General features: G+C 37.5%; 8 protein-coding genes and 2 long non-coding RNA genes across 12 annotated transcripts in view; 6 read left to right on the top strand and 4 right to left on the bottom strand.

The window, feature by feature from the left end:
* Positions 1–327: 327 nt before the first annotated feature.
* LOC120414804 (uncharacterized) lies at positions 328–34,503 on the bottom strand. Of its 3 annotated transcripts, none has more exons than XM_039576122.2 (12): positions 34,351–34,503; positions 26,780–27,312; positions 13,417–13,831; positions 13,231–13,363; positions 13,026–13,171; positions 12,809–12,958; positions 12,575–12,745; positions 8,137–8,201; positions 7,990–8,072; positions 7,292–7,556; positions 6,963–7,019; positions 328–2,542 (listed from the first exon to the last, which is right to left on the bottom strand). In XM_039576122.2, exons 2-12 carry the CDS (start codon positions 26,920–26,922, stop codon positions 919–921), a joined length of 3,252 nt encoding a protein of 1,083 aa, XP_039432056.1. In that variant the 5' UTR covers positions 26,923–27,312; positions 34,351–34,503; the 3' UTR covers positions 328–918. The 3 variants fall into 3 exon arrangements, with proteins under 3 accessions (XP_039432056.1, XP_039432055.1, XP_052566413.1); XM_039576121.2 differs by having other exon boundaries at positions 34,267–34,474; XM_052710453.1 differs by lacking the exon at positions 6,963–7,019 and having other exon boundaries at positions 34,351–34,502.
* LOC128093494 (uncharacterized) lies at positions 15,241–16,129 on the bottom strand. The gene is made up of 2 exons (XR_008212530.1): positions 15,796–16,129; positions 15,241–15,739 (listed from the first exon to the last, which is right to left on the bottom strand). It is a non-coding gene; the product is annotated as an uncharacterized LOC128093494 (long non-coding RNA).
* A 142-nt stretch (positions 34,504–34,645) lies between the features above and the next one.
* Positions 34,646–35,466, top strand: LOC120414805 (NADH dehydrogenase [ubiquinone] 1 alpha subcomplex assembly factor 3). The gene is made up of 2 exons (XM_039576124.1): positions 34,646–34,807; positions 34,866–35,466. The coding sequence occupies exons 1-2, from the start codon at positions 34,749–34,751 to the stop codon at positions 35,380–35,382; spliced, it is 576 nt and encodes a 191-aa protein (XP_039432058.1). The 5' UTR covers positions 34,646–34,748; the 3' UTR covers positions 35,383–35,466.
* A 3,558-nt stretch (positions 35,467–39,024) lies between these two features.
* LOC120414819 (PHAF1 protein CG7083) lies at positions 39,025–42,940 on the top strand. The gene is made up of 3 exons (XM_039576145.2): positions 39,025–39,245; positions 41,299–42,223; positions 42,282–42,940. The coding sequence occupies exons 1-3, from the start codon at positions 39,182–39,184 to the stop codon at positions 42,640–42,642; spliced, it is 1,350 nt and encodes a 449-aa protein (XP_039432079.1). The 5' UTR covers positions 39,025–39,181; the 3' UTR covers positions 42,643–42,940.
* A 4,660-nt stretch (positions 42,941–47,600) lies between these two features.
* LOC120414826 (V-type proton ATPase subunit S1) lies at positions 47,601–49,078 on the top strand. The gene is made up of 2 exons (XM_039576153.2): positions 47,601–47,810; positions 47,874–49,078. Exons 1-2 carry the CDS (start codon positions 47,710–47,712, stop codon positions 48,937–48,939), a joined length of 1,167 nt encoding a protein of 388 aa, XP_039432087.1. The 5' UTR covers positions 47,601–47,709; the 3' UTR covers positions 48,940–49,078.
* A 5,363-nt stretch (positions 49,079–54,441) lies between these two features.
* On the bottom strand, positions 54,442–56,720 carry LOC120414813 (5-aminolevulinate synthase, erythroid-specific, mitochondrial). The gene is made up of 2 exons (XM_039576135.2): positions 55,161–56,720; positions 54,442–54,992 (listed from the first exon to the last, which is right to left on the bottom strand). The coding sequence occupies exons 1-2, from the start codon at positions 56,691–56,693 to the stop codon at positions 54,867–54,869; spliced, it is 1,659 nt and encodes a 552-aa protein (XP_039432069.1). The 5' UTR covers positions 56,694–56,720; the 3' UTR covers positions 54,442–54,866.
* A 23,806-nt stretch (positions 56,721–80,526) lies between these two features.
* On the top strand, positions 80,527–81,946 carry LOC128093392 (uncharacterized). The gene is made up of 5 exons (XM_052709969.1): positions 80,527–80,556; positions 80,604–80,758; positions 80,818–80,966; positions 81,183–81,330; positions 81,477–81,946. Exons 1-5 carry the CDS (start codon positions 80,527–80,529, stop codon positions 81,721–81,723), a joined length of 729 nt encoding a protein of 242 aa, XP_052565929.1. The 3' UTR covers positions 81,724–81,946.
* A 3,169-nt stretch (positions 81,947–85,115) lies between these two features.
* LOC120414798 (chaoptin-like) lies at positions 85,116–89,872 on the top strand. The gene is made up of 4 exons (XM_052709968.1): positions 85,116–85,271; positions 85,341–87,035; positions 88,145–88,243; positions 88,302–89,872. Exons 1-4 carry the CDS (start codon positions 85,249–85,251, stop codon positions 89,821–89,823), a joined length of 3,339 nt encoding a protein of 1,112 aa, XP_052565928.1. The 5' UTR covers positions 85,116–85,248; the 3' UTR covers positions 89,824–89,872.
* Positions 89,873–97,026: 7,154 nt separating this feature from the next.
* Positions 97,027–109,426, bottom strand: LOC120414832 (uncharacterized). The gene is made up of 3 exons (XR_005605137.2): positions 109,302–109,426; positions 109,049–109,222; positions 97,027–97,583 (listed from the first exon to the last, which is right to left on the bottom strand). It is a non-coding gene; the product is annotated as an uncharacterized LOC120414832 (long non-coding RNA).
* Positions 109,427–116,132: 6,706 nt separating this feature from the next.
* LOC120414852 (uncharacterized) overlaps positions 116,133–121,896 on the top strand; it is an 8,062-nt gene continuing 2,298 nt past the window's right edge. Inside the window, exons 1-2 of the mRNA XM_039576175.2 lie at positions 116,133–116,466; positions 116,525–116,595. Coding sequence (XP_039432109.1) covers positions 116,325–116,466; positions 116,525–116,595 — 213 coding nt within the window. The 5' untranslated portion in view covers positions 116,133–116,324. The remainder of the gene's footprint in view (positions 116,467–116,524; positions 116,596–121,896) is intronic.

The following is a 121,896-nucleotide window of genomic DNA, read 5'->3' as shown; positions in this document are numbered from 1 at the left end:
GTTTCACAGACATTTGAGCTTGTGCCAGACATTTTTTGAGGTGCACAGACTTTTAAAAAACTTCATTAAATTAATATTTTGTAAAAATATCAACCGAAACTTATTTCGTTAGTCTTAAAATGCCTGAAAACACAATTTTTTTTTTTTTTTAATTTAATTTAAACAAATTTGAACTCATCGCCTCTCACAGATTGCTTCGAGAAAGTAAACACGCCTAGGTTAAGTAGTTTCTTAAAACGCTTCAGATTGCTCCTCGTTTCATTCTTCAACATTAATGATATTGTCATCGATTCGGAAAGATGTTTGTTTTTTTTTTGTGTGTGTGAGTGAGAGCTAACAAGCACTATTTCGCTAAACTTCTAACATGTATTCTACACTTTTTGTTTGGATGTTTGTGTTGGAAAATGATAAATTTCGAGCCTTCGCCAACACAAAAAATTGCGATTTTCAATCGCAACTTGCCTTTTCTTAAAAGAAAAAGTTTGGGAATGCTTCGTTTTAAACATCAACAGGATTTAGCTAGAGTTCAAGTGGAGTTTCTATATTGCAGTTTTGTGTTGTTTTTGCTGTGTTACTTGCTATACTTTTTTTGCTAACACAATTTGTTGTTCCTACTTTCAGTAAGTTGTGTTGTTTCTGTTTTAAATAAATGCACGTTCATGTAAAATTTTTATTTGCGTTCTCGCGCAACTGAGCATTTCTTAAAAAAAAAAACTTCTCTGCAAAATTTAAAATTAAGAAAGCCTTTCACTCTCTCGCTCGGCTTGAGGAGAGAGCCGTGCCTTTCGTCTCTAAACGCGCGCTAAACGCTTTCGAACACATCGTTTTAAAACTGATCCGTGTAAAATAATAAATTTCCTTACGAGCTACGAGTTTTAAACTGGAATGGAGTTGAGAGCTGTACTTGCCTTGTTTTCTCTAGCCGGAACTGTACGACTGTGACTGGTTGACCTTGATGCGAATCTTGTTGGAATCGGCGCCGCCGCTTTGTTGAATTTGGTGCGCCGAGCTGGACGTGCCGATGCGTCGACTGCCGTTGGTGGCGGTCGTTGGAATGCGCGATCGGTTCGGCTGCCGGAGCGAACCCTGGAGGGAGCTTGTGGGGGAGGTGGGCGATTTGATCACCGGAATGCGCGAAGAAGAGCTTGAGGGTGCGTCGTGGCGGCGGTTGGAGGAGGTCAGCGGGGAAGAGAGCTCGAGGCGGAAGTTTTGTTCCGTGGTTGAGGGTTGCTTTTTGTTGCGTTTCATGCTGTTGCTCACGGGAATCGAGGAGGACGATGGGATGGATGTTTTGCGGACTGTTGGGGATGAGAGGAGTGGGACTGCTTCGACGTTCGGACTCATCGGGGAGGGCTTCTGCTGGACGTATTGCACTTGCTGGCGGTGGGGCGGAGGACTTGTGGACGATTCGTCCGAGGATTTGTTCAGCAGCTTGTCCTCGTCGTCGTCTTCGTTGTTGAAGAATCGGTTGTAGTCTCGCAGGGCGCTGTTCTCGTGACGCCCGTCCGGCAGTAGGTCGTAGTCGAAGGGACTGCTGTCGTTGCCACTCTCTCGGCTGCTCTGCCGAGTCTTGAACGTTTTATACTCGATACTGTTGTAATCGTGACCACCGACACTCTCCCCCACGGCCATTGCTCCCCTCGTCGACATGTTCTTGTACTGAATGTTGTAATCGCTCTTGTGGCCTCTGGAAATCTTTTGCGAGTTGATCGACGCATAAATCTCGTACCGATCGTTGCTTCCACTCTCACTGCTGTCCACAGTTTCGTAAATTTCACTCTTCGTCATCCGACTTCCCCTAGCCCTTACCATCTGCCTTATTATATAGTCATCGTTCACGTGCTTCAACAAGCTGCTATTACTTCCACCCGTCGTCACCTTATTCTTGGCAAGCTCCTCAAACGACGTCATCCGGTGGATATTACTCTCCGACCCGTTCCTAACCCCCCTCCCACCCTGCGTCAAACTCGTGTGACTCGCGTGATGATCCGGAACGTACTTCCGCCCCTTCAAATGACTACACTCAATAATAAACTCCCCGTCCAGCATCGGCGCCGGACTCTTCCGCGACATACTTCCCCTCCTCGAGCTCGACGTCGACCGCCCGTTCACCCCGTAGTTCTGAATCGACGACGTCGTCGTCCCGTAATCACTCCCGTACTCAAACCGCCCACTATACAGCTCAATCTCGCTGTTCCGCCGCGTCTTTGCCTCTTCCTCCTCCTCGTCATTGTAATTACTCGCCCGACTAACAACCACCGGCGTCCCCCCACCACCACCCCCAGAGTAATTCGACCCGTTCGAGTACCGGTTCGTGTTCCGACCCGGCGAATCCTTCTTCATCGCTGCCGCAACCACCGTGGTCGTCGACGCCGAGTTGGGTGTGCCCTTTTGGAGCGGGTGCGACTGCTGCTGCTTCTCCTCGGGCGGGGCCGGCGGAACGTAGATGCGGACCACGTCCTGGGGGGACATGGCGCGTGGTGTCGCCAGCTGGGTCGCCGAAGGGCTGCGCGCTACCACGCTCATAGAGCCGATGGCGGACCTGAATGGGGGGAAGAAGGCGATGTGATTAAAGGTGAAATCGGTTTTGGTTTTGCTACACCCGTGAGTTGCCAATTTACAGGTGAGATGAAGAAAATTTGATAGATATGGTGAGTTTAATATTTACAGTGTATTGGAAGAGCATGGTTCCTATTATTTTACTATGAATATGATCTGATTGTAGTTCTGCATTGAAAATCAAATAAACCTTATAGCTGATCTGTCAAAACTGGCAGCGCTAGTCCGAGAGAATGATGGTCTCGAGTCGAGAGAATAGTGGTACCATTCACGGACGCAGAGAACACAGCTCGAGATGGGCGATAGAACTATTCTCTCGGGGTTCATTTGCAAAAAAACTTCATCCGTCAAACAAAAAACCAAAAGTGTCGACAACGGGAATCGAACCAGAGACCTTTGACAAACCAATCCAATGACTTAGCTGCCTCGGCCACCACAGCTTGGTGACCAAGGAGCAGTCAGAAGTCGATGTATGACACTTGTTGGAGATTTATTGATTCAACTAACGAATGAACTCATTTGTTATGATGGTGTGAGTTGGTACCATTATTCTATCGATTTTGGCACTGAGCCCTCAATAAATTTTGAGAGAACGATTATCTCGACTCTATATACATAAACTAAGAGAAAGACTAGCTTTCACAAATCCAACAATCAATAATAGGTATGAGGCAATTTATAACGAATTTGTTTATGTTGAACAGTTTGACAAACTTGGATGGAATGAAGAAATTAAATAACCTGTAAAAAAAGCAAATGTGGCGGAAACAGTGGTGTTTCTTTACTAAACTCTAATAACATTAGTTATTGAATAACACCGGATTAACAAGATTCGCAGTGAAAGCAGTCTAAAACGTAGGTATGCCCACGTAAAAATGTTCATTTTCGGAAGCTAACAACTTTTTAGCAAAAAAAAAATATGGTGTCTTCGGGAAAGTTGTTCTAAAATGAATGAAGGTTCTACATCCAAGCAATGGGAAGTATTGATAATTATGACGCCTTCCACATGTAAAACAACAGAAATAGTTTCCTTTCTTCATACATTTTGACGATTTTTCCCATACAAACTTCAAGCGATTAGAGGGAGAAGTTACCGAGGTCAGAACGAGCTCAAATTGCTCAAAGCCGAGGATGACTGGATTTGGGCCACCCTACTTCTATACAAAAAAGCTATAAAAATATTTAAAAATCTGTATCTTGAGAACTGATTTTGTGATCGCTTAGTTGACTTCGGCAAAGTTGTAATCAGTGCTTACGAAATTTCGACTTTGTTTGTGATAGGTAACAGAACTCTTCAACCGTCTTCACCACGACAACCTGATTTTGACATTCTGCTACCGTTCGTTTCACACACAAACTTCTGTCACAATGACTTCTGTCACCAGAGAAAGAGCTCTCGAGGAAGAGAGAGAGAGCACGTTGTCTCGTTCAGGCGGCTGCTGGAGTGATGCTTATTTTTCGTTCGTTTCGTGTTTGTGTTTACGTTCACCGACCGTCGCCAAGCAATGACGATCATGATAGGCGCAAATTTCGTTTTCGGAAATGATAGCTGACAGAAGGTTATTTCAAATATCGAGCAGTCCCATTCAGTGTCAGATCGCTTCTTAAGTATTGGTTGTAAGTATTATTAAGGGCTTGGCTTTTTCAGAAAAAAAAAAATAGTTAGGGAGCGTTCTTTTATTACGAAATGCAAAAAAAAAACAATTTTCAGACCCTTTCAACCCCTCCCCTCGTAATAACATTTCCAAACAAATCTAAAAAAAAATGGTATGGAGCGTAACACGGTCTCCGAACCCCCCTCCCCCCCATCTGCGTTACGTAATAAAAGAACTAAAAAAAACCTTTTTTATTTGACTTTTTACACTTCAAGCAAAACAATGCCAAAGGGCCGTTGTGGGTTTGTAAACAAAGAGTGTGTCCTGCTCACGCTAGAGGATGTTTACATCTGGCATGAAAGGGATACACTCTTTGTTTACAAACCCACAACGGCCCTTTGGCATTGTTTTGCTAGACTTAATGCCAATCTGGGTGCTGAAAAGACAGATTGCGTAACGTGATTTTCGAATGCTCCCCGCTACTACAACTGCACTACAGCTGTAAACATAAACAAAGTTGAAGGCTTTGTTCAAGCTCAAGCATAACATATTTTTGCTGCTGGAGTGACTTGTTTTGATTGGTTGACTTCAAATATTTCAAAAGATCGACGCGATCGATTACAATACTTGCCATTTCTTGGTATCGTTTTGCAAACAGCAAATTGGTTCCGCTTTGACAGTTCTAAATTGAGGCCGCTTTGCGAACCACTATTCTGTTCCCAGATGCCAATATTTCGAGAAAAAAAAAACATATATTTTATAAGGACGTGGGAAAGAAATTAAATTTGCAATAGAAAAGTGCTTTACATAAATCAGTATTTAAATACCTGTGCGCGAGTGTTTTGGTGTGCTAATTAGAAAGACCTTCCCATAGCATCGTTGCTCGGAAGGCTCGCCGACGGGTTTGTTATGAAAGTCCTCCCCATAGCATCGTAGCTCGGGAGGCATCGAAAAGCCAATACCTTATCCTACTAACCCAAAAAAATAAATAATCACGTGATGCTTGAAGGAGATGCTGTGGATTCAACGGTCTCAAGCGGTATCAACAAGTATATAGCGAAAAACTATGTGCTTGATGAGTCTGCAACTTCAACTATCGGACTAACATTCCTCCCTTTTGTTGAACTGCAGGCTTCTTGGGAGGGCGCCGGTATTGACTAATAAATTCGGGGTCTTCAGGGGTTAAATAGGGAACGGATGGTTAGCTCCCACTGATCATTTTTTATTCATTGTTTAACTTCAGCTGATCTGTCAATAACGGAGTAGCAGCTCATTGGCAGTCAACCATGCTCATGCTCATGCTCTGCTCATAACAAATGTTTGCCGCACTTCTAAAGTATCTTGGATTTCTGTAGTTTCCTACAGGTTTAAAGTATGTTATTTTGTGTAGAAAATCACAAGAAATCAATTTGTGACATTTTCATCTATGGCACATGACAGCAAGGATCTTTTTTGACTCATTTACCCCATTTTATTTGTTTTTCGTCGATATCTTAAATTGCCGTTGTTTTTACAGTTTGAAGGCATCTTATTTTTTGTTTAAAAAAAACACGAGATTTTAATTGGTGACACTCTCATCAGCGGGAAATTATGTCAAATTAAATAGCTTGAAATTCCGTAATTGCCTATAGTTGCAAAATATGTTATTTTAAGGGGAAAATCACGAGGAATTTATGTGTGATATTTTTATTGAAGGCAAATCACGGCAAGGGCCCAATTTGCCCCATTTACCCCATTGTATGTGTTTTTCGTCAATATCTTTATTTGCCGTTGTTTTTGTAGTTTAAAAATGCAATATTTGTAGAAAATCACATGGAATCAATTGGTGTCGTTTTCATAAACGCCAGTGGAGAAAAGGTTAAAAAAAAATACCGAAACATGTTTTCGCGCAAATCTTTGTTTGTTATACTGCCCTGGGTGCTGAATAGTGGTTCGCAAAACGGCCTCAATTTTGAACTGTCAAAGTGGAACCAATTTACTGTTCGCCAAAAGTAGAGAGTATTGTTATCGATCATTAAAAATTGTTTTTTAGCAAGAATGAAAAATATGTGGCTTTTGAAAACCTGAATTTTAAGTCGAGAAATCTTAAATTATGAGTGGAAGTTGTTTGTGGAGTCGATGCGATTGTATCCATCCAGAAGCTGTCTTTATGGTTTGGTTCCGTTTGAAAACCTGGTTTACTGAAAATATTATTTGTTTGATGGATAAGTTTCGGTAGAACTAGCAATGTTTTTTCGCTGGACCAGGAAGAGCTGCAGGATTCCAAAATCAGCCAGGGAATTTATCTGCGACATCGCAGAATGACACTCTCGCCGCAGTTCTTCGTCACCCGTAAAAAAGAAAAACCTCTTCTAACCGATCAAAATGGGGGATAAGGTCATATAAAACTGCGGAATTTTGTATGACCAAGCCTCACCCCCAGACCCAATGTCATGAGGGTAACGTATCGATGCCGTTGTGCTCTCTTGTTTTATCTAGATAGGAATCTCAGCAAAATTAGTACAAGAGAGCACTCGGGCATCGGTATGTCCTTTCGACATTTTTTAAGTTAGCTCTAAACAAAAATTTTAAGCTAACTCTAAACAGAATTTAACTTTAGCAATACGGCAAAGACAATGTTCCGAGCGGAAGTTGTTGAACCGCTTTGTAAGGAACCAACAGATCTATTATAGCGTAATATGAATGATTCTTAAATGTACAGCAATGTTTCTGATCTAACAACACAGCTTTGTATTATATACAGTAATTTATACAAATTTAACGCCCCAAATCCAACACAAAACTGCCAGTGGCCACCACAGAACTTACGTTGGGCCCTTGGTGGGTTTGTATTTCGCCCCGATAATAACCGCTCGTTTCCGTAATCTGAAAAATAATGACGGCTTAAGAAAAAAAGGGAGGTGGAGGGAGAATAAAGTCGAAAAACGAGAGTCCTTATTAAAACTTTTTTGCGTTTTTCCCTAGAATTTTAACAAAAAAAAAGCAACAAAGACTTGTGCTAAACCAACAAAAGAGGGTGGTTGAAATTGGCACAGGCGGACGAGGACTTCTTCGAGGCGACAAGATACGGCAGCATTGGCAAGTTCAAGCTCACACAGATCATCGGGGACAGACAAAAAACTGCTCAAAACACTTACCCGGGACTACTTTCGCCTCCGTCGCCACCTCCGTCATCTTCTCCACTTTCGATCGGCTTCGAATGGAGCTGGGGCTGGTGGAGGTGCTGGTTCTGTTGCTGCAGCGGCTGCTCGTCGTAGTACATCTCGAAGGCCTGCTGGGACCGCTGGCTGTGGCCCCCGGACAAGACGCTCAGGTCGGCCGTCGACGTCACGGACGTGTCCGCCAGGGACTTGCGCGAACTGCCCAGCAGCGAACCGCCGTCCTCCGACTCGGGAACGTGCACTGGAAAGAAGTGTAAAGTGGTCAATTCTTTAAAAAAAATTGATTTCTCTCAACAGAAAAGTGGCTTGCAGAGGTGAGTGTGTCTTTTTGTACATTTTTTTTTTGTGCACAGCAGTTATGTGTGATGAACAGAACTTAGTCTATTTTGAGTTAACTCTGCTAGGCTATTACACACCTCACATATAAAGAGCAAAGGAAGAAGGACACTTTCTGTGTCCCTAAATGCAAACACGTGGCAGCACTATAAACGAACAGAGAAAATCGGTCAAACAATCTAAACGATTTAAATTGTTTTCTATTAAAAACACATTGACGGTTTTATCAAGCTAATTTTTGCTGTACAAATTGAATGGTACTGTATGAAACAAACTCAAACTAGTGTATGCTTTTGAATCTACATCACGAACCCAAAACCAGCCAAAACTTAACTTACCGGCATTTAGCTGACTATTGGAACCACTTCCCGTGGCGACCTCCTGATTTAGCGTGGCAACTTCTTGGGCAGTAATTTCGCGTCTGTGGAAAAAAAAACAAGAACATTAGTTTAAAAAATATATTTTAATTTTAGCCAATTCCTTACTTGATTTTAACCGTTTCCGTTACTTCTTTCTCAGTTTCGGTGAACTCTTGCTTGCGGCGACCAATCTGGAAAAAAAAGTTGTACAAAATTGCCGATTAACTGATAATAACTAAACTACGAAATCTATTTGCATTACTAGGATCCGCTCTAAGCGAGTGGTATGATCATGCGCTCTTATTGAATACAAGAAATAAGCTGAATCCAAGCACACAAACGTTTTTTGCTGTCAAGATAACTTCCAAATAAGTTGGTATTTTGTAGTTTTGATTTTTTCTACCTGTTAGGAGTCGCTCTAAGCAAGTAATTTGACCGAAGGGATTTTTTTTAAATGTTGAAAAAGTCTGTGAATAATTAAGGAAATTTTCTTATTTTATTTTGAAGAGAATTGTTTGCATGGTTGCCAGGTTGCCAGATAAATCTGGGGATGCCAGATTTTTGGAGTGTCAGCCAAAATAAAGATTAACCGTTCTCTGTGCCAGATATTGACAGATTTTGCCAGATTTTTCACGTTATGGCCATTTTGAAAATAAAAGAATTTAATTGAAAATAAAAATAAAATATGTTTTTCTTTAAAAAAATGTAAATTCATCATTTTGAGGCTATTAAATCAGTTTAAACATTTGAATTCTAAAATTCATATCCTCCCTCACCTTCACCATTTAGGTTATAGATTTTTGTCTGCCAGATTTTTCAAGATTTTTAATCGATACTTTGTCAGATTTAAAAAAAAATACCTGGTAACCCTGATTGTTTGTTCAAAAGTTTCTTCACTAGGATTGAAATTGCTCCACTACTTTTTACGGAGAATTTTAATCAAAATTTGCATTTAGGACGATTTACGTGGCGAATATTGCACTCGATCATAATATTTCTAAAATTGAGAAATTAAAATATTCAAAATACGAAAAATTATAATTTCATAGAGCTATAAAAATTCGTTAATGTACCAAATTTCAAAATTCATGAAAAGCTTTCAAATATTTGATATTAAAAAAAATGAGATATTTGTTGAATTTTAAATCAAGGTTGATATTCGATAGAATTATCGTCGATTATATTATCGTCTAACGATAACGATAATGGTTATCGTTATCGTTGGAACGATAACGATAATCTATCGTTATCATTATCGTTATTCCAATAATTCTATTGGCGATAATCTTATCGCCGATAACGGACGATAACTCATTTTTAAAATCGTAAATTGGCTCAATCCGTTGATATCATGTTAAATCATGTTAAATACAAAAAAAAAAATCAAAAAACACCGTATTTTTTAAAAGTATGTACTCAAATTTTCATAATTTGCAATATGGGTATCAAACGAAGCGCAATTTTACCTGCATTTTAACTGTTTTAGAGTTTTTTTTTTAAATAAAATGCTAAATTTTTTAGAATATTCCGTATTTTCTCGGAAATACTCAAGTTTTAATAATTCGCAATCTGGGTATGAAACGATTTGAAATTTTGTATGCATTTTCACTGTTTTAGAGTTTTTTGAATGAAAAACTCAAATTTCTATAATTAGCAATCTGGGTATCAAACGAATCGAAATTTTGCGTGCATTTTCTCTGTTTTAGAGTTTTTTTAGTATTTCGTTAAAAAAACTCTAAAACAGTGAAAATGCAGGTGAAATTTCGCTTCGGTTGATACCCAAATTGAAAATTATGAAAATTTGAGTACTTAAAAAAAATACGGCACAGTCCAGACTCGATTATCCGAGGCCTCGGTTATCCGAAGGTTTGTATGGGACTTCGAATAATCGAATCATGAACACAATTTTGTTTTTGTTTTTTTTTCAATTTATAATTTTTAACATAAAATTTGAGTTCTACGACCCTAGTTTAGTCAAATTTGAGTTGTTGATTGCCAATAAAAAAATAAAATGCATTTTTTTCAATATTGCCGCCATCTTGGATTAAAAATTCTAGATCATTTTAGCGTAGTTTAGAGGTTATACCAAAGTTCAACAATGAAAAATTAGACAACGAAAATATTTTTTTTTTCGTGATCCGAATATCCGAAATTTTGATTATCCGAAGTGAAATTTTTCCGAGGCCTTCGGATAATCCGAGTCTGGACTATATTTGTGAAAATTTGAGTATTTCATTCAAAAAACTCTAAAACAGTGAAAATGCATGCTAACTTTAGAATCGTTGAGATCCAGATTGCGAATTATATTTTGAAGTATTTTCGTATCAAATATCAAATTTGAGCATTTTCGAGAAAATACGGTATATTGTGTTTTTTTTTTTAGTATTTATACTTTGAAACTTATCATATTATCTAATCTAATCTAATCTAATCAGACCCTAGCGCAGCCAATCTTTCGAAGGGATCCTGGAGAGTGCCTTAGGTTAGATGACGCCTAGCACTCTTCTTGTCATTTATTAACATTTGTAGTGCGCCATTGCATTGAAATGCATTGAAACATCACAAGCGTTAAAGCGGCCAGGCCTACTGCGTAAAGCCGTATCGCAGAGATGACTCGTAATTGGGTTGAGTTTGAGCACTGAGTGTTCGAACAACAACACAATTCTGAATCGACAGGGGAGGAAGAAGCGTGGGGACACACCACCATACGCTCCGAGATTTGGTTATATTCGTTGGGAGCACCATGCTAAGAAGGTTTGGTACTCCGGGACCCTCTGGGATGGGACATTGTATTTCCACGAATGCCCTGGACACTATTTGCCGTGGTTATAGCGCCACAACTCGCTCTTATACTTTGAAACTTATCATATTAGCAAAAAATCTAAGAAGAAGTTTAAAAATGCACCATAATTTGGTTGGATTAAGTCAATTTTAGAAATATATTAAATATAAGTTGTCGTCCGTTGTCGCCGATAAAATTATCGCCGATAGAATTATCGGAATAACGATAATGATAGAACTATCGTTATCGAACCACGATAATTATATCGTTAACAAACTTTCGAAATACTTTTTTTTTAATTTTTGGCATTTATAAATAATTTTTTTTTTTTAATTCTCTGATTTTTAATTTTTGGTTTTTTAAACCTTTTTTTTAACTAAGAAAAATAATTTTATTTTTAGTTCTGCATTAAATTTGTCTAAATTTATATGTAATTATTCAAATTTCAAATTAGGCCGTTGCAAATAATTCTTAAAGTTTATGTCGCCCCCCCCCCCCCCCCCCTTCCCTTCAAAATCGGGTCGAAAAATCAGAGGGCAAATTTTTTTTTCAAAAAACATCAAAATTTTAAAGAAAATAGAAGTCTAACCAACGGAAAACCATTAGAAATGCATTTTCCTGCGTTTAAAACTAATGTACAGGCACCGCAAAAAGTTTTTTTTCGACGAAAAAAAAATCTCTTCAATACTTGGATATTTTGAAAACTAATGATTGCAAAACAACTGGGCAGGTGTAAAATGCATTTTAAAACACTTTTTCATTCAAATGTTGAGACCATGACTTGATATTTGAATTTTATTTATTTTTATTTTTTTAATTTAGCATGAAATTTTAGTTTTTTTTTCAGATTTTGAATGTTAATTTCTTTTTTGGGGATTTGTAAGATTTTCAATATACGTATTTTTTAAGGATTTGATTTTTTCCAATTTTTGGCATTTAAAATTCTTTGAAAAGATAATTTGTGATTCATTCTTCAAAATTTTATACTGAAAAAATAGTAATTTTTTTTGATTCATGTTTTTTTTTGTATTTTTAACAATTTTAAAATATTTATATATTTTTTTAATCTTTTTAAAATTGCAAACCTTTTTCTTTCATCTATATTTTTTATTTAATTTAAAAAAAACATATTTTGAATTTGTAAATCTTTTGAACAATTAAAATCATGGATTATGCATGGATGAATGGATTGTGGATTGTCCATTCATCCATGCATAATCCATGATTTTAATTGTTCAAATGATTTACAAATTCAAAATATGTTTTTTTTTAAATTAAATAAAAAATATAAATGAAAGAAAAAGGTTTGCAATTTTAAAAAGATTAAAAAAATATATAAATATTTTAAAATTGCTGAAAATACAAAAAAAATCAAAAAAATCAAAAAAATTAACTATTTTTTCAGTATAAAATCCATTTTATTCATATTATTATTTGTTTTTTTTTTTTAACTTTTTGCATACAAAGTTGAATCGTTTTTGTTTTCAATGATAAACATTGGGCTAATTGACAAAATTTCAGACCTATTAAGTGAGTGTGTGAGAGAGAGCGAATAAGTTAGTGAGTGAATGATTGAGTGAGTGAGAAAGTGAATAATTTAGTGAATGAGTGGGCAAAAAGGTAAGGCAGTGGGTAAGAGAGTGAGTTACCCGAGCAGACGGAAATAACTTGAGAATGATACTTTTTGATATATTTGTGTTTGTTTTTTCATCAAAACGATGATATTGGGGCAAAAAAAATAATCTTTAAGGGCATTAATTGGTTTAGCTAAAAATCACTCACCTTCGCCTCCACCGTGGGCTCCACAAACACGCCGAACGGTTTCTTGGGCAGCTCGATCGGTTCCGGCGGCGGTGGCAGCTCCAGGCCGGCCTTCCGCAGCTCGTCCATGCACTTTTCCAGATTTTGGATCACAACGTCATCCTCGTAGCCGAAATCGACGTGCAGCTTAGTCTGAACGGAAAAAATAATGTTTAGATTAGAAGTTCAAGTACAAATTTGTGATCACCTTCTCACCTGTATGTATTGCACAATCAGATCCATGTCTTTGAGCTTCAGTATTTTCGTCTTGTGCATGCGCAGGATCGTGTACGCCATGGCCGTTACGACCTTTTCGCCGTCCAGCAGGTAAATGTCCCACACGCGCAAGCACAAGTTGAACGGTATCTGGAATGGAGGAGAGGACAATCGTTAGGGGAATAAGTTACTAGATTGGTTGATCATATTTGCTTACCCGTTCGATAAACACAACAAAGAACCATTTCAGCGAGTACAGTATCGAGTCCAGGTTGTACTGGTCAAAGTGTTTCTTCAGCTTTGGTATGAATTTGGCAATGATCTTGTCATGGTGCGCTAGGAAGCGGGTAAGCTTGGGGAAGCCTGAAACGTAAAATGTATCTAATAAATATCGTATTTTTTTTAAATTATTAGTGACTTACCCTCAATAAACAAACCGTGCATAGCGTACTTCTTATCGGATAACAGTATACTAAGCGCCCAAAATGCTTCCTCTTCGTTCATGTACATGAGCAGAACTCCGGCCAGACCGGACATTCCTTGGCAGTAACCGACCTACAAAATAGAAATGAATCTTCCTCGAACCTAACCCAACCCAGTAACCTCACCTCCGTGTTGTACATACTGTACGCCACCAGCACGTTGAACAGACTCTTCTGCCGGATGCTGTACCGCTCCCGGTACATCATGTGCTCCCGGAACTGCCGGTTCACGTCCGAGTCGATCTGGCGCGCCTCCGTGCCCCACTTGCGGGCCAGCTCCAGCATCTCCTGGTACTTGTCCCGGTTCTTCCGGTCGGCCATCACCTCCTCGAGCCCCAGCAACTTCGCCCAGACCCGCGCCCGCAGCTTGTCCGGGATGCCCTTGTAGACGCGCTTGTGCAGCTTGGCTTGCGAGGACTTGTCGTCCCACTTGCCGAGCATTTTGAGCCACTTCTTGACCCGCTCCATCTCAATCTCCCGCGCCTTGTTCTCGTGCGGGTCGTGCTTCTGCGGGAGCCGTTTGTCGTGGATGAAGCCATAGCTGGAAGAGGGAGAGAGAAATTACTATCAATAATTAGCTAAAAAAAATCATCCAATTTCCTCCCGGCATGACTCAGAGGAAATTTTGCAAGCATGTTTCGCAAAGAAGTAATCGATGCGCTTCCCCCAAAACGAACAAAAAAAAACGGTGTCAGTCAGTCATTGATGGCGCTTTGCCAGGCGGCACTGTGGAACCGCTGCAAATGCAAAAAGAATCGAGTGCCAAGTGCGCGCGGGGGAGGAGGTGCCACCTACTTGGAGTGGAACACGATATAGAACCAACAATAACAACAAGTGAATTTAGTTAGGGGGTGTGTGGGGTAAATTGCTAATCGTTAAACCTGACTTATTTATTTGTTTCATTTTTGTCTTTTAACATGGACAGTATAGACTCTTTGATTACACTTCGACATTTGCCATTTTACATTGTTTTGCTTGAAATATCTGTCTGGCTTGTGTTACCAAAATTGGCACTCAGTTTTCACAGCACTGGCTGGACCGATTTTGGCCATTTAGGTCACATTTGACTCGGTTTAGGTCCAGATGAGTTAAAAAAAAAGTTTCGATAATTAGTTCAAAAGCTATGTATACAAATGTGTTTTCGCATATATCCGGATGTTAGATAAATGGCCGGAAATTATATCGAATATCATCACGTATGCGTTTGATAGGTAATCGACTTTGCAAACGATTCCAAAATATCGAGGATCTCGCAAGTTTGCTTGATATATTTGTTTAGCTTTTTGAAGCCGGATCTCACTTATCTTTACGAAAACGCTGGCATCCGACCTATCTTTGCAAAGGTAATCGAAGGTACTTCCAAAGATCGAATATCTAGCAACACTATCAATGCTTTATATTACCCTGGGATGGGATAAACAAATGGTACGTTCGTTTGAACAGGTGTCAGTTTTGGTTCAATCGAACGTCATCTGTCAGTGTGCTTGGAACTCGCATGAAACTGAAAAAATATCGAGTGCGGCACTAGAGTTTCAGTTACAAGATGGCGGCGAAACTCGTGCGGAACTAGCGTGAGTTTCTTCAAAGAAACACTTTGACAGCCCTGAGTGCGGCACTCAGTGTGGAACTAGCCATCAAACGAACGTACCAAAAGAGAAAATAAAACCTATTGTCAAATTCACTCAAAAAAATATTCATGTTGAAGTTACGTGAAAAGCTATGTGGTATTTTTCCACTAATGTTTTCACGTAACTTCTACGAGGTGACGCTAGTAGAAATGAATCTTGTTTTGCCAGATCATTTCACGTTGATTCTACGTGTTCCACACGTAAAAACTAAATGAATCAACCAATGATTTATACATGTTTGTTGTAGTAAACCTTATATGATATGTTTTTAGTTTAAGGAGGTTATTTCATTCTTTTTTCGAATAAAAATAAGAAAAAAAGATTTTTTTATTTATTTAAATTTATTTTATTTATCAATTAATAATTTACTGCTGAACGATCTCACGGATGCATGCGATGCAGCTAATAACACTTCTTATCCAACAAAAAATGCCACGACGATGCTTGACCGCAGTCATGTGTTCTTCTCACCGTCGATCTACGATTCGTCGAGTTCGTCGAGAGAGCTCCTAGTATTTAGCGCCACACGCGTGGGCTGATGCCTTGAACTTGTTCTGGCCGGCATGAGAGTGACCGCAAAGCACCCGGTGTAGATGATCGGATCAAAGACGGACAACAGCTCCATTAGCACTTCTCTAGGACACACTCGGCGATGCCCACGTCCTTGTCCGGAAGTTGGTGTCACCACGGTAGCACCGATCTTGATAGCCATTTCGACTGAAGAAACCGGGATTGCCTTTTAGGGGTCCGTCAGGTCGCTAATGTTAGCTCCGGTCAGAATTTCCACAGGGATAGTAAATTCTTCTTCCAGAGACCGGTTTCTGTAAAGAAACATGAATTAAGCAAAATGAAACATTCTAAACTTAATATTACTTACCAACTTTTACATTTTTAAAGAAATTTCACGAGCACAGTCCGGCAACAGGTCTTCACCGTTCGCCGTAAATTTTCATACTAAAATAATCACGTAGAAATTTGGCGCACTCGAGAAAAAAAGATTCGTTGAAGTTACATTTCAAAACACATAACAGCTACATGAAAAATCCTAGTGGAAAAATACTATATGGTTTATCACGTAACTTCAACGTGAAAACATTTTTTTTGCCAGTACACTTTCACATTATTTTTACGTGTGTCACGTAAAACGGGCCTAGCGAGGGGAAAATCGGGGTTACGTGATTTTTCACGTAGCATCAACGTGTGGATTATTTTGAGTGAACTAAACCTCTTTCAACATGGCCGCTTCTGTCAACCTAAACCAGTCCTTTCTTATGAGGAGAAAATGGGAAGTATTGTAATTGGAGTTGAAAAAAAAATAAAAAAAATAAAATCGGTTTCACAAATTATGGAAAATTGCATTAATAGATTGATTAAAATATTTTCAATTGATAGGCATTTATTTATAGCATTTTCATTTAACTGACGATTCTTTTGCCCTTTTTAAACAATCGTTTTGTTTTGCACGTTTTGGCTGTAGTGGCACATAATTGATTTTTTTAAAAGTAAACAAAAATAATTGCCGCAGTTTAGCCTATTTGATTTTTTTTCAGTTTTTCATTTCAACACATTGCCAAAAATTGAAAAACGAACTTGTTGCTCCTTGAAGTGAATGAATTGGTACAAATTTAAGTTTTTTCCAGCCATTTCTTACGATTCTGGCACCTTAGGGCGTGCGACCTATGGAATGTTAACTTTCGCACTAACAACAATAGTTGAGTTAAAAATTGCCGCTGAATCCGCTTTGTAAATGCCGGCCCTGATACTCTTCACCTTGCTCTTAGATCATCTTTGATTTGCCAACCATTCCTAGTGATTTGTATCCGGCAGCTCATTATGAACGGATTCACCAAAAAACGATGGAACATAAACTCAGGATTCTCCTGAGCCCAACTCAAAAAATCTGCGGTTAAAATCTAAACAAAATTTCAACCAAAGAAAAAGGCATCCGCAAGCTTGAGCGCTGAGTTGAAAAACGTCATCAAGAAAATTTGAATTGTCAAGCGCTATGAATCACAGAACACGAATTTTCTTGCAAAAAAAAAACAGAAGAAGAATACAAACGTCAACACTCAAAAAGAAGACCTTGTCCACTGCCCACCATTGAAGAAACGGCTAATATCCACTTTTGGCAAAAACGAGATATTAGCACCAGGTGGTAGAGGACGTTCCAACGCATCTTCTGGAACTTGAATTTTACTGAAATAGTGTCTAGACTTGGCTGCCGATGCGAAAAACCAAACGGCTAATATGCCACTCTTATGGGAAATTACCTTGACGGAGATTTTGTGTCAAACACTAAAACGCGTTTTTCTCGGAATACTTGATTTGGCATAATAGCCGAATTTTCAATTATGGGCAGTCCAGCCGTCCCGTCCCAGATATTACCAGATTTTAAATGAACTTAGTCGATTAGGAGTAAGGATGGCACCAATCACCTAGGTGGTTTAAGTTAGTTTTTTTTTTCCCTCAGGTAATTTTTCATAGTTTTTTTTTTTCAATGAAAGCTTCATACTTGTTATTTTGAGTTGTTCTGTTCCCAAATTTTGCGTGCCCAAGTTTCTAAAATTTTCCCTAAGTAATTTTTCTTATGACCCATGAAGAGTATCGGGGCCGCAATTACAAAGCGGCTTCGGTGGCTATTTCCACGGGTATGAATCTTCAAGCAATTTCAATATGGCGACTTGTATCAGAAGAAAGTGAGGCATTTTCGCTAGTTCTCACTGTTCTGTGTTCTGCGTGCACGTCCGCAAATATCGACCACACATATACTAACACAAAGCGCCACCAATAGAGTTATCTACGTGCGCATGTATTGCGTGTACGTACACGAAGGATTTTTAGGTTAAAAATTGTACCCGCCAGCAAAAACAAATGGTGAGCTAGTGTGCGTGAGATCGGGCTTAGATAACTTAATAGAGTTATCTACGTGCGCATGTATTGCGTGTATGTACACAAAAAGATTGAGGTTAAATTTTGTACCCGCCAGCAAAACAAATGGGGTGCTAGTGTGCGTGAGCTCGGGCTTAGATAACTTAATAGAGTTATCTACGTGCGCATGTATTGCGTGTACGTACACGAAAAAGATTGAGGTTAAATTTTGTACCGTCCAGCAAAACAAATGGTGTGCTAGTGTGCGTGAGCTCGGGCTTAGATAACTCTATAGGCGAAAGGTAGTAACGAGTATTTTTGGCACTTTAGTAAAAAAATATGCGGTTTTGCAAAAACAAATAGCAAAACAAACTTTTAAGTGTAGTTCGACTATCAAACTTGTAATTCGTTGCTGATTTGCTGGGATTTTTTTTTAAATAAAAAGTACCCCTTTTGAGCGGACATTTCTGTTGTCACCTTTTGCTTCCTTGGATTTTCGATGGATAATTTCACAGTGTAATAAACAGGGCAGCTACTACCACGCGGCGCCACCGTTTTGATTGAAAAAATGATACAGGTTTTTCAGACGAGTTTCAATCCCGTGAAGCCAATTCATCCAGCCCGCGACGGCTTTTCAAAATAGTTCTATGACCGGCCCTTAAGGCTGTTCATGAAATATTAAATAAATAAATTGATTTTCTGATTCTGCATGTTTGAATTCTAATTTCTATATTGATATTTTTAAACTGAAAAATGGTGCAAGAAAACAAATTTATCTATTTCGTAAAATTGTGAAATTTATGAAACAAAAACGCATTGAACTTTTTTTTTCTATTTTCATTTTTTTTTATAAATAACTAAGCAAAAACTAATGTATTTTTCCAACATTTCTGTGATAAAGTTTAAAAAAAAGGCTTTAAAAAGCAAATTATTCGTACTGATCGCTGCAAATATTTTAAAAATATTAAAAAATGTCTCAAATCGAGTCAAGAAAATAGAGAGCAAATCAATTGAAAATGATTTATTATATATTTTTTACACTTTTAATTTTTCTGTGTTTAAAATCATTATAAAATCTTTATTTTATTTTTTTCAAAATACAATAAAGGTGTACAACAAGGTTTTTTTTGTAAAAGATATTCGAATCCAAATTTCGTTTGAATAAATTTTATCATGTCTCATTGATTTTTTTATATTGTAGTGTTGAGGAAATTAAACTTAAAAAAATTGCAACGACCATTGAAATTTGAATGTTTTTTTTTATTATAAACAATAACTATACAATTTTAAACAAACAAAAATTAAAATATGTCAGATAAACACATTTTTGAAAGTTATCTTTGTGCTTTATTCTTAAAATGAAATTATAATTTTTACTTTTTTCAACTTTTATCAAATGTTAGTTCCGGCCCGCCACTGCTTCAGAAAAATCAGATAAGGCCCGCAGGGCCAAAAGGATGGGCACCCCTGACTTAATGTTAACATGTTAGAGTAGATCGCCATAGGTCGCCTTCCCTAAGGTGTCTTAAAAAGAAGGGAAAAGATCACCATTGTTGTATGGTTTTGATATCAAATGTACATTTGAGTGACGTTAAAAAAATCCCAGTGTACACATGCAACAAACAAAAAATTCAATTCACTGCTAGCTTGTGACTGTAAGCCTAACTGTGTCTGTCCAACCACTGCCGTCAGACTCGTGCCGGTCGGCTGCAGGAGAATGAGGGACATGAAATAAAGAGATTCTCTCATTCAATTCCTGTCGAATGACAGACTTGGAAGATCTTCTTTAAACACTATTTTGACTATCTTTAAACAATTGAATGGTTCTAGACGGTGCAAAACACTTAAAACAACCATAATTTATATTCAAATTTACATTTTCAAGCATAAAAACAAACTTTTCGTGTGAAAACTTGTTTCTTTATGTGTGTGCGTGCAACGTCGAATGAGCGTTGGTCGACTACTGCCACGCAATGGAGCTGCTCAGTGAGCTTGGGCTTGTTTATGTCACGGTTTCGAGATTCGATGAATGGAGTTGAAAAATTCGTGTCAGCGTCACCAATTTTCGCGTCATGACCCATAACATTTTCAGCACTAATAGGGATACTACCTAACTCGATTCCTTAGACAAAAAATAAGTAACTGTGCCAATTTTGAGAAAAAACTGTTAAGGTTTAAGGGTTGCTATCAGTCGTTCAATATGCTTAAAAAAATCTTCTCATACAAATACGTTTTTTTATTAAACCGATTGAATTATTACTCGTTGGGGTTAACTCGGATCGTTTTGAAGTCTTCGACAAAGTTGATTAAAGTTTACATAAGAATCGCACACTTGACAATAATCCAACACTCATTTAACGCAACCTTTTGGTGGAATTTTGAAATTTTTGCTTTTCCCCATACATTTTTGCGATTTTTTTTATACAAACTTCAACGATCAATAGCATGAGCATGAGCATGAGAGATCACCCATGGTTGCCCCTCCGTTGCTGAACAGAACCGTAATATCCTTTCAGCACTACTGATTATAGGCTTCGACGATCTAGTGGTGTTTCCCTTATCAACAGCATGTATGAATGCGCTGAAAAGATAAAACACCATGATTGCTAAAGCTAGATCAGTTGCAAATAGGTAACAGTCATTGGCCACCAACGGCGCCCGCCATGTCAGTTTGTAGACCTCGATTTTAAGGGACGGGAATGTTAGTTAGCGCAGGTTGCTACTAGGGCAGCTGATTTACTCTGTGCTTACACCCCACGAGCGCCAGGAACCTGAAAACTTGTTAGTAGGATAGGGTGTTTGGTCAGGATTCATCATAGAAGATGATGATGCGACCCAAAATCATAGTGTTTGTTAAAAGATGTTATATATTATTCTCAAGGCAAACAATCGGATGCTGCGGATGAGACATTTCCCGTTTATCGGTTGTTAAATTTTAAATGAAATGGTCTAGTCTTAGACAGCCGGCTGTGGAAAGATAGAGCAAAAATCATTTGTAATTAAAGAATGAAGGATTAAACAATGTAACTTTTAACTTGAGATGATTTTACGAGTTTTAAATGACTGATTAACGGTGCGAACGACGAGTTTCGATGTGTATCGAGCTGAAATGGTATGATAGGGTGTTGATAGGGTCAAATCAAACTGGCTAGCTGTCATCGGGACAGCCAAAGCCAGCCGCACCTTCACACGCACGCGAGAAAAACGAAAAACACACCGACGGCGGACGCGAAAATTCTTACGACCCTACGGAAAGGAATCGCAAATCTGACTCACAAACTTCAACGATCAATAGCGACCCTAAAGCCTAACTGACAGGGTGTATCTCTTAAGATTACCAATTTTTTTTTTTCCGATCTTTCCGAAAAAAATATTTTATTTTTTTTTAAATCAAACCTAACATTTCAAAAAGGCGTAATATTGAATGTTTGGCCCTTTTGAAATGTTAGTATTGATTTGAAAATTTCAAAAGCATTGTTTTCGGAAAGATCGAAAAATAAACTTCTACGCATAAATGTCCCACCAAGTATTTTCTTACACGGAATCATTAGTTTTACTAACCATTATGTCTTGTTTATCTGTTGTATAGCAACAGAATCACAATTAAGGGTGATAAACTGCTAACTGGGGCGATTAGGGACACATAGGGCGAATAGGAACCCACGGGACAATTATGCGTAGAAACACAGAAATCGGTAGAAAAATTTCAATCGCGTTTTTCTCAGTTGCACTTTTTTGAACATGGGACAATTATGCGTAGAACGGCAGTATAGGTCGTATCAACAAAGTTCAAAAAAGCAAAATATAGAGAATTTTCTCAGCTTTTCAAAAATATTTTTTTTTCAAAAGTGGCCCATGTGCATTAATTTAAAAAAAAAATGGAAAACTGCGACTATTAAAAAAAAAAAATCCTAAATATGGCTATATCATGAAAACGGTGCACTGTATGAAAATTTCACTGAAATACTTTTTGATTGCAAATTTGATTTTACATCAAAAAATGAAGTTGAAAAATTTTTACGACCAATATTTCGATTTTTTGAAAAAAAAGTGTTGGCTCGAAAATTCATAGCTCGCACAAAGATTTTTTGCACAACCTGGAAATTTCTGAAAAAAAAATTATGTTCCCTAAACTGCCGTTCTACGCATAATTGTTCCATGTTCAAAAAAGTGCAATTGAGAAAAACGCGATTGAAATTTTTCGACCAATTTCTGCGTTTCTACGCATAATTGTCCCGTGGGTTCATAATCGCCCTATGTGTCCCTAATCGCCCCTGTTAGCAGTTGATCACCCTTATTTGTGATTCTCTTGCTATACAACAGATAAGCAAGACATAATGCTTATTAAAACTAATGATTCCGTGCAAGAAAAAACTTGGTGGGACAATTATGCGTAGAAGTTTAACGATGGGACAAACAGACTTGATGTTGTTTTTAATGAGTTTCCGAACAAAGTACCAGATTTTATGTGTTTTTCTTAAAGTACACATCAAACTAAACTTTAAAATATCATAAAGTCAAAATCGTCCAAAACTGACATGGGACAATTATGCGTAGAACGGCAGTAAAACATATAAAAAAATAAAAAAAATAAAAATGGTGTTTTTTTGCAAATCAAGCTTTAGTGACAAAAAGTTAAATTAAAAATCACCAATTTTATTTACCGTGTATCATTTTTTTCAGTGTAGTGCTTATCCATACCTACAACTTTCCCGAATCTATCAAAAATTTCTTTCAAAAGATACAGATTTTTGACCTCATTTTTGTATGGACAGCTGCCAAATTTGTATGGAAAATTATATGGACAAACTAATGATGCAAAATGGCTTCTTTGGGCATACCGAAGGCACCAAAAAAGTTTCAGCCGGATTAAAAAATACAAAAAAAAATCGAATGACCGAAATCTCAGAGAATTGCTCAGCAATCTTTTTGCAGAGATGATAAGAATAAAATTCAAACATAAAGAATGATTAAATATGAAATAAAATCATTTTAAAAAATATACAGAGGCAACGTTGAATTAAGAAGCCATTACACTACCACAAACAAACAAACTCGCACTTTTTCGTGTTTGACAGTTTGCCAAACTTGCAGACTCATTTGCGGCAAACTCGCAAACAAGGCAAAGTGTATGCAGGCTGACGTTTGTACAAACAAATCCAGGCAAACAAACAAAGCAGACAAACTGTTAAAAAGTGCGAGTTTGTTTGTGTGTTTGCCGTATTGTAATAGCTTCTTAAGCAACATTTTATGTCAAAAGCAAAAAGAAAAAACAAATAATTGTTTGGTCGTTCCTAATGGTCCGAATTTCAGTGTCAAACGATAAAACGGAATTCTTTTTAATAAAAACATTGAAATACAAACGATGAAATAAATATGAACTTCAGTGGTTTAGAAAACAACCAAACAATTTGATTAGCATTTTACCCCACGTGTGAAAAACCCACACTCACGCCCCCATTCAAACGTTGCGTTTCCCACGGCATTGATTGAAAGCAAAAGTCTCTACCAGCTTCAACCACCCACAACAAAACGCAAACAAGCGCCCCAAGCAGCATCGCGCAACATGTTGAAATTGTCTAAGTCCAGTTAAGTTTCATCAAAGGCGCAAAGAAGTTGCAAATGTTTCCAAACCTACCGAAAATCACAATAAAGTTTCATGGAAACATTGTTCAATATTTAATAGTTACAATGATTTTCTGGGCTACAAATCGATTTCGTTTATTTTTGTAACGTTTTGGTGACACTGTTGCAACAAGCTTGAAACAAAAAAAAAATCTTTGTTCGTTTTGTGCGAAGAATGTTGCGAATTGGTTGCGGCAATGTATCCTTGATAAAACTAAATGTAGACATTGTCTGCCAAGAAATAAAAACATCTTCAGTCAAAAAAGCATTTCTGCGCAGTTTGTCAGTTTGTCCAGGTTTTTTAAAGAAATTCACAATGAAAATATAAATCTATTCGCTTTCTAACAAATAGATTTTGGGAAAAATGTGCATTCCACTAAAAACTAACGAAAATGGTGTGTAAAACGGCCGAGTCGTAAGCGCGGATTTACAACTGCAAGGATTGGAGTATGAATATTATTTTTTCCCTAGATTTTTACCCGCCCCTGTCGACGGAAAGCAGATTCATCAGCAAACAACAATTTCGAAGATTCTTTGTGGAAGCAAATCCTGCTGCAGGAGGATTTCCCGAATCAATCAAAACCGAATCTGGTTGATTTTTGAGATGATCCCCGTAGGACGCCGTATTCGGTACATGCAATGAAGCTTTATTCTTAAATTATTTGACCACACCTCGGTCCACACTTTCCGAACAACTTTATTCATACAGACTTGAAGAACTTTGTTAAAAACGTCCACCAAATAATGATCAATTCCGATCCCACTGTTACCGACAAAGGGGAATGATTATTTCGTTTGACAGTTCTGTAGAAAACTTGAATGATGGCAGGGGATGCCGATTGTTGCAATGGATACAAATATGTAATGTTACCATCATGCTTCCACGACGTTACCCAAATATAATAAACTTAGAAATGTGGATATTCAACTCAAACAATTTTGTAACGTATATGAAACATTGTTGCAACATACACAAAGTGCGACAATTTGCTCAAATCAGAATAACCAGAGACGTATCAAGGATGTAATATTTTGAAATCTTAATAAATTCAATCAATTTAATGGTAATGTTTTTACTCTGAATAAAGTACAGCGATGGGAAAGAAGGAAGGGATATATAAATAAAACAGTAAAATCAAATTATTTGCTCTACTGTATGGCAAGTTTCGTACTCGGGACTAGGTATCTGAAGGCTGTAAAGCAAATTCGAAATGCGCTGAATTTGATTAAAAATTCAAAAATATAAGTTACACAATTATTGTGAATATTCTACAATTGGTTTATCAAGTATAAAATATGATAACGTAATTTAACTTTAATCTTCTTTCAATTCCTCTGCTCACCAATCTCATGGAGACGATCATTGAAGCCGTTATTACACTATCACAAACAAACAAACAAACAAACAAACTAGACAAGACACAACGCTTCGCAAACAAACAAACAATTTGATTGCCCATTACACTATAGCATACATGTTTGGCAAACTTATTGAGGAAAAGTTTGAGCAAACTTACACGCTTATGAACTTTTAGAACTTTTGTAAACCATGTTTTATTATTTTATAAAAAGAATTTCTTTTAGCATATCTCGGTATTTCCACAGACTGTCTTTGGTATTTCTGTGTGTTTCCTTTTGTTAAACAGGTATGAAAATCAACATACTAAACATACTAAATTCTAAAAATTGTTAGTTCTTTATACTGAAAAATATTTTGAAAGTAAAAATTAAAGCAAAATCTTTGAAATATTATACAAAATAAAAAAATAGCGGCTCTAAAATATTTAATGAAAAAATAATATGTTATTGAAGGGCAACCTAAAATTTACAGAGTAAAAGTTTGAGCAAACAGTTTATTAAAAAACTTTTCCGCAAACAATATGGCGGAGCAGGCAAACTGTCAAACGTCAAAAAGGTGCGTGTCTTGTCTAGTTTTTTTGTTTGTTTGTGATAGTGCAACAGCGGCTTCAGAAATTTTTTTTGAAAAAATAATGATATCGTTTCTGAATTGAAAACCTAATGTTTTTTTGCCTCCTTGATTTTTCGGGCCGATTTTGAAGGGGGAGTGTATTAGTGTACAAGAATAAAATCAAAATTAAACAATGAAACTGTTTTAGAAGTTGCAAATTAGTATTTACTAAATTTTGTTTGTCCCTAATGTACACGTTTTTGCAAGCGATGTTACAATAAGATTTGTTTGTATCTAGATATAAAATACAATAAACAAATCAAGGGAAATATTAAAATTTTCTGTGTTCTGTGTTTTGTTTCTATTGTTGTTTTTCTTCATAACAGTTATATTGCACAAACAGTGCTTGAAATTTCTGTCGACAATAAATATCTACGGCACATTTCTTAAAGAGTAATTGACAATATTCGAAGCTACTTTGATGGCTCTCAGTAAACATACATTTTTGAGTAGTAATCTTGCATTAAAGATATCCACGACACGTGAGTTGCACTCTCGTGCACAACAATCTATTGTAAGTATTTATTTGTGTTCTTAAAAAATTATGCTTTCCTAGTTTGCATAAAAAAAACAATAAAAAATCATACCGCTAATTTTACTAAAGGTTCCTGAACACAACCCTGTGCGTACAAAGCGCCATGATGGTAGATGTGGAAAAAAACTGTAATAATCAATTTTCGGCTATTTAAATACAATTTTTATAATGTTTTGCTACAGAATTGACATTCTACGTAACTTGTATTGAAACGCAGAAAATTTTCATATATATTAGCCAACTTTTTAAATTTTGATACTAAAATGGCTCCAGAAAAGATAGTAAATTTTAAAAAGATTGAGGGCGCATGAAAAAATAATGAGTAGAATGCAATTTTACTCGGTAAACTTGAAATGGCCATAGAAATAAACCTTCTATACATTTAAGAAAACCAATTTGGTTTGTTGTCGACGAAAAATGTGACAGGTTTATTTTTCCAGACTTATCCATTTTTGTTTTGTAGCGAAATCAAAGTGGAAACATATTTATTGAGAAATTAATAAGAAGTTTGTTTCGCTTGAAATCATTTCGGGTGCACGATTGATTTCAAGCAACCAAAAATTTCACCAAAATGGTGACATATTTGCAACATATTTGTTACATTGTGGCAACACCATCAATTTCTCCTACAAAAATTAGCATCGCATAAGAACATTGCCGCAACACGTTCACAACTATCTTGCTATTGTTGCCAATCGCGTTGATGTCGTGCGCTTTTTTTGTCACCAGGAGTGTTGCGTGCATGTTGCCACAGCGATTTTGGATTGTTTTGAATTAGTTGCAAATAAGGCTTGGAAACAATAGTTGCTGCTTGGGGCTGCACCAATCAAAACAACTAAAAACCAAGATACGTGGTCTACTCACCGATCGGTCTGGTGGTACACCTCGTACATCGGATCCTCCCAGGGATCGATGACGGCGCCCGCGTTCCGGCCGAGGTCATAGCGCTGGAAAATCTTGGCCCGTTCCTCCTTGGCCCGCGCAATCAGCGCGTCTTCGTCCATCATTTTTGCGGAATTTTTTAGGTTTTCACTCTGCAAATGTCCAGCTTTCTTCTTGCAACTCACAACTTGATTGAGATTCTTGTCTCATCGGGAACGTCGTTCGTCGTTGGGTCGCTGGAAGTGTTGCACCACTCTCTGATTCAATTAGTTTCCTCTTCATTCAGCATGGTAATTTTCGAGACTCCCCACTGCGCAGCTTTGGCGATGTCGGTTTTGGCCACGAGACCCAATTTCCTCACTGCTGCTCTACACTACTTTCTTCCGCTTTTTTTGATTCTTTGGGCCGGGCTCGCCACTTCGATTGATAACACAATGTGCTTTTCACGCATATTTTCCGAATTTTTCTCACCAGACTGGCCGCGCTCAACCGTTTGAAACTAGGCTACCTACTAACTGTGCGTTCAAAGAAGCTTTAGACGCTTGGCAGATCAACAGATTCCGCCGGGTCCAGTCCGGAATTGGCGACGAAGACGACGGGGAGAAAGGCACTACTCTCTGGATAATTGGAGCACATTTTGAAGTTGACAGTTTTTTTTTATTCCCCACTATGCACTTGTTTAGACTTAAGACGGTGACGAAGCCAGTCAGCCGCAATTCAATAGTTGTCCGCTACTAGCAATATACGAAGTTACGAAGAGGTGGTGTCGCTAAAGACGCGGTCGCGAGCGAGTAGCGTTTATTAATGGTAAATTATGCACGATTAATACGGGAGAGAAAAAGATTGGTGTCATGAATGAACGGAGTGAAGCTTTGCATTTTTCTAAACAGCAAAAATATAAGAATCATTGTGGTTGTGGAGATTGTGGTCTTACTTAATCATGAATAATTTAAACTAATAAACAGAAGTTTTTGGATGGAAACTTAGATGTAAAAATATTGTCACACCGTTTCAAACCTTCGGACTCCTGGTTTCGAGTAGGAATCTCGCAATAGAAAACGTCAAGGCAATGGCAATTTTATTTGAAGTTTTTTACACTATTAAGAATACATTCGCAATTCGCAATTTTCAGTGTAAGAACGGGCCTTGACCGATCTTATGCACTAGGTTCCCGACGAACACGCACTGCCCTTACACCTACATCTCACCCTTGCTCTGAGTCAGTACGAGCAGCACGCTAGAACACGCTTTGAGTGTTCGTGCCAGGCATGCACACCTTCTTTTCCGGTTACGCATTTTAACTCGGCCGGGGGTGGTACATTACGTAGGGTTTGGTGTAAGTATAAGCGCCTAACCATTTAAAGTGTGCCTAACAACTTTCATTAAAGCAAAAACTGTTTTATTTTTAGTTTGAATTCAAAAACTAATTGTTATTTACTGTGTATTGTTTTCTCCTGAAATCTTCCCTATTGTTGAGTCTGTTTATCTGTTGCTATTTCTTTTGTCGCGGTGTTTTGTTACAATTTTTGGTCCTAAGCATGTTATAAAAGTTTACCAAAAATACAATAGTAATATTTGTGTTAATCCTTTAACCATTCCATAAATTGAGTAAGGGCTCAAACCTCACTTGTTTGAAAAAAAGGGTGAAGATTGAAAACAATTGACAGTAAAAGATAATTTATTTTATAAAAATCAAGTATCAATAGTAAGAGAATGATGAGCGTATTTTGAAGAATAAAAATGAGAAGCTAGATGTATTAGATGTAAAATTAGACAATAGTTAATAAAAAGAGATACAAAACAAGCTTAGATTATAGTAATGATAATTTATAGGAAAGATGAAGAATGATTCAAATAAATAAATTCGCAATAAAATCAAAAAAGATTAGGCGAATGATAAATATACTTGATATTACTAGTACATTAAGGAAAAGTATATTTTTAAGGAAAAAAAAACAAAAAAAAACAAAGTTTGTTACAGCAGTATCAATTGATAGAAAAGAGTGGAAAATCTTTGAGAGATAAGAGAATCAAAAGTTAGTAAAATTAAAATCATATGTTGGATATTAAATAAAAGAATCAGTGAAGAATTGGGAATCAGAAGAGCAAAATAAAAATAGGAGATAGGTGGTAGCTGAGAATGAAGAGAAGAGAAACCCCGTTGTGCGATGTTTCAGGTACATCCACAGCAGTTGACTCAACATACTGCGAATCAAAACAATACCGTCTACAATCACAAATTACTTCCCTTTCCCAAATTGTCGCGCCCCTTTCTTTTAGCCGTCTCGACTCTGACCCGCGGTGGTCAAAGGTTTACGAGCCGTTTCCACAGGCCACCAGCAAAGTCACACTTTGTCATCATGATGACGAAACCAAGCCAACGTGGAGGTAAGAAAATAGGACACTTGCAAGGAACCAGAGCTATACTGTCTTGATCAAGAATAGGTTTTTTTTTTTTGACCTCAAACTTCAATGCCCGTTTTACCCCACTTCCCTTTGTCGTAGAGGGCTCATATTTGGCATGAGTTCATCTCATGCATAGACAAACAAACGCTGAAAGTTTCATCCAAATCGGAGCAACTCGATACGACCTCTAGAACAAACCGAGCAGAATCTACAAATACTGCCTCTTAAACAACAAATCACAGTCAGTGTTTTCAAATGCATTTTACACTAGTTCAGTTGTTTTGCAATCATTAGTTTTCAAAAAATGTATTATTTCGAGCCAAACATTTCATTAGGGCACAAAACCAAAATTTCAATTGGGTACTAAACTGCCGCTCTAATCTAGTCCGTCCCATATGTATTTTGGTCATTTTTGAAATAAACATGGCAAAAGTATTGTTTTTACATGTACTTTGAGCCAATTTAATAAAAAAGTGATGTTTGTTCTGAAAATTCCAAAATAAAAATCACTTTCGTGCTGTCCCATATGCAAAATAAAAGCAAGTCAGTTCCTTCTAAAGAAATGTCTCATGAATTGATTGAATAAACGTGGAACCATTTAAATATCAAGGACTAAGTTTTTATGAACCCGCAGAACTTAAGTAATGATTATAAGTAGTTCATATTTGCAACTAATATTGAAATAATTGAATAAAAATTTAGCAAAAAAAAAATCAATGGAAATGTGAAAAATGGTGCAACATTTTTTGGCCTTCTCACGTCGTTATCTCAGCATCCACTTTTTACATATGGGACGGACTAGATTCGAGCGGCAGTAAAGCCCTATGTCAATTTTTATGTACAACGGTAAAAAACACGATTAAAAACCATTTCTGATAACTTTTTTCATTTTAATGCAAATTTTTTTTTTGGCAAGACAACATTTTTTCGATGGATCAACTATGGTCCCCTTGGAACGAGCTGTCAAGCAGGCTTGCCACACGTACAGATATTTTTGGCACAGACCAAACACTCAATCAAGTATAACTTTAAACAAAAACATTTTTATCAAAAACTAAACAAGTAAAAAGATGCAAAAAATGTTTATCTTTTTAGTACAGTTTGCAAAAACTACTCAAGTGTATTTTAACTGTAAAAATAATTAGTTTGAGTGTTTGGTCTGTGCCAAAAATATCTGTACATGTGGCAACGCTGCTGTCAAGTAGGAGCTTTTCTGTCAAGAAGGACCGCAAGGTTTATTTTTCAAAATTGATTTAAAAATCCATTTTGAACTCTTTGCGGTCGTACAAAGGGTCATTGTACTCAGAAAAATAAGCTTTATCGCTGTAAACAATAAAATCGGCAATCTAAGCTTCATTTTAGGACCCAATTTCTATTTAAGAAGCTTAACTGATGGGATTTTTACTGATGATACGATAAAACACATCGAAACCCTCAATAATTGAGTTATTCAGCTTTCATGCTTCTAAATTATGTTGATTTTCGCAATAAAAATTAAAAAAATCTTGTTATTAGGCCCTATTAACTCTCCAACTGTTATGAACATGGGACCTTTCTAAATGCAATTACGAAGAGAACTGAAAGGGCACTAAAGCACTGTCACCTGATTGTTGTTTTGAATGATGTTTATGAGCTAGAGCGTCCAATTTCCCGGGGTTACAGAATTGCCGGGAAACGGGAAATTTTTAATAAATTTTAAATTTATCGAAAATTGTTCTGATCTATATTCTTCAACAATATTGTATAAAATAGCAACTTAAATGATCAAAATTAGTGCGAGGGTCAATTAATGCCTAAACCGCTTGCAGAAAAAAAATGTCAAGAAAATATATAAATATTCTAAATTTATAGGCATTTATACAATCAGACGACAGCTCGCTCTCGTTGCTGTCGGACGTACGCGCTAACCTCTACGATTTTCTTTTGTTCTTTTTTCCCCTGTCGGGGCCGTGATAAAAAATTGTTTCGCGATGTCGAAATATCGCCGCAATGCCGTCGTGCTCGATTTCAACGTCATGCCAGTTAGACCAGATATCGAAACGGTATCGAAATTCATCGCCAAGGGCCTTACACTGGACCTGAAACGGACTAAAAATCTCCAGTTCAATAATTCACGAAACCACGTCATCATCGAGCTAGGATCGCCGGAGGAAGCTTCGGAGCTAGCTGACCAGCACAACCTCAAACATAACCTTAGATGGAGTGGCCGAAACTTCGCGATTCCCATCTTTTTGGAAGACAACGCGATTCAGGTTCGAGTCCACGATCTACCGCCGCACATGCCTAACGATCTAATCAAATCTCATCTCGAGGCCTACGGAGAGGTCCGTTCCATTCGGAACGAGGTCTGGCGGGATTATTTTCCCGGGATCCCGAATGGAGTTCGAGCTGTTCGTATGGTCCTGTCGAAGCCAATTCCGTCCTTCATTCAGGTGGAGTCGGACTTGGCTTATATTAGCTACAACCAGCAAGTGAGAACTTGCCGCCACTGTGCAAAACCACTGCATAACGGGAAAAAGTGTGACGAGATAAAAAAAGCTACGATTACAACAACAACAACAACACCACAACCACCAGCACAACCACAACCAGCACCAACACCATCAGTGACAACAATAGAAACAGAAACAGCACCACCACCTAAAACAGCAACAACAACAACAACAATCAATCCAACGACCTCTGTCGAAAATCAAAACACACAACCAGCAGATCAGACTAAGTTTCAGTCCAATCAAATGGATATTGCTCCAGAGGACGACGACGACGACGAAACTGAAAAAGAGGCAAAATCGGTGAAATCTGCAAACAATACCAACCCAGCCAAGAGAAGATCACGCAGAAATAACTACCGCAATCCCTACAAGTACTACGACGACTAGAAGAAAAACTCGTGTATCTATCCATCTACTTGTATTTTTCAAAACAAATAAAACTATATTTTATAAAAAAAAAAAAGTAAACCAAACTTTGATTTGATGTGAATTAGTGTTGAGAAAGTATGAAATGAACACTTTATACTACAAAAATTCCTGAACTACGAAAAAATTAACTTTTTTTTTTCAATAGGAAATTGTTAGCTATCAATCTGATTATTGAAGGGAATGCAGGGAGTGCACTAATGAATGGAATAGTGGAATAATCCCGAATGTTTACGTTTTGGTTTTGTGCCCCTTATGTTATGTTTGGGTCGATTTGACAAAAACAAAAGTTGTTGTGAAAACAACCTTTTGCTTTCAGCCTTCCAATATTTTTTTTCAGAGGTGCCCGAGGATGGACACTACCCTAAATTTTTTTTTTCTAAATCGAAAAACTCTAGCCTGAAACCTGCTTTAGCTCGAACACGGTGCAATTTTTAAATTTTTGAAATTTTTAAGAATTTTAAAATTTTAAAAATTTCAGAAATTTCAGAAATTTCAAAAATTTCAAAAATTTCAAGATTTTAAAATTTCAAAATTTTCAAAAATTTCTAAATTTTCAAAAAAAATAAAAAATCTTGAAAATTTTAATTTTTTTTAAATTTTAGTATAATTCTTTTTTTTTAATTTTAATTTTTTAAAGGAAATTTGAAATTTTTAAAATCTTTAAAAAATTTAAAATCTTTGGAATAATTAAAATTTTTGAAATATTTTGATTTTTTTAAATTTTTGAAATTGATTTATATTTTTTTAATTTCGTATTTTTTTCGCATAAAAATATTGAACTTAGATTTTTTTTAAATACTCCATTTAAATAAAAAAAATATTCAAAAAGTGGTATTCCAAATTTCAATCGTAATTTCTCGATCCACGATCGAGATTTCTCAACAGTAAAATTACGATCGTAATTTGTCGATGGTAGATCGAGATTTGTCGATGGTAAGTCGTAATCTTACTATCGAGAAATCTCGATCGTGAGTCGAAAAATTACGATCGAATGCAACAATCACCACGTATAACTTATCACACTTAGATTTTTTTTACCGAATTCGGTAAAGTCAACCGAATTTTCAATTTCTGAACAGTTCGGTAAACTGAAAATTACTGAATTCGGTAAAAACTCAACCAAATTCGGTAATAAAGTTTATTATTGTTCATCGTACAACCGAAATTCGGTGAAATTTTGTTCATTTTGACAGATAGTTTACTGATCTAAACTTTACTGTTTTTTAACCGAATTCGATAAAAAATCCAAGTATGAGAGAAAAACTAAACGTACGTTATACCCGATAGCTCAGTAGCAAAAAATCAAAATAGCATCAAATATCAATATCACAAATCAATATCACTCTATACAGATTTTAGTCGATGAATAATTATGTTTACGACTACCTATGCCCTTCTGGTGATTTGTTATCATTACTCTTTTATGGAAATGATTTCAAAGTTTCAAAAATTATTTTACAACTTGCAAAATGAGTGTAAAAATGAAATTATAATCTGTTCACTCACTAGTCACTTCACTTAGAAGTAAAATGAAACCAAATTTAATAAATTCTTCTTTGAAAAGTTTATGAAAACCCTGTCAAATAATACTAAGTATTTTTGAGGCCAAAACTATTTACATTGCATTGTCTTGAAAAGAAAACTGGTATCTCGTAAAAACATTTAAAAATCAATATTCCCTAACCGGATCTTCCTAAACTGGTCCCCACAACTCGTAACCGCTCGCGTTGTGCAACTCTTCCCTTTCCCCCAAGACAATCTTCGGTGCACTATCTCTTCTTCAGCCAACTCTGGCACTGGCACAGTATCAAACCGTCCTCCCCCCTCATTCCTTCCCCACCACCACAACACACATCACAAGACACGACGACATCACTCGATTCTTCCTTCAATCACTTCCCCCCTCTCCGGCCCCATCGGAGATATTGACCACATTATCAGTGTTTATTTTCCTTCTTTCTGCTGCCTTTCTCCCCGAGGTCGCCGCCGCCGCTGCATTTTTCCAGCATAAATTTTCCTCAATGACGACGTAGTCGCCACACACACACGGTGGACACTTGTTCTCCCTCCCCTCCCCGTCGGGGGGAACCATCCTCTTGCGCCCCCTTTTCCCCAAAGAGAAAAAAAAAATTAACACACTTTTAGGAGAAAACACCGTTTTTTCTTTTCTTGGATTTGTTCCGAACGGAAACCGCCGCTCTCCGTCGCGAATTCGACTCTTACCGGTAACCGGAAACACTAGCCGGTCGCGCCGCCGACGGCCGGAAGGTGGACATGCACGTCCCGCGGTTGAAGTACCCTAAATTTTGCACAAAACTGCTCCCGAATCGATTCCGACGACGACGTTCCTGGCCAGTTTTCTACTTTCTTTCACTTTTTTTTTGGTGTCACCCCGATTCGCGGGATTTGGCCGTTTCGTATCGTGAAGCTGTCAAATCGAATGTCAACACGGGGGAGTGGACATTGGCGCAGTACGCAGCCAAAAGTGATCGTTTTGCTTGACGGATTGCACAACGTGATGATTGTTGTTGTAAACAAAATGTTTTGAGTCGCGAGTTACGAGTTCAAATTTTCTAGGACAATGTTACAAAATTAAAATTAGACCTTATTATTACATAAAAATGCAATCGATTTTAGGATTGAGGAGCGTGCTTCGTTCCACCAGCGTTCGGAACATTTGGTAAGTCAAAATTCCTATCTCTTGCCCGTCAAAACCTAACACAATTCCCCTCTCAAAGCACCGGCTTAAGCCGTCTTTCCACCGCGACCTACGAAGGCGACGGCAAAACCTCCGTCACGATCCTCAACAAGGAAGCGGACGTCGGTCTGCTCATAAATTCCTACAGCCAGGTCGGATTCCGCCTAAGCAACGACATGGTCGTACTAGGCCCCATGGCACTCTTCCCCCGCACCGTCCTCTCCTGGAACGTGGAATCCCACGAGGACATCAACGAGCAAAGTCTCAGCCTGTTCGCCGCCCTCGAGCCCAAAGTGGACATTCTGATCGTGGGAATCGGCGACCACCCGATGACCCCGGCCTTCAGCAAGAAAGTCATTTCGTTTATGGCCAAACACAAAATCAACGTCGAAGTGCTGAACACGGAACAGGCTTGTGCGACGTTCAACTTCCTGAATGCGGAGGGGCGGGTGGTTGCCGCGGCCCTCATTCCGCCGGTGACGATGCGCATCAACGAGGACGATATGATGCGGAGGCAGATCAGCAAGAGCAAGACGTTCGAGGTGGAGGATTACTAGAGTGCGAGTTGTGAAATAATGTTCAATAGGTAAAATAATTAATGCTTTATACTGCGTGAGTAACGATTTAGAACTGTTATTGGGCTTGGTGTTTCTATTTGAGATTGAGAAATTATCCAAAAATGTTTATTAGCAAAAGAGTTTAAAGGTGGCTTCATAGATACGTTTGTTGGTTGGCAAATTTGATTTTTCTTACAAATTCAAACATATTTTGCAAAAAATATCGTTCAAGAGGGTTTTTTGAGCACGTGTCAAAGATTTTTATAATTTTTTAAGGATTCGGTTCTATGTACTTACATCAAATCTGTCGATTTTCAATATTTCTGGAGCAACATTTGAAAGAGGCACATTTCCTTCCATATTAACACGTGTAATGAAAGGCCGTAAGAGCGATGTCGTACCGTCCTCCATGTTGCTCCAGATTTAAACGACTTATTTTGTATTTTTTTCACTTTAAAACGCTGCTGAGCAATTCCAGCCCAAAACAGGATTTTTTAAAGGAACTTTTTCACCAAGATTTTTGTTACAGATATTTTAGTATCTTCAAAACTCAAACCCCGATGGTTTGACACCAACTGTTGTCAAACGAATGGGGTCCCTTTTTAGTTTGACACCCCTTTTACACGGAGTTCACACACACTACCAAAAGTTTGTTTTTACAGTGAGCGCCGTGAAAAAGTGACAGTTCCAACCAACGCACACTGGGAAAAAAGGGACCCGCATCGTCTATAAAAATGACTTTTTATTACTTTTTGAACTATAGAATTATCATTTATGGTGATCCTGATACTATTTAGCTGTATTCTGAACCTCCAAAAAAGAAAAAAAAACTGTTATGGTGCAAATTTTAAAATCACGTGGTAGCTGTTTGACATGTGGCGTCGTGGTGTTCATCAAGCATTCATAGCATGCTAAGGAAAATTTGATGCTTTTCTGGGGAAAACCGTTGGTTCCGAAACCCCCGGATGTATTGCCGTTGAGCTCGATGGGGGTTGAACGAATCGACCTGGTCTCTTAGGGAAAGTTGTTCTCCAGACGATTCCGCTCATTTCTGGCCATCCTAGAAGTTTCTACATGTTTTCCCAGGCCTGTAGGAGCGAATGAACGAAAATTCAAAATTTCCCATAGTAATTTCCATGTAAACTTGAACCGGCTTGAGACAAGCCAGTTTTCAACCATATGAGCTGAAATTTGGCGTGAGAGTCCCTATGGGTATGCCCTACAAGGGGAACCACACCAGAACTGTCTGTAGGTAGTCGGGTTTTTTTACTCATCACTTATTTTTACTAGGACCTCTTTGGTGCTACGATCACGTCAGGGGCGATCCATAAACCATGTGGACACTTTAGGCGGGTTGGAATCACTCTATAAATGAGAGGAACGCACCAACCGAGGCTTTAAAAGTACTAATTTTACTAGTGAAATAGCAAGAGAATGTCCAAATAAAGGTCCTAAAAATAGAAGGGTCGACAGAAAAGATGCATGTGGCATGCTATTGACAAATTATCACAAAAGTGTTCCGAATTTGTTAGATGACTGTACAACATTTTTAAAGCTATCATAATAAAATAAAATATTTAACATATTACCTGTACCAAATTTTGACGCATGTGAAGTAAACAGTTATCTACGTCTGGATGTACAGTCATCCCACATATTCGGAACACTTTTGTGATAATTTGTCAATAGTATGCAAAATGCAACTTTTCTGTCGACACTATTATTTTTAGGACCTTTATTTGAACATTCTCTTGCTATTTCACTAGTAAAAGTAGTACTTTTTAAACAAAAACCTGCCTTTCAAGACTATTTCAGGATTTTTTTTTTGAAGAGGTCCAACAAACCAAATTTTCAGTTTTTGCTTTTTGTGTGTTTTTAATACCCCTGCCTCAAGTCGGTTTCAAAAACTGGAAATTTGGTTTTTTGTACCTTTTCCGTGGGTCTCGTGGCGCAGGGGTAGCGGCTTCGGCTGCCGATCCCGATGATGCTATGAGACGCGGGTTCGATTCCCGCCTTATCCACTGAGCTTCTATCGGATGGTGAAGTAAAACGTCGGTCCCGGTTTCTCCTGTCTCGTCAGAGGCGCTGGAGCAGAAATCCCACGTGAGAGGAAGGCCATGCCCCGGGGGGCGTAGTGCCAATAGTTTCGTTTTACCTTTTCAAAAAAAACTCCAGATTTTATCCAGAGCTGCAAAACACTCCCTCCCTATTGCCTGTTCCATGATTGTGGGATGTTATTGTGCCTCCCACAATTGTGGAACACCTGGATTTAACTGATATTTGCACAAAAAAAGTTATCAGACCATTCATAAAACATTTCTAAGCATGAGTTTTATTGGTTTCAGAGTGTGAAGTCATTATTTTGTAAAAAATAAGTACTCCTGGAGAGCAAAACAAATTTGTTTACATCGTAAGAAAAAAGTGTTCCGAATTTGTGGATTTCAAGGGTTTTTCTTTAAAAACAACGAAACTTGATATAAAACGTAAAAATATACAACCGGTCTATACATCAATCGAAAGATCGCAACAAAAGCTTTCAAACGAAGGTAATAGCAAATCATTAAGTTCAATTATCGATTTTCCATGATTTGTTGAACATTGACCGATCTGTAAACTGTTCCGAATATGAGGGATGACTGTATTGCGAAAAATATTAAGGTTAAATTTGGTACCGGCCAGCAAAACAAATGGCGTGCTAGTGTGCGTGAGATCGGGCTTAGATAACCCCTATCGAGAAATTAAAAGTGAGAGTGTGTGCAAACGTGGTTAAACTTTCTGTGCAGTTTCTGTGAAGGTTCCCATGGCACTTCGAAAAGTTTAACTCCACGTTGCACGCACACACTCTCACTTTTAATTTCTTGATATAGAGTTATCTACGTGTGCATGTATTGCGTGTACGTACACGAAAAAGATTGAGGTTAAATTTTGTACCGGCCAGCAAAACAAATGGCGTGCTAGTGTGCGTGAGAGCGGGCTTAGATAACTCTATCGAGAAATTAAAAGTGAGAGTGTGTGCGTGCAACATGGAGTTAAACTTTTCAATGTGCCCTGGTAAACTTCACAGAAAGTTTAACTCCATGTTGCACACGCTCTCACTTTTAATAATTATTTCTCCATAGAGTTATCTAAGGCCGATCTCACGCACACTAGTGCACCATTTGTTTTGCAGGCGTGTATAAAATTTAACCTCAATCTTTTTCGTGTACGTACACGCAATACATGCGCACGTGGATAACTCTATGAGGGATGATTGTATCCCAGTCATGACATTCTAGCAGAGTTCTCACAGAACTGGATGGCGCAGCATTCTAGCATAAATGTTCCACCGTTCTAGCAGGATTCTGTTGGAACCAGCTCTGCTAGAATATTTCGTTACTGGGATGCAGCTTCTTGCAAAACTCGATTTTTTCAGCACCGGTCGTATTTATCCAACTCGGAAAACTTAATCCAAAAATCGGATTGGCTATCAGCTACCCAAAGTTTGGGTAATCTCAATCCTAGAGATCTTCAGCGTACAATCAACACAACGGAACGTCAAAAAACAAACAAAAAGAAACGGGACAACACCATTTTCCCCACTTCTTTCCCACCCACTCACTCTCATTCGTTCCCTCCATCTCCTTCATTAATTCGTTTTTAGTTCAACTTCAACAGCGCCCTCAGTCGACAGCCAGCCAAAACAAAGAAAACTGCGTAAAAACAGAGTTCGCGAGTGAAAAAGTGAAAAATCAGCTGCAAATCTTCGCCCAATCGTTTCCAAAACTAGTCGGAAGGAATCCGAATTTGAAGCGGCCACAGGATGCTGGATCTGGAGGTGGTTCCGGAGCGGTCCATTGGGACGGACAATTGGGAATTTATTCTGGGTGAGTCGTCCTAGAACGTCGTCGTCGCCCATTTTTCTTCAGACGAGTTTTTTTTGCCAGGCCAAATTGCTTACAAAACTAGCGTCGCAGTTTATCGCTGCGTAACCTTGGGGGGCAATATTTCTGCGAATCGTAGGAGACGGTGGAAAATTTTGCGAATTGCGTCTTTGCACGGTCATTCTGGTGTAGCAGTTCCCGTTTTTTGAGTTCTGTTTTATTGTTCCTTCTTTTTTTCCACTCTCATCCCAGTAGCCCTTGAGCTCAGTTCCCTTTGTTGTTTGCTTGGATTGTTGTTGTTGCTTGCTGGCTGGTTGATTTCAAAAGCTCTTGCGCGCATCATATGATTTCTGTGGAAGCAGGATGGCACCAGCAACGAAGACAGCTGGGTTGTTGGTTAGAGAAGGATGGAGGATGGTTCCAGTTTTAGGGTCGTTGATGGAGGGATGTCAGATATGAGGAATATTATATTGATACTTATAGATCAATCCTATTAACCACCCCATATCATCCATTTAATAATTTATATTCTCTCTAACTTTTTCTATTTATTTTTTTAACATTTTAATATAATAATCATAACCCCTATCCTACATAATATCATTCTTTCCTCTTACTATTCTCCTCTCCGACCTCCACACTAAATCTCAACATCCCCCATTCACTACTCTACAAACCTCCTAAACCCTACATTCTCACACCTAATTCTCCATCATAATCACACTCATTATTCAAATTTCCACCAACTACCATACAACAAATTTTTTCCATCAAATTCCACCATATAATACCCCAATACCTCCCTTCATAAACTTAACCCCTCCAAATTATCATTTACCCACATTCAATCACTACAAACCTAACCCAACTCTATTCCACCTCATTTGAGTCATAGATGAGAGAAACTCTACTACCCCCCCTAATCTCCCCCTCCCAAATATCTCCTTATCACATACATGTCCTTAATTGTCTAACATTCCATTAACTGATAGATAACTCTAACACACCCTCCTCCCTAACACCTCCCACATTACCACTTCCTTCAACACACTTTCCATCACAAATATTTAACCTTCTTTTTCCACAACACTACCAATTATTACTCTCAACTCATTCCCAACAACCATTCCCCTCATATTCATAACCATTTCTACTTTTTCAACCTACTACATATTACAAATAACCTTTTTCTACTATCATCACACCTCATCTAACTTCAATTATACTACAATCCTCATAATATAACAAATCTTATAACCCTATAATTCTTAAACACCTTCCACCTTTATACAAAAATTTTCAAGTAATTTTATCATTCTTCCACCTTTCTTCTACAACAATCTCTTTCCTAAAACAACCTTTCCATCCACAACAACTCTCTAATCCTACTACAATTACCAATTCTGCATACAATGAAGCTGGAATCTCGTATAAGTTCTTTTAATGAATTGAATTTTTCCTACATCCGAAATATTTCTTGCATTGAGTAACGAGTCCCTTGGTCTCCGCAGATGACCGAGTACTATCGTGAGGGATTTGCTCCCTGTGTAGACGCATTTTGTGAGTCGCGATATAACATCGTGAGCATACGCGCCTCCCTCCCCTCTCCGGAGACACATCATCACCGATGGTCGTGCCTACTATGGACTCCACAAGACCCTACGGTCTGGTAATCTTTCCCGGCGTACAAAGTGCACCATGTACGAAACTTCGATAAGACCCGTCGTCCCCTACGGGCACGAGACGTGGACGATGCTCGAGGAGGACCTACAAGCGCTTGAAGTTTTTGAACGGCGAGTGCTTAGGACGATCTTTGGTGGCGTGCGTGAGATCACTGTATGGAGTAGAAGAATAAACCACGAGCTGGCGCAACTCTGCGGCAAGCCAAGTATTCGAAAGGTCGCCAAGGCTGGCCGGATCAGGTGGGCCAGACACGTCGCAAAAATGATGTATGGATATTTATTTCAAATGAGTGTGTCAACCGACTTTTGGATTAAAATAAAAGATATTCAAAATGTTTGTTTTAAACTTGACAAATTGCTCTTTCTTTTTTCAGGAATGCACTTCTCCCAGGCCGTCGCCATCATCCAGTCCCAGGTGGGCATCATCAAGGGCGTCCAAGTGCTGTACTCGGACACGACCCCACTCAACGTGGACATCATCATCAACCTGCCCCAGGACGGAATCCGCCTAATCTTCGACCCCGTGCAGCAACGCCTCAAGGCGATCGAGGTGTTCAACATGAAGCTGGTCAAGCTAAAGTACTACGGGCTGCCGTTCAACTCGCCCGAAGTGGTGCCCTCGATCGAGGAGATCGAACACTCGTTCGGGGCGACCCATCCGGGTGTGTACGACGCCGCCAAGCAGCTGTTTGCGCTGCACTTCCGCGGGTTGAGCTTTTACTTCCCGGTGGACAGCAAGCTGCAGCCGGGTTACGCCCACGGGCTGGGATCGTTGCACTTCCCCAGCGGAGCGTCCCCGATCGTGTCCAAGATGGCACTGTACTGCGGTGGAAGTGTGGCCGAGAGCCGACCGCCGCCACTGCCGTTGTCCTGTTACAACCAGCAGCTGTACCTGGAGTCGGCTACGGTGCTGCGGAACTCGTCGGGAACGCGCGGTTTGCGGCTGCAGCTCTATACGGAGGGGTCACCACGGGCGCTGGAACCTCGCAAGCAGTGCTTGACGCGGGAGGTCATCTTCGGGGACAGCTGCCAGGACGTGGCCAGCAATCTGGGCGCTCCGTCGAGGGTTTTCTTCAAGAGTGAGGACAAAATGAAGATCCACTCGCCCAGTGCCCATCGACGCGTCCAGTCCAAGCGGAGCGATTTCTTCTTCAACTACTTCACCCTGGGAATCGACATTCTGTTCGATGCGCGTACGCAGCGCGCCAAGAAGATCATTCTGCACACCAACTATCCGGGACATTACAACTTCAACATGTACCACCGGTGCGAGTTTAACCTGCAGCTGGCGCCGGACAAGTAAGTCACTGTTCAAAACTTTTAAAGAAATCCCCCTAACACGCGTCTTCCCTTCCAGGGTCACCGAGGACACCCCGCTCGACTCGCCGGTTTCGGTGTCCGCGTACTGCAAGTGGGACACCATCTCGGCCCGGCTGGCCCCGGCCGAACGCCCGGTGGTTCTGCACCGCGCCGGCTCGACCAACACGGCCAACGTATTCGGGTCGACCTTTTGCTACGGCTACCAGGACATCATCTTCGAGGTCATGCCGAACAATTACATCGCGTCGGTGACGCTGTACCACCCGGCGCCGTACTCGGAGTCGGCGTACGCCATCGGCAGCAACGCGAGCAGCGTCAGCAACAGCACCCGGAACCTGCTGCAGGACGGCGGCGGCCCTGGCAGCAAACCGGTCAACAACATCCGCATCAGCGCATGACCAGCTAGCAGCTTCAACGAGCTGATCCTGGACGGACGATTTCTGAGCTGCGCTTGAACGTTTATCAAATACGACGGTTAAGGAGGTGTGTTTTTTGTCTCTTCTGACTAGCGATAAGGCTTTTTTTACTACAAATTGTGCAACTTGGAGTGCGATCAATCACGCGTTCCGTGCTGAGCAGAGTACATTCTAATATACTAATACGCGCATATATTTCTCACCTAGAATTTCAGCGACAAATTCATTACTGTCTATTTATAAAGTATTTAAAAAATAGATCAAGAACAAAAAAATACACGCAAAATAAAATGTGACAAAAAAAAGTTTAAAACATTACGTAAAAATTTAACTGTCGATCAGTTTTGTGGTAGAACTAAATACTAGTTTCGCGCTTCAATGTGACGCGGCAGTTGGCAAAGAAAAAAGTGTAATTGTGATTCGAGGAAAAAGGAAACTTCTTTTATTTTTAAAAGAAAGCAAAAACAAATAGATTATTAAAGGTAAGAACTAAGGCTAACAATAAACGGCACATGTGGCTTCTTAAATTGCGAAAGAAAAACGTCCTTTTCCAAATCGTTATGGTCGTATCATTTGCTGGAAGAGTTTATCGTGATTACAAATCTGTTTTTTTAGAGTGCATAATTGACAAAGGGAGCGCGTGGTCGTAAAAAATATTCGGAGTGAAAAGTGATTTTTTTTGTGTGTGCCTTTTGTTTCACATTTTTGTCGTGTATTGTGTGCTGCGAGGAGAAGATTACCCTCTGAAAATGCAGCGTCATCAGTGCATAATTGACAAAGGGAGCGCGTGGTCGTAAAAAATATTCGGAGTGAAAAGTGATTTTTTTTTTGTGTGTGCCTTTTGTTTCGCATTTTTGTCGTGTATTGTGTGCTGCGAGGAGAAGATTACCCTCTGAAAATGCAGCGTCATCAGTGCATAATTGGCAAAGGGAGCGCGTGGTCGTAAAAAATATTCGGAGTGAAAAGTGATTTCTTTTGTGATTTTCAAAGCCCTTCCTATATCATCGTTGATCGGAAGGCACGGCGTCGGGTGGATTGTGTTTAAATTTTTCGAATAAGGTTTTATTTTTTTTGCGGTGAAAAAGCCAATTCTATATAATAAACGAAAGACGCACTGACAATTTGGGTCGTTGAGTTAATAAGGCTTTCTAGGCCCAGTGAAAAAAATATAATTTAACTCAAAAATGACGAACTCCTCGTCACAGTGTCCTGATGCAAACAATGATCGAGCTGTAGCTGTCACAGCCCTGCGAAGTATGTTGGCTGACATATCGGGCAGTCAGTCAAAAAACCCAGCTAGAAGTCGCCTGACAAAAAAAATTTGCTAGAAAGAGATAGGAAACCTGATGCAAACAAACGTCCAGCTGTCATGTAAACATACTTTGAATGTGTTGGTAAATTTCTGACTAGAAAGCCTTATAGTGGAGCAAAATAATTGTGTGTGAGTGATTTTGTGTGTTAACCAGAAAGACCTTCCCATAGCATCGTTGCTCGGAAGGCTCGCCGACGGGTTTGTTATGAAAGTCCTCCCCATAGCATCGTAGCTCGGGAGGCATCGAAAAGCCAATACCTTATCCTACTAACCCAAAAAAAAAAAAAAAATCACGTTATGCTTGAAGGAGATGCTGTGGATTCAACGGTCTCAAGCGGTATCAACAAGTATACACTCAAACCCCGGTGGTTGGTCACTTTTTCGTTTGACACTTTTTTAGTTTGTACCCCGTTGGTTGGTCAAAGTCAAACTAAAAAGTGACGAACTGTCACTTTTTACACGGCGCTTACGCACACTATCAAAACAAACGTTCGGTAGTGTGTGTGAACTCCATGTAAAAGGGGTGTCAAACTAAAAAGTGACCCCGTTCGTTTGACAACAGTTCGTGTCAAACCATCGGGGTTTGAGTGTATAGCGAAAAACTATGTGCTTGATGAGTCTGCAACTTCAACAATCGGACTAACATGCCTCCCTTTCGTTGAACTGCAGGCTTCTTGGGAGGGCGCCGGTATTGACTAATAAAGTAGAGATCTTCAGAGGTTAAACAGTGAACAAATGGTTGGCTCCCACTGATCATTTTTGATTCATTGTTTAACTTCAGCTGATCTGTCAATAACGGAGTCAACCATGCTCATGCTCATGCTCATGACAAATCTGTTTTTTTTTTTAATTTTTAATATTTTAAACCTCAAAAACGCTAAACAATCAAAACATTCTATAATTAAAAATGTTTCTAAAACAGTAAAAAAACATTTCAATGGTTAAAAAAGTTAAAAAATATAGATCATCCTAAAAAACTGACTTTAAAATTTTTCTAATTCTCAAATTTACACGCGCTTATATTTTTTTTACAGAATTCGGTAAATGATAAACAGTTCGGTAAAGTGAAAACTACTGAGTTTGGTAAAATCGACGCCAACATTTCAAAAAAGCATCATGTACAAACCGTGCGTTTTGAGAAAAACGTATTTCGACGGCAACATTTCAAAAGGCATCATGTACATTTTGACATTTTCTGGGTTATTGCATATTCCGAAAGTACTCCTAATTAGCTACCTCTCCGAAACGAAACGAAACTATTGGCACTACGCCCCCCGGGGCATGGCCTTCCTCTAACGTGGGATTTCTGCTCCAGCGCCTCTGACGAGACAGGAGAAACCGGGACCGACGTTTTACTTCACCATCCGATAGAAGCTCAGTGGATAAGGCGGGAATCGAACCCGCGTCTCATAGCATCATCGGGATCGGCAGCCGAAGCCGCTACCCCTGCGCCATGAGACCCGCTACCTCTCCTCCTAAACTGAGAAAAAAAATGAATTTTGAGCATAATTTTTCAATTCCCATTTTAATATAAAAGTAAAAGAAGATGTTCTAATGATAACAAACGTTGAAAAACGTTGCTTTTATTGATACTTGATCATCCATTTTCATTAAAACATTATTTCCATCATAATATTTAAGAAAAACAAACATAACTTTTTTTGAAATCACCAACGTTTATATCACCCTTTGTTATGATTCGTTTTTCTTCGCCGAATGTACATGGCGCTTTTTGCAAGTGGAAAGGAAGTTTTGTTATGATTCGCTTTTCGTCCTCCAATGTACATGGCGTCTTTTTCATGATGCATGTAGTCTTTTATTTGACAGGGCTATATAAACAGGCACTGCTGATGTCAGAGATTTGGTTTATGCTACTTTATTTAAAATCATTATTAAACAGACTTTACTGACTTTACTTTACGTGCAAAAAACAAAGTTTGAACGATGTTTTTGTTCGCAAAATATACTGATTTGATCAAATTGAGTTCTGCAAAGTTCTAGGTCATTGAAAAAAAAAAGAATCGTCCTTATTGGTTGAGTTATGCCCGAGAACCAGCGCGTTGAATTTACCGTTCCAACTTTTTTAAGGGCTTGGCAGTTAGAATGATAAATATAATTGATGTTATGTTTTTTAATTTGTTCTTTTTGAATTTTTAAACTTTAGAATTTTCGGAATCAAGCACTGGACGGATTTAGAGTTTTATGCAGCTAATTCTATTCAAAAAGAGCCTCGACTCCATCTCGAGCCAGATCGACTCGAGGCGCGAGCCAAAATTCTCAGCGGGTATGAACGACAAAATCGCCCTTTTTAGGAGCTACTGATTTTTGCTCGCTCATTGAAATGAGCGGCTCATTTGAATAACTTTTTTCTCTTTTTCAAGATTTTGATAAAAAGTTAATTTTAAGGCATGTTTTTTTTTATTGGATTGTTACAAATTATTTGAAAAAAGCTTCAGTTTTAGATTTTAAATAAAGTTGCCATTAATTTTACGAATTTACGTTTATTTCTGGTAAAATAAAAAAATACTGATATGGTTTTTGGCAATAATGTTTAAACGGGCAAGATTTTGTTTTTTTCGAATTTACATGGTTTATTTAGTAGTTTTTTGGGAAAAAATTCCAAGTTCATTTCGAAATGCTTGAATTTGTATTTGAGTTATATTTTCCTGAGTAAAAATCCGGTTTGTACGACCGCGAGGGATTAAATGAACTTTTAAATCAATTTAAAAAAAATAACTTGGCGGCCCTTCTTGACAATATCAAATTTTGATCTATTGAAGAAATCTAGATTAAACTTTCAAAACAATCTATTCCTCATGGGCTTCCTATGCAGATAGGACCTTTTGAAAATTTATTTTAGAAATCTGGATTTTTTTTTGAATAGGTCCAATAAACCAAATTTCCAGTTTTTGTTTTTTGGGTGTTTTTGAAACCGTCTTGAGTCAGGGGTCAGGGGTATTAAAAAACACCCAAAAAGAAAACTGAAAATTTGGTTTATTGAACCTTTTCAAAAAAAAAAAAAATAAATAAATAAATAAATAAAATAAAAAAAATAAACTCCAGAAATGTTGTCTTGTCAATTTATTTCTGTGCATTAAAATGAAAAAATAAAAATAAAATACCTTTCTTTAGTAAGAAAGGCAAAAAAGGATCAGAAACTAGATCAGAAATGGTTTTTTTTGACGATTTTTTATAACGAGGTGGAGGAGGTTCAAAAATCCATCTTTTTGTGAAATTACATTTTCAACTACATAACAAATTTAATACTGCAATTATTTAGAAAATTCGATGAGTTAAATTTTGTGAACCAAAACAAGACAAGTTTCAAAATATTTCCATCTTTGAACGGCTTTTTAGTCAAACTGCTCGCTCTTCTTTGCCCATCTCAAATAAGACCAATGTATTTTCTGTTTATATTGAATGAAATCCATTTTTTTTTTAATCAGCATTTTGAAAAATAAGGCGGTTTGCGAATGTTTCAATCTTGAGTAATTTTACCTCCCAAAATGCCTTTCCTCCAATCACCGTGCAACATCGACCGAATGTCGTACGCAGCCAGTCGCCATCCCAGCCTTCTGTCATCATCGTCATTGCGTCAGCTGAGTCAGTCACGAGACCCATTTTGGAATTCGCCCGTGGAGGAGAAAAGAAATCGCGCTCCGCAAACGATTCCGGACCATTGGCAGGTTCGTGTCCCCTACGTCCAAAAGCAGACAAAAAAGTTGAAGTCCTAAACGATGAAGTTTGGTTGCTGTGCCGCGGCGCTTCTGGCGCTGGTGGCGTTGTCCACCTCCGCCCTGGCGTCGGATGTTCCCGTTTTCATCTGGGGCAAGCCATCGTGAGTATTGAGGTTCAATATGGTCAGGAGTGAGTGGGTCATGTGATGTTTGTTTTTTTGCAGCGTGACCTACGTTCCGGCGCTGTCCCAGTACACGACGGCGGAGTTTGCGGCCCTGCTGGAATCGCAGACCGATGCCGGAACGTTCACGGTGGTGTTCGCCGAGGAGCGCCTCTCGACGGAGGATTTGGCCCAGTGCAAGCTGAAGACGCAGACGTGCTTCCGGAACCTGGCCAAGGTCGAGCGCAAGTCGTACCTGCCGAGCGTGCAGGAACCGATGGCCACGTTCGGGAGTGACTTTGAGGATATCCAGAGCGTTCAGCTGGCCGGGGATGGTTCGCTGAGCGAGCGGATTGTGCCGAAGGCGGGTTCCATCGTGGTGGTCAACCTGAGCGGGGACGACTTTGCGTCACATGACGCTTTGATCGATGGTTTATATAACCGACTGCGGGCGGAGTTCCCGAACCTGCTGGCCGTGTACACCGGCAAGACGCCGTCCTTCCGCTACTCGTCGCTGATCCGTCGCACACGTCAGGCGGAACCGACCGTCCCCAATGATGTCCTCCAGATTCCGAACACTTTCATGATGTACTACGAAAAGTTCGAGGCCGGCCCCGTCGGAGGTCCGTTGACCGCGGTGGTCTTCAACGGCGTCACCAAGGAGGATGCCAACAGCTCGGACACCACCCTGCAGGTCAACCTGAGCGGTCCCGCGGCCGATCTCCGCATCAACTTTGCCCTCGCCCAAGGCAACTGGCAAATCATGGGTGTAACGTACAACCAGGTGCCGTATTACCTGCGCCACCGCGTGGACATCAACCAGCACTTTTCGTACCGCTGTAACGACATGCGCTACGTCACGCCGGACATGAAGAACGAAATCGTGCTGACCGAGGTCCAGCTGCAGCCGCACTGGCAAAAACAAGACGAACCGGACTTTGTCAAGTTTGGCGACGCCTGGAACTGTGTTGGCTTCACTACGCCCGGAATTCTCACCGGACTGTTCCTGGTGTTTATTTTCATCTTCATCGGGGCGTACGGCATCACCTGGATGATGGACATCCGCACGATGGACCGGTTCGACGATCCGAAGGGCAAGACCATCACGGTCAACACGGCCGGAGATTAAGCGCAGAGTTGTTTCTACGTACGCACAAAGAGTTCCAGTAAAGTAAATAAAAAGTGCGCGCAACTTTCTCGTTTCAATGTTTGGAAAGTAATCGTTTCGAATGTGGTCTACTGGAATAAATAGAAAATTTGTCAAAAGATCTGATAGCGAGTTATGACTTCAACGGAATTGAAAGAAATTTCCTCAACTTTTTTTGCAGCATGAGCAATTTTCTACCAAAACCGGAAATGGATTTTAGTTGTATTTTTTTATTTGGCTGATACTTTTTGGGGGCCTTCCCTATGCTTAAAAAAGCTATTTTGTGTCATTGGTTCACCCATACAAGTCTTCATACGATGTTGGCAGCTGTCCATACAAAAATGGTAAGTAAATATTTGAAAATTAGTATTTCTCAAGGATTTTTTTTTGGTTGATTTGGTGTCTTCGGCAAAAATGGAGGGCTATCGAGAATAAATCGATACACGGAAAAAAAAATCGATTTTTATTAACTTTCTTTCACAAAAAGTCAACTTCAATTTGTCTCTCAGACAAATTTATAGCAAATTTTCTGAACTTATAGAAAATATATATATTTTAGAAATGATCACTCATGGTCACCATTTTTGAAAATCGAAAAACTGAAAATATTCCGCTAAAATCAAACTTGTGGTAGCTATAATATATTTTGAAAACGGGCCCCTTTATAAAAAAGGTGCAGGTGGTTATGTTACACATGACCAGTATGACAAAGAACTTAGCAGAAAAGCTTTTAAAATTGAGCAATTTTGTTGAATTATGCGTCAGATTAAATCAAAACATAATTGGATTTATATTTTCGTTTAATTTCTTTTAAGCTCCGTATTAAAAAACCATGATATCTCTATAATTCGATGTTTGTCCCCCAATCGGAACAATCGTGAGGTAGCGGCCTCTCCAGATTGTTGCCACCTTTTTTCGAAATGGCCAGTATTGTAAACCATTGGTTGTGATACCCATATTGCCAAAACTGCCAGATGTCTTCCCGGGAAAACTTTCCTTTAGGGCACCGGCCACTGCAGCTTTTGGCCAACTTTTTCTAAATTGCCATTTTCATTACCAATATCAAAAACCATGAAATTTGATACCAATATTGCCCAAAATCGTATGGTTCGGGAGAACCTCCCTGAGGGCACCGGCCACTCCAGGTTGGGGCCAATACTGTCAAAATGGCCATTTGCATTACCAGTATTGAAAATCATGAATTTTGATACTTATATTGCCGAAAATCGGTTAAGTTCGTTAAATGTCCACCCGGGACAACCTCCCTGAGGGCACCGGCCACTCCAGGTTGTAGCCAATACTGTCAAAATGACCATTTTCATCACCAGTATCAAAATCCAAGAAGTTTGATACCCATGTTGTCCAGTCTCGTATGGCCTTCCATCGGAACACCCCTGAGGAATCTGGCCACTCCGGGTCTTGTGGCCAGAATATTCCGGTGGCTCTCAATTATTCTGGCTGGCCTGCCTCCGCTTGGTCTGCTCCTAGCTCCGAGCTAGCTGCTTTTCGGCCAACTGCTTCCAGGTCCAGGTTGTTGTTTACTCCTCTGCGTCCATCGATAGAATGATTTCCCAGGGTTGACGGAGCGGGGTTATGTTGGCTTAGAATGGAGACGGATGTCCCGCCCCTTTGCGCCGGTTATCCAATTCCTACGTCATTCGCTTTTTGATGCACTGGTGGGAATGGGAAGTCGTAAAGGCAGCATTTTTGCCACCGATTTTCATTCCATCGTCATCGTTCGAACCGACAATATCGTAGCAGCAGCAGCAGCAGCAGCAGCGGAAAAAAATCAACAACTGGAGGAAATCAAGAGTGAGCTCCGAGAAGAAGAAACATGCCACCGTGTGCGTGAAATTGCTGCCAAAACGACGTCGAAGGAGAAAAACAAGGCCTACTTGGATGGACGCTCGAGAAGATAGCCACAAGAATCAACTTCTGCTGCAATTTAACAAAATGGCGCTTTTCAGCACCAACGAAAAATTCCCGAAAGAGTTATTGTTTCAAATGATTCATGCACTGCTTTTGGTGCATTTTTAAAGCTTTTGACGCTTGGCGTTTAAATTCATTTAAATATTTCCCCCAAAATTTTCATTTAAAAAAAATTACGAATATTAACAATTTTTGCTTGCAAGTGTCAAACTTCAAACGATCGCAGTTGGCCTTGAACAAGCAAGCGCGTGCTTTGACCCACGCAAAAATTCTTTCCGCTCTCTGATTGGCTGTTTTGTTATGTCGATGAGTCGTGAAGGCAGCATTTTTGCCAACGATTTTCATTCCACCGTCATCGTCAATGATCACAGTTGAGCCTTGAACAATTGCTCAAAATCATATGGTTCGGTAAATTTCCTCCCGGGAGGACCTCCCTGAGGGCACCGGCCACTCCAGGTTTTGGCCAATACTTTCAAAATGGTCTTTTTCATTACCAGTATTGAAAAACATGAATTTTGTTACCCATATTGCCAAAAATCGTATGGTTCGGTATATGTCCTCCCGAGAGATCCTCCCTAAGGGCACCGGCCACTCCAGGTTTTGGCCAATGCTGTTAAAATGGCCATTTTCATTACCAGTATTGAAAACCATGAATTTTGATACCCATATTGCCCAAAATCGTTTAGTTCGTAAAATGTCCACCCGGGACAACCTCCCTGAGGGCACCGGCCACTCCAGGTTGTAGCCAATACTGTCGAAATGACCATTTTCATCACCAGTATCAAAATCCAAGAAGTTTGATACCCATATTGTCCAGTCTCGTATGGCCTTCCATCGGAACACCCCTGAGGGTTCTGGCCAATCCGGGTCTTGTGGCCAGTATATTCCGGCTGGCCTGCCTCCGCTTGGGCTGCACCTTGCTCCAGGCCAGCTGCTTTTCGGCCAACTGCTTCTGGGCCTCCAGGCCATCTACTTCCAGGTCCAGGTTGTTGTTTACTCCTCGGCGTCCAGCGATAGAATGATTTCCCTGGGCTGATCGAGCGGGGTTATATTGGCTCAAAATGGTGACGGATGCCCCGCCTCTTTGCGCCGGTTATCCCAAACCTCATCATTCGCTTTTTGTTGCAACTGTGTGGAAAATTCCACGCAACAGTGTTTTGTTGCGTTGCAGACCCCTTCCCCAGTACCAAGCATGCAACATTTTCGTAACGCGCGACATTTTTCGATTTTCTGGATTGACACCTCACCAGAATAGAGTAGAGATCAAAATTTCTCAGAAGTACTTTTTAATTGCAAATTCGATTTTATTCGAAAAATGAAGTTAAAAAATTTTTGCGATCAAAATTTTGATTTTTTGAAAAAATCAGTATTGATTAAAAAATTCATAACTCGGTTAATGATTTTTTGCACAACCTGGAAATTTCAGAAAAGTTGGCATTTTATGTCCTCTAAAACATATCAAAAAAATTAAAAAAATAAAAATAGTGTTTTTTTGCAAATCAAGTTTTGATTTGATTTGATTTGATGTGATAACCAACAGGGCCACAAGGATGACCTATGTAGCGGTTGCCTAGAATTACAGTGGCTCAGACTTAAAGGGAGCATCTTCAAATTACTGCCGTATGAAGGGCCAAAAGGGGGTGGTTGGACGCGAACAAGCAAAATCACTCACGGTGTCCTCAGGGGATGAGAATCTCCTTCCGACAGTAACCTCCAATAACTCCGAAAAAAGTCTGACAAAGCTGAAAAACAGGGCTCGCACCCTGTTGGGGGCCTAAAAGGGCGCGGCAGACAGCTGGAAACTGACAGAGGTCAATAGATGTAGTAATTAGACAATCCTTAAGAATTGTACAATTAATACACTATTTTCCCCTTGTGACGTAGTTCTGGTCTTCCACTATCTACATCCAGTCTCCGCCACTACAGCATACTGTCCACTGCCCTGATGCTCCCTCCCCGATCCCCGGCTTTGATTCTAACTACTAATGAAAAGGAAAATCATAGATGAGAAAAGGTCAATGCGGATGGAGAGCAAATCGAGCTCAGTATCCCCTCACAAAGACTGGTAGTAAGTGTGAAAAAAGCAATGAAATATAAGAAGAAAGACAAGACGAAAAATGAAAAGATATTATGTCAATGCGGATGGATCGATGATCCCCTCACAAGGACACAAAAGAAACAGATGGTAGGAAGAAGCAAAAGAAGAACAGTAAATCAGGAATAAGAAAAAGTCAAGGCAGATGGAGAGCAAGTTGAACGCAAAGAAAGTCAATGCGTATGGGGAGCAAAATTTACTTGCTTCCCTCACAAAGGCATCAGTTAAGCTATGGATTTAAAATGGGCAGATCTCACCAAATTTCTCGATCATGGCTTGCGTTTCTTCTAGAACCAGTCCCAATTCTTCTTGACTCGAAATCATTTGCGCAGCAAAATTGCCTCTTCAGCTAAATCCTTGATTTTTTAGAGGGCAGCCACACACAGAAAACACCACTGGCCAGACCCCACTCCGGTCATGGTCCTCGAAATGCCAATAAGTCTCTGGATCCATCTTCGGCCCCGTTTTCGGACGGAGTTGGTCCTCACTTCACGGAACAGGACATTCACTGACCACAATACTACTATTCATACATCACATAACAGCAAGTGGAAACTTTTTCTAGAACTAGTGCCTAAATGGTTCCAACGGGCACTGCGTAAAAACACGGAATATTCTTTTTTAAGCTTTTGCTCTTAAGACCCAGCTGATTTTTATCCACAAAACAACTTTTCCTCTATTGAAAAAAACAATTCATTTGGTGGGGGACACTCCACCTCTTCACCGGAGATTTAACGATACGCGAAGGAACCACGGGACGGAATGTTACCGACGACTTTAAAAAAAGATATCTTTTTCAATTTTTATAAAAAATATGTTTTTTTCATCGAATATGACGCGAGCAAAAATTTCACGACCTTCCTATTACGCGACCTACTTCGATTTTTATGTTTTTTTGCAAATCAAGTTTTAGTGATAAAAAGTTTAATAAAAAAATCACCATTTTTTTACCGTGTATCATTTTTTTTCCAGTGTAGTCCGTATCCATACCTACAACTTTGCCGAAGACACCAAATTGATCGAAAAATTCCTTCAAAAGATACAGATTTTTGAATTTTCATACATCATTTTTGTATGGACAGCTGCCAAATCTGTATGGAAAATTATATGGAAAAACTAATGATGCAAAATGGCTTCTTTGGGCATACCAAATTGATGAAGTTTCAGTCGGATAAAAAAAAAATATAAAAATTAAAATTGAAGAAAAAAGATCGATTTCGTAGAGAATTGCTCAAAGAATTTAAATTAGCCAAGCCGTTTTTCTTTTTCATTGAATAAATAAATAAATTTGTGGTTGATATAATCTTCGACCCAGGACTTTCGGATGAAGAAAAAACAACTTTTGCTTTATATTTGCAACATTTGATATATTGTTCCACACAGATATATATTTTATCTTTTTTTTATTGTCAACAACATATCGACATACACATGGTATTTTCATGGGAGGCTTTTTGACCTGATGGTAACATTTGCAGGAATTTTAAAAGCAAACCGTTTTCACAATTTATTTGAAGGTAACATAACAAAACGGTTCTTGCCTTTGCATTACGAATTATTTAAAAAAAGAAAAACAACATAAAAGTAAACCAACAGACATGTTTAAAAAAAAAGTATTGACACCACTATGTCCATTTGATCACAGTTGCGTGGAAATAGCATTAAATTTAACAAAGAAAAAACACTTCCGGTTCCGGAAGGACACCTAGAGACACGTGACTGCACGATATGCTGCTGCTGTTGAACATTGAACATAAAAACAAGAAATAGTACACAGACACCATTCACCGAAATTTTTGAAATTCTTTTTTTTTTTGCGTGGAATATTTTCTGTCTGACTCAGACTGCGGCCCACTTCCGGCGCGAGAGAGCTGTGAGAGTGGGCTTAGTTTGCGATGGCCGCAATCTGGGGGCAGTTCGGGATCTGACAGTTGATTTCGGCGGCGCAAGCGGCCTTGGTGCGCGACTCGAAGCGATCGAACAGCAGCGGTTTACGGCAGAAGGTGCACTCCTGTCGGAAGGAGAAAATAACATGATATTACAATAACACTCCAATAACATAAAAAGTTATTTTATTGTTGTCTAGTACTTTTCAATGTTATTTTGCCACTAACTTTAGGGGGACCATCGATAAACTAATTAGAAAAAACATCAAAAGCTATCAGTTTGTCAAACTTACCGCAGTGCACGGTGGTCCGTTCAGCGGCAGCCCCAGGTCCTTCCAGACGACCTTCATGTCCCGGATCAGGATGTCCATCATGTCGCGGTTGTGATGCGGTGTCGGCGCCAGACGGAGCTTCTCCTCGCCACGTGCCACCGTCGGGTAGTTGATGGCCTGGATGTAGTGGCCGAAGCGTTTGATCATCTGATCCGACACCTCGGTGCACTGGGCCGGGTTGCCGATCTTAACTGGAATGATGTGGCTTGGGGTGTGCTCGACGGGGAATCCTTCCTGCTGGAGCTTTGTGCGCAGGTAACGGACGTTGTCCTGGTGACGGGCGCGCAACTCACGACCCTCGTCCGAGGCCAGGATCTCGACGGCCTTCAGGGCACCGCACAGGACCGTCGGTGGCAGCGAAGTGGTGAAGATGAACCCGGCCGCGTACGAGCGGACCATGTCGATCAGCAGCGAGGTGCTGGCGATGTAGCCGCCCACGTTGCCGAACGCCTTGCCGAGCGTTCCCGACACGATGTCCATCTTGTGCAGCAGACCTTCACGTTCTCCTACACCGGCACCGTGAGCGCCGTACAGCCCAACGGCATGGACCTCGTCGACGAACGTCAACGCGCCAAACTCGTGCGCAATGTCGCACAGTTCCTCCAGCGGACAGATTGCCCCCGTCATCGAGTGCACCGTCTCAAATGCAACAATCTTAGGCAGCGACTTGTCCACCTTGGAGAGCAGTTCGCGCAGGTGCGCAGGATCGTTGTGGCGGAAGATGTGCTTCGGCACTCCGCTGTTCTTGATGCCCATGATCATCGACGCGTGGTTTCCGGCGTCCGAGAAGATGTGGCATCCGGGCAGAGCCTTGGCCAGCGTAAACAGCGTCGAATCGTTGGCCACGAAGCACGAGGTGAAGAGCAACGCCCCTTCCTTCTCGTGCAGCTGGGCCAGCCGCTTCTCGAGATTCTCGTGGTTCAGCGAGTTGCCGGAAATGTTCCGAGTTCCTCCTGCTCCCGCGCCGTACGTCTCCAGCGCGTTCGCCACGGCCTTCTTGACCTCCGGGTGGCACGACATGCCCAGATAGTCGTTCGAGCACCACACCGTAATCGGACGCTCACCCCAGGAGTACTCCAGCGCCTGGGGGAACTTACCGGCCTCGGCCAGACGGTTCACCTTCTTGAACACCCGGTACGAGTGGTCCTTCTTCTTGCGCATAATCTGCTCGTGGAAGAACTCCTCGTACTGGAAAGGCCGGCTCGCCGGAACGTCCACACTTTCCGCGCCCAGCTCCTTGACGTGGGGCGCGGCCGTGCTCAGGAACGGACACTTTTTGCCCCCCTCCTCCTTGGGCTTGGGCTGCTGCAGCGAGCTCAGGTTCCGGTTCTGCTCCACCTTGGCGGACGCAGACTCCACCGACGGCGGCGGGTTCTGCAGCGTCGAGATGGTGCGCGCCACCACCGGACACTGGGCGCCGTACGCCTTCAGCAGGGCCGGGGCGTAGTTGCGCACGTAGCTGGTGCTCAGACGGGTCAGGAAGGGGCAAGGCATCTTCTTAATGCTGCTTACCGAGCGGCACTGAGAGTCGGCGTGACGTGAAGTTACAATACGCTGGAACCCGACGCAGCGGACTCGATCACTCTATACGGTAGACTTTCGAATCTTTGAAGAGCAGACGCCGATCAATACCCTGTGTTAATTACTGGTCTAGTGACCCTGGTTGAGGGACCCTATGCGACCCAAATTCACAACCATTCTATAATCGTATTTCGATTTCACTTGAGTGGCGAAGACCCCCCCCATACTTAGCGACCTTTCATGAAAAGGCTTACAACAAAATCTACATTTCATCCATATTCGGTGACTTAGAAATCCCCTGACAACAAAGCCGCATTTCAAAAACACCCCACATAAGCAAAACAATCGAAATACTTTGATAATAAGGAACTTCCCAATACACACTCTACAACCCCCCCCCCATCCGACGATTCCCAAATTAATAACTTGAACATACCCCACACAATCTAAAGACAAGTATACTCCACAACCGTATCCTATGCCCTCGCCAAATACACTACATCTCGTAACAATAGAGAGCGAATGCATCTCCCACTAGTGAGAGAGAAGAGTCTCCCCACACTAACAATGCAATCAACAAAAAGACCTACCTTTCCAAACGAAAGTCCTTTACAAGATTTATTTGATAACGTCTCCCGGATCTTCACAGATATGTCTCTTTTACCAACAAAAGGTTTGACGTTTGCGCGAAATACGCGCTCGCGCAGTTATGTATATTCACTTTATCCCAAAAAGTACCAATTCTAAAAATATTTGTTTTGAAAAGCACAGAAAATTTGCTACAAAATTTATTCAAAAGCACATGAAGGATTGGACCCACGGGTAGCGAGCTACCGCCGCTTTCGGACACCAGCCCCACACAATTTGTCGTTTCCGGAAGTCTCACCTAAACAACCCCACCATTTAGTTAATGGTCGATATATCATCAATCATGGTCCCAATTTTCAATTCGCACATATCGCAACTTTTCAGTTTGGTAAGATTTCCTTGACGCACTTAAGCACCAGGAATCCCGACCGTAAACACGCTCTTCCCTAACCCCTACACAACTAACACTTGCTCAGCGATAGTCGTAGCAACATCTACTCCCCCTCAAATCTATAACTATCCCTTCCATCCCCCCAACAAAACCTTAACCTCCAAAACCCACTTCCTTTTTATTACCCAACCTACTTTAAATCATACCTACACCTCTCCACCCCAAACACTATATCCACACCCCAAACCAACCCTCCCCCCCATAAAACAAAAACTAAATCCAACCCCCCCACCAATAACAAACCATATACAATAAAACACCATCCCACAACCACAATAATCTACTATAAACACATAATCACAAACAAAATACTCTTATAAAATAACCCCACAAAATTACCACCTCCAAAACACCCCTAAAACCCCCTACCCCACTACCACAAATATAACCACCAAACACCAACCCCCCACATCTACCTTTCACCCCACCCCATCAAAACTCTCCCCTTATCCTCAAACCCCCACCTTCCCATTACTATCCCTCCAACACCACAAAACTCCACCCCCCCACTTACCCCTCCCTCACTACCAACACATCTCTAACACTCCCAACCCCACTACCACCCACTCTTACCCCCCCCACCTCAACTCAATACAATCTTTCCCCCAAAATCCACTTTCCTCATCTCACAACCAACCCCACTCACCCACCCCCCCCTTCCCATCACCACCCCCCCCCCAATCCCACCCCCTCATCCCCCAACCTAGATTCCCTCCCCTCCCCCTAAATAATCCCTCCTCCTACCAATTACCCCCACTCTAATCCACTCTAATCTGACACTTCATCTCCTCACACAAAGTACCCCGACTCCCACCCCGGATAGTAAACGACGCCGCCCTCTAAACCACACAATCGAGTGACCCCCACTAACCCGCTGATAGCTCGATTAACTCAGTCCCATGCGATGCTAGCGACGCCCCCGAACTCGCGATGCCTCAGGTACCATCCACCGCCAGTTGACTCAACATACTGCGAATCAAAACAATACCGTCTACAATCACAAATTACTTCCCTTTCCCACATTGTCGCGCCCCTTTCTTTTAGCCGTCTCGACTCTGACCCTCGCTGGTCAAAGGTTTACGATCCGTTTCCACAGGCCACCAGCTAGGTCATCATGAAAACCAAGCCAACGTGGAGGTAAGAAAATAGGACACTTGCAAGGAACCAGAGCTATACTGTCCTGATCAAGAAAGATCTAACAGGACTACGGACGTAGTCAGTGACGCTCCTTCCAGGATGTTCCTCGCCTGAGCGTCAACTGAAGAGATATCATCAGAATCATTCGCACTTGGCCTGCTTCAGCAACTAATGGTCCAATTTTCAATGTTAAGACATGAAACATTCGTAAAATTTTCCGATCTTTTCGAAAAAAATATTTTGTAAACTTTTAAATCAAGACTAACATTTCAAAAGGGCCAAACATTGAATATTACGCCCATTTAAAATGCTAGTCTTGATTTAATTTTTTTCAAAATATTTTTTTCGAAAAGATCGGAAAATTTCACGAATGTTTCATGTTTTAACATTGAAAATCGGACCATTAGTTGCTGAGATATCGACATTAGAAAATGGTGGGTTGTTTAGTTGAAACTTAGAAAACTACAATTTTAGTGTTTCCTTTCCTTAAAGCGGCTGTATCTCAGCAACCCGAGGTCCAATCTTCAATGTCTTTTAGACAATTGTATAGCACATTTTCAGAACTTAAAAAAATATTTGTAGAAATGGTCACTCATGGTCACTATTTTTAAAAATCGAAAAACGGAAAATATTTCGCTAAAATCAAACATTCGGGGGCTATTTCTTGAAAACAGAGCCCTGTATCAAAAAATCTGTAGAGTACGATTGGAAATTCAATTTTACATTAAAAAATAACGTCAAATTTGTGTTTGCATGAAATTTCGAGTTTTTCCAAAAATCACTATTTTTAAAAAAAATCATAACTCGGCGGCAGATTTTTTGACCAATCTTTTCTATGGCTCAAAAGTTGCGAATATTTGTCCCCTAAAACATATCAAAAAATCTCGAAAATCAAAAAATATGTATTTTGCGAAATTGAGTTTTTGTAAAACAAAGTTAATTAAAAAATCTGCAATTTTTTCCGTGTACCTCTTTTTTCTCAATAGTCCTCAACAATACCTAAAACTTTGCCAAAGACACCAAATCGATCAGAAAATTCATTCAAAAGTTACAACTGTTTGAATATTTCGACGGTAACATTTCAAAAGGCATCATGTACATTTTGACACTTTCTGGGTTATTGTATATTCTGAAAGTACTTCTAATAAGCTACCTCTCCACCAAAAATGAGCAAAAGTTACTTCAGTAAAGTCTGTTTAATCATTATTTTAAATAAAGTAACATAAACAAAATCTCTGCCATCAGCAGTCCCTGTTTATATAGCCCTGTCAACCTGTCAAACAAAAGGCTACATAAACCTCGTGACGAAAAAAAAGCAACATGAACAAAGCGCCATGTACATTCGGCGAAGAAAAACGAATCATAACAAAGCGCCCCCCTCAGTGACAGCAGGGTGATATCGACGTTGGTGATTTCAAAAGAAGTTATGTTTGTTTTTCTCAAATAAAATTACGGAAATAATGTTTTATTGAATATGGATGATCAAGTATCAACAAAAGCAACGTTTTTCATCGTTTGTTATCATTAGAACATCTTATTTTGCTTTCATATAAAAATGGTAATTGAAAATGGATGCTCAACATTCAAATGCGTTTTTCTCAAAATGCATGGTTTGTACATGATGCTTTTTGAAATGTTGGCATCGATTTACGTATTATTTTTGTATAGAGTTATCTACGTGCGCATGTATTGCGTATACGTACACGAAAAAGATTGAGGTTAAATTTTGTACCCGCCAGCAAAACAAATGGTGTGCAAGTGTGCGTGAGATCGGCCTTAGTTAGCTCAATGGACAGCTGCCAAAATTGTATGGAGACTTGTATGGGTGAACCGTTGACACAAAATAGCTTATTTGGTCATAGGGAAGGCCCCCACAAAGTTTGAGCCAAATCAAAAAATACAAATAAAATCCATTTCCGGTTTTGGTAGAGAATGGTCTTAATTGCAGACTTTGATGCATTCGATTTGGAGATATTCTCTCATATTCGAAGAAGTTGTAGTTCGATGGTTGTTGGATTTCATTTACTGTCATAAAATTTATACCTTTCGAGAACAATTTTATTTGCTAAATGGAGCTTTGAAGGGAATTTTATATTCAATTATTGTTGATGTATGTGTTGCAGGCCAAGTGCGAATGATGCTGATGATACCTCTTCAGTTGACGCTCAGGTGAGGAACATCCTGGAAGGAGCGACACTGACTACGTCCGTAGTCCTGTTAGATCATTCTTGATCAAGACAGTATAGCTCTGGTTCCTTGCAAGTGTCCTATTTTCTTACCTCCACGTTGGCTTGGTTTTCATGATGACCTAGCTGGTGGCCTGTGGAAACGGATCGTAAACCTTTGACCACCGCGGGTCAGAGTCGAGACGGCTAAAAGAAAGGGGCGCGACAATGTGGGAAAGGGAAGTAATTTGTGATTGTAGACGGTATTGTTTTGATTCGCAGTATGTTGAGTCAACTGCTGTGGATGTACCTGAGCATCGCAGAACGGGGTTTCTCTTCTTTTCGTTTTTATCTACCATTAGAGAGCCTGGAGCTTGTTAGAGAACGGACATCTCGAGCCTGAGGTGCCAGTCGAGGCACGGGAGCTGACAAACGTATGGTGCCTATCGAGCAAAATCCTTTGTGACGGTTCTCGTGCTTCGATTGGTGCTTTTGATTTGAGATGTCCGTTCTCGAATAAGCTCCAGGTTCTCTATCTACCATCTATATTCTGTTTATTTTGTTTTCAATAATCATACCCTACACTAACATAATCGCGCGCGCACCCGTTATAGAAAGAGAGAAAGTGTCAATACAGAGAAACCAAACACATCCTCCTCTAACTACAAAATACTACGCAACATAACAAAATACCTAATATCATCATACATACCCCCCCATACATAATCCAACAATCTCTCATAACCAAAAATAAAACAATACATACACACAATTCCACCTTAACACACACATCCAAAACAACACCAAACAACTAATAAATAATAATAACAACTCACAATAACCAAAAAAAAAAACAACAAATTACCACCAACACAAAAAAAACACAATCACAACCCCACTAACAAAAAACCAATACCCCCAATAAACCCACCAACTCACCAAAACAACCCCCACATCTTACACCCTCCAACACCCCAAAATCCTCAAACCACCCCTCAACCCCCCCGCTAAACCACAATACCAAAAATCCCCCAAATCCACCCCATAACTTCCCCCCCCCATACCCCCCCCCTCTCCCCCCTCCCTCCACTACACACACACTCACTCATCACCCCCCCCTCCCCCCCCCCCACCCCCCCTCCCCCCCCACTCCCCCCCCTTAAACCCCTATCACCCCCCACCCTACCCCACCCCCCAATAAAAATCCAACCCCACCCCACCCCCCCCTAAAAAATCCCCAAACCATCCCTAATCACTTCCCCCACACCCTTAACTTCTAAACACCCCACTCAATCCCATTATTTTTCCCCCATTTGCTAATCAACAGATATTCATATATAGAGAGAGAAAAACACAATTTCCTTCTTTCCCCCTCGCCCTCCCCACTCTCCTACCCTCCTCCCCCCTCAAAACTTCAACCAAATCAAATCCCCCAACCAATATTACCATTTCACTCTAGATTTCTCATAAATTTACTTACATCTAACCCTACGTACTGTACCACCCCCGGCCGAGTTAAAATGCGTAACCGGAAAAGAAGGTGTGCATGCCTGGCACGAACACTCAAAGCGTGTTCTAGCGTGCTGCTCGTACTGACTCAGAGCAAGGGTGAGATGTAGGTGTAAGGGCAGTGCGTGTTCGTCGGGAACCTTGTGCATAAGATCGGTCAAGGCCCGTTCTTACACTGAAAATTGCGAATTGCGAATTGCGAAATTATTGTTGATGTATGTGTCCATGATTCTCTCCCTCCATTTGCATCGTTCTGTAGAAAGCTTATTCTCTTTCTCGATGGTCCCTTTGATATTGACAACGAGAGAGTCGACTGTATTTTCAAAATAAGCTTTATTATGTATTGAAAATTACACTAATAAATCAATCAGTTTCCTTAAAATTTGATTTGATTTGATATCAAAACAAATAGTTTGACATTAGTTTTCAGCTTGATTATGAAAATTTAATTCTCTGCGATATGTCATAGTTCGACACACAGTTCCACAGTACTTAACTCAAAAATGTATTTTTTTTAAATAATACTTCGGATAATTGAATGGCTGAGACTTCGGAAATAAATTATTTACTGTTCTTATTAAATTTTCCAGACACTTTTAATACCTAATGATCCTTGATTGTTTTTTTATTTGCTTTGAATAAATTCAATTTCGAATGCCTTCGTTTAAATTGTTTACGAAATTATTTTGCTTCTGAAACTAATTTTCCATGTTTAGTTCTCAAAGCTTGATCGATCGTTTTAACCAAGTTGCACCTTGAACCTATCAATTTTGCACAATTCACATCTAGGTTCAACCGTTCAACTTTAAGTTCTGTGTTCGTGTCCGGCACCTTCCACTGAAATGTTAACAAAAAAAAAACCTGAACAAATCACCTCGCGCGCGCACACGAATTGTACAAACACGTGTGTTTGAGTGCGCACGAAAAGGCATTCTAATTAGTAAGAGGTCCAAGGGCACCCAAGCACCAAGCACGATCAACGATTGGGATCAACGGCTTAAGGTTTTCGCGAGGAGAGGTTGAACACCGTTTTACAATTGCAAATTGGGTGTCGTCCGACGGTTTGACGTGGTCAGCAATATCCAATTCAAATCAATTGCTTTGAAGATCCGTCCATAGAGCGCTCGTACCTTGTTCATGGTGACGACGGACTTCTGGCCACGGCAGTCCCCAAGTTGACTCAAGTTGACAGACGATATTCGTTTGAGGATTAATCTCTCACACTCTCTTCTTCAGCAGATACCAGAAATCCGGCTGGACATGCCGCAAACGGGTCACTTTGGGCAGCAAACGAGTCGGTCTACTAACAAACTGTACTACGACACCTGACTCAGCGATAACTGGTTGCAACTCTCGCGCACCAAGATCTACTAAACTAGTTCACAGCTCCACAGTCTGCTGTCACGATGACCGACGACGACGACGACGACGGTGGAGTTCGCGGTTACTTAACTCTCTCAACTCAACTCGCTACTTAGTACACACCGGAGAGGGACACCTGGGGGTCGTGCTGCTTTCGGTCTGAACGCGAACTGTACACTAAATAAGTTCGACACGGCAGAGCAATCGAACCGTTTATATAGCCTCGCGAGCTGGCTTTGCGCAAGTCTCTGCCGTCAATTCATCAGAGTAGTACGGAGAGGTTGTGCGTGTTGGCCAATGGTTTCGGTCACTATCACCGCCAGCGTTTGGGGCGTTTTGGACTGGCCGCTGGGGGACGTCGTCAGCGGGATGCTGCAAACGGTTGCGCGGAAGATCCTGGAGAGGTTCAGGATTGAGAGGAATGTTACGAAATTCTGGGAAGGTCTCTCCCGTTTTGAGAGAAGGACTTACCAAGTGTTCATGAGCGAATCGCGTGTTAATCGGGGGTTGGTCGAACGAATAATAAAAATATGGTGTCAATTTACAAAAAGGCAAAAGAGAGCCATCGGGAAAGGTTACCAGGTTGGGCATCGGCTGACCCGTTCGGTTTTTGGTCTTTTTGGGGTGCTGTAACGCGATATCGCAAACAAACACCGTTTGTCAGGGTGGAGCGATGTAATTTGGAAATTGAAATGAATAACACTTTACAAAAGTATTTCTAGATTTTGTAGTTGCTTAAAATATGTATCAACTTTTTTTTTTTAAAAAAAGCTGCATTTTTACATTGAAAAAGTTTCAGACACATTATTTTTTGAAACGATTGCTTTTTCTCCTACGTTTTGAGAATTTCACATATGAGCAATTCTCTCAGATTTCGGTCATTCGATTTTTTTTTGTATTTTTTAATCCGGCTGAAACTTTTTTGGTGCCTTCGGTATGCAAAAGGAGGCCATTTTGCATCATTAGTTTGTCCATAAAATTTTCCATACAAATTTGGCAGCTGGTCAAAGATGATGTATGAAAATTCAAAAATCTGTATCTTTTGAAGGAATTTTTTCATCGATTTGGTGTTTTCGGCAAAATTGTAGATATGAATATGGACTACTCTAAAATGATACACGGTAAAAAAATGGTGATTTTTTATTTAACTTTTTGTCACTAAAACTTGATTTGCAAAAAAACACTATTTTTAATTTTTTAAATTGTTCTCCGGCTGAAAAACTCTATAATAAAGAATAAAAAAAAAATTTTGGTATGTATTAGAGGACATCAAATGCCAACTTTTCAGAAATTTCCAGGTTGTGCAAAAAATCTTTGAGCGAGTTATGAATTTTTGAATCAATACTGATTTTTTCAAAAAATCGAAAAATTGGTCGCAAAAATTTTTCAACTTAATTTTTTGATGTAAAATCAAATTTGCAATCAAAAAGTACTTAAGTGAAATTTTCATAAAGTGCACCGTTTTCATTTTTAGGTGACTTTTTGAAAATAGTCGAAGTTTTTATTTTTTTTAAATTAGTGCACATGTTTGCCCACTTTTGAAAAAAATATTTTTGAAAAGCTGAGAAAATTCTCTATATTTTGCACTTTTGAACTTTGTTGATACGACCCTTAGTTGCTGAGATATTGCCATGCAATGGTTTAAAAACAGGAAAATTGATGTTTTCTAAGTTCCACCCAAACAACACACCATTTTCTAATGTCGATATCTCAGCAACTAATGGTCCGATTTTCAATGTTAAAATATGAAACATTCGTGAAATTTTCCGATCTTTTCGAAACAAATATTTTGAAAATTTTCAAACCAAGACTAAAATTTAAAAAAGGCGTAATATTTAATGTTTGGCCCTTTTCAAATGGGCATTACAAATAACTTTAAGATTTTGAATATTTTATTTTCTCTATAAAACATTCGGAACATTTCAAACTTAAAAAGTATGCTATTAGATAAAAAAATAAAAAGCCTTCTTCAATTAAAATATTACATTGGCAATCAACCTGTAACCACAAGCGTGTCAGGGGGTGTCCACAAATGACGTATTTTTCAAAACGTCCATATTATTGCCCCACCTTTCTCAAAGAGCTGGGCACGCTAGTGCCTGTAACTCATTTTCAAATCTTGAAGATTTGAGAGATATTGTTTACCTGAAAAGTTATGAAGTTCAATACACCCAAAATTCAGAGTCGAGATAATCGTTCTCTCAAAATTTATTGAGGGCTTAGTGCCAAAATCGATAAAATAATGGTACCAACTCACACCATCATAACAAATGAGTTCATTCGTTAGTTGAATCAATAAATCTCCAACAAGTGTCATACATCGACTTCTGACTTCTCCTTGGTCACCAAGCTGTGGTGGCCGAGGCAGCTAAGTCATTGGATTGGTTTATCAAAGGTCTCTGGTTCGGTTCCCGTTGTCGACACTTTTGGTTTTTTGTTTGACGGATGAACTTTTTTTGCAATTGAACCTCGAGAGAATAGTTCTATCGCCCATCTCGAGCTGTGTTCTCTGCGTCTGTGAATGGTACCACTATTCTCTCGACTCGAGACCATCATTCTCTCGGACTAGCGCTGCCAGTTTTGGGTGTAGTAGTTTATACAACTACCTCAATCTAATGAATTCATGTTGAATTTTCAAAGAATTTACAAAATATATTTTTGATAATATAGTTTCAAAGTATAAACGCAGAATAACAAATAACCGTATCATTTTACAAAAATATTATATTTTTTTTTGCAATATGGGAAATTCGTCTATGCATTTTAGCTTTGTTAATGTTTAATTTTGTAAAATAATAAAATTTTCAAGACATACCTTATTTTTTCAAAAAAAACTCATGTTATCATAATTCGTTATTAAATCAAATTTTCATAATTCGCAACATGAGTATCATCTGCTGCAAAATTTTGTACGCATTTCACTTCAAAAAATTTTAACAAAAAACGCATTTTTTGAAAATATAAAAAAAATTATGATTTGCAATACGGGTATCAAACAAATCGATTTTTTTTGTTTGTAAATTTCTCAAATTTCTACAACATACCATATTTTGTCATAATTACTCAAATGTTAATGAAAAATACGGTATTTTAATATCATGCTACTTTATGAAAATTTGAGTATTATACAGAAAAAAACTATAATTGAATGAAAATATACGCCGAATTTCACTGGGTATCAAATTAATATAAAAAATTTAGTGTTTATGAAAAATACGGCATTTTATGAAAATTTGAGTATTTTGCAAAAAAAATCTGATGAAGTGGAAATGTTTTCAAAATTTTGCTTGGTTTGATCCTCATAAAAAATAATGAATATTTAAGTATTTTCGAAAAAATACAGTATTTTGTGATTTTTTGCCTTTCTTACTTAAGAAAGGTATAAATTTTACTTTATGGTTGGGCCTCATTTTCATCTTCGTAAACAAGACGATTCAGCATGAATTTTGATCGGAAAAATTGCTAAAAAATCACACTGCATTGATTTTCGACGCTCTATCCATTCATCTTGACAGAACTCGGCTATCTCCAATGCTCGAATTTTGAGAAAATAAATTCCGTGGAGATCGAGTGATGTTCGTGTGTGGTAAAATTTTGCCAAATTTTGTGTCGCGTCGTTCTCAGCTCCCCTAAATCCGATTTTTCTGAATTCAGATGAAAGCTGGTGTGCTGAACCTGGGCGAGTTGTCGCTCAAATTCCGAAATATCCATCTGTTTTCGGATGTGATAAGACTTTCCAACGATTTACACAGTTTCCAATTGAATATATGGCCATTTTTTTTCTTCATTTTCTTACCTTCTATTTGTCTCAAAAAATTGCAAATTTTTCGAGCTCTACAACCTCACAAATTTTCATCGAGATTCATAATCTGGTTCTGGAGTAAGAGCCGTTTGATTGATCAAGTTGACAAGCTGTCAAGTTGAGCTTCGAATACTGGCACGAGAATGCTGGCGCATATATCTTGTGGCTCGAGATATACTCGTTTGTAGTAGCTTGTCTACCGATGTTTCCTACAACATTTAAGATATCGTAGCTTTTCGGTTTGTTTTGCCCTGTCCGTTTTTTGCATAACTGTCCAATGTTTATGCAAAATCATTTGTGAAATAGGACATTCATCCGGCTACAATCAATTTGTTTCCCGTGTGCTCTTAAAATCGCCTGAAAGTAGGCTTCATTTTTTGGTGATTTCGTAAGTTTAATTGAGGGTACACATCATTTATAATACCTTGCTTTCATCATAAGATTTTTTTTTTGTATCGTAACTCATTTTTTGTGCTGACGTTATAAATAAACAAAGTCGATGTTATGAATTGAAAGAAGTTCTACCAATGTTATATTCTTTAGAAAGAAAGGCTCTATCTCACCCCATGTGGGATTAAATCGGGGTTTTATTTTTAGTATTTATACTTTGAAACTGGAATGTATATTCTTAGTGTGAGCAAAGATTTCAAAAAAGTAGAATTGTCAGTTATCGTTAATAAGATTATCGCCGATAGATTTAACGAAATAATGATTTTTTTATAAAAGTGCTGAAAAGTTGAATTTTAAGCATTGTTATCCTTGTTGAAGAAAAGATGGCCATTTCATTTTTCCAGAATGGCAGAAAAAATAATGAGATTCACAACGGAATTGCAAAAAAATGCTCTAAATGGTAACTAACATTAATAAATACTGTAGGGGAGAGTGGGGAGACTTGAACCCCGGGGACACTTGATCCCAAGCCTGTATCTCGTCAGCATGTGGGTAAAACTATTAGCTTTGTTCTAGAAAGTTGTGCGAAATTAACTAAAACTCATTGTAGAAAACAAAGCAAAAAATTATAAAATGTTTAGATTGAGTTACACACATTTTTCTAAAACGAGCTGCAAAAAACGTCCAAGAGATCTTTTTTTTCTTTGTTTTGATATCTATAGAAAACACTCAAAAATTATTCAAAAAAATATTTTTTTTACATGAATTGTTTGATAAACTTATCAACTCCAAAACCCTTACGCATTTGATTTTAAATTCATCGTCATACTATTTTTACCAGAGCTGAAAATGTCAGGGGTCCTGACGCGAAAATCGGCGACGTATACACGATTTTTTCAGATCCATTCACTGAACCGCAAAACCGTGACATAAACAAAACCGACTCAGTCGTGAGTGCCCTAGCTCACTGAGCAGCTGCAATGCGAGGCAGTAGTCGACCAACGCACATTCGACGTTGCACGCACACACATAAAGAAACACGTTTTTACACAAAAAGTTGGTATTTATGCGTGGAAATGTAATTTTGAATATAAGTTATGGTTGTTTTAAGTGTTTTGCACAGTTTAGAACCATTCAATTGTTTAAAAATAGTCAAAATAGTGTTTAGAACGGATTTTACGAGTCAGTCATACGACACGAATTGAGTGAGTGTAGCTCATTTTTTCACGTCTCTCGTTCTCCAGCAACCGACCGGCACGAGTCAGGCGTTAGTGGTTGAACGGACACAGTGGGCTTACAGTCAGATGCTAGCAGTGAACTGACATTTTGGTTTGCTTCATGTGTACGCTGGGTTGGAAACATTTTGCAGGCCTGATTTTTACAATCAATTGTTTAAAAAAGTGCATTTAGGGAGACTTGATCCCTGCATTTTTACAGTCACTGGAATCAGCCTCAAGATTAATTAATTAGGCTGGGTTTTCGTACATAGTTTCCTTTAGTATAGTTGTACATAACTTACTGCAGTTTAAACTTTTTTTCAAAAGTTTTGTAAACAAAAATTATCAGCTTCTGCAAACATGCTTAATTTTGGTCTGAAAAATAATATTTTAAGTTTTTAAATATTTTACATACTAAACTTTTATATTTTGAACACAAACGTACAGGTTTTATGTGAAATTGCTGTAACTTATAGAAAATTAAAAGTTTGGATGAATAAGAAACATTTTGCTTAAGATTTCTGCAAAATGTTGAAAGGGGGATCAAGTTACCCCTAACATTTTTAAAATGCCGGTTTAAAATATTTTTTTAAAACGCTTGGCATGATTCGAATAGTTCATCTGATGAAATACCCTTATTAGCCAAACATAGACGAATGTTTAAGCTTTCAATTCATGCAAAAAGTTTATAGTTTTGTGAGAAATTAACAGAGTTATGTGCGATACAAAAAAGGGGATCAAGTCTCCCCACTCTCCCCTACTTGTTCGGTAACTTTGCGTTGTTTAACTGGGCTGTTTTTAAGCTGAGGGCGTTCGAAAACTGACACACGTCAAAACACCAAAACAAACTGAAATGATCGAGGGATTACTGGATGCAAAAATCATGTTCAATAAATAAAAAAGCTTTTTCTAAATGAAAAGTAATAACTTGATATAGATGGTTCGTCAATTAACTGATCTACACGATGAGGGTTCGAAATTTGTGTCAATTCGACTGTTGGATACATTGATTTATAATTTAAAGACCATCCATAAACCACGTGGACACTTTTTTGAAATCTCAGACCCCCCTTCCCCCCTCGTTGACAATTTCCATACAAAGCAAATCTTTTTTGTATGAAGCGTGGACAGTCGCTGGATGGTCACTACTTCTAGAGTGAAATTTGAACGTTTTTAAAAAATCTTTTTTCTCATCAAGAAGATTTAAACACCACCCTAATTCCGTGTTTCCATGTCCTCTGATAACTTTTCGATAGTCTTAATAGGACATCAGCGATCAACATCCTTCGGCTCGTTTTTGTAAATACTGTTCGGTTATAAAAAGTCGATTGTCCGAAAGTTCCTCTCAGAAGTCACTTGGCCGGTAGTGCCTGCTGGTGTGGTAATTGGAACAGCTAACGAGCTTTACTGACGCTTTTAATTGAACAGTTATTAATGACATTGCGTGTTTTTCGTGTTGAATTTGTTCGATGGTTGAAAACAGTAAATTGTATGATTGCTTTTATTTTGAATTATAGTAGCTTTTCGTAAAACGAATTAAAAATTTTGGCCTAATTTACTAGACTAGCCGTTTTGTTCTATCTTATCAAATTTTCGGCAAATTAAACGAGACGTGATTAGACTTAACTGGATTTTGGCATCGTTTCATAAAGATAAGATAACACCAACCATTTTTATACTTTTTCGCATCTGAAGTTCAAACGGAACGATAATTTCCACTGGTTCTACATGAACCAATCCTCAGAAGTCATTCGTCATCACATTTTATGACGACGGGTTCTCGCGTGTGTTAAGTTGAAATTGTTACTGCTGCCATTATGGAAGCAATTTTTTTCACCTGCGACAGCCATTATCAAGCAACGTGACATTGGTATGAATAGTAATCATTATCTTGCATGCGTTTAAACAACTTAGCAACACCGCGTGAAGTTTAATAGATTTTATAGCAAATTGTCTCTGAAGATAAACAGACGAAAAACCGGTTTGAAAATTTATTGATCTATTTTCAACCGTCAGTTTGAAAGATCAGCAACTCACCACGGCAAATTTAAATTCACCACAGCTCCTTAAATGACGAAACATAACTTTATAATTCTGCGATTGTAAATAAGCAGTCTATCTCTTTTGCTCAAGTGACAGTTCATAGACTACTTGTTTACAATCGCAGATTCGCCCTATTGAACTGTTACTACGGAACTTGTCGGTCTCGAAAATCTAGTTTAACTGATTTGAATAAATTGATATTTACAAATAAAAAGCACTGAAGCCACAGATAAATAGACGTTAAACATGCTTTGTAGTGTTGCTGTGAGCTAACTGGATAAATGTTTCATAAAAATTTGTTTTAACTGCCGAGCAACAATTTTGTTTGAGGCAACGTGCCACATTCTTCCCTCCTGGCGCCATCTGTGTACGAACGTTGCTTTTGCTCTCATTTCTGATAAGTTTTTGGTTGTGAAATTTCAACCAAAATCAGCCAAAGGTCGCGAGCTGCAATAAATTTCTGAATGTTGATTTCACACTTGTTACTTGACAGCTCATTTCAACAAACGATTGCAACAGGTACAAATTGCAAACTTTGCAGGTTATCTTGCACTGAATTGCAACACATTTTCATCATGACTGCCGAAAAACAAAGGAAGCTTAAGAATTGATTACTTAAATTCTTGGCGAATTGAATCATCAAATCTATGAAGGTTTTTATTCAAAATCACTTACGTATGGGCTTCTTCAAAATTGTTTGCCCCAAATCTTCACTGGTCCAAAAACCAAACAAACTTTCACAATTTGGCACTTCTGGTTACGTGACACTTTATTGGCACTAGCAATAAACAATTTTGGCACCAATTCAGCTTTGCACCTGCTCGTCTAAAGACTAAGTAACACACACTGAAAAGGGGTTCTTCACCGCACAATCGCTCGCCTGGAACTGATCACCGGGGGCCTAGAGAAACCTGATTTTGGTCATTGGGATTCCGCCGATACACACAACCCACCAGCGACGAGGTGAGCTTTACTTTTACACCTCTTTTCATCGGTGTGTTTGTGTCGCTAAACACGTTTGAAGCGCGCGAAATTGACCAGTCACCGTAACCTTATCGGGAATGGAGCTTTTATTTTTTAGTTTGGAAGTGAGTGGTGGTGATAAAAAAAGCTGTTTGTCATTTTAGAACTTTAGCCTCCGCGTGTGGTTATCGAGATGTTTGTTCTTTTGACGCCACTTGAATCGATGTGAAGTGGCCTTAGTTGTTAAAATTTGTTCAACTGAGTTTGAGAAAATTACAGTTGTGTAAATCGAAATATAAATTTGAATTGCTTTAAAAATCAAAAAAAAAAAAATGTTCAGAGTGTCAGATACTTTAACTGAAAAAGTAAACCCTTATCTTTCAATTTGTGCGGTTTCAGTTTGCGGAACAGCAGGAAAGAAGCCAAAATGTTACGATTCCGACGACTTGAAATTCTATACATGGCTATCTGGTGGCTTACGTGGTTTACGACGTGAGTTGCTAATCTCACGTACGTTACTATCAACGGTATGTTTTGACAGTGTTGTCAGCTTGGTGTGAGTGTGAAAAGTTTTTGGCCTGTGTGGCTTTAATTTTTTTTGTTTTTAAACACTCCAAAAAATAATGCAACGTAAATTTTAAACACCGACCTTTTACTACTTTTTTCTAGCCCCGATAGTTTGACACCAACTGTTGTCAAACGAACGGGGTGACATTTTAGTTTGACACCCCTTTTACACGGAGTTCACACACACTACCAAACGTTTGTTTTGATAGTGTGCGTGAGCGCCGTGTAAAAAGTGACAGTTCGTCACTTTTTAGTTTGACTTTGACCAACCAAAGGGGTATAAACTAAAAAAGTGTCAAACGGAAAGTGAACAACCACCGGGGATTGAGTGAACTATTTCCGAGCTTGAGAGTTTCATACACATCATTGAACAAATTCTTAACATTGTCGTCAGCAATTACATAAACTTGCTAAAAGACAAAGTTCATGAACTTCAATTAGTTGCAAAAGAGGAATTTTGTTGCATGTTTTTTTTTAAAATAAATTTATTTGGGGGAATCATGGAGCAACGTATTAAATAGAGGCACATAATAAGTATTTGGGGCAGAATGGCTCACCCTTGGTTTTGGGCTTTAGAATGGATGTAGACCAACTGTAAGGCAAGGGTCTTATAAAGGACGTCAAATAACATCACCAAACCGAAAACCACGTTTGAATTCATTGTATTATTAGAATTATGAGCAAAAATTAAAATTTATTGACAAAACCACGAAAATGCTGTTCATTTCGAGGATTTTAAATAAGTTTTCTTAATAGTTGGATTGTTCGAACCTTCAAATCATTTAGAGGCTTGGTGGTGGAAATATTAAATTAAAATCCATTTGGGGGCAGAATGGACCACCCTTTTTCTGCCTTAGAAAATCAATCAGAAGTTACGAAGTATGAGTTAAATGGATTATTACACTCCTGGTAGCTTCACAAATCACGATAATTGCAACATTAGTTGATTGTTTAGTTGTTTTGATGCTTATTTGTAAAAAATAATGTCTTATTACAACATATTAACATTACTTTCAAAAATGTTTGTTTTGGTAAGTTACTATTTTTATAAAAGTGGTCTATCTTCAAGAAAACTATGTTAGAAAGGTCCCTTAAGTCATTTCTTATCTCCCTTCAACGTTGTATTAGACGAAATGGCTTGTTTTCTAAGGTGGCCCATTCTGCGCCCCGCATCCTGCAAAAGCAGTCAAAAAAACTTTTTTTTAAAGTGGCTCAAAAATAGTTTTAAGCTTGAAAAAAATCATCAAACAAGTACACAACATTGAAGGGAACATCCTAAAGCATAAGCCTACTACATTGAATTCATAAATTTGTGTGTTTTCTATGGTTTTTGGCGCATTTTACTTAGGCGGGCCATTCTGCCCCCCTGCCCCTATGAGAAAATGTTGCGAGAGCTATGATTTTTTGGAAAAACATTGTGATAATTGAAAAAAAAAAAAAAAAAAACTAAAATATCGTCATATCAAATTTCAAAAATCACTCTTAGATGCAAAATCTAATTAAAGCGCCTTGTTTTCTAGTTATATACGACTTTTTCGCAAATTGTTTAATTTTTTGCAATTTAAAAATATTTTTTCAAAAAACCACCCTTTAAAAAAAATCATTTAATTATTATCCTTTTTAGATTAGTCTTTCTTAGTGTCGTCTAATTAGCTTCCTTTTTTCATTAATTTTTTAAAATTTCAGAACCAAGGGTAACCTTTTAAAAGGGCTTAAATCACTTTTATGAACATCCTCAAATGTTGAGCAAGATTTGAAATTTCCAGATTGTTTTGAAAGAAATTGAAAATTCATTTCATTATTAACATTCAAAATTGAACCAATACAGTGAACTCTCTTTGTGTCGATATTGAAGGGTCCGTTAAGAGCGGGAGGTATCAAATTATAGAACGAAAAAATCAAAGCATGCATCAAAGCATGAGACTGAACAATTTATTGACAGATGGAGCAATATTGATATCGATATAATAGTTTTTTCGTCTAACTATTTTTTTTAATGAAAAGTTCTAATCATAATCTACAACTTTGCCGAAGTCACAAAAGCAATCAGAAAATTTTATTTAGAGATACAGATTTTCGAATATTCACATGTCCATTTTGTATAAATAGCTCGAAAAATTGCATGCCTTGTAAAGAGAAACTAATGAAACAGTTAACACTGAAGGTTTTCAAAACAAGGTGAACTAATAATTACTGTTTAGGGGAAGGTGGGGCAAGACGACCATATGGGGCAAGAGGAACAATCGCTCGTACGGCCGTAATTTTTACAATTTTGATTATTTCCAGTATGAGGAATTGTTGCTAGCAATGCAATTAGCTGATTCTACTACCACATAACCACCAAAACGACGTAAACGCCACGGGGCATAAGATTTAATGAAGTTTTTTTTTCAAAACCTTTGTTTTCTTATAATATTTGGAAAGTACAAAATAAGGCATAGGATTCGTTTTATGGCAATTTTTTTCAAAATGCAATTTTTCCTAGATCAGTAGTGTCCCTACCAATGACTTGCACCTATTACAAAGTATGATTTAACTTTTGGTTATTTTTGTTGAGAGCTTTAAAAAATCTTGTTCGGGTGGGGCAAGTGTACCGTATAGATTTTTAGTATGGAAAAAAATACGAATTGCTGCAACAACATATTTTATTGGGAAAGAAATACTTAAAAGTACTTAAAAACTGATAAATAATTGTTAACAAAAAATTTCCAAACAAAATATAGTGATATCATGAAAATTTACTATTTATCATCTCAGTAATATTTTTTTTTTTGTAAAAACGATAAAATTTTTAGTAAAATATTATTTTTTAATCTAAAAATGAAAGAAACGTTTCAAATACATTCTAATCTGATGTATCTAAGTGATAAAAGTTCAATTGTTAGCTAATTAGCATTTTGTTTCATGCATTGTTCCTCTAGCCCCAACGGGTTGTTCGTCTTGCCCCACTAGTTGAGTAGAACGCACGGAAAATCAAAAATTTTAAAATCAGTTTTTTACAGTCAAAAACTGGATTTTTTAAAAACCTGTTCTATCAAAGTCTTAGTCAAGACCTGGAATAAGATGATTATAAAAAAATCCGACAAATTTTTCACGTTTTTAATGGGTTATAACGAGCATTTCCTTAGCTTGTTACACTTGCCCCACTTTCCCCTACACTTGTTTGCAATTGCAATATTTTTATAAAAAAAAACTTTCTTTCACGTCTTTCTCGATATTTAATCACAACATTTTTAGAAGTATTAAAGAGTTTTTATATGTTATCAAATGGAATAAATAATTGAAAGTATTTGCACTGTATTGTATTCGAAAAAAGGTTTTGGCCTTACTGGTATCTTTAGGTTTAATGGAGAAAAAACAAAATTAACACGATATTAGATAAATAAATCCTGATTTACATATCTACATAAAAAGCTAGTTTGTTGATCCTTATTGGATAAGATAAGTGTAATTTATTTTTAATGATTAACTGAGAAAGCTTTCTTAACATTAACTCCGAGTAAAACTGATTTTTCTAGCAGTTGGCAACAGATTGCTACTCGCTGCATTTTTATAAATCACTGCCCAGAGTTCTACCATTTTATCACATATATTTATGTACATTTGATGTGTGATATTGACTCAATCACGTTATCTTCTTGCAGTCTTTGCCAAGTCTCGCTCACTCTCGGAACGGTCAAGGTTTGATTTCGCTGAGTAACGATGACGTTCACCTTATATTTTAGGTTTTGCGTGATTTGACGAAACGGATGGCGTTTATATAATTGTTTGTTTAAATCTGTTTAAGCTAGTTTTGACTGGTTTTATAATAGTTTAATATTAACTTAATTTCAATTACTTTACGTATATTTAACAGAAACAATACGATTTTGAAGATACATCGATTCGAGAACCATCGACTTCTTTCGATTGGATGCTGTCCAACTTCTTGTCATCAACAGTTCGTAATTTAATGGAAGTCTCGCTTGTCGTCAAGAGGTGCTGATTTAGAGAATTTGGGTCATGCTTTCGATAAACCTGTGGAAATCTTTTGATTGACACTTGAGAAAGTTAATCAGGTACGTGCCCAGTATTGAAATGTATTATTTAAACTCTGCATTTGCCTAAAACAACTTGATTTATTCGTTTGTTCAACCATCTGCTAAATGTTACGTGATTCAACAATTTATAGCTGTTTTATTAATCAAATATGCGCTTAAATTCCTCACACTGCCACTTGAAAAGAGGATGAGGATAAGATAAATTAATTTGGTTGCCTCGTACCGAAACCAGTTCAATCCGGTTCAACGGATACTTGCTTATAAATCATGCCACCCGACACGAGACTGACCATTCAGATGTATGTCTGTGTGAGTGTGCGTGACGATAAGCCCACACACAATCAGCCCACTGCTGACTTGTTCTTTTTTTTTAAAACAACCCGTTCAAGAACTTAAGACTTTCCGAATAGTTCAAGGCCAATTTGGTCGAATTTTAAGTCAATGTTAAGTTTTAAGGCTATTGGTAGAATTTGGCTATGTTGTTGGTTTAGTGGTATAAGAGTAGTTAAACTAGTATTCCACAGACAGTCTATATCTAGGTACATTCACAAGTCACCAATGTCGAATTATGCAACCTTGCGATTGGGACTTTTCCTTTTGAAATCGAATTTTTAATCGAAAGCTTTAGTTTTACTGCACTTTTACACTTTTGTAAATGTATTCAACTCACAGATGTTATACATTCTAAAAATAAATTAACTTTCAAAAAGCATATAAAACATAAAGTTGCATAATGAAAACTATAAAAGTACCGCTATTCACAACTAAAACTCCAAGTTATTATGAAATTCCTCCAAACCACATGGATTATCCCGTTCGCCGCAATTCCACTAACCTCGGACGAATCCCGATCCGGTCCAGCTGGATGATTTCACTTTTCCGAAAAAAACCTCACTGGAAAACCACTCAAACGACGACGGCGAGCGTGTTCTCTGTTGCACGGGAGAAATGCTAATATCCAACGATACCCCGCGACGACGATGATATTATCGCCCGAGCTGTCATGTGCTGTGCGTGCGTGCGATTGTCAAATGTGACGAAGAAATAAAAAGTCGTCCTGACGTCCGGGTTTGAAACGTCTGAGTTGTTCACATAGTTTATGACTTCACACACAGATGGCGATATTTGTGCGCCATCTAGGTCGCAGATTTTTGTGTAGTGTGCCAATGCATGTCGTTGGAGTTTTTTTTTTCAAATTTCATGCTTTACTTAGTTCATTTGATTTTAATACATGTTTTAATTCATCTATTCTTATTTTGAGTTTTATTTTTTCAAGATTATTTTAATTATTTAGCTGATGTTTTGGAATTTCTGCAAATTCTTATTTTCTCAGTTTCAATTTCATTTCAATTTCTATTTTTTTGTCCATTCGTCTTCATAGAGTTATCTAAGCCCGAGCTCACGCACACTAGCACCCCATTTGTTTTGCTGGCGGGTACAAAATTTAACCTCAATCTTTTCGTGTACGTACACGCAATACATGCGCACGTAGATAACCTCTATGGACAAACCTTTCGTCTTCGTTTCATGGAATAGAGTTATCTACGTGCGCATGTATTAGGTTTTACACCGTGACGTCATTTGACAGCTCGTGTGCACTGTTTACATGGTCTTCGTCGATTGTCGACGAATTTCCCCGAACAAAATCGACGAACGCATCGAACTGTGCTAAGTCCATGTAAACAGTGCACTCCTTCTAACCTCCAAATCGAGTCGGCGTAAAACCTAATTGCGTGTACGTACACGAAGGGTTTTGCCTTCCTCACCTTACTAAGGAAAGGCTATAAAATCACTCGAAAAACGAAATTCTTAATTTGACCTCCTAGACCCACCTTCATGTATATAACAAATTTGCACTGAGTTATCTCGGCACTGGCTGACCCGATTTGAACCGTTTTGGTCTCATTTGATCCGTCTTGGGGTCCCATAAGTCGCTATTGAAAATGATAAAATTTAGTTAAGTACTTCAAAAGTTATGCTAAAAAACGATTTTAGCAAAAGTCCGGAAGATTGTAAAAAGGGTGGTTTTTGTAAGAAACCTCGTCATGCTATACATTTTTAGAAAGGTAATCAAAAGACCTTTTTAACTAGTTCAAAAGATTGAAGATCCGACTACCCTATCAAAAGTTATAAGCACTTAAGTGTTATTTATGAACTTTTTAGAGGCCGGATCTCATATATTTCGATGAAAACGTTGTCCGGATCTATCATGTGACTTGTCCGGACCTTTCCAACGAGTTCAGTATATTGAAGATCTGACAACTCTATCAAAAGTTATTAGCACTTAAGTGTTATTTATGAACTTTGTGGAGGCCGCATCTCAGATATTACCTAGCATTACACTCTAAATGTGAGGAAGGCACCAACCACCTAATGGTGGATTAAGTAACGTTTCTGGTTAAAATTTGTACCCGCCAGCAAAACAAATGGTGTGCTAGTGTGCGTGAGAGCAGGCTTAGATAGCTCTATAGAGTTAAGTCCGATCTCACGCACACTAGCATACACCCAAAGAAAATATATCTCAAAATCTGCAACAGTGGATTTGCTGCAGAAAATGTCACATTTTATAACATTTTTTGAAGCAAGCCCGTAGATCATTTTTGCCCGCGTGTAAACATTTCAGCGTTCTGCAGTTCTCACCAACACATATAATGCTCGCCCGTCCCCGAGCAACACTCTAAAGAGAAGAATATGTTGGTGCTCTTTCACTTACATTTCATCAAGCGTCCATGGCGCAGTGGTAGCGTGTCGGATCAATAACCAAGAAGTTGGTGGTTCAATCCTCGTTCTTTAAAGTGTTTTTTTTGTGAAATACAACCAAAAAGCCGTCGGTAATGTCGATAATTGTCGGTAACGGGCAAAAATGTCATACCCCTATATCGCAAAAATGCATGAGGACCGTTTTCATGCAGATTCTGATATACTTTCATGCCGCCATGTATCACAATCATGCGACCGTCGGTTGGGTGTACCATTTGTTTTTGCTGGCGGGTACAAATTTTAACCTAAAAACCCTTCGTGTACGTACACGCAATACATGCGCACGTAGATAACTCTATTCATAGCTCCATTTAATTGTATGAGTGTCCATTACTTTGACAAGCTCATTAAGGGGTTACATACATGTAGAAAATCGCAAAATTTGGTAATACTGAAAATTCCATTAATCCACTAAAAAGATGAATTTCTGAAAGTTTCATGAAGATACTGAGTAATAGACGAGTTAAGTTCGAAATTTTGCCATGCGAAACACCGGGTTGATTTTCGGGTGCCACGATATCTCGAGATGGGGTGGACCAAATTGGCTGAAATTTGGGGTGAAGACGCTCAAGATATATCCCGCACACAAAAAGATATTACTGTAATGGCAAAAGTAACTTACTGTTGAAATAAAAAGTGGTCAAAATTTGCTCCATTAAAAGTTTTTTTCTTGTTTTGAATATGAAAACTTTAACTGCTACAGTTTTTGAAAATCTCATTGCTAACTGATTTAAAAGTTTTTACTTTTAATTCGACTACATAATTTCTTTCATTTCGTCGTTCTCGTGAAACCGTGTACGCCTAAGTACTAAATGTTAACAAACATTTTGGTAGTGCCGGTGGTGAGTGAGTTTTCCACGAAGCGAATCAAATCCGGACGCGGCCACAGACAGGAGTCGGACGCGGACACCTTTGTGAGCCAAAACAGCAGCAGCGGAAGGTGGGTGGCGCCGGTGCGGGGCGAGGTCGGGGGGAAAGTTGGTTTTCGAAAAAGGACAAGGCTAGCCTCCTGCAGGACCTGCAGCTGTTTCACGACCGGAGTTGGTAAGAAGGAAGCTTGGGTGTTTGGTGGCGTTTGTGATTAATTTTGTTTGTTTTTGTAGGACGCAGTTTATGCGGTTGCCGAAGATCGGAGGTCGGTATGTGGATTTGCACCGGTTGTATTCGGTGGTGGTAGCCAGGTGGACGAAATTGAAGTTGAAGCAGATTTACATCCGCTTTTCGAACATGTACGATAAGGTAAATTTTAACGGTGAGGAGAAGGACCCAACGGAAGAGGAAACGACGAGAAGCTCCATAATCGGAGGTGGTCAGCGCGGATGTTGCACTCGGTGCCGGCGGTTTACGACCATCATTTTGCATGCATTATGTGCCGGAAGTGATGACGGGACAGTGTGGGATTTCCTGAGGGTCCGCAGTCCATTTCTCGTTGCGGGACATCTTTGCCGATTATTACCTAAACATCCAGAAGACCAGTTTACACCATTTCTGAATGGACCGTCTGTACGAAAGCCGCAAGTCCTGGAGTTGACGTACTCGGATTACTGCCAGAGGTTGGAGCGAGATCCGACGAATTTGATCAAGAACATCTACCTGGAATACCGAAGAAGTCACCGGTGAGTATTGAGAATGTGTTCAGTGTCTCACCAATTTCATTTACTTTCAAACTCTTTCAGCAACTATCGCCCACAAATGCAGCTTCGGCGGGATGAACTTTGACGGCGAGTTGGAACATCTGTGTCATTCTCGAAGGAGGACGAAGTGATCTGGAACTATCCGTTCAGGCGCTTTACTTCCCAGCCGGAAAACGTCGACTTCCCTTCCCAAATCAACAACAAATGGCCAACTCCTCCAAGCCTGTCCTGATGATGGCCGGCAACGAGACCACCCTGTTCTCTACAACGCTGTCGCGCTCCAAAATGAAGGCCGCGATGTTGCTGCCCAACAAAACGTCCATCCGTAACCTGCTCAGCATGGGGCCTTCGGACGTGACAGGTGGCGTACCGTAAGAATCGGTTCAGCTTGGACGCGGAAGTTAGCCTACCATAAGCAGATGCGTTGAATACAAAAAAAAAAAACGGAAGCAACTGTTTTAATATTAAAATATTGAAATAAAATCCATCACATTTTTCGAAAATCATCACTGTAATGTTAAATGTTATTTATTCATGCCATAAAAAGTTTCTTCTTAAATTAAAAGCAAAAAACTTTTACCGATACAACGATTTTGTTCCAGAAATCCATAGTAGTATCAACAACTTTCCAACTTTTATATTAAAAAGTTTGAACTTTCTACGAATATTCACCAACGCGAACTGTTAATCCAACGAACGATCTTTTTTAATTTAGAGTATTTTTTCTTTGCGTGCGTGTGCATGACGAAGCCCGATTTTGAAATTTTGCTTTTTAAAAAAATACAAAAAACGAGAACTGTCGATTTTTTACGATTTTTTAAAAATACTTTAATCTTTTTTTTAAATTAATTTTTTGAAAATCGGCCTTCACCATGCACATGGAACCAGTTTAACGAGTTGTTTTGGTAGTAGATAAACATGTATATTTTAATGCCCTGAAAACAGTTTAAACGTAAAAATTAAAAAAAAATATTTGTAGAAAAAATTACTTTAACAGATTGAGTTTAGGAGTCATTATGTAGAGCTTTGAATCTTAAGATACTGTTATCGCTGAAAATCTTCAAGAGAAATTTGTATGTTTAAAAAATAAATACCCTACAAATTGTCTAACGATTAGCTCGTTGATCCGATTGATTATTTTTTAAAACTATTCTTTCTTCTTTTGCTATGTATTTTAACAGGGATAAAAGATGTAAATTTGATCTTTTCGAAATGTGTGTTTCGATTTAATTGTTTATTTACTTGGAATTTCAGCATTTTTTCGCTGTTTTTAATTTTTATACACCCTTTGTAAGGACACTTGTTAGAAATGCAAAAACACGCGACCAGCGGAGGGTTAATTTTGTATTCTATCATTTGAATGAAACTTTGCATATCCTGTGTAATTTTGCATCGTTTTGTTTTTCCACACGTCTCTTTCCAATTATTTTATATTTAGCTTTCTATCCCTAAAACATTTTTCCAAAATTAATATCTATTTAATTTTGTTTTTTTTTGGATATGTTTTAGGGAACCATTAGGGCATCTTTTGTGCTTGAGTTTAGGATGGTGCATAATCTTGTTCAGAGTTATGGATTTTTGAAAAAAAGTCGAACATCGAACACATGGTTAACAAAATGTTCAAAGTTGTTTTTTTATGCAAAATTTAAAATTCAATAAAAATTAATTGTTTTTTATTGATACTGTACACTGTTTTTAAGTCATTGTTTTTATAAGGTTATTTTTCAAGAAACCATTAGTTTTTTGTCTTTTAAAATATTTTATTAAGGAAAAGCAGGAGGCTAAACATATTATCAAAAAGATATGGAAATTTCCAACAATTATCCTTTTCAGACTTATTTGATTGGACTGCTTGTTGCCCAGAAATAGCCCCTTGTTTGAATGTTTAAATATTGTAGTAAACTAGTTTCTATTATCAATGTCACCTTTTTTCATAAAATTATTTTTATTAGGTCCATTTCCGTGATGGGAACTGGTTAGGACTGAGTCGGCATTTGTAATTATATCTGAGCAATTCTCTACGCAATCGTTTTGTTTAGAATTTTAATTTTTGTATTTTTTAATCCGACTGAAACTTTTTTGGTGCCTTCGGTATGCTCAAAGAAGCCATTATGCATCATTAGTTTATCCATATAATTTTCCATACAAATTTGGCAGCTGTCCATACAAAAATGATGCATGAAAATTTAAAAATCTGTATCTTTTGAAGGATTTTTTTTTAATAGACATCACACCGTCTTTTCAGACTGAATTTACTAACTAAACGGGACAAAAACAGAACACCCAGAGGAGATGGGCGGGAATCGAACCCGAGCCCCTTAGCACACATGAGGGATCGGCAGCTGAAGCCGCTAACCACCGCGCCACGGGGTCCTTTTGATCGATTTGGTGTCTTCGGCAAAGTTGTAGGTATGGATAAGGACTACACTGAAAAAACGATACACGGTAAAAAAATGTGATTTTTTATTTAACTTTTTGTCACTAAAACATGATTTGCAATAAAACACTATTTTATTTTTTTTATTTTTTTATATGTTTTAGAGGACATTTTTTCAGAAATTTCTAGGTTGTGCAAAAAATCTTTGACCGAGTTATGAGTTTTTGAATCAATACTGATCATTTCAAAAAATCGAAATGCTGGTCGCAAAATTTTTCAACTTCATTTTCAATGTAAAATCATATTTGCAATCAAAAAGTACATAAGTGAAATTTTGATAAAGTTCAAGTTAAATCCATTTTTAGGTGACTTTTCAGAATTTTTTTTTTGAAAAGCTAAGAAAATTCTCTACATTTTGCTTTTTTGACTGTGTTGATATGACCCTTAGTTGCTGAGATATTGCCATGCAAGTGTTTAAAACAGGAAAATTGATGTTTTCCAAGTTTCAACCAAACAACCCATCATTTTCTAATGTCGATATCCCAGCAACTAATGGTCCAATTTACAAAGTTGAATATGAAACATTCCTGAAATTTTCCGATCCTTCCGAAAACAATATTTAAAAAAATTAAATCAAGACAACAATTCAAAAGGGCTAAACATTCAATATTACGCCCTTTTACACCTTACATATTTACAGAATTTTTTACTGTGATTCGAGAGTATGACACGGAGCGAAGGCGCAGAAACCCCATATTGACACTTAAAATTTTATGATGCCCGCCGCAAAATTCGAACCGGCGACCTCTGGATCGTGAGTCCAGAGCGCGGTCCGATTGCTCCACACGGGCGGGGCAGCTATTTGACTCTAGGTGACCATGGAAACTAAAATGGTTTATTGAAGTTGCCCGTTGGAGATCTTCAAGTAGGACCAAGTATTATGCTGCTAAGCATTGATCTACTATGGTACGGGGCCTACCGGTATCTCCTTAGAGATATAATTTTTACAAATTCCAACGATTTCTCCCTGGCACGATTCCGAAGCACAATGCAACTCATTGAAACTGCACCGCGCTCGGTTCCTGTTTACTGAATTGTTAGTACTGCAACTTCTTGCATGCTTATAAGCTGCCCAGTTTCCTGCAGTGAACTTTTCTACTTTTTCTTATCAGCAGCAGTGCGAAGATGAACGTTTGCAGGAATAGAATCATCATTGCTGAATCAATGTGTGGTCGTGGTTTCATTCCCAGAGTAGAATCTAGGATTGAAGGGATCGTGTATTTCGCATTTTAAGTAGCCTAGAGCGATCGGATGTCTATAACCGCATTAGTTGATAGTACAATGCAAACAAATAACATACCGTCATCAGTCGGGACGATTCTTTGGGGCAGTATGTAAACTTTCCTCAGAGATAATGCCAGGCGCTCGCGTGAATGATTTGATTCGATGAGGCTCAAGTTTAATCAGTTTTATTTGTGAACTCGACGAAGACGGACTTGGGCGGTTCCGTTAGAAGACTTGCGATGGCGAAATTCTACAAAATCTGGTAAGAAGAGATTTTGAAATCTGACTCACACGATTGGCGAGTAGTAACGGAGTTTTGCGTATTTTGCAGGATTGTTGCACTGGCGGCGATATGGCTTGCGGCTGACCCGGCACAAGCTTTTCTTTGCATGTGTTCGCCAAACAGTTGCGTGTTGATCCACCCGAATACGGATTTCTTTGAGAATGCTGAAAGCTTCTGTTCGGCGTTCCGCACCGAGGCGCATGATATCTCGATCATCAAGCTGATGGACACGACGTTGTCGTCGAATGCATTTCAGAAGTTCCCGAACATGACCGCACTGGAGATATTCCAAGGACAGCTGGAGTCGTTCAGCTCCGATACGTTCAGCGGTGCGGAGAAGCTGCTGAAACTGCTGATAAGGGGGAATAATCTGTCGAGTCTGGAGGATTACAGCTTCAAGGGAGCGGACAACCTGCGGGATTTGATGATTTCGTCGAATCCGTTGAACAAAATCTCGGAGAATGCGTTTGCCAACTTGAAGAACTTGGAGATTTTGATTCTGGCGCATGGTGAGCTTACCGCGCTGCCAAAGAATTTGTTCCAGAACAATCGCATGCTGAAGATGATCTCGTTGAGCAGCAACAAGATTGCATCGATTGATGAAGAAGTGTTCAAAGGACTCGATGACCTAGCGAAGCTAGAGCTGGGAGATAACCAGCTGACATCGTTTGATTTTAGGTTCCTGAAAGCGGGTGTTGTGGTTGTGAACAACAACAGTTTGCAACACCTGGTGATTAATGATCACTGCAGTTCAATGTACGCGAGCAACAATCAGATCGAAACGATCAGCGTCGGTAGTGGAGCAAATGTGAACAAGTTGGTGCTGCTGCACAACCGTATTCGGGACATTAGCAACATCACAAAGCTGGTTAACCTGACCAGTTTGTCATTGGGTAGCAACAACCTGGAGCCGAACTCGGTGTTCAACAAGTTGTCAGCTTTGGAGGAACTGATGCTGCAGTCAACGTACATCAACCTTACTGCGGAAACGTTCGCCAATTTGACAAATCTCAAGATCCTCGATCTATCGTACAACAATCTCACCGAGGTGGACTTTAAGATCTTCAGCAAACCGAACGCGATCCAAATCCTAAGTTACGTTGGAAACCGAATCAAGAGCTTCAACTACCTGGAAGCGCGGGAGTTTCTGCCGCGACTGCGAGTTCTGGAAATCTGCAAGAACGGCTGGAACAACACCTTCTTCGAAACGAACATCTTGCGCATGAAGCGATTCCAGATCAGTCCGGACATTCACGGATTTGCGTCGCACTTTTTGTTCCGCGACGAGTACGTCAACATGTGCTCCGAGCGGCTGGTCGACGACTACGCGTACGAGGAATACGCCGAACCTCCGCCGGACAACTACGTTGAGGACGAAATCAAGGAATCCTACCCTAAGGAGCTGACGACGACACGGACTACAACAACCACCACCACTACGACGACCAGGACGACCACAACACCAGCGCCAACTTCCACCCAGCGGTCGACCTCAACGGAACGGGCCAACTCCGCGCCGCATCACATCGCCGAGCACAACACGAACACCACGGCCGGATTGATCGCTGCCAAGGAGAACACGGTGGAGAAAGCCTCGCCTTTCTTCATCACCTTCCAGGTGCTGGTGTACATCCTGTCCGTCGTTGGACTCGTAGCGCTCGGTGCCGTAGCGTACCTGTGGAAGAAGCGGCAACTGGACGTGAGGACCTTGACGTCCGATTCCGGGTCGACCGATGCCGTCAGGCTGATCTAGGCGGTTGTAGTGTGAGTTGGGAGTGTATTTTCGTGGGGAGCGGAGAAATTGGAACAGCCAGTGCTGGTGATAATCAAGTGTAAACAATCGTAATCTCCGAAGAAAGACGAGCGAAAGTGAGTGGCAGCGTCCCAACGTGGGACTTGGGTTAGGTTTGAACGAAGAACAGCAAGTTTCTGGAAGCATTGGAACACGTTGCTTGTGGGGAAGGCGCAGTATCGCCAAGGGTAGTTCGGTTAAATGTTTTGAATTTCATTATCTGTACAAAAGAATTTACGTGTTGCGAAATGAATAAATGTGGTTTATAGCGAAATCAATTTGAGTAGAGATGTTCTTCGGTGAAAAGTGATGACTGGATGATTCGGGAATTCCCAGAAGAGGCTTCAACAAAAACATGTATTTATTGCATTGTGGTTGCTAGCTCGGCAATGTATTGATTTATAACTATTCAAGGATGTTATTGCAACACATGTGAACAATGACTAAGATGTTTCCAGGATCATTATCAACCTTCCGTATGGGGATCATAAAGTCTTTTTGAACTCTTTCATCACTTGCACTTACATGCAATAATTTTTACGCCAATTTTCAACTTTTGATTCCGACTTAGAAAAAAACGACAATTCTGACGACGAACAACAAGCTAAACCATTCTCACGAACCTTCCGAGTTCCTCTCCAGTGGCGAATGACCGAGAGTGAAAGTGTAGCAGCGCCGCTTCCGCCATGTTACCCCCAAGGTCATAAAACCGTGCTACAAATCTGAACACCCGCACCAATTCGACGACATCACACCCGAGTAGATCTTACGACAATGCGCCGCCGACTTCCAGGCCCTCCTCTAATCCTCTGGCCAAGTCCGTCGGCACGTCGTTGCTCACGGTATTGTCAACGAAGACCGACGCAGCGGATCAATCATCTTCAATTAAGGCCCCCGCGCGGGTACGTAATACATGCGCACTTTCTTAAACCCTTAGCCGGGTCGTTCACAGCTGACGATTGGCTCGGGTGAGGTTGGTCGGTGGTGCGTTGGCGATGGTCGACCCCTTGGAATCCTCCACGATGTAGATCATCTTCGTAAGCATAAACACAATTATTAGGTCTTCCGAAACTTGGTCTGGACGGGCCGGGACCGCCAGTAGTATTACGACTTTTGCGATAAGAACATCTCCGGGCAAGGACGGCATGAACGCATATCGGTAAGAAGGGTACGACAGTTGCGCTTGGCGAAGAGAGACTGATTGTGATACTTTGCAGAACAATCGTCATCCTTGGAGTGCTTGGGACGTTCAGCCATGTAATCAGCATCGGGAACGACGACTTTGTCGATGCCTGTTTTGGAAAGGAAGGCGACAAGCCACCGCACTGCGAGTACATCGACTTTGACGATGTGTTCGAGAGCTCGGATATTAAATTCAACTGGAGTTTTATTACCAAGCTAACAATCAGCAACAAAAGGATCATTGGAATACCGACGAGAATGTTCGAGTCGCTACCGAACTTGGAGAGCTTCGTGGTGGTGAACAGCTTGTTCTACCGGGAGATTGATCCGAGCAGCTTTGTCGACTGTCACAAGCTGGAGCATGTCGAAATAACCGGAACCAACATCAGCTTTCTTGACACGCATTTGTTTCCCAAGACGCCGAACTTGAAACATCTGCTGTTCCATCACAATCGTATCAACGAGATCAAGCATGATACGTTCGAATTCTTGGTCGAACTCGAGGAGCTGAATCTCTCATACAACAATCTAACCAACCTGCAGAGTGGAGTGTTTCACAAGTTGAAGAATCTGAAAACGCTCGACCTTAACCACAACCAACTGGTTCTACTGAGCTTCGACAGCTGGTTCCCCCCGGATGGGATTCATTCGCTGGCCTATCTGGACGCTTCCTACAACCGCATTGTTGAGCTCGCCTGGAGTGAAATCACCGTGAAGAAAGTCAACCTCAAGTACAACAACTTAACGAGCGTCCACATAAGCGGCAATTGTTCGGAACTTCACGTCTCGTACAATACGATCGAGTCGGTAACGGTCGGCGGCAATTGCTCAATTGAAAAATTATACCTCGCACACAACGCCATCCGCAACTTTGGCGATCTGCGGAAGTGTTCGGAAACGCTCCGTACGCTGGACATTTCCTTCAACATTCTGCAGCGCCGGTTCGACTTTCTCGGCATGAAACAGCTGACCGCGCTGAACGTCGAGTGCACCAACCTCACCCTGGAGTACACGACGCTGCACGATCTGCGCAAGCTGCGCTTCCTCGATATCTCGTACAACAACCTGAAGAAGATCGACTTTGAGAATCTAACCTCGCAGCGGCTGCTCGAGCGGCTCATGATCAGCGGCAACCCGATCGGGAACATGTCGATCGAGTCGATCAAGCGCAACTTCCCGAACCTGAAAGCGCTCGGCATCTACGACCTGCCGTGGAACGAATCTTCGCTGTCGGTTGCGATCGAGGACCTCAAGAAGCACGACATCAAGCCGTACATCAAGAACGACTACCTGTTCGAGGAGTCACTGTGTCCGCTGAGGATCACGCGCAACTTCAGCGGAAACGGGGACGATCACGAGGAGTCCGCTGAGCAGGGTTCGGGCGGAAGCAAAACGGTGGAGTACGTCGTGATCGTACTGCTGGTGGTGGCGTGCTGTGGACTGCTCACGAAAGTGTTTATCGATAGCCGATACTTTGGACTAATTTTCCGCGAACGTGGCGGTCATCGATCGTCCATTTCGCACGAGAGTTTGGTTAGCTGTGACTTGAATGCATGAGTTTATAATAAAGTGGGAAAAATAAAGCCGGAAACCATGTGACAAGTGGTGTGTGTGTGATTTGATTCAGTAAGTGAAAACAAGTCGTTGTGGGACTTATAGTCATATTAGAGATTGACGATGAAGATGAATGAGCTGAACAACAAACGGAACCGCATGGAGCTGGTTCGTCATGTACTGATAGCGGTGTTGTTAGTTCGTTGACAGCTGATGTTACAAGCAAATCAAATGTTGATGTTGAGGATTAGAGAGTTCGTCAGCAGATCGTCGTGATCGTGCTATCTTGTCGCACGTCGATTTCGGGCCAAATTGAGTTAAGAATGCCATGTGCAGTTCTCAATGCCAATTTGACTCAATATTCGATTTCAATTCTGAGATATTCAACAAAAACAGGAAAAACCCCGTGCAACAATGCAATGACAATGTCACTCTTCATATGAAAGAAGTTTTGATCTGATCGTGCTATCTTGACACACCCTAAAAATTCCTGTAGGTGCGACAACCCAGTTAACTCAATCTGAATTCTGAAACGGAATCTAATTAGAATCGTATACAAAGTCTGTTTCAAACGCAACAACTGCGGTTCGAAAAAAGTTGCTAAGACTCCCCGACGAAATGTATCGAAGGACCCCGCAAAATGTCGGGAATTGCCGAATTTTTATTCTTAATGTATTCGGAGAAGAAAACCATGGCAAGTTTCTGAAAATAGCAATGACAGCTGTCAAACTACTCACATAATGAATATTGAGTTGTTTGAATTCATTGACTATATCACGGGTTTTTGTGTGTATAAATATCACTCAGGGGAAATGAACTTGTTAATGAAGAGTTGGCTGGAATGGAACAAAATTTAAGTTGGTGTAACTGATTCGGAAATTCAAGAGCATTTTACTCTCGGTGTTGCCATGAACCTCTGTTTCCAATTCGAGACAATTTTAATTTCCAACGTCTGCTGTGAGTTTTGATCAGGACTAGGATTTCTTACAGCAAGGTAAGAAACGGAATCTTATACAGAGAATATTCTATATAACAGAGAAATTTATTACTTTTGATTAGCGATTCAGTTTTAGATTTTTATCACAAAATCTAGTTGATCTCATAGGGTGCACTTCCTCCATTAATGTCAAGATCCAAGACTAGAAGTTTAATCAAAACCATTTAATACTGTATCGCAATCAAAACCTGTAATGTACTGCCCTGCACTGCGAGCCCACCTGATCAGCGCAGCGTGAAGTTCTCAAAACAACAAACAACAAATAGCCATCCATCGATCTCCATTTCTCGAGCCAACCAACCAACCATCAGCAGCTAAAAAAACATAAAATTGGCCCCCCTGCCGCGTGTCGGCATCAGGTCTACTCTCGAGTCTCATTTGCCGCCGCCGCCGGAGCCGCGATCCGATAATGTGCCAGGTGATCATAAATCAGGAGTGAAATACTCACGCGGGCAGTAAAAAACTAATATTTACATTAAAACCAGGCTTAATTACTTCGTAAGCTTGCTGAAATGCTAATTAAAACGGCCGCTACCCGGATTACGTGAGTTGTAATGGGCGCAGAAGCTGCGACGCTGAGTTGATCGAATTCTGTGACGCGACTACGTGTGTGATCGCCGGAGTCATCTCCGGAAGTTGAAACGGTCATTTGTCACCTCCGGGGTGTTCCCACGGGGCTGCCAATGGTACCCAGCGTATGGTTTCAAAATTTGACACCAACAACAGGCCATAAATTTTGGGGCTCTCAAAAATGGACTCAAACATTGATTTCAACTTTATCTCTCATTCAAAAGCGACAAAGCCCACGTAAACGGTCACAAAATTATCCTAATTCCGCCATTACTCTAGATCGGCAAGATATGGATGACACGAGTTGTGTTTTGGGCTAGGGTAACCGACTCTCTTATTGATCAACTCGTCAACCGAATCTCCGCGATCTAAGTCGATGCGATAACAAGGTTGATCTGACCAAACCATGAGCTTCACTTGAACAATCAACCCCACGCACTAAGAAAGCACTAAATAACCCCCTTTGAAGGCCCCGATTATTGATTACCGACCCATGAAATGGCCACGTTGATCGACTGGCTCAAGTGGGTTTTAAATTAAAAGGTTCCGATTCGATTTCGCTCCGGTCGGCCAATCGCACCAAAGACCCATAATTATTAGGTGATTTATAATGTGGATCATTTATATTGAAGCACTTTCTTCGCGCGCGATCTGGCCCACAAACAACCTGCCGATCAACCCCGGCAAGGTCGCCCCTCTGTATGGATCGGACGTGCCGAATTTGGGCCGAAGTGGCCGCAGGGGTTGCACCGGGCAATCGGATCGTCCGAAAAACCCACACACCCCTTTAGGCGAACGCCTCCTCGAATTGTATTGCTGGAATCACTTTGAAGTTATGACGCAAGGAAGATATGATCGGAGGTGAAGATTGAACGTTTGGACTTTTTAAATTGTTTTATTTACACCGAACGATACTCTTTCAGATATCCTGCATGGCTCTCTGTAAGTCGGCGCCGATGGCAGTCGTACAATTCTGATTTAATGGTGCCAACGATCAAGTCCTAAATTTTGTAAATTCACGAAATTTGAAAATGCAGGAAAAATGAGCGGATCCCAATCGCTCATCTGCCCAGCTTTTTCGTTGATAAACTACAATTTCAAAAACTAGGGTTCATCATTTTTTAATGACCAAAGAATAATTTTGCATCACTGGTTCGTCCATACAATTTTTCATACAATGTTGGTAGTTGTCCATACAAAAATGTTATGCAAACATTTAAAAATGTTGATATCGGATTTTCTGCAAAAAAAAAAATATTATCATATTCATAATCATAAACTTTAGAAAATAATTGCATTGGCCGGTTTCAAGTTAAAGGCAATTTTTGGTTTGTTATTGTTAACATTGCTGGCTCTTTTTTTCATCATTTCATATTCGAGGTCAAACATTAAAACGCGTTTTTCTCTGAACGAAAGCGACTTGTGACAAGAAAGCAATAATTGAATGATCGAAACGGTGATTGCTATTAGTGCATTTTTTAATTTGAAATAATTATGTTTTCATTAATTTATCTGTTCATTTATTTATTTTTTCGAACCTTACAATCAGTGTTGCGATCCTCACGCGCTCTTGGGCACTCATTTTTCACTCATTCGTGAGGAGCAGAGCTGCGCGAGCCAGCTCACGTTTGCCCGCGCTCGCGCTCATTTTTCGCTCACGGAGCGCTCACTTTGGAATTATCGCTAATCGTTTTACGTTTAAGGTAAGCGGAGACAATTGCTTAAATATATGTAATATTAAACTGTTTTATGTACGTAAACAGTTGTTTGGCTACCTTTTCAAGAGTGTGGGTCAGAAGCAAGCAAAACGCTCCGGTAAGCGCGAGCTACCTGATAAAAACTCATTCGCAACCCTGCTTACAGTTGAAATTTTGTAAAATAATCGTTTAAGCCCTTTTGAAAAAATAGGCCTGATTAGGGATAGTGAAAATTTTGAAACATTCGACAGATTAGAAATTCAAACCAACGAATTAGTAACTATTTGAATTTAATAAGATTAACGCACACTAAAAAACAATAGAAATACATTTTTGTGAACGACAAAAGTAGCTGAAACGTATGAAAACCCGAAGAAATACACTCAACCCCCGGTGGTTGGCCACATTTTCGTTGGACAATTTTTTAGTTTGTACCCCGTTGGTTGGTTAAGGTCAAACTAAAAAGTGACGAACTGTCACTTTTTACATGGCGCTCACGCATACTATCAAAACAAACGTTTGGTAGTGTGTGTGAACTCCGTGTAAAAGGGGTGTCAAACTAAAAAGTGACCCCGTTTATTTGACAACAGTTGGTGTCAAACCATCGGGGTTTCAGTGTAATGGGATGTTGGAGGTTGAGCAGAAAAACGTTTTTTCACATAACTACATAGTTCATGGATTCTAAGATTGTGTTTATTTGTAATATATTTGAAATTATTTCCCGGATAGTCATTATTTATGGTAATTAAAATTAGACCATTTCAGAGCTAAATTGTACGACGAGTGAGATGCTTTTCAAATTTTAGAGTTTTGGAGATATCTGTGTCTCTGAGGCCCTCGTTAAGGTCCCCCCCCTCAAAAGGCCACGTGGTTTATGCACGAGCCATAGGCAATCGAAAAAAATGAAAAAAAAAACACACACACAAAAATGCGCTGTCTTCAATTAACTATCTTATCTGAAGACAGCGTTGTAACCAAGTGCACAGTAGCACTAATTTGCCCCCATAAACAAGCCACGAACCTCTTTACGATATCTACACCTTCCTAACTCCCGCCCTTCCTATCGAACTTCATGCTCGTGAACTCATTAAACGTTCTTTGCCCTGCCTCGTTACACTAGTTACTAGCCCAGCAGCTTCGGTAGTCGCTTCAAACATGTAATAACTCAGGGTGGAAAATTGTTTCATTAGGATCGTTTAGACCTGCAAAAAAGTAACAATTTGTAATCAAGCCTTTGAGTACATCTCGTACCGAGTCTATCAGGTTTCAGCAGCTTGAGCAGACCTGCCGTGGCGCTAAAAGGTTCAATTCCACGTGCCTATAGGGTCTGCTCATAGAGATGTTGCCCCGTAAGTACTGTGAACGCCATGTCGTCGGAGGTCTACGCCTGGTTGCGCGCTCTTGGGAATGATGATGGATGTGGCAAATTATAGGCGGCACGTGCACATCTCTCAAACCTTCTGCGGGATTCCCCCACCGCGGGACAGACCTCGCGGATAATATGAGCAGTGTAACTATTTCAAATTCCAAACGCATTGGTGAAATGGCCTGTCGACGCCGCTCGATCTACACAAAGTATCTGTGGCTTAGCTGGATGCCCTTCGGGCAGTTCTTCGACGACAGCGCGATGACCGGCCCAACTCTCCGCCGTAATGGCGTTTAATTGTTTAAGCACTCAATCGGACGACGGGAAAGGTATTAGCCGGCACGGCGTAATGGCACTTTAAGCGTTACTTAACTGTGAAAATCTCTGTTGGATTTGGCCCAGAATGGGACCGCGACCGAGCCCCCCGTTTGGTCGTTTTATGTGATTGACAGAGTTGTCAAAGATTAGTCACATTCCGGCGGTGGTGGCCTTATCCCATAAAAAAACCTCCAACCTAATACAGGATTTGGAGTCATTTACGCGACGACAACCAGCCATCCGTTGAGTACAATTTACGGTTACAATTTATGACTTCATTGAAGTTTTGCTATTTTTCTTGCCGCTCGCGGGCTGTCTAATGGCAATCAGTCATTCCCTAAAGGCTTGAGGGGTCCCCTCCTAATGGAGCATCGGAGCGGAAAGTCGATCGTTTTGGCGGCTGACATCTCCGCGCAGTTAGATAAATCATGGCCAAGGCTGGGGAGTGCTTTTTGATATTGTCGTGGCTAATTACCCGATCTTCCTGTGAATGATGATGGGGACGATTTGCCAAGTTGGAGGACTGTGTTGGGCTTGGTAGCACATTTGTATCAATTTGTTGGGTTGAGCTAACATGAAGCGTTTTTTTTCTTCAAATTAATCAATGTTCTGATAATCTAATTTTATATACAGCTTTAAATATCTCTTTCAAAACAACCAATGCGCCTTCATTTCTTTTGTACACAATACTTTTGTAAATGTAAGTGAGATACGGTCTGATCATTTTTGTGATTTTAATTCTTTTTTTTTATTTTCTTAAGACCAACGCAAATGATTTTTCAAGTGTTTGTACTCCTTTAAAATTTCCCCAAAAAATCAGGGCACTAAAAAAATTTGCCGAAAAATATAAATGATTTTAATATAAGGATTATGCAATGTTTATTTAAGAATTTTCAATCAAATAAAGGCTTTTCTTCTTTTCACAAACTTTGAGTCCCTGTCTTAAAAATAGTAAATGGGTAAATTTTGACCCAGTATCTTTGGAAGAGCTTCACTTTGGCCCACAAACATTGAATTCATGCAAAATATTAAATATGGAAATTTTCTTCGGCACTGTTAAAAACTCTATCATCACAAAATCAAGATTTCATGGTTAATATTTATTTAACACAAGCCTTACCCGTCAAACTTCGTTCTGCCTTTTTTCGTTTGTTGACGTTTTTGGCTTGTTTGCTTATTCTGCCTGCTGCGATGAAAATTTTATTTTACGCAACATTTCCCATACAATCTGCAGATTTTCTGGAATCGGTTTCAGAATGCCCTAAGTTGTCACTTTTTGGCGTAAGAACCTTCCCTGGACTTATACAAACAACAAATAGCACCTCGATCCGATGCTCCGAATTGAACTGATTCGCGTTCGAACAAAACCGTCGAAATTTTTTATATTTATAAGATTGATGAGGCCGTTGCAAATATTTTTCAAAGTTTATGTCGCCCCCCTTCAAAAATGGTCCATAAAATCAGAAGGCAAAAAAATTTTTTTTTAAACTTAAAAATTTTAATGAAAATAGCAGAGCAGTTCTCTACGAAATCGGTATTTTTTTTATTAATTTTAATTTTGGTATTTTTTAATCAGGCTGAAACTTTTTTGGTGCCTTCAGTAGGGGAGCTGGGGGTTAGACGGCCTCCCCACTGTTTGAATAAGTATACTAATACATATTACTAAAATGTTCAGCAATACTGTTTCTCATGCTAATTAATGCATATGGAGTCACCTTTGCCAGAAATATTGTTTGAAATAGTATAAAAATAGCTCAAAATAAACAAATAATTTTTGAACTTGAAACTGGATGTAATTTTCATGAATTACAACTTAGGCATTTTTGTTAAATAACAATATGTTTTTCTGTCTTCAAATATTTTTTCATGTTAAATTGAAGTTTTCCCTAGATTATGTCCCTCGAAAAAGTTCAAAAAATGCGATGAACTGTTTACAAAAAATGTTAAAAAAAATAATTTATTTGGGGGTAAGACGGCCACCCTGACTGAAAAGTTCGTCGGACGTCCGTCGTTTGTCGTCCGTGCAATCGTACGACGTCGCACGACAATGTCGTGCGACTTTCGCGCGAATGTCATACGTTTTTGCACCATAGGGAGCGTTCTTTTATTACGTAACGCGAAAAATCGGACTTTTAGACCCCCCCCCCCTCGTAACAAAATTTCCATACAAATTTTAAAAATTTTGTATTGAGCGTTACACGGCCTCCGACCCCCCCCCCCCCCCTCCCCCCTTACGTAATAAAAGAACGCTCCCATAATGTCGTATTTGTCGTGCGATCGATGATCGAAATTGTACGACATTGTCGTACGACATTCGACCGACGTCGCACGGTTTTGTTATTTAGGATGTCGTGCCTTTGTCGTGTGATGTCATTTCGGGTTTTTAGGTTATGTTGCAGTAAAAAATAGATATTTGTTTTATTTTTATTTATTTTTAGATGTATTTTTATTGTAAATTTCACTTTTTCACTCGATTTAAAATACATTCATTAATTTTACTTGTGTGTCGCGATCTCCACGTAGTTTTTGGCGTTGTCTTCCAGTTGGTCTTTCAGCTCATCGCTCGGCATCTTGGCCGGAAGTTTTTGGCGTTGTCTTCCGGGTCCGGAATTTGCCAGCCATCTTTTCGAGCCGATGCGGCGCCACCGTTTATGTCCCATGGATTGATGGCCACCGGAGTACGGGACAACGTCGGTTTACGCACTTCCGGAGCAGATGTTTTTGCGGTCGTTACAGCTTCCGTTCAACAAACTGCGTGGGACAACACAAAGACGCTGGTTTGTTAGCAGGATCAGATTGGAAAATTTTTGGTTACCTGAAAAAAGATAACGTCATTCGGCTGAATCATCATATCCAAATCATACCTAGAGTTTTGTTGTTGAAACAAAGGGAATCTCATGACAGATATTATACTCAAAAAATCTGTAAAAATTCATAAAATAATGGAATATTCAAAAAAATAACTTTCAATGTAAAATTTTGAAAAAAAATTAAAAAAGCAGTTAATTAAAACTTATAATTTTTTAAGAAAATAAAGATAAAAGAAAGTTTAAGACAACAAAAAATTCTAACATTTTAAATTTCAAATTAAAAATCAACATCAACGCATGGGTTTTCTCCAAAGTTTTATGGAGAAAACCCATCTGGACCTGTTTAAATATTTTTGATTTTTTTAAATTTAAAGTGCATGTGTTTCTGAAGAACCCAAAGCTATGCTTTGAGGATGCTAAGAACTTAAAAGACTTTAAACAATTTTATAATGTTCGAATGTTTAAATTAATCGTAAAAATTTAAAATATCTGAATAATTTAAAAAAGAAAATTAATCTTTGACATTTTTGAAATTTGCAAATATCAAGAATTATAAGAATACACTCAAAAACCCGATGGTTTGACACCAACTGTTGTCAAACGAAAGGGGTCACTTTTTAGTTTGACACCCATTTTACAAACGAAAAAGTGACCAACCACCGGGGGCTGAGTGTAATACAATATAAAAATTTAAGAGATTAAAAATTGTGGAACCTAAGTATTTCAAAATTATAAAATTTTTAGAATTTAGAGTTTTAGAACTTTAAAATTATGGAAAACTAAAATTCTTAAATTCTTTAAGTCTAAAATTTTAAAATCCTAAAACATGGTGTCGATCCAAATCCCAAAATAAAATTCCCTGACTTTTCCCTGACCACTCCAGACCACCAATTTCTTTTTTTATTTTCTATTTTTTACTAAAATATTGTTTGGAGCGTTTTTATGGTTTCATGCATTTTCCTTTTTGAATATGGGTCATTCCATCTGAAGCGGAACAGCATTTGAAAATTACCCTCTCCGATCCTGCGCAAATTTGGCAGGGCTGTTGATACTATCAAAACATGCAAGAATCCCGAATTTCATCCAAATCGGACCACCCCCTTTAATTTTGTACCTCCCCAAAAAATCGACTTTTTGGCGATTTTTGACCAAACCTCCTAGTTTCAAACGACGATAACTCAGGAACCACAAATCTTAGAGGGTCGGTCTTAGACTCAATTTTGAAGAAAATTGGACGTAGAATCCATTTCCGTGATCAAAATTTTGATTAATTTATGTTTTCTACCTGTATTGCGCAATTGAAAACTTTAAACGGCCGTAACTCAAAACACCCCAACTTATTTTTTTTATTTGACCTCACCATTGTGTTCCTTGGCCAATTTTACATAAGAATCACCTATCGACAAAAATGAATATGTTTCGTTCCAGAGATATCGAATTTTAAAGTTTTGTGTTTTCGAGATTACCTACATCAGCTTCATTCGCCGCATCTGCTAGAAGCACACAGGCGGGCTTATCAATAATTGCTACCTGGTATTTTATTGAAATAATATTTCATCATAAATAATCTTTATCAAATTGGGCAAAAATTAACTGTATAACACTGTAGGAAACTGGAGTTTAACCGAGAAAATTTATCTGCTCAAAAAATGAATGAAGTGAATTTCTGTGTTAACCCACAGGACAGAGCAATTAAGACACACAGTAAAGGGCAGAATTGGATTCCGACGGAGCGAGCAGGAAAATGCAATTAATCTTGTTAGTAACACTGAACAATAAGTGCACGATACATTATTGAGTAAAATATGAATCAAAATGAATAAAATTTGTTGATACGTTGTACTCTTGTGAAGGACGATCACAAGGAGTAGGAAAAGGATTTCTGGAAAGTATAAAACTTAAAAATGTAAGAAAATCACAAAGTTTGATCTGCGAATTTAGTTGCGATGATTTTGACACCGTCCGAACAACAGTGTTTTTTTTTCTTCTATCATTCTTGGATTCTTGGAACACAATACGGCTGCTGGCCTCACGTATAAGGATTTTTTTTTTAATTAAATGTACCTTGACCAAAATCATCTTTTAATCAAATGAAGCTGGTTCACAATATAAAAATTGACTTAATATGATCAATCTTTTAAACCATGAATCAGATTTGCCAAATCAAAGTGTCAATAATAAACTAAAAAAACTAAAACTAAAAATAAAAATAAAGCAGGTTTTGGGGTTTTTGCTGAATGGCACTATTTTGCTACTGCCCATGATAAAGGCCCTAGTCATGGCCTCGGAGGTACTCTAAAACGGTTAGCAACACGTAAAAAACGGTGCATAAAAAATATCCCAATAAATATTTCTTTCACAAAAATAGATTGATCTAGGTAGGGGAACAGCACCTAATTCCAGCGTTCCTCTAATGTTGCCATATCAGAGCTTTGGCATTCAATTACAGCTGATTAAAAGCGTTTTCAACTGAAATCGAGTGATAAATAACTCAATAAGAAGTGAACAAGCAAGTTTCTATCAAAAGTTTTGCAAAATTTGTTGTTTAAATAGTGAAAATGAGCAAATTGGACGAAACTAGGAGCGAGGACTTAACCTGTCAAACATACGAGAATTTTCCCTATTAGCCATTTGCACAAATATTTGCGTAAAATTATAAAAATAAAAATTATAAAAAAGCCACTTGAATAAAAATTTGCAAAAAAAAGTAAAAATATAAATTAAATTAATCATCTCCCAGAACACCAGGTAGCAGTTATTGATAAGCCCGCCTGTGTGCTTCTAGCAGATGCGGCGAATGAAGCTGATGTAGGTAATCTCGAAAAAAAAACTTTAAAATTCGATATCTCTGGAACGAAACATATTCATTTTTGTCGATAGGTGATTCTTATGTAAAATTGGCCGGGGAACACAATGGTGAGGTCAAATAAAAAAAATAAGTTGGGGTGTTTTGAGATACGGCCGTTTAAAGTTTTCAATTGCGCAATACAGGTAGAAAAAATAAATTATTCAACATTTTGATCACGGAAATGGATTCTACGTCCAATTTTCTTCAAAATTGAGTCTAAGACCGACCTTCTAAGATTTGTGGTTCCTGAGCTATCGCCGTTTGAAGCTAGGAGGTTTGGTCAAAAATCGCCAAAAAGTCGATTTTTTGGGGAGGTACAAAAATGGAGGGGGTGGTCCGATTTGGATGAAATTCGGGATTCTTGTATGTTTTGATAGTATCAACAGCCCTGCCAAATTTGAGCAGGATCGGAGAGGGTAATTTTCAAATTTGGACTTTTTCGTGCACAGTTGAGATGGAATGACCCATATTGGAAATTTAAGATATTGAAAAACTTCAATGACCTTTTTATTTTATTTTTAAACGATGGATTCTGCAAAAACTTAAAAACTTTTTTTTTATTTTGTCAATCATTTTTTTCTTATCGAACATCCAAAATGAGCAACTATAAAATCGTCCTGTGTTTTTTTATTTGGTGATGCCATTTTAAATGTTGCCCTTTACCAAAAACTGTAGAGTTTTTTTTAGTATGTCCTATACTGCCCCTGATCGCATAAATGTCCCATATGCATTTTCATAGATTTCGAGTTATTGATGCAGTTTAGTTCAAAATTGTGTGCTCTTTCAAAAGATCCTATAACATCCAGTACTTTGTTCCAGAAATCAGAAGGAAATTCAGTTTTTCGCGAAAACTTAACACGTAGCCTTATGTATGGGACAAACTTTAAATGCGTTTTTCTCAGCTTGCTGTTTTTGCATATGGGACATTTATGCGAACATGGGCAGTATAAACATATGAAACACAATAGCTTACTAGACCTTAAAAAAAAAACTCTGGAAATAATTAATAATTACAATTGTTGCAAATTTCAAATTGCGATTAGTTAGTTTCACTTCATTTACTAAAGAAAATTAATTGTTTAAAGTTTAAAAAAAAAAATCAATTGAAAATTTGAATTAAAGGCCGATGTCATTTTTGATTGTGTTTTTATAAAAAAATAAAGGGTTTGGAGACAAAACCTTGAAAAATATGTAATTTTGTAGAACCTTAAGAACCTTAACCTTAAGATTAAAACAAAACTGAAAAAATTAGAAAAATATAAAATTAAATTGATTTTTTACGGTCTTTTCCAACAATGATTGTATTTAAAGTAAACGGTTCCTGGATATTTGAACAAAACATCTTCTTAAATAATTTTACAAAAAAAAATATTTTTGCCATAAAAATTAAAAAAATGGATTCAACCTTGACCAGAGCTTACAGACGATGATTCACACGATCAAAACATTTTATAAAAATAAAAACAAAATACAACCTGATCGAGCTTTACAAAAAGTCATTATTTATCAAACTTAGATATTTGGGTGTTTTGGAAAAGATTCCAAATTTAAGCTCGATCTGATCACGGGAACTCCTCCTTGTAACCCCTTGAACGTTGTTTGGGGAAAATATGTGAAATGTGTAGTTGTACAATCCCTATGAAATCTCGGATGTTGGAAACAACTTAATTTTTCATGTCATATTTTATAAATTCTTGAACTCTCAAATTCCGTTAGTCAGGGTTATTACGGAGAAATCGAAAAAAAAATCCGCGCCATCTTAAAACCCAATCCGCGCAAAATCCACGTCATTTTAAGAAAAATAATTTTGCAACAAACATACAAAAGAGTTTTATAATAAATTCAATTTTGTAATCTCAGAACGCAGAATCTTGAAACGCTGAAAATGTGTTTTTGCTAGGATTAGGTAAACTAGAGGGAAAAGCCAAAACAAACATTTTGGCAAAAAAAATAAAAAATTTCAACATTTAGAAATTTAGATCTAAAAACTGACTGAAATCTTAACACAAAAATAAAAATTGTAATAAATCCTCGATCTTGAAATTTTAAATTAAAGATACAGTTCATACTCGATGATCTTACCAAAGCGTCACTTAGGAAAATCGAAAGAATTTAAGAATTTGAGAATTTAAGAATTTAAGAATTTAAGAATTTAAGAATTTAAGAATTTAAGAATTTAAGAATTTAAGAATTTAAGAATTTAAGAATTTAAGAATTTAAGAATTTAAGAATTTAAGAATTTAAGAATTTAAGAATTCAAGAATTTAAGAATTTAAGAATTTAAGAATTTAAGAATTTAAGAATTTAAGAATTTAAGAATTTAAGAATTTAAGAATTTAAGAATTTAAGAATTTAAGAATTTAAGAATTTAAGAATTTAAGAATTTAAGAATTTAAGAATTTAAGAATTTAAGAATTTAAGAATTTAAGAATTTAAGAATTTAAGAATTTAAGAATTTAAGAATTTAAGAATTTAAGAATTTAAGAATTTAAGAATTTAAGAATTTAAGAATTTAAGAATTTAAGAATTTAAGAATTTAAGAATTTAAGAATTTAAGAATTTAAGAATTTAAGAATTTAAGAATTTAAGAATTTAAGAATTTAAGAATTTAAGAATTTAAGAATTTAAGAATTTAAGAATTTAAGAATTTAAGAATTTAAGAATTTAAGAATTTAAGAATTTAAGAATTTAAGAATTTAAGAATTTAAGAATTTAAGAATTTAAGAATTTAAGAATTTAAGAATTTAAGAATTTAAGAATTTAAGAATTTAAGAATTTAAGAATTTAAGAATTTAAGAATTTAAGAATTTAAGAATTTAAGAATTTAAGAATTTAAGAATTTAAGAATTTAAGAATTTAAGAATTTAAGAATTTAAGAATTTAAGAATTTAAGAATTTAAGAATTTAAGAATTTAAGAATTTAAGAATTTAAGAATTTAAGAATTTAAGAATTTAAGAATTTAAGAATTTAAGAATTTAAGAATTTAAGAATTTAAGAATTTAAGAATTTAGAATTTAAGAATTTAAGAATTTAAGAATTTAAGAATTTAAGAATTTAAGAATTTAAGAATTTAAGAATTTAAGAATTTAAGAATTTAAGAATTTAAGAATTTAAGAATTTAAGAATTTAAGAATTTAAGAATTTAAGAATTTAAGAATTTAAGAATTTAAGAATTTAAGAATTTAAGAATTTAAGAATTTAAGAATTTAAGAATTTAAGAATTTAAGAATTTAAGAATTTAAGAATTTAAGAATTTAAGAATTTAAGAATTTAAGAATTTAAGAATTTAAGAATTTAAGAATTTAAGAATTTAAGAATTTAAGAATTTAAGAATTTAAGAATTTAAGAATTTAAGAATTTAAGAATTTAAGAATTTAAGAATTTAAGAATTTAAGAATTTAAGAATTTAAGAATTTAAGAATTTAAGAATTTAAGAATTTAAGAATTTAAGAATTTAAGAATTTAAGAATTTAAGAATTTAAGAATTTAAGAATTTAAGAATTTAAGAATTTAAGAATTTAAGAATTTAAGAATTTAAGAATTTAAGAATTTAAGAATTTAAGAATTTAAGAATTTAAGAATTTAAGAATTTAAGAATTTAAGAATTTAAGAATTTAAGAATTTAAGAATTTAAGAATTTAAGAATTTAAGAATTTAAGAATTTAAGAATTTAAGAATTTAAGAATTTAAGAATTTAAGAATTTAAGAATTTAAGAATTTAAGAATTTAAGAATTTAAGAATTTAAGAATTTAAGAATTTAAGAATTTAAGAATTTAAGAATTTAAGAATTTAAGAATTTAAGAATTTAAGAATTTAAGAATTTAAGAATTTAAGAATTTAAGAATTTAAGAATTTAAGAATTTAAGAATTTAAGAATTTAAGAATTAAAGAATTTAAGAATTAAAGAATTTAAGAATTTAAGAATTTAAGAATTTAAGAATTTAAGAATTTAAGAATTTAAGAATTTAAGAATTTAAGAATTTAAGAATTTAAGAATTTAAGAATTTAAGAATTTAAGAATTTAAGAATTTAAGAATTTAAGAATTTAAGAATTTAAGAATTTAAGAATTTAAGAATTTAAGAATTTAAGAATTTAAGAATTTAAGAATTTAAGAATTTAAGAATTTAAGAATTTAAGAATTTAAGAATTTAAGAATTTAAGAATTTAAGAATTTAAGAATTTAAGAATTTAAGAATTTAAGAATTTAAGAATTTAAGAATTTAAGAATTTAAGAATTTAAGAATTTAAGAATTTAAGAATTTAAGAATTTAAGAATTTAAGAATTTAAGAATTTAAGAATTTAAGAATTTAAGAATTTAAGAATTTAAGAATTTAAGAATTTAAGAATTTAAGAATTTAAGAATTTAAGAATTTAAGAATTTAAGAATTTAAGAATTTAAGAATTTAAGAATTTAAGAATTTAAGAATTTAAGAATTTAAGAATTTAAGAATTTAAGAATTTAAGAATTTAAGAATTTAAGAATTTAAGAATTTAAGAATTTAAGAATTTAAGAATTTAAGAATTTAAGAATTTAAGAATTTAAGAATTTAAGAATTTAAGAATTTAAGAATTTAAGAATTTAAGAATTTAAGAATTTAAGAATTTAAGAATTTAAGAATTTAAGAATTTAAGAATTTAAGAATTTAAGAATTTAAGAATTTAAGAATTTAAGAATTTAAGAATTTAAGAATTTAAGAATTTAAGAATTTAAGAATTTAAGAATTTAAGAATTTAAGAATTTAAGAATTTAAGAATTTAAGAATTTAAGAATTTAAGAATTTAAGAATTTAAGAATTTAAGAATTTAAGAATTTAAGAATTTAAGAATTTAAGAATTTAAGAATTTAAGAATTTAAGAATTTAAGAATTTAAGAATTTAAGAATTTAAGAATTTAAGAATTTAAGAATTTAAGAATTTAAGAATTTAAGAATTTAAGAATTTAAGAATTTAAGAATTTAAGAATTTAAGAATTTAAGAATTTAAGAATTTAAGAATTTAAGAATTTAAGAATTTAAGAATTTAAGAATTTAAGAATTTAAGAATTTAAGAATTTAAGAATTTAAGAATTTAAGAATTTAAGAATTTAAGAATTTAAGAATTTAAGAATTTAAGAATTTAAGAATTTAAGAATTTAAGAATTTAAGAATTTAAGAATTTAAGAATTTAAGAATTTAAGAATTTAAGAATTTAAGAATTTAAGAATTTAAGAATTTAAGAATTTAAGAATTTAAGAATTTAAGAATTTAAGAATTTAAGAATTTAAGAATTTAAGAATTTAAGAATTTAAGAATTTAAGAATTTAAGAATTTAAGAATTTAAGAATTTAAGAATTTAAGAATTTAAGAATTTAAGAATTTAAGAATTTAAGAATTTAAGAATTTAAGAATTTAAGAATTTAAGAATTTAAGAATTTAAGAATTTAAGAATTTAAGAATTTAAGAATTTAAGAATTTAAGAATTTAAGAATTTAAGAATTTAAGAATTTAAGAATTTAAGAATTTAAGAATTTAAGACGATTTTTCGAAAAATTGCCAAACTTTGAAGGTCTGTACCGAGCTCCAGGATGCTCCAAACTTCAATGATATATATACCAAAAGATGCGCAAGGATCTGGCCTACACGCCAGTGATGTTTTTGGTAAACGCATTGGTGGCTGAAATGCCTCAAAAATTGACATTTTTGAAAAAAAAATCTTTTTTACGGGTTAAATCCCATTTAAAATTGAAGGGCGGAGCGCAAGGATCTGGCCTAAACACAATGTTGCAAAGTTTGGCCTGGAATACATTCAAATACATCATCAAGGGCAAATTTTCAAAAAGAAATGAAATTTTGTAGTAATATTTTTAAGATCATCGAAATTCCCTGACCCAGCTTTAAATTCCCTGACTTTCCCTGACTTTTCCAGGTCAAATAAAATTCCCTGACAATTCCAGGTTTTCCCTGACTTTTCCAGAAATCGACACCATGTAAAATTATAAAAAATGCTAAAATTTAAAATTTGATAATTTTAGAATTTTAGAATTTTAGAATTTTAGAATTTTAGAATTTTAGAATTTTAGAATTTTAGAATTTTAGAATTTTAGAATTTTAGAATTTTAGAATTTTAGAATTTTAGAATTTTAGAATTTTAGAATTGTAGAATTTTAGAATTTCAGAATTTTAGAATTTTAGAATTTTCGAATTTTAGAATTTTAGAATTTTAGAATTTTAGAATTTTAGAATTTTAGAATTTTAGAATTTTAGAATTTTAGAATTTTAGAATTTTAGGATTTTAGAATTGTAGAATTTTAGAATTTTAAAATTATAGAATTTTAGAATTTTTAAATTTTTGATTTTTTTTATAATTTTAATATAAATATTTTTTTATTTAAAAAAATATTTCTGCAAACCTTTTAAAAAAATACCTAATTTTTTTGTAATCTGCTTTGTTTTCAACCTTTTTTTTAATTAATTTTATTTTTTTCAGTAAGGCCGTTGCAAATATTTTTCAAAGTTTATGTCGCCCCTCTTCAAAATTTGTCCGAAAAATCAGGGGGCAAAAAAAATATTTTTTCAAAAAACTTCAAAATTTCAATAAAAACAGAAGTTAAATCAACTGAAAACAATCTAAAATGCATTTTTCTGCATTGATAATCATATTTAGCATGTTTGGGCTGGAGTTACAATATTTTGAATTTTTATGGAGTTCCAATGCACAGAACCGCAAAAACTTTTTTTTTCGCGAAAAATAAAATTTTCGTCAATACTTAGATATTTTGAAAACTAATGATTGCAAAACAACTGGACAGGTGTATAATGCATTTTAAAACACTTTTTTCATTGAAATGTTGAAACCATGGCTCGTAAATTCAATTTTTAAACTTTTTTATTTTTTTGCCCCCCCCCTCGACTTTGGTCAGAGGCGAGGGACATAAACTTCAAAAAATATTTGCAACGGCCTAAAAAAAATATAAAAAATATAAAAAAAAATCTGTAAAATATTATTCAGGATGTTGGTAGTTTTTAAATTTTGAAACTCATCATCGAGATAATCCTGGCGGCGCACTTATGTTAGAGTTTTTTTATTGTGGGTAATTCTCTACCAACTCACACGAAATCGGGAAAAGTTGCCCCGACCCCTCTTCGATTTGCGTGAAACTTTGTCCTAAGGGGTAACTTTTGTCCCTGATCACGAATCCGAGGTCCGTTTTTTGATATCTCGTGACGGAGGGGCGGTACGACCCCTTCCATTTTTGAACATGCGAAAAAAGAGGTGTTTTTCAAAAATTTGCAGCCTGAAACGGTGATGAGATAGAAATCTGGTGTCAAAGGGACTTTTATGTAAAATTAGACGCCCGATTTGATGGCGTACTCAGAATTCCGAAAAAACGTATTTTTCATCGAAAAAAACACTAAAAAAGTTTTAAAAATTCTCCCATTTTCCGTTACTCGACTGTAAAAAATTTTGGAACATGTCATTTTATGGGAAATTTAATGTACTTTTGAAATCTACATTGTCCCAGAAGGGTCATTTTTTCATTTAGAACAAAATTTTTCATTTTAAAATTTCGTGTTTTTTCTAACTTTGCAGGGTTATTTTTTAGAGTGTAACAATGTTCTACAAAGTTGTAGAGCAGACAATTACAAAAATTTTGATATATAGACATAAGGGGTTTGCTTATAAACATCACAAGTTATCGCGATTTTACGAAAAAAAGTTTTGAAAAAGTTACTTTTTGCGTTTCTCTTTGTTTCGTCGTCCGTGTCTGTCGCGAGTGACCATGAACGGCCATGATCGATGACGACCAACTTTTTCAAAACTTTTTTTCGTAAAATCGCGATAACTCGTGATGTTTATAAGCAAACCCCTTATGTCTATATATCAAAATTTTTGTAATTGTCTGCTCTACAACTTTGTAGAACATTGTTACACTCTAAAAAATAACCCTGCAAAGTTAGAAAAAACACGAAATTTTAAAATGAAAAATTTTGTTCTAAATGAAAAAATGACCCTTCTGGGACAATGTAGATTCGAAAAGTACATTAAATTTCCCATAAAATGACATGTTCCAAATTTTTTTACAGTCGAGTAACGGAAAATGGGAGAATTTTTAAAACTTTTTTAGTGTTTTTTTCGATGAAAAATACGTTTTTTCGGAATTCTGAGTACGCCATCAAATTGGGCGTCTAATTTTACATAAAAGTCCCTTTGACACCAGATTTCTATCTCATCACCGTTTCAGGCTGCAAATTTTTGAAAAACACCTCTTTTTTCGCATGTTCAAAAATGGAAGGGGTCGTACCGCCCCTCCGTCACGAGATATCAAAAAACGGACCTCGGATTCGTGATCAGGGACAAAAGTTACCCCTTAGGACAAAGTTTCACGCAAATCGAAGAGGGGTCGGGGCAACTGCTGTGTGAGTTGGCGGAGAATTACCCTTGTACAATTCTAAAGTCCACTAATCATAACACCCAATATTAGCCCTCATACTTTCCGTCTTCCAAGCTCACTCCCGATACTTTGAAATGCGCCTCTTCCATCATTTCAATGACTTAAAGCAACAGTTCTATTGATAAAACTTCCGGTGGATCAGAAACACCGCCACGAGATGATTATTCTGTACCCCTTTTTCTCTTACCTTGGGTAGAACTTTTGACACTCGGTGTTTCATCCTCCTCCTCCTTTGGAATGAACCATATCCTCCATAAGCTCGGTTCCTTCCGGTCCCGTCTTCCGCCACGAAGACCTGGCCCGCCGGATTCATGCGTCTCGTCCTCCTCCTCCACCGCCACGAAGACCGAATTCTGAATATCTGGAACATAAGAAACTATAATTTGGCCACTTGCCCACTCCGGCCGGAACTTTCCGACAGAAAAAGAAGCACAACTTACCTATCAACCGGTCAAAATCCTTCCGAAGCCCAACATCAACAATAACGGGTTCGATTCGGTTGCAATCAAGTCCAAACAAGACCAGCTGAAGAGAACTGTCAAACTGTTTGCGTCGACGAAAATCGTGACGAATTGAAGGAAAATCGATGGAAAAAAACAATGTCGGGCATGTCGAGTGTTTGTCGTACGTTTGTCGTCCTTTCGACCAATCGATATCGAAACGGTAAAATCAAAACCGCGCGACAGCTTGTACGACGTGCGACATTTTTCAAACAGGGCACCCATAATTTGTAGATTTTATTTGATATAGGTTATATTTTTGACGGTTTTTGACTATTAAGACATATTTGTAGATAAAGGAAAAGCATTTTCAATAAAACTATCAATTTTTAATCAAAATGCTGTTAAGAGGCAGTATTTGTAAATATTGCTCGGTTTGTTCTAGAGGTCGTATCGAGGTGTTCCAATTTGGATGAAACTTTCAGCGTTTGTTTGTCTATACATAAGATGAACTCATGCCAAATATGAGCCCTCTACGACAAAGGGAAGTGGGGTAAAACGGGCTTTGAAGTTTGAGGTCAAAAAAACATAAAAAAATCTTAAAATTGCTTGCATTTCCGTAAAACTTCATCAATTCCAACTCTCTTAGATGCATTCGAAAGGTCTTTTGAAGCACTTCAAAATGTGCCATAGACATCCAGGATCGGTTTGACTTTTTCTTTTAGCTTTTGCAAATTACTGTCAAAAATGGATTTTTTTAAATCCTTAATATCTTTTTCCAACAGCCTCCAACACCCATACTCCCTTAGGTCAAAAGATAGGGAATATCATGGACTATAAGCCTATGGAATTAACTTTTTGGCCAATCGCAGTTTTTCTCAAAGTTTTTCGATTTCTCTACAACAAACAATTTACAACGTTAGTTTTTGCCCTGTAGGCCTCCATAGCGGCACTTTTTGGTCTCAATTTTGTCATATTCGGAATCCTCAGACAATTTCACGTAAATTAGAAGTATTGGAGTTATAAATTTGATTGGAAAAATTGCCATTAAAAATGAATTAAAATATTTTTTAATAATTTGTTGGATTAGGGGTAAAACAGGTTTTCGCCTACTTGATACAGCATTTGATGTATTGATCATAGGGTAAATAAAATCTATTTCTTTTTTCAAAAATGTTTTATTTAATTATTTTTTAAATCAAAATTACAATTCCAATACTTCTAACTAACGTAAAGTTGTCCGAGGATTCCGAATATGACAAAATTGAGACCAAAAAGTGCCGCTATGGAGGCCAGCAGGGTAAAAACTAACGTTGTAAATTATTTGTTGTAGAAAAATCGAATAACTATGAGAAAAACTGCGATTGGCCAAAAAGTTAATACCATAGGCTTATAGTCCATGATATTCCCTATCTTTTGACCTATGGGAGTATGGGTGTTGGAGGCTGTTGGAAAAAGATATTAAGGATTTAAAAAAATCCATTTTTGACAGTAATTTGCAAAAGCTAAGAGAAAAAGTCAAACCGATCCTGGATGTCTATGGCACATTTTGAAGTGCTTCAAAAGACCTTTCGAATGCATCTAAGAGAGCTGGAATTGATGAAATTTTACGGAAATGCGAGCAATTTTAAGATTTAAATTAAACTTCAAAGCCCGTTTAACCCCACTTCCCTTTGTCGTAGAGGGCTCATATTTGGCATGAGTTCATCTTATGTATAGGCAAACAAACGCTGAAAGTTTCATCCAAATCGGAGCACCTCGATACGACCTGTTACACATTGGTGAAAAACTCTACCGTTTCGACAACATTCTTTACTGTGATATAGCAAAACTCATTGAATAGTATGAAATCCTATCAAACTTTTCATAAAAATCGCTAATTTAATATTGTTTACATAATTTTGATTTACTTATTCTAATCGAAATACACAAACTAATTTTTTTTTGTATCAAATTGTGATTGTTTTGTAGTAAAAATTCATAGTTTTTCATAAAATGTGGTCGCAATAATATGAAATTCACTGAGCCAAAATATGAAATTTTTAAACAGCATATATCTTCACATTTGAAACCTGATTTTTTTCAACCAAAATAGTTATGATGTTCAGAGAAGTCTGTTGAACCAACCATGTAGGTGTTTGGGTGGATTTAGCAAAGTTATTAAGTTTATTTATAGCATTGGCCGTCTTACCCCACATGGGTGGCCGTCTTACCCCGCGTATTTCATATATATACGATTTCAATTATTTTTTTAAAATAGCTGAAAAGTATTGAAAATTGGTTTTTAGACCAACTAATTTATGTCATTTCTATAATGGACTAGTAGTAGAACAATATGTACGTAATTTGAGATCAAAATACTCTGTTGTATAAATTTTATTAGACTTCTCCCTTAGGGTGACCGTCTTACCCCCATCTCCCCTATGCCCAAAGAAGCCATTTTACATCATTAGTTTGTCCATATAATTTTCCATACAAATGTGGCAGCTGTCCATACAAAAAAGATGAATGAAAATTCAAAAATATGTATCTTTTGAAGGAATTTTTCGATTGATTTCGTGTCTTCGGCAAAGTTGCAGGTATGGATAAGGACTGCACTCAAAAAACATGATACACGGTAATTTTTTTTTTTGTGATTTTTTATTAAACTTTTTATCACTAAAACTTGATTTGCAAAAAACAGTATTGTTTTGATATATTTATATGTTATGTTTGATATGTAAAATGCCAACTTTTCAGAAATTTCCAGAATGGGCAAAAAAACTTTGACCGAGTTATATATTTTTTTAATTCATTCTGATTAAAAAAAATCTAAATATTGGTCGCAAACATTTTTCAATTTCATTTTTCGATGTAAAATCAAATTTGCAATCCAAACGTACTTTATTGAAATTTTGATAAAGTTCACCGTTTTCAAGTTAAATATTTAGGTAACTTTTTTTTGAACATGGAAGCAGTTTTTCATTTTTTTTTTAATTAGTGCCCATGATTGCCCACTATTGAAAACAATATTTTTGAAAAGCTGAGAAAATTCTCTATATTTTGCATTTTTGAACTTTGTTGATACGACCTTTAGTTGCTGAGATGTTGCCATGCAAAGATTTAAAACAGGAAAATTGATGTTTTTTAAGTCTCACCCAAACAACTCTCTATTTTCTAACGTCGATATCTCAGCAACTTTTGGTCAGATTTTCAATGATAAAATATTAAACATTCGTGAAATTTTCTGATCTTTTCGAAAAAACCTTTTTAAAAAAATTCAAATCAAGACTAACATTTCAAAAGGGCGTAATATTGAATGTTGGTCTCAATTCAAAAGTTTTGCAAACATATATTTCGAAAAAATCAGAAAATTTCACGAATCTTTCATAATTTATTATTAAAAATCAGACCATTAGTTGCTGAGATATCAACATTAGAAAATTGTGGGTTGTTTGGGTGAGACTTGAAAACATCAATTTTACTGTTTTTAAATCTTTGCATGGCAATATCTCAGCAACTAAAGGTCGTGTCAACAAAGTTCAGAAAAGCAAAACATAGAGAATTTTCTCAGCTTTTCAAAAATATTTTTTTTTCAAGAGTGGGCAAACATTGGAACTAATTTTAAAAAATGAAAAACTCTCACTATTGAGCAGTTCTCTAGGATTTCGGTCATTCGATTTTTTTTGTATTTTTTAATCCGACTGAAACTTTTTTGGTGCCTTCGGTATGCCCAAAGAAGCCATTTTGCATCATTAGTTTGTCCATATAATTTTCCATACAAATTTGGCAGCTGTCCATACAAAAATGATGTATGAAAATTCAAAAATCTGTATCTTTTGAAGGAATTTTTTGATCGATTTGGTGTCTTCGGCAAAGTTGTAGGTATGGATACGGACTACACTAGAAAAAAATAATACACGGTAAAAAAAATTTGGTGATTTTTTTATTTAACTTTTTGTCACTAAAACTTGATTTACAAAAAAACACTATTTTTATTTTTTTTTATTTTTTGATATGTTTTAGAGGACATAAAATGCCAACTTTTCAGAAATTTCCAGGTTGTGCAAAAAATCATTGACCGAGTTATGAATTTTTTAATCAATACTGATTTTTTCAAAAAATCGAAATTTTGGTCGTAAAAATTTTTTAACTTCATTTTTCGATGTAAAATTAAATTTTCAATCAAAAAGTACTTTAGTGAAATTTTGATAAAGTGCACCGTTTTCAAGTTATAGCCATATTTAAGTGACTTTTTTGAAAATAGTCGCAGTTTTTCATTTTTTAAAATTAGTGCACATGTTTGCCCAGTTTTGAAAAAAATATTTTTGAAAAGCTGAGAAAATTCTCTATATTTTGCTTATTCGGACTTTGTTGATACGACCTTTAGTTGCTGAGATATTGCAATGCAAAGGTTTAAAAACAGGAAAATTGATGATTTCTAAGTCTCACCCAAACAACCCACCATTTTCTATCGTCAATATCTTAGCAACTAATGGTCCGATTTTCAATGTTAATATATGAAACATTTGTGAAATTTTCCGATCTTTTCGAAAAAAATATTTTCAAAATTTTCAAATCAAGACTAACATTTCAAAAAGGCCAAACATTCAATATTACGCCCTTTTAAAATGTTAGTCTTGATTTGAAAATTTTGAAAATATTTTTTTCGAAAAGATCGGAAAATTTCACAATTGTTTCATATATTAACATTGAAAATCGGACCATTAGTTGCTGAGATATTGACGATAGAAAATGGTGGGTTGTTTGGGTGAAACTTAGAAAACATCAATTTTCCTGTTTTTAAACCTTTGCATTGCAATATCTCAGCAACTAAAGGTCGTATCAACAAAGTCCGAATAAGCAAAATATAGAGAATTTTCTCAGCTTTTCAAAAATATTTTTTTCAAAACTGGGCAAACATGTGCACTAATTTTAAAAAATAAAAAACTGCGACTATTTTCAAAAAAGTCACTTAAATATGGCTATAACTTGAAAACGGTGCACTTTATCAAAATTTCACTATAGTACTTTTTGATTGCAAATTTGATTTTACATCGAAAAATGAAGTTGAAAAATTTTACGACCAAAATTTCGATTTTTTGAAAAAATCAGTATTGATTAAAAAATTCATAACTCGGTCAATGATTTTTTGCACAACCTGGAAATTTCTGAAAAGTTGGCATTTTATGTCCTCTAAAACATATCAAAAAATAAAAAAAATTAAAAATAGTGTTTTTTTGTAAATCAAGTTTTAGTGATAAAAAGTTAAATAAAAAAATCACCAAATTTTTTTTACCGTGTATTATTTTTTTCCAGTGTAGTCCGTATCCATACCTACAACTTTGCCGAAGACACCAAATCGATCAAAAAATTCCTTCAAAAGATACAGATTTTTGAATTTTCATACATCATTTTTGTATGGACAGCTGCCAAATTTGTATGGAAAATTATATGGACAAACTAATGATGCAAAATGGCTTCTTTGGGCATACCGAAGGCACCAAAAAAGTTTCAGTCGGATTAAAAAATACAAAAATTAAAATTGAAGAAAAAAGACCGATTTCGTAGAGAATTGCTCTATTTTTAAAAACGTTACCTAAAATGGCTATAATTTGAAAACAGTGCACTTTATCAAAATTTCAATAAAGTCCTTAATGATTGCAAATTTGATTTTGCATCAAAAAATAAATTTTTTTTTCGACCAATATTTCGATTTTTTGGAAAAAATAAGTATTGATTCAAAAATTCATATCGAAAAATGAAAAAAATGTATTTTATTTTGCAAATAAAGTTTTAGTGACAAAAAGTGAAATCAAAAATCACCAATTTTTTTTAATGTGTATCATTTTTTTCAGAGTAGTCCTTATCCGTACAACTTTGCCGAAGACACCAAATCGTTCAAAAAAATCCTTCAAAAGATACAGATTTTTGACCGTTCATACATCATTTTAGTATAGACAGCTGCCAAATTTATATGGAAAATTATATGGAAAAACTAATGATGCAAAATGGCTTCTTTGGGCATACCGAAGGCACCAAAAAAGTTTCAGTCGGATTAAAAAACACAAAAAATAAAAAATGACCGATTTCGTAGAGAATTGCTCAGAAGTGGTCAACTGTCACACACAATATCAGCGAGATGTTTTACTGATAAAAAAACCTAGGTAGTCAAAATTAACGATTCCTATCGTCAAACACTTGCTCCAACGCCACAACCTTACCTTCTAGCTCTCCCAAAGGTTATCGGGCGGTGCATCTCGAGCACGAACATAACTTTATGACTTAATTTACCACGGTGGGTTACCAATCAGGCGGGCATTTGTCATGTGGCCGATCTTAACCGTAAATCTGCCGGTCGCGCGCGCGCGTAAATTGCTCATCTCTCTCTCCGATTACCTTAGCCATACGATACCTACAATAACTCGTTGACGCGTTGTCCTCCTCAAAAGTGGCTTCGGAGGTGTTGTACACTATCGCGCTAACATCATGATATCCCCGTTGAAGGAGTCCGCGTGGCCACGGACAACCGTCGTCGTAAATTCCAATTACCAAATCGGCCTTCTACCGGGGCTGGTCCTCAGCCGATACTGTAACCACGCGGTCAGCAGCTCCGACCGGCAGCAACCTGCGATCCCAGGATCGCGATTACCGTCCACTGGTGGACAGGTAGTCGTACTCCACGATGATGGCCAGCTATCGGGTTCGGCGGCATCTTTGGCGCCATAAATTTCCCCCTTTTCAGCGATTTCATTACGGACGGGGGCGCAATCTAGGTGTCACGCCGGAGAACGAACGTCCTGGACTAACTGCGCATGTCCGCCCGCGAAAGCCGTGATTCGTCCTGTCAAAAGGTTTGTTTTGCGTCTGGTGGGGGAGAAGAACCCAAACAGGACACCTTCCTTCTGAAGGGTGAAATTTTCCTTCTTCCAGACTAGCTGTAGCATTTATTCGTCAATTTAAGGTAGAAAAAGTCCGTAAATTTAGTAGCAATCTGTAGCCTTTTTAGTAGAGTTTCGGTTAGTCCATTCCGAGGAGTTCAAAATGCGTTGTGCCGTATGTAATTACTACACCTGGAGTTACTTCATTGCGTTCGGGGAGATTTTCGTCTCTTTCAAAGTAGCGTCGGCACTGCTGGCATGTGCCCGGATTAGCGAGCTGGACAGGGACATCGGATGTTACGATGGTGAGTTGAGGAGTTATTTGCAATAGGATTGTTGAATAAAACGTTTGTTTAATTTTAGTGGAACCGATATTTGTACTGCTGGTTTTGTACAACTTTCTTTCGCTTATGCTTATCATCGGAGTGGCAAAGGTAGGTGGAAGTTTTGTTTTTTTTGTTGATGGTAATTTTGTCAATATAGGACCAAAAAATTGCTACTCATATGCAGAACATTTTTGATTTCTAAAAAATCAATTAAAGAATATAAAATAAAAATGTTTTTTTTAAATGAAATATTCATGATTTGTATAAATGCAATTGAACAATAGCAATACAATTAACAACATTGTGAAAAGTCCTGATACGACATTCAATGTTAAAAAAAAAACTTTCATGAATAAAAAAGATTTGAGTCCCTTTGAAACTACAGTCGTGTTTTTTTAGCTTTTGATCAAATATTTTTCTAAAAAGATGAATTATTCGTAAAAGTATCAAAAATAAAGAGAAAATTAGACAACCCATCAAAAAATGAATATCACAGTAACCAAAGGAAATTTACAGTGTAATCAAAAGTTCTAAAGATTTTCGTAGCATTTCGCATAAAATAATAATATCTAAGATGGAAGAGGCTGAACTTCATTTATAATATTTCTTTTTTAAAATAAATTTTACCTGAACTTTAACTCAAAAATGGTGTACTTTTAACAAATATCTGACAAAATTACTTTTTGATTGCGAATCAAATTTCACTTAAAAAATTATTATAAATTGTCACAATTAAAAACGTTTGTCAAGCTAGTCCTTAAAGTTGGCAGTTTTGATCCACTAAATGATGTATATATTTTTTAAATTGAAAGGTCTTTGTTTGAATCGTTTTTTTCTTATAAAGTGTTACTAAAAACGTTACTTAATCCACCCTCAGTGGTTGGCGCCTTCCTCACATTTAAAGGGTGCTATCCAAAATCCAAAAAGTGCTTAAATAACATTTAAGTGCTTATAACTTTTGATAGGGTTGTCAGATCTTCAATGTTTTGGACGCGTTGGAAAGCTCTTTTGAATACGTTTTTATCAAAATATCTGAGATCTGGCCTCTAAAAAGTGCGTAAATAATACATAAATGGTTATAACTTTTGATAGGGTTGTCAGATCTTCAATGTCTTGGACGCATTGGAAAGGTCTTTTAAATAACTTTCTGAAAATGTATAGCATGACGAGTTTTCTAACAAAAACCACCCTTTTTACAATCTTCCGGACTTTTGTTCAAATCGTTTTTTAGCATAGCTTTTGAAGTTCTTAAGGGGTTACATACATGTAGAAAATCACTAAATTTTATATTACAGATTATTTGATAAATCCACTCAAAACATGATTTTTAATCACTCCTGAAAGATTCATGAAGATATTTAATGATTAAACTGAGTAAGAGACGATTTAAGTTCAAAATTTTGCCATGCGCAAAGCGGGCTGTCAAACTTTGTTGGCGTTTTTCTCTAAACCCCGAGTTGATTTACGGGTGCCACGATATCTCGATATGGGATGGACCAAATTGGCTGAAATTTTAGGTGAAGACTCTCAAGATGTATCCCGTGTGCATGACGAAGCCCAATTTTTAAAATTAGCTTTTTTAAAAAATACAAAAATCAGAAACAAACGGGTTTTTAATATGAAAAACACAAAAATATTTTTATCTTTTTTTATAATAAACTTTTTGAAAATCGGGCTTCGTCATGCACACGGAATCGGTTTAACGAGTATTCACCAAAATTTTGAGCCGATTTGGTCAACACTGTGTTGAGATATCGTGGTACCCGTTTTTTGAAACTGCTAACTTAAAATTGCTATACCTCGGCAACGATGCAACCAAATATCTTCAAATTTGTTTTGAAAGCAGGTGAAAATGTATATTTTAATGCCATGAAAAAAGAATTTAAATAAAGTTGAAGTGTGTGCTCATACTTACCTCTGATTTTTTTGCCAATATACATGTATGTAACCCCTTAACTAATTTGCATAATTTTTAATACTAAATTATGGTTAAGTGTCAATAATAAATTATAATAATAATAATATTTTTTTAATAGCGACTTATGGGACCCCAAGACGGATCGAATGACGCCAAAACGGACAAAATCGGTTCAGTCAATTGTCGAGATAATCGAATGACAACCACATAGACATTTGCTTTGATTCTGAGTTGATAGGTATACATGAAGGTGGGTCTAGGAGGTCTAGTTGAGAATTAATTTTGCGAGTGATTTTATGGCCTTTCCTCATTATTCGTAGTATTTCTGGATTGTCATAACAATAAACCACAACTTTGCCTTACCGCAAATCAATCAGAATAGAAATAGTAAAAACAAGATGCACACAATCGAACAGTGACTAGAAAAATACTTAAACTTAAAACAAGCAAAATATAAAGATAAGAGGTCGCGGATTTTCAATAAAACTTACAAAGTAAAATAAAACTACACAACATAAATGCATAACAACAAGTTTAAAGTTTAAGATGATCAATTTCAAAAAATGTTTTTTTTGACTTATGATTGTTCTCTCTTAGGCAAAATTTCAAAAAAGGATCATCGAAATTACTAGAATTAACCACTCTGATGAGCCATCAGTGAGCTTGACTAATACCAATTGGCGAGATGTTAGGCAAAGGGTCGAAAGACAGAAGGTCTAAGGACAAACGGTTCATAGTGAGAATGTAATTAAAATTCCTTAGTCAAAGATTTTTAAACATTATTAAATTAATTGAATGGTTACCCCGAGAAATAGGTTTTAGGCACGCACATTTTCAGAAATTGTGTTTTTTTGTTTAAGTTAAATTTGTAATTTTTTCCGTTATTTTGAAGATGAAGATTTTGTTAATATGACGTTTTTAAATTAAAAATGCAAACATGACTTCAATTTATTTTAAGGGGTTACTGTAACACACATGCAAATTGGCAAACATGTTAGAGATTGGTTTGAGCACCCACATATACTGTTTTTGTTTATCATTTTAACTCGCAGGTTTTTGATTTTTGTATTTTTTAAAAGCAGGAAACTTTAAAAAAATGTTAATTATGGCTAAATTAAAAAAAAAGTTTCAGTATTAATTTTTGCGGGGTTTCATTTTTTCAAACATGAGCAGTTCCTGAAAATGAAATGCCTGAATTCAAAATTTTAAAGATGCAGCAGTTTGAGTTTTTTCCGTCAATATAATTCAAAATGGTTTTATAAAATACTTATAGAACTCAATTTAATAAAAAATAACTTATTTTTGACGTTTTGTCCTTTCAACCGTTTGTCCATTCGACCTTTTGTCCACTGTCAACCGTTTGTCTGATCGACCTTATGTCTTTCGACCTCTCGTCCATTTGACCCAACCTTTTGTTGATGATGAAAAAATAAATAACAAATGAATAAAATATATTCAAAAATGTAAGTACATTATCTTCCAAAACAAGCAATGAGAACTTTTTTAAAATGTTAAAATCATTGGGAAAAAATCTCATAGAATATCTTGTTTTACTTTTTGTGGTACTATACACGGGAGTTTTACAAAACATCTAAATTTGATTGTTAACGTTCACTGTGCTCAAATATTTAAAATTTTAATTTATGTAACATGGTTCGGAAATTGTGAACTTTTTGGCACTCAATGGATTGGAAGCGATTTATGACTATCCACGATCTATTTTTTGGTTTTGGGTGTTTGGAATATATAAAAAAGCCCTTAAGGAATATATATAAAGCCCTTAAGGGGTGGAAGATTGTACACGCTCCATACAAAAAAAAAAAATGTATGGAGAAGTGTCCACAAAAGGGGGCGGCGTTGGTATGAAATTTCAAAAAAAGTGTCCTACGTTGTTTACGGATGGCCCCTAACAATATTCAACAAATAGAGTTAATTTTTCAAATATTAGAATATATATTTAAAATATTGCTGAAATTATCGATATGATTTTATATTTATACCATAAAGTAATGTCTACAATCTCTCTCATCTCATCTCATCTAACACAAACGCAGCCAGTCCGATGAAAGCATGCTGGAAAGTCTTGTGATTAGATAACGCCCCAAGCACTTTTCTTGTCAATATTAATAATTGCAATACATCCGAGAACACCCGAAAATGCATTACAAAAATTAAAGCGGCCAGCCCTACTACGTTGTGTTTACCGCAGAGAGGATTCTGTGAACGGAACACATTCCACAGAATCTACAGGGGAGGAGGGATGCGTGGACATACCGTACCAAACGCTCCGGTTTATTTTTGCATTGTGTTGTGTGTAGTGTAAAAATATATAATAAAATGTAATATAATAAATGAATATAATCAAGAGCATAATTTAATATAGTAAATTACCTTTATAACCAGCTGAAAAAATATTAATTATTAATTGAAATAATGCAGAGCGGAATAAAGAGATTGTAAGACCATAATAACTGAGTAGAATAATTTAACGAGAATTTAGATAGTTCAAATAAATAAATATGAAGAAGAGAAGAAAAGAAATGAAGAGAATTCATTCTTGGACAGCCAGCAAGGGCAATACTGAATCACAGATGTTTACCCGAAGAAGTATGTATGAAGACAATAAAATCAATCACAATGAGCGGGGAAAAAAGACGACAACTGCAACGAAAATCCTGCGCGACGACCGCGACCTAGCCTTGAACGAACTGTCAAATTCAAATTTAATTTTATAGACTTGACCGCGTACTGAACTAACGTAACCAAAAAGGATTCATGCTAATCAAAATAAACCATACGGTTTCAAAAGACTTTGAATTTCGCCGACCTGAGCTTATGAACGTAAAATCCACCGATAGATTTTTAACACAGGAAAGAAAAATAACGTGTTGCGAGTCTAATTTTCTTATCAGCTCAGAGACAAACAAAAATTTTAAGGGGGATCCTTAAACTTGAGTCAAAAATAAATAAACCGCCAGTATAAATTAAAAAAAAACAGTAAGTTGATTTAATCCTCCCGTTAAAAGATCGCAACAAAAAAAAACTGAAAAATAACTATTGGATTATCAAGGGTTAATTTTCGAGAGCAATCGCTCTTTAGCCGACCACACAAAGCAGGCTCTGCGCGGTCAGCGATTTTTCCCCCACCTCTTTCCCTTCCCGTCCATACCCTCTCCCACAACACAGAACTCTCTCACCCGAAAAGAAATGTTGCTTGCTGCTGGGCCAGCCTGCCAGACTGGATTGCTGATCGGCTTGCTGCTTGCTCTTCGTCGATTACTTCTCTTGCTAGCAAACGTCAAATTCGCACGCTTGCTCACACACTCGCGACGGTAACTCTCGCACTTTCTCTTCGTCGACACTTTTGCAGCCAGACGCCATCATGGCTAGTCTCCGGCAACAAATTTGGTCATCAGAAAAACCAAATTTATTTCACAGAGTCAAACGAAATTAGCGAAACTTCACGATCTTACAAATGCACACATTAAAAC

The sequence above is a fragment of the Culex pipiens genome, chromosome 3 (genome assembly GCF_016801865.2).
Source record: "Culex pipiens pallens isolate TS chromosome 3, TS_CPP_V2, whole genome shotgun sequence".
Classification (NCBI taxonomy): Eukaryota; Metazoa; Arthropoda; class Insecta; order Diptera; family Culicidae; genus Culex; species Culex pipiens.
This window is presented reverse-complemented; position numbering and strand designations above follow the sequence as displayed.

What these genes read in the sequence shown, in the direction of transcription:
- LOC120414804 (XM_039576122.2), bottom strand. Translation starts at nt 26,922, where the DNA reads ATGATGGACGAAGACGCGCTGATTGCGCGGGCCAAGGAGGAACGGGCC. An exon ending in TTGTTGTGTTTATCGAACGG is followed by an intron (nt 12,959 to 13,025) that starts GTAAGCAAATAT and finishes CCTCCATTCCAG; the next exon opens with ATACCGTTCAACTTGTGCTT. An exon ending in AGCCCACGGTGGAGGCGAAG is followed by an intron (nt 8,202 to 12,574) that starts GTGAGTGATTTT and finishes TTTTTTTTCCAG; the next exon opens with ATTGGTCGCCGCAAGCAAGA.
- LOC120414805 (XM_039576124.1), top strand. Translation starts at nt 34,749, where the DNA reads ATGCAATCGATTTTAGGATTGAGGAGCGTGCTTCGTTCCACCAGCGTT. An exon ending in ACCAGCGTTCGGAACATTTG is followed by an intron (nt 34,808 to 34,865) that starts GTAAGTCAAAAT and finishes CCCCTCTCAAAG; the next exon opens with CACCGGCTTAAGCCGTCTTT.
- LOC120414819 (XM_039576145.2), top strand. Translation starts at nt 39,182, where the DNA reads ATGCTGGATCTGGAGGTGGTTCCGGAGCGGTCCATTGGGACGGACAAT. An exon ending in CAATTGGGAATTTATTCTGG is followed by an intron (nt 39,246 to 41,298) that starts GTGAGTCGTCCT and finishes TTCTTTTTTCAG; the next exon opens with GAATGCACTTCTCCCAGGCC. An exon ending in CTGCAGCTGGCGCCGGACAA is followed by an intron (nt 42,224 to 42,281) that starts GTAAGTCACTGT and finishes CTTCCCTTCCAG; the next exon opens with GGTCACCGAGGACACCCCGC.
- LOC120414826 (XM_039576153.2), top strand. Translation starts at nt 47,710, where the DNA reads ATGAAGTTTGGTTGCTGTGCCGCGGCGCTTCTGGCGCTGGTGGCGTTG. An exon ending in TTCATCTGGGGCAAGCCATC is followed by an intron (nt 47,811 to 47,873) that starts GTGAGTATTGAG and finishes GTTTTTTTGCAG; the next exon opens with CGTGACCTACGTTCCGGCGC.
- LOC120414813 (XM_039576135.2), bottom strand. Translation starts at nt 56,693, where the DNA reads ATGCCTTGCCCCTTCCTGACCCGTCTGAGCACCAGCTACGTGCGCAAC. An exon ending in ACGGACCACCGTGCACTGCG is followed by an intron (nt 54,993 to 55,160) that starts GTAAGTTTGACA and finishes TCCTTCCGACAG; the next exon opens with GAGTGCACCTTCTGCCGTAA.
- LOC128093392 (XM_052709969.1), top strand. Translation starts at nt 80,527, where the DNA reads ATGTTAACAAACATTTTGGTAGTGCCGGTG. An exon ending in ACATTTTGGTAGTGCCGGTG is followed by an intron (nt 80,557 to 80,603) that starts GTGAGTGAGTTT and finishes ACGCGGCCACAG; the next exon opens with ACAGGAGTCGGACGCGGACA. An exon ending in CTGTTTCACGACCGGAGTTG is followed by an intron (nt 80,759 to 80,817) that starts GTAAGAAGGAAG and finishes TTGTTTTTGTAG; the next exon opens with GACGCAGTTTATGCGGTTGC.
- LOC120414798 (XM_052709968.1), top strand. Translation starts at nt 85,249, where the DNA reads ATGGCGAAATTCTACAAAATCTG. An exon ending in GGGTCGACCGATGCCGTCAG is followed by an intron (nt 87,036 to 88,144) that starts GCTGATCTAGGC and finishes CACAATTATTAG; the next exon opens with GTCTTCCGAAACTTGGTCTG. An exon ending in GACGGCATGAACGCATATCG is followed by an intron (nt 88,244 to 88,301) that starts GTAAGAAGGGTA and finishes GATACTTTGCAG; the next exon opens with AACAATCGTCATCCTTGGAG.